At 43.7% G+C, this 144,179-nt stretch overlaps 3 protein-coding genes and 1 long non-coding RNA gene across 9 annotated transcripts in view; 2 read left to right on the forward strand and 2 right to left on the reverse strand.

Moving 5' to 3' along the window:
• Nucleotides 1–11,009, forward strand: part of swt1 (SWT1 RNA endoribonuclease homolog) — a 46,994-nt gene extending 35,985 nt beyond the window's left edge. For all 3 annotated transcript variants that reach the window (XM_071346363.1, XM_071346362.1, XM_071346361.1), the window contains one exon: nt 9,223–11,009. In XM_071346363.1, coding sequence (XP_071202464.1) covers nt 9,223–9,328 — 106 coding nt within the window. In that variant the 3' untranslated portion in view covers nt 9,329–11,009. The remainder of the gene's footprint in view (nt 1–9,222) is intronic.
• A 9,073-nt stretch (nt 11,010–20,082) lies between these two features.
• Nucleotides 20,083–66,675, reverse strand: ivns1abpa (influenza virus NS1A binding protein a). 3 transcript variants are annotated; one of them, XM_071346346.1, is made up of 14 exons: nt 66,653–66,675; nt 40,380–40,667; nt 39,944–40,082; nt 37,361–37,530; nt 37,085–37,160; nt 36,809–36,982; nt 31,982–32,107; nt 25,961–26,071; nt 25,293–25,431; nt 24,494–24,718; nt 22,428–22,549; nt 22,076–22,334; nt 21,488–21,661; nt 20,083–21,273 (listed from the first exon to the last, which is right to left on the reverse strand). In XM_071346346.1, the coding sequence occupies exons 3-14, from the start codon at nt 40,052–40,054 to the stop codon at nt 21,014–21,016; spliced, it is 1,947 nt and encodes a 648-aa protein (XP_071202447.1). In that variant the 5' UTR covers nt 40,055–40,082; nt 40,380–40,667; nt 66,653–66,675; the 3' UTR covers nt 20,083–21,013. The 3 variants fall into 3 exon arrangements, with proteins under 3 accessions (XP_071202447.1, XP_071202445.1, XP_071202448.1); XM_071346344.1 differs by lacking the exon at nt 66,653–66,675 and adding an exon at nt 54,752–54,934; XM_071346347.1 differs by lacking the exon at nt 66,653–66,675 and adding an exon at nt 40,853–40,871.
• Nucleotides 66,676–103,095: 36,420 nt separating this feature from the next.
• On the reverse strand, nt 103,096–109,278 carry LOC139541569 (uncharacterized). Its single transcript, XR_011668363.1, has 4 exons — nt 109,155–109,278; nt 108,844–108,881; nt 107,776–107,851; nt 103,096–105,621 (listed from the first exon to the last, which is right to left on the reverse strand). It is a non-coding gene; the product is annotated as an uncharacterized lncRNA (long non-coding RNA).
• Nucleotides 109,279–120,245: 10,967 nt separating this feature from the next.
• The window catches only part of hmcn1 (hemicentin 1), a 229,641-nt gene continuing 205,707 nt past the window's right edge, over nt 120,246–144,179 (forward strand). For both annotated transcript variants that reach the window (XM_071346348.1, XM_071346349.1), the window contains exon 1: nt 120,246–120,885. In XM_071346348.1, coding sequence (XP_071202449.1) covers nt 120,621–120,885 — 265 coding nt within the window. In that variant the 5' untranslated portion in view covers nt 120,246–120,620. The remainder of the gene's footprint in view (nt 120,886–144,179) is intronic.

Raw genomic sequence — 144,179 nt, forward strand, 5'->3', positions numbered from 1 at the left:
CCTAAACATTTCTAAAACTAAGAGTATTGTATTTGGTACAAATCATTACCTAAATTCTAGACATCAGCTGAATATGGTAATGAATAGTGTGGCTGTTGAACACGTTGATGAGACTAAGTTACTTGGTGTTACCTTAGATTGTAAACTGTCCTGGTCAAAACATATAGATTCAATGGTTGTAAAGATGAGGAGAAGTCTGTCTGTGATAAAGACATGCTCTGCTTTTTTGACACCATGCTCCACAAAGCAAGTCCTACAGGCTCTAGTTTTATTTTATCTTGATTATTGTCCAGTCATATGGTCAAGTGCTGCAAAGAAGGGACTAGTTAAGCTGCAGCTGGCCCAGGACAGAGCGGTACATTTTGCTCTTCATTGTAGCCAGAGGGCTAATATCAATACTAGATTGACTAAATCACTTATTTTTTACATTTATTTTTTGTGTTGGAAACTCCAAATTGTTTACATAGTCAATTTCTACAGCACTGACACACACACTTACCACAAGACATGCCACCAGGGGTCTTTTCACAGTCCCCAGGTCCAGAACAAATTCAAGGAAATGTACAGTATTATACAGAGCCATGATTGTATGGAACTCCCTTCCATCTCATATATATATAGCAAGTGAAAAGCAAACCTGGTTTTAAAAAAACAAATAAAGCAACACTTCACTGCACAACACCTCTCCCCCATGTGACCTACTTTTTATGTTAATTTACTGGCATGTATATGTAACTGATAGATACATTTAACAACATTAACATGTATTGTGTGTATGTAAATTGTAAAGTATTTTGTTTGTAATGTATTTTTTGTTATGTGTCGGCCCCCAGTAAGACTAGCTGTCTCCATTGGTGTCTGCTAATGGGGATCCCCAGTAAGACTAGCTGTCGCCATTGGTGTCTGCTAATGGGGATTCCCAGTAAGACTAGCTGTCTCCATTGGTGTCTGCTAATGGGGATCCCCAGTAAGACTAGCTGTCGCCATTGGTGTCTGCTAATGGGGATTCCCAGTAAGACTAGCTGTCGCCATTGGTGTCTGCTAATGGGGACTGTGCACTTGAACAGTCAAATACGTTACCAAACGTTTTTGTGTCATACTCGATAACTTTAAATACATTATCCACGTGTGGTTGTATTGTGTTTTTAAATGGTCAAATAAATCTATAAGGTTATTGTATTGTATTTGTAGATTCTTGGTCTGTTTTTAGATGCATCACCATATTGGTTAGAATAGAGGGGATTTTTTTTGTAAGTGCATGCAAATCTGGTCATGCATATACACTATATATACATAAATATGTGCATTTGGCTATTTCAGCCACACCCATTGCTGACAGGTGTGTAGAATCCAGCACACAGCCATGCAATCTCCACAGACAAACATTGGCAGTGGAATGGCCGCACTGAAGAGCTCAGTGACTTTCAACGTGGCATCGTTATAGGATTCCACCTTTCCAACAAGTCAGTTCGTCCAAATTTCTAACCTTCTAGAGCTGCCTCGGTCAACTGTAAGTGCTGTTATTGTGAAGTGTAAACATTTAGGAGCAACAACGGCTCAGCCGTGTAGTGGTAGCCCACACAAGCTCACAGAACGGGACCGCCGAGTGCTGAAGTGTGTTGCGTGTAAAAATTGTCTCTCCTCGATTGCAACACTCACTACCGCGTTCCATACTGCCTCTGGACGCAACGTCAGCTCAATAACGCCAGCTCTCAATGTTTGTCGGGAGCTTCATGACATGGGTTTCCATGGCTGAGCAGCCGCACACAAGCCTAAGATCACCATGTGCAATGCCAAGCGTTGGTTGGAGTGGTGTAAAGCTCACCGCCATTGGACTCTGGAGCAGTGAAAACAATTTCTCTGGAGTGAGGAATCACACTTCACCATCTGGCAATTCGACAGACGAATCTGCGTTTGGTGGATGCCAGGACAACGCTACCTGCCCCAATGCATAGTGCCAACTGTAAAGTTTGGTGGAAGAGGTCTGGGGCTGTTTTTCATGGTTCGGGCTAGGTCCCTTAGTTCAAGTGAAGGGAAATCCTAGAGATACAGCATACAATGACATTCTAGATGATTCTGTGCTTCCAACTTTGTGGCAACAGTTTGGGGAAGGCCCTTTCCTGTTTCAGCATGACAATGCCCTGTGCACAAAGCAAGGTCCATACAGAAATGCTTTGTCGAGATTGGTGTGGAAGAACTTGACTGGCCTGCACAGCGGCCTGACCTCAACCCCATCGAACACCTTTGGGATGAATTGGTATGCCGACTGCGACCCAGGCCTAATCGCCCAACATCAGTGCCCGACTCTCTAATGTTCTTGTGGCTGAATGTGGCTGAATGGAAGTCCCCGCAGCAATGTTCCAACAGTGGAAAGTCTTCCCAGAAGAGTGGAGGCTATTATAGCAGTAAAGGGGGGACCAACTCCATGTTAATGCCCATGATTTTGGTTTGACGAGCAGGTGTCCACATACTTTTGGTCATGTAGTGTATTTTCTGTTTTAGATCAGAGTGGGTGTTAGCAAGTTTCTATTTGGTATGCACACATTACATATAGTGCCTTCAGAAAGTATTCATACCCCTTCACTTATTCCACATTATGTTGTGTTAAAGCCTGAATTCAAAATTATTCTACACACAATACCCCATAATGACATAGTGAAAACATGTTTTTAGACATTTTTGCAAATCAATTGAAAATGAAATGCAGGGTCTCCAAGAGCTTTCCATGCCTGGGTTGTTCATTTGTCCATTTTTTTATTTTTATTCTTCAAGCTCTGTCAAATTAGTTGTTGATCATTGCTAGACAACCATGTTCAGGTCTTGCTGTAGATTTTCAGATAGATTTAAGTCAAAACTGAATTCTTCTCCCAGTGTCTTGTGGAAAGCAGACTGAACCAAGTTTTCTTCTAGGATTTTGCCTGTGCTTAGCTCCGTTCCATTTTTATCCTGAGAAACTCCCCAGTCCTTAACGATTACAAGCATACCCATAACATGATGCAGCCACCACTATGCTTGAAAATATGGAGAGTGGTACTCAGTAATATGTTTGGGGCAAGTCAAATACAGCACTTTGTATTCAGGACAAAAAGTGAATTGCTTTGCCACATTTTTTGCAGTATTACTTTCGTGCCTGGATGCATTTTTTTCTTCTGTATAGTCATCTTTTCACTCTGTCAATTAGTTTTGTATTGTGGAGTAACTACAATGTTGTTGATCCATCCTCAGTTTTCTCCTATCACAGCCATTAAACTCTGTAACTGTTTTAAAATCACCATTGGCCTCATCGTGAAATCCCTGAGCGGTTTCCTTCCTCTTCGGCAACTGAGTTAGGAACAGCGCCTGTATCTTTGTAGTGACTGGGTGTACTGATACACCATCCAAAGTGTAGTTAATAACTTCACCATGCTCAAAGGAATATTCAATGTCTGCTTTATTTTTTACTTTTACCCATCTACCAATAGTTGCCTTTATTTGTGAGGCATTGAAAAACTTCCCTGGTCTGTGTGGTTGAATCTGGGTTTGAAATTCACTGCTCGACTACGGGACCTTATAATTATGTGTATGTGTGGGGTACAGAGATGAGGTAGTCATTTAAAAAATGAGTCCATGCAACTCATTTAAAAAATGAGTCCATGCAACGTATTACGTGACTTGTTAAGCAAATTTGTACCCCTGAACTTATTTAGGTTTGCCATAACAAAGGGGTTGAATACTTATTGACTAATTTTTTATTAATTTGGGAACCTTTTGTAAAAAAAAATATTTAACGTTATGGGGTATTATTGTTTGTAGGCCAGTGACAAAGAAATGTCATTCTATTTTAAAATCAGTCTGTAACAACCAAATGTGGAAAAAGTCAAATGGTGTGACTACTTTCTGAAGGCTCTGTCTGTATGAAAAACAGCTCTCCGGGAAGTCAGTCATCAACCTCCCTGACATATCAGCCTGTCGGTCACCTTTCCATACACACAGTCTGTCTTGTTATACATATGTTACACACAAACTCAGACACACACACACACACACACACACTCTGTCCCATGTCCACTCCACACACATTCATTCGGTCTTCAGAGCCTTGTCTACACACACGTCAGTCATGGGGAAAGGTGTGTGTGTGGTTGTGGTTGTCATGGCCCAGTAGGGCTGTCATCGTGCTGTAGGGTCAGTGGCTTTACTAACACAGAGGGGAGCGCCGTCTGGCAGGGGATTAGGTGACGTCACACGCCTGACTAGACCTTCCACCACTACCCTTCATCTCACCTTGTTCACTGTCCACACACAGTTAGCATTTATCGTGTGTGTGCGTTTGCCTCTGTGTGTGTGTGTGTGTGTGCCTCTGTGTGTTTTCCGGCATAGTGTTTAATCTGTCTCTCTGTTCTCTTACATACATAATTAATTCCCTCAGACACAACCTTAAACAGTGCCGCCTTATCACAGTCAGTCACCAGCCACCGCTGGCTACACGGAGGTTATGTCATCAACACACACGTTAGAGATCAACAGCTCAGTCAGTCACACAGACAGAAACACCGGAGGGTGCGGTGCGGTGTGTCGTGTGTGTTGCCCAGCCAGACAGCCTCCAGCTGAGGGTGAGCTGTCAAGATTTCAGAGGGGAAAATAACTGCACTTCCGAGTCAAGAGTTCTACCATCCTTTGTGATGCAATTCAGTTCCATTCCGTTTGTTTTATAAGTGACCTTTTTAGAGGGCATTTGTGTACAATGTAAATGAGTATGGTGCAGTTTCTTATTAACATATAAACCAGTAGTACTTGTCCTCAATTCCAAAGCAAAGGTCATTTTCCCACCTGCTGAATGGAAAAATAACTCATTTCTGAACTCCTTCTCCTGTATTTTCAAGGTTATGACACTGTTTCCATAATAACCAGTAAGGGTTGTGAACAGAGCACTCAAAGAAAAGGAAATCATTACTGAACTACCACTAAATCATTACTATACTGCCTCATAACATTGACACAAATGATGCTATTATTATTAATAGATTTCTGCTGTGTTCCTGTTCTGCTGATGATTACAGTTGGAGTCAGACCATTTGTTTGATTAAAACTAAAAACATGGGGGCTTGGCTGATTCATGTCCACAGAAGACTTACAAATACCTCTGAAACATTACAGGGATTACACAAGGTACTTGAGGTGCTTAAAGTACTTGAATTTGGCACTCTGAAATTCAAGTACTGGAATTAAAATGAGAGGAGCACAGATAATCATCAAATATGTTTATGAAAAATATTAGAAAAATGTGTCAATTGTGACATGCCTTTCATGCCTAAAAATCCAGCTGAGGTGACCTTTCTCACGATAAAAATAGACGTTGTTCAACACTTTTTACTGTGTACTCTTCAAACATCTCCTCTCCGTACCTCCATACATCCCTGAGAGACACAGAGACAGAGAGGTGTTTCAGACTAACTGAAGTGTGAATCCACATCTGATGTGACAGGCAGCCCAGTGCCACGTGAGAGTAGCTTAGAAAGGAGGGCAGAGCCATCGGTCCGTACTGAAACCTGCCATCTCTCTATGGTTACATAAACACCACAGCACAGATGAGGGAGGGAGGGGTACGTTCAGCAGATTCCTCTCTTTCTTTCCCTGTTATGTAACGTCCCGATGGGAACAAAGAGAGAGGAGGAAACAAACGAGCAACAAGCGTCCTCAGTGTCTCTAATGGGAGACGATATAGAGTGCCACTTTGTGTGCATGTGCACATGGATTCCATTAGTCCTGCAGTTAGAGACGTGCTGTGTACAAGTCACACCAATACTCTCATCTGAAGAGAACAACATCACAGTAAGACACTGGGCTGGTCAAATGCTGACAAAACCACAAGTGTGAAATGAGGTAACCCCATGGAGAACAGTCATGTGTTTTTGGGTCACATTGTGGTGTTCTAAATGTTCTCTGTGTGTGTGTGCGTGCGCTCACTCGCTCAGCCATTTGAGGAGGGCACAGTCTCCCGTTGTGTTCTACTGTGCCTTGGGGCAGGAGTCACTGGACTACTCCATTGTGTTCTACTGTGCCTTGGGGCAGGAGTCACTGGACTACTCCATTGTGTTCTACTGTGCCTTGGGGCAGGAGTCACTGGACTACTCCATTGTGTTCTACTGTGCCTTGGGGCAGGAGTCACTGGACTACTCCATTGTGTTCTACTGTGCCTTGGGGCAGGAGTCACTGGACTACTCCATTGTGTTCTACTGTGCCTTGGGGCAGGAGTCACTGGACTACTCCATTGTGTTCTACTGTGCCTTGGGGCAGGAGTCACTGGACTACTCCATTGTGTTCTACTGTGCCTTGGGGCAGGAGTCACTGGACTACTCCGTTGTGTTCTACTGTGCCTTGGGGCAGGAGTCACTGGACTACTCCATTGTGTTCTACTGTGCCTTGGGGCAGGAGTCACTGGACTACTCCATTGTGTTCTACTGTGCCTTGGGGCAGGAGTCACTGGACTACTCCATTGTGTTCTACTGTGCCTTGGGGCAGGAGTCACTGGACTACTCCATTGTGTTCTACTGTGCCTTGGGGCAGGAGTCACTGGACTACTCCATTAATTTCACAGAAAGGGACACATTCTGGATAGTGGCATTGCTCTCTTTCTCCCTCACTCTCTCTCTCTCTCCTATTCTCTCTCTCTCTCGCTCTCTCTTTCCTCTCTATCTCCTCCATTCTCTCTCTCCTATTCTCTCTCTCTCTCGCTCTCTTTCCTCTCTATCTCCTCTTCTCTCTCTCTGGATACTCTATTCCCTCTGTGTCCTTCAATTCAATTTAATGGCTTTATTGGCATGGGAAACATATGTTTACATTGCCGAAGCAAGTGAACTAGATAATAAACAAAAGTGAAATAAACAATAACAAAATGAACAGTAAACATTACACTCACAGAAGTTCCAAAGGAATAAAGACATTTCAAATGTCATATGTGTATATACAGTGTTGTAAAGATGTGCAAATACAAAAGTACAAAGGGGGGGAAAATATATAAATATGGGTTGTATTTACAATGGTGTTTGTTCTTCACTCGTTTCCCTTTTCTTGTGGCAACATGTCACACATCTTGCTACTGTGACGGCACACTGTGGTATTTCACCCAATAGATATGGGAGTTTATCAAAAAGGGAAATATGTGTCTCTAATATGGTCATACATTTGGCAGGAGGTTAGGAAGTGCAGCTCAGTTTCCACTTCATTTTGTGGGCAGTGTGCACATAGCCTGTCTTCTCTTGAGAGCCAGGTCTGCCTTTGGTGGCCTCTCAATAGCAAGGCTATGCTCACTGAGTCTGTACATAGTCAAAGCTTTACTTAAGTTTGGGTCAGTCACAGTGGTCAGGTATTCTGCCACTGTGTACTCTCTGTTTAGGGCCAAATAGCATTCTAGTTTGCTCAGTTTTTTTGTTAATTACTTGACACATTGGAAATAATTATCTTTTTGTTTTCTCATGATTTGGTTGGGTCTAATTGTGTTGCTGTCCTGGGGCTCTGTGAGGTCTGTTTGTGTTTGTGAACAGAGCCCCAGGACCAGCTTGCTTAGGGGACTCTTCTCCAGGTTCATCTCTCTGTAGGTGATGGCTTTGTTATGGAAGGTTTGGGAATCGCTTTCTTTTAGTTGGTTGTAGAATTTAACGGCTCTTTTCTAGATTTTGATAATTAGCGGGTATCGGCCTAATTCTGCTCTGCATGCATTATTTGGTGTTTTACGTTGTACACCGGGGATATTTTTGCAGAATTCTGCATGCAGAGTCTCAATTTGGTGTTTGTTCCATTTTGTGAATTCTTGGTTGGTGAGCGGACCCCAGACCTCACAACCATAAAGGGCAATGGGTTCTATAACTGATTCAACAATTTTTAGCCAGATCCTAAGTGGTATGCCGAATTTTGTTTCCTTTGATGGCGTAGAAGGCCCTTCTTGCCTTGTCTGTCAGATCATTCTCAGCCGAGGTATGTATCGTTTTTTGTGTGCTCTAGGGCAACGGTGTGGAAATTGTATTTGTGGTCCGGGCAACTGGACCTTTTTTGGAACACCATTATTTTTGTCTTACTGAGATTCACTTAAGGGGCCCAGGTCTGACAGAATCTGTGCAGAAGATCTAGGTGCTGCTGTACGCCCACCTTGGTTGGGGACAGAAGCACCAGATCATCAGCAAATTGACTTCGGATTCTAGTAGGGTGAGGCTGGGTGCTGCAGACTTCCAGTGCCCTCGCCAATTAGTTGATATGTATGTTGAAGAGGGTGGGGCTCAAGCTGCATCCCTTTATTACCCCATGACCCTGTGGAAAGAAATGTGTGTTTTTTGCCAATTTTAACCGCACATTTGTTGTTTGTGTACCTGGATTTTATAATGTTGAATGTTTTTCCTCCAAAACCACTTTCAATCAATTTGTATAGCAGACCCTCAGGCCAAATTGAGTCAAAAGCTTTTTCGAAATCAACAAAGCATGAGAAGACTTTTGGCTTTGTTTTCTAGTCTCTCTCTCTCTGCTCTATTCTCTCTCCTCTATTCTCTTCTATTCCCTCTCTCTTATATTCTCTCTCTCTTCTATTCCCTCTCTCTCTCTCTCTTCTATTCCCTCTCTCTCTCTCTTCTATTCCCCCTCTCTCTCTCTTCTATTCCCCCTCTCTTCTTTTCCCCCTCTCTCTCTCTCTTCTATTCCCTCTCTCTCTCTTCTATTCCCCCCTCTCTCTTCTATTCCCTCTCTCTCTCTTCTATTCTCCCTCTCTCTCTCTCTTCTATTCCCTCTCTCTCTCTTCTATTCTCCCTCTCTCTCTCTCTTCTATTCCCTCTCTCTCTTCTATTCTCCCTCTCTCTCTCTCTTCTATTCTCCCTCTCTCTCTCTCTTCTATTCTCCCTCTCTCTCTCTCTTCTATTCTCCCTCTCTCTCTCTCTTCTATTCTCCCTCTCTCTCTCTCTTCTATTCTCCCTCTCTCTCTCTTCTATTCCCCCTCTCTCTCTCTTCTATTCCCCCTCTCTCTCTCTCTCTCTCTTCTATTCTCTCTCTCTTCTCTCCCTTGTCCCCTTTCTTTCTTTTTCTCTTTCTTTGTCTGATCTGTGTGTGTTTTGGATCAGGCCTGTGTTTGTGTGTTCTAGTTCTGACCTGTGTGTGTTTTGGATCAGGCCTGTGTTTGTGTGTTCTAGTTCTGACCTGTGTGTGTTTTGGATCAGGCCTGTGTTTGTGTGTTCTAGTTCTGACCTGTGTGTGTGTTCACAGGGAGAAGCTGTGTGTGGGGGGGACCCAGTTGGCAGAGCTGAACGTCAGTCTAGAGCGCTGCGCTGAGGTCACGTCCCGGCAGGTCACACCAAGCACCTGGCCCTGATTGGACCACAACAAGGAAGTTTGGACTAAAACATCCTACCAGAGGCCTCAAATTGCATCATATCACAACTCAACAACTTTACTTGAAGCCACTGTTTTCATATAGAGCTGACCTATTTCATTCAGCACCTTTTCTGACTTAATTTAGTTTCTTGTGTGTGGATGTTGGTGTAGAGCAGTGGTCACCAACTGGTCGATCAAGGCATTCCTAGTCGATCACCAAACATTTCTGTAAAAAACCCAATGATAAAGCCTTGTGTTCCTATTTTCTTTATTTATGGGCTGCTGCTTCCCAAATGCCCCATAGGGCTCTGGTCTAAAGTAGTGCACTATATAGGGAATAGGGCTCTGGTCTAAAGTAGTGTACTATATAGGGAATAGGGTGCCATTTTGCTGTTTCTGGTGCGTCCTACAGTAGCCATTTTGGGCCTCCATCAGTGGGGATATGGATCTTCCAAATATGTTGTTATCTTCACACAGACCAGGTTTCCATCCAACCATTTCATGCGGATGAATGACCTGATGCATGAAAAAATAAATTTTTTAGAGAGCACGTGTCAAGACCAGGGTGGGCACATTTGCTAGAGAACGCAACAGTTGATGACAAAACCATCAGTACAGTTGAAAATGCGATGGAAACCCATTGAACTTGTATTTTTCATTCGCTACATGGGAATTTAACCACAAACTTTATTTTTATGTGCACTACGTCATCACGCACAGACTGATGGAAACGTCTCTGCTGGGAAAATGCATATATTATTTAATGCAGATTGATGAATATTCACATGAAAATCTGTCGCAAATTGGATGGAAACCTAGCTACTGGATTGGAATGTTTACACATACAGAATGGCAGTTTTTTCTGACATGTCATCGTGCTACTCTCTCTGTTACTATGACCTATGACCTTTGATTGTAGTGTGGGTTTTCACTTTCAGCTTGTCGTGCTGTTTTAAGGAGGACCTACACGATAAACCCACATTGTATACAAAAAGACATGACTGCCCACATCCATGATTGAGCCAACATCGTCTCCATATTCCTCAGCATTAAGTATTTTTTTCATTTTCTTTCTTTATCTTTGTTTAACTAGTCAGTTAAGATCAAGTTCTTGGGCCTCCCGAGTGGCGCAGTGGTCTAAGGCGCTGTGCCACTAGAGATTCTGGGTTCGAGTCCAGGCTCTGTCGCGACCGGGAGACACATGGGGTGGCGAAAAATTGTCCCAGAGTCGTCCGGGTTAGGGGAGGGTTTGGCCTGCCGGGATGTCCTTGTCCCATCGCGCTCCATCAAATAGACCATGACATCTCCATGACTACCCAACATCATCTCCATATTCCTCAGCATTCAGGAAATAGACCATCATCTTATTATTCCTGTTGCACCATAAGTGGTACGCCAGGTGATGTAATGAATGGTGATTGGCTGTGCTCTGCCAGGCTGTGACTTACACAGAGAGTCAGACGGTTCAACGTGACATAAACTATGCTGTCTGTTATGGCATCATGGCTCTGCTGTAGGCTTATGATATGACCGTCTCAGGCCTGTTAATATTTATCTTGGATGTGTTCATTTGTAAAGATGTAAATAGTTAAATTAAAGCACATATTTTTGTTTGATCAACATAATGTACAATTTCTTATAACTCTTGTTATACGATGCATTAAAGTTTTTGAATTGAATCTGACTTGAGTTGCGTTATTGTCACATTACACACAACTATAAAGCCCAGCGTGGAACAGTGTGCTGCAGCAGACCCAGCTGAGGTGGGTAAGGGGATCAGTGTATGAGTCCAATGGCCGGGACATCAGTTGAGATGGCTGAGATTACACTCTGCAGTGTGAAGCAGAGCACTTACAGGTCATACAGTGGGGTGTTTGGAGGGGGTCAAAGTGAAACTGCAGTGTGAAGCAGAGCACTTACAGGTCATACAGTGGGGTGTTTGGAGGGGGTCAAAGTGAAACTGCAGTGTGAAGCAGAGCACTTACAGGTCATACAGTGGGGTGTTTGGAGGGGGTCAATGTGAAACTGCAGTGTGAAGCAGAGCACTTACATGTCATACAGTGGGGTGTTTGGAGGGGGTCAAAGTGAAACTGCAGTGTGAAGCAGAGCACTTACATGTCATACAGTGGGGTGTTTGGAGGGGGTCAAAGTGAAACTGCAGTGTGAAGCAGAGCACTTACAGGTCATACAGTGGGGTGTTTGGAGGGGGTCAATGTGAAACTGCAGTGTGAAGCAGAGCACTTACAGGTCATACAGTGGGGTGTTTGGAGGGGGTCAAAGTGAAACTGCAGTGTGAAGCAGAGCACTTACATGTCATACAGTGGGGTGTTTGGAGGGGGTCAAAGTGAAACTGCAGTGTGAAGCAGAGCACTTACAGGTCATACAGTGGGGTGTTTGGAGGGGGTCAAAGTGAAACTGCAGTGTGAAGCAGAGCACTTACATGTCATACAGTGGGGTGTTTGGAGGGGGTCAAAGTGAAACTGCAGTGTGAAGCAGAGCACTTACATGTCATACAGTGGGGTGTTTGGAGGGGGTCAAAGTGAAACTGCAGTGTGAAGCAGAGCACTTACAGGTCATACAGTGGGGTGTTTGGAGGGGGTCAAAGTGAAACTGCAGTGTGAAGCAGAGCACTTACAGGTCATACAGTGGGGTGTTTGGAGGGGGTCAATGTGAAACTGCAGTGTGAACCAGAGCACTTACAGGTCATACAGTGGGGTGTTTGGAGGGGGTCAATGTGAAACTGCAGTGTGAAGCAGAGCACTTACAGGTCATACAGTGGGGTGTTTGGAGGGGGTCAATGTGAAACTGCAGTGTGAAGCAGAGCACTTACATGTCATACAGTGGGGTGTTTGGAGGGGGTCAATGTGAAACTGCAGTGTGAAGCAGAGCACTTACATGTCATACAGTGGGGTGTTTGGAGGGGGTCAAAGTGAAACTGCAGTGTGAAGCAGAGCACTTACATGTCACACAGTTGGGTGTTTGGAGGGGGTCAAAGTGAAACTGCAGTGTGAAGCAGAGCACTTACAGGTCATACAGTGGGGTGTTTGGAGGGGGTCAAAGTGAAGCTGCAGTGTGAAGCAGAGCACTTACAGGTCATACAGTGGGGTGTTTGGAGGGGGTCAAAGTGAAACTGCAGTGTGAAGCAGAGCACTTACAGGTCATACAGTGGGGTGTTTGGAGGGGGTCAAAGTGAAACTGCAGTGTGAAGCAGAGCACTTACATGTCATACAGTGGGGTGTTTGGAGGGGGTCAATGTGAAACTGCAGTGTGAAGCAGAGCACTTACAGGTCATACAGTGGGGTGTTTGGAGGGGGTCAAAGTGAAACTGCAGTGTGAACCAGAGCACTTACAGGTCATACAGTGGGGTGTTTGGAGGGGGTCAAAGTGAAGCTGCAGTGTGAAGCAGAGCACTTACATGTCATACAGTGGGGTGTTTGGAGGGGGTCAAAGTGAAACTGCAGTGTGAAGCAGAGCACTTACACGTCATACAGTGGGGTGTTTGGAGGGGGTCAAAGTGAAACTGCAGTGTGAAGCAGAGCACTTACATGTCATACAGTGGGGTGTTTGGAGGGGGTCAAAGTGAAACTACAGTGTGAAGCAGAGCACGTACAGGTCATACAGTGGGGTGTTTGGAGGGGGTCAAAGTGAAGCTGCAGTGTGAAGCAGAGCACTTACATGTCATACAGTGGGGTGTTTGGAGGGGGTCAAAGTGAAACTACAGTGTGAAGCAGAGCACGTACAGGTCATACAGTGGGGTGTTTGGAGGGGGTCAAAGTGAAGCTGCAGTGTGAAGCAGAGCACTTACATGTCATACAGTGGGGTGTTTGGAGGGGGTCAAAGTGAAACTACAGTGTGAAGCAGAGCACGTACAGGTCATACAGTGGGGTGTTTGGAGGGGGTCAAAATGAAACTGCAGTGTGAAGCAGAGCACTTACAAGTCATACAGTGGGGTGTTTGGAGGGGGTCAAAGTGAAACTGCAGTGTGAAGCAGAGCACTTACAGGTCATACAGTGGGGTGTTTGGAGGGGGTCAAAGTGAAACTGCAGTGTGAAGCAGAGTACTTACATGTCATACAGTGGGGTGTTTGGAGGGGGTCAAAGTGAAACTGCAGTGTGAAGCAGAGCACTTACAGGTCATACAGTGGGGTGTTTGGAGGGGGTCAATGTGAAACTGCAGTGCTGCACTGAACTTCTTGGGAGATTCTCCACCGATAAGTGATAAGTGGTCGAAGAGCGTGTCAATTTGTTATTCGGAAAACGGGAGTAAGCTCCCCTCGGCGGCTAGGGCGCACGTGTTTTAAAATTCGCCACACCCCCTTTTCAATCAGCTGTTGTTTTTCTTTGAGGAGAAAGGCATGCAACCGTTTAAAAACACTCTGGGCCTCCCGGGTGGCGGTGGTCTAAGGCCCCAAAGGGCTCTAGCGACTACTGTGGCGGGCCGGGTTGTATGCACGCTGACACGGTCGCCAGGTGTACGGTGTTTCCTCCGTCACACTGGTGTGGCTGGCTACCGGGTTAAGCGGGCATTGTGTCAAGAAGCAGTGCGGCTTGGCTGGGTCGTGTTTCGGAGGACTTGGCTCTCGACCTTCGACTCTCCCGAGTGGGTACGGGAGTTGCAGCAATGAGACAAGACTGTAACTACCAATTGGAAACCAGGAAATTGGGGAGGAAAATGGGTACTCTACGTATCCGTATAGGCCTATCTATAAAACGTATCGCTACATTAGTTTTTATAATTTCACACATTTATTTGGGGATTCCTCAATTCCTCAAATGACCTTTGACCTTTTACAAAAGCAGGAGAGGAGAGGACGCGAGATTCTTCCCGTGCCTCAGAAACCACAGATACTTGACATCCTGTAGATTAGATGATAGGTCCAACGTTGAGGATTGGTCTAATCTCACAGTTAGTGAACCTTATTTAATGCTGTTTTATTACAAACCTCCCTTTGATATGATAAATCATGTGTGACCCTAACCCTAGCTAAGGCCTGGATTCATTCCGATCTGCGCGTTATAGCGTGCTTGACATTTAAAGGTCATTTCCAATTGAGCCTACATATACAGTGTTTACCGTGAACTTTCTTTAAAAGTGCATAGCCGAACAGGGCCGATCGGATTGAATCCTGGCTTTAAGCCCATAATATCCCTATGGGTGCCTAGCCTATGTCTCTCCTCTGTCTCTGACAGTATGTCTGACAGTATCTGATTCACTGTGAAAAGGGTTTCACTCTACTCAATTACAATGGTATTATTTGTCGCAAATTATGTTTTTTTCTTCTTCGCCTTCACAAAGAAGCACACCCCAGAGGATGAATACTTCCTCTCTCCTTCTCATAACTCTCAGGAAAGGAGATACAGCCTTCTCTGTTCACATCAACAGGTAAAGAAAAACAACAGGTTTATCATCATGCAGTATTTTCTAGTTCAAAAGTAGTGTCTGCTGTAGCCGAGGCATCCAACCATTTTCCTGGTGAAGGGTACAACAAAAATAATATAGACAGACACAAATAAGTACCGGTACCCTCACACTGTCGAATGCCTTCTATTCTCTGGTTCCCCCAATAAAGATGTGATGGGGGGAATAGTAAAATTAATCGTCACTCAGGTAGGTCCATAGAATTAGAATTATATTCCTATTGGGTAGGTCATTGTTTGACATGGCCTGGCCAAAAGCCATGACCTCTCAGTTCAGCAGGAAGTGCTGCCCTCGACCCCAACCCTTCTGGCTCACTCAGTTGCCTACTTCCCCCAGCCAGGTTGTGACGTGATTGGCTTACTTCCCCCAGCCAGGTTGTGACGTGATTGGCCTACTTCCTCAGCCAGGTTGTGACGTGATTGGCCTACTTCCCCCAGCCAGGTTGTGACGTGATTGGCCTACTTCCCCCAGCCAGGTTGTGACGTGATTGGCCTACTTCCGCCAGCCAGGTTGTGACGTGATTGGCCTACTTCCCCCAGCCAGGTTGTGACGTGATTGACAGGTTTATTGCCTGACTGTTCAGATTACAAGAGGCCATTTTGTGAATTGACTACAGAGGGGGGAGGAGGGATTAGTGAATGAACAGAACGTGCAGTGGAGAAGGAAGGAATTAGTGGTCTTTGACAGACAGGTGTTAGGTACCCAATGGAAGAATCACAATCGCATACTACTCGCCTCCTCTCCTCGCCTCCTCAAAACCCATTGGATGAGAAAGCCAGAGGTCTCTCCCCTCTGACCTTCTCCTCCAATGGGTTTTGGGAAGGAGGTGAGGCGAGAGGATGCGAGGAGTATACAATTGAGATTCTCCCAATGTCCAAGGACAGGGTCATTCAAGGAGCACAAGTGCAGCTCAGGTGCAGATTGGTTCACCCACCAACCCTTTAGAGATCATGTGACCGGACTGACCTGCTCTCCCTCCTTCTGCAGGTACACTAAACTTAGTATAATCTCTCCCAAATTAGACTGTAATGGGAACAGAAAAAGCCCTCTTAGTGAGGTAGGTAGGTATTCATGTCCCAGTGGAAACTAAGTGGTAAGTGGTAGAGAAGCTTAGACTCCTGCAGAGAGACCATGCTGCTAGTCACCTGCCAGAAGTTTCTGCTCGTGCAGAGAGAAGAGATGGTGGGAGATAGAGGAGGGGAGAGAGAGCGAGAGAAATGCTATATTTGGTAATAGTATACTGTTAAAAATTATTTGTTTCAATTGATTATTTCTAGTCATAAAGTTACATGGGCTTATTCAAGCGCTATCAACTTTAAAATTCAAACCATTCTAATTTACATCAAATGTACTTTGACTAATAAAAGGTAGTTAAGTCAACTTCACCATTTGTCAGTATAACCTACTATTATTCATAGTTGAATCAATTTCAACTTTAGTTATATCAACTTTAAATGTAGAGTTATACTAACACCGAATGTATTATACACTGCTCAAAAAAATTAAGGGAACACTAAAATAACACATCCTAGATCTGAATGAATGAAATATTCTTATTAAATACTTTTTTCTTTAAATAGTTGAATGTGCTGACAACAAAATCACACAAAAATGATCAATGGAAATCAAATTTATCAACCCATGGAGGTCTGGATTTGGAGTCACACTCAAAATTAAAGTGGAAAACCACACTACAGGCTGATCCAACTTTGATGTAATGTCCTTAAAACAAGTCAAAATGAGGCTCAGTAGTGTGTGTGGCCTCCACGTGCCTGTATGACCTCCCTACAACGCCTGGGCATGCTCCTGATGAGGTGGCGGATGGTCTCCTGAGGGATCTCCTCCCAGACCTGTACTAAAGCATCCGCCAACTCCTGGACAGTCTGTGGTGCAACGCCACGTTGCATCCACCAACGCCACGTTGGTGGATGGAGCGAGACATGATGTCCCAGATGTGCTCAATTGGATTCAGGTCTGGGGAACGGGCGGGCCAGTCCATAGCATCAATGCCTTCCTCTTGCAGGAACTGCTGACACACTCCAGCCACATGAGGTCTAGCATTGTCTTGCATTAGGAGGAACCCAGGGCCAACCGCACCAGCATATGGTCTCACAAGGGGTCTGAGGATCTCATCTCGGTACCTAATGGCAGTCAGGCTACCTCTGGCGAGCACATGGAGGGCTGTGCGGCCCCCCAAAGAAATGCCACCCCACACCATGACTGACCCACCGCCAAACCGGTCATGCTGGAGGATGTTGCAGGCAGCAGAACGTTCTCCACGGCGTCTCCAGACTCTGTCACGTCTGTCACATGTGCTCATGTGCTCAGTGTGAACCTGCTTTCATCTGTGAAGAGCACAGGGCGCCAGTGGCGAATTTGCCAATCTTGGTGTTCTCTGGCAAATGCCAAACGTCCTGCACGGTGTTGGGCTGTAAGCACAACCCCCACCTGTGGACGTCGGGCCCTCATACCACCCTCATGGAGTCTGTTTCTGACTGTTTGAGCAGACACATGCACATTTGTGGCCTGCTGGAGGTCATTTTGCAGGGCTCTGGCAGTGCTCCACCTGCTCCTCCTTGCACAAAGGCGGAGGTAGCGGTCCTGCTGCTGGGTTGTTGCCCTCCTACGGCCTCCTCCACGTCTCCTGATGTACTGGCCTGTCTCCTGGTCGCGCCTCCATGCTCTGGACACTACGCTGACAGACACAGCAAACCTTCTTGCCACAGCTCGCATTGATGTGCCATCCTGGATGACCTGCACTACCTGAGCCACTTGTGTGGGTTGTAGACTCCGTCTCATGCTACCACTAGAGTGAAAGCACCGCCAGCATTCAAAAGTGACCAAAACATCAGCCAGGAAGCATAGGAACTGAGAAGTGGTCTGTGGTCACCACCTGCAGAACCACTCCTTTATTGGGGGTGTCTTGCTAATTGCCTATAATTTCCACCTTTTGTCTATTCCATTTGCACAACAGCATGTGAAATTTATTGTCAATCAGTGTTGCTTCCTAAGTGGACAGTTTGATTTCACAGAAGTGTGATTGACTTGGAGTTACATTGTGTTGTTTAAGTGTTCCCTTAATTTTTTTGAGCAGTGTATTTTCAATGAATCTAACTGACTTTCAGGTTAAATAGAGTTTCTTCAGAAAGTATTCATAACCCTTGACTTATTCCACATTTGTTGTGTTACAGCCTGAATTCAAAGTGGATTAAATAGATTTTTTCTCTCACCCATCTACACACAATACCCCATAATGACAGTGAAATGTGTTTTTATAAATACAGAAATATCTACTTTACATACAGTTCCTTCAGAAAGTATTCAGACCCATTGACTTTTTCCACATTTTGTTACATTACAGCCTTATTCTAAAATGTATATATATAAATAAAAAATTCCTAATCAATCTACACACAATACCCCATAATGACATCACAATACCCCATAATGACAAAGTGAAAACAGGGTTTTAGAAATGTTTGCAAATGTATTAAAAACAGAAATACATTATTTACATAATTATTCAGACCCTTTGTTATGAGACTTGAAATTGAGCTCAGGTCCCATCGTGTTTCCGTTGATCATCCTTGAGATGTTTCTACAACTTGATTGGAGTCCACCTGTGGTAAATTCAATTGATTGGACATGATTTGGAAAGGCACACACCTGTCTATATAAGGTCCCACAGTTGACAGTGCATGTCAGAGCAAAAACCAAGCCATGAGGTCGAAGGAATTGTCCGTAGAGCTCCGAGACAGGATTGTGTCGAGGCACAGATCCGGGGAAGGGTACCAAAACATTTCTGCCGCATTGAAGGTCCCCAAGAACACAGTGGCCTCCATCATTCTTAAATGGAAGAAGTTTGGAACCACCAAGACTCTTCCTAGAGCTGGTGCCTGGGCAATCGGGGAAGCAGGGCCTTGGTCAGGGAGATGGGAGAAACTTACAGAAGGACAACCATCTCTGCAGCACTCCACCAATCAGGCCTTTATGGTAGAGTAGCCAGACGGAAGCCATTCCTCAGTAAAAGGCACATGACAGCACACTTAAAATCTTAAAACATGTTTTCACTTTGTTATAACAGGGTATTTATTGCGTGTAGATGGGTGAGAATACATTGTCATCCATTTGAATCCAGGCTGTAACACAACAAAATGTGGAATATGTCAAGGGGTATAAATACTTTCTGAAAGCACTCACTTTAGTCTCTCTTGCTCATGTGTGAGCTTTTCCACCAGTTTCAAAACTGGCAATATACTTAGTAATGTCAACCATCCAACAACTACAATGACATTTTCAGAAACGGTTACATGACCTTTTTACTTGTTACTTTTTAAATGTGGATGTTTATCTACCTTCGTTGAATGCACTAACTGAAGACTCTCTGGATAAAAGGGTCTGCTAAATTACCAAAATGTAAATGTCAAAAATGGACAGTTGCAAAGCATGCTAGGTATTATTCTAATAGCTCCACCCCACAAAACGAAGTTGAAGTCATCTGAACAGAGGTTATGTTTTTTTCCAATTGATTAGATTTTTTGGTTGTGAATTTCTAATTTGATTATACACAATCTTTGTTGATTCAACTTAGTTACATACTGTAAGTATAGACAAGACGTGTTGAACTTAATTTCTAATCAACACAACTAATGTTGCTTCAGTAAATTTGACTACAGGTTTATGAATTTCCAAGTTGAGGAAACAGTTTTTTGCTTACTTGATTTAATAAGTTTTGACATTGAGTGGAAGTCAACTAAACTTTGAATTTTTTGTCAACACATTTTGCAATTTGGCTGAATCTCAATATATATTTGTTTGTGTAATTGTGTCCTGGGGGATTAAGTAGTGACTTGCAACGTCCAATCGATGGAAGGTTTATAGAGTAGAAGTATAATCAGGTGGTTCTTTCATTAGAACACTGGTATACGTGACCCATCGCTACACTACCTAAAAGAGAATGTTTGACAGTCACAGCTCTAACAAACAAGGTGTGTGTTCCGTTTGCTACGTTGTGTGACGGTTTGTACGGAACGGCACATTTCCCGAAAACGGTGCACACCATTCTTCAACAGCCTTTGAGGTACGTTTGATCCCGTTTGGTTGGTGTGGCCTGAACAATATGGGTGTGACTATTTGAAATCACAAAACTCGTGCAGCACACCATACGGTAATTGCTCTCTAGGCCACCATAAATCAAGTTTTTTTTCAACTGGTCGTTCAGTACAGTATCGTTTCCGTTGAATTCAGCGTTGCACACCTTTGTGTCATACTGAACCTGAGTCATTTCTAGTACCTTATTCGTTGGGAAAAAGAAAAGTACAAGAGCACACGCCATCAGGTTGAAATGGTTTATTAGTTAAGGAATATCAGCGTGTTACAAATGTGATACAGGACCTTCCAATCCTTCTAAACTCAAAAAAGAAAATGTCAAAAGCCAAATGTCTGAACCCCTTTTAAAACACCACACAAGAAATAAAGAAAACAGCATCTCTACAAATCGTGAATTAGTCAAAACGCAGTAACAAAATACTTGGTTAGAACAAGCACAGAAGCATGGTTGGTTGTGTGTGTGTGTTCGCGTTGTTACTAAACTGGCACTGGTTTTTGTTTGATGACTCAGTTGTCATGTGCGTCAGCTACTTCTTCTATTGGTAAATCAGCAGTGTATAAAAATATTTTAAAAAGGCCATCATTAAAGATTGGAAAAGCAAAATCCAGCTTCAGTTTAAATGACAAAGCCATGATTGGAGTGACCCTCTTTCTTTGAATAAGGCTTCAAACTGCATATCTTTAAATGTGTGTGGGAGTTAAAATGACAGTTTAAAATGGAAACAACTATTCAGAATCACCTTCTAAATCAAGTCAACCCAAAGTTCTCCAGCACCATCAGCCATCCTGACCAGACCAGTAGGTCCAAGGTCATCTTGAGATGATCAAAACAGTAGCTTCTTCTCAGAAAACAATACACAAACCTTTCAAAAAAAAAAAAAAAACTAAATTGCACTAAAAGTGTATTAAATGTTGGCATTCTTAAGACAAAAAGGAAAATATATACAGCACGAAAAATATTGTATGCAAAGGCTTAATGTTGCTTTCGGCAACCATCCCCCCAAATATTCCAGTCTTCACTGAAGACCCCCTGCCAAAATGATTCCTCTGTCCCCTTCCTCCCACTCACCTACGGAACATCACGAAACACGATTATGTCACTAAGCCTGTTAGTTTGGGAAAGGTACCCCCCCCATTGACCTCTGACCCTTAACCCTCAGGCGGAGGATGAGAGGGCATCGGCGCAGTCGCTCCACTCATCCGTCTCGGGGTCGTAAACCTCCAGCGTGTTCAAGAAGTTGTTTCCGTCGAAGCCGCCCATAGCGCAGATGAAATCACCCAGCACGGCTACACCCGCATTGCTGCGTGCCACGGTCATGCTACCGAGCATCCTCCACTCATTGCGGGCTGGGTCGTACACCTCAACACAGCGCAGGGCATGGGAGCCATCAAACCCACCAACCACGAAAAGCTTCCCTAGAGACGGGAAGAGAAGGAGATCGCGACAAGGAGAGAGAAGGGTCAGCACAAATCTGAGCAATGATTTGGATATTTCTGCCAATTTCCAAGGTTGCAACCAAAGCAAACTGTATCCCCACCCCAGTGAACCCATGACCCTATACACGGTAATCCCCAGTTCAGAGCAGACCAGAGAACCAGAATGCTATATTTCTATGGAGAAGTGTCTTACCAGCGTAGACGGCCACCCCAGCCCCCCTGCGGGCCACGTTCATGGGGGAGATCAGGGTCCAGGTGTTGTTCTCGGGGTTGTAACGCTCCACTGTGTTCAGGCAGTTCCACGACTCAGCACCTCCAATCACGTACATGAAGCCATCTAGCTCACACACCGCAGCCTGGTGCCTCCCTAGGTGAACAGAGTTAACGCCACACTTGAATCACTTTTCACATTCACAGGCCAACTCAAAACCATTCCAGTTCTTCACTGACACAGTACATGCAATAAATGATAAGTACCATTAGTAAAGGCTTCCACCCTGGTGACAAGACAAAGAAGTTCGTTACCTGGAACCTTTTTCTTCAGTGTACACTATGAGAGATATAGGTACAATACAGTCCGTGTATAGCAGAGGAGGCTGGTGGGAGGAGCTTTAAGAGGACGGGTTCATTGTAATGGCCGGAATGGAGTAAATGGAACGGAGTAAAACGTGGTTTCCATATGTGTGAGGTGTTTCACACCGTTCCATTTATTCCATTCCAGCCATTACAATGAGCCCGTCCTCCTATAGCTCCGTAGTGTATGTGTGGTATAGGTGCTTACTGATGTTGAGGGGAGCACAGTTGTTCCAGGTCTTGGTTACAGGGTCAAAAGCGTCACAGTTCTTCAGGCCTTTCTGCCCACAGGGGTCCGACCCTCCCACCACGAACAGCTTGTTGTTCAATGAGCAGACACCTGCGTTGCAGCGGTTGGTCCGGAGCTCTGGCACCTGAGCCCACGTGTCAGTGTGCGGATCGTATGTCTCCCCACAGCTCAGCTCGTCCGAGTGGCCGTTGGAGCCGCCCATCACGTACAGCTGACCCTATGAGAGATGAGAGGAGACAGAGAGACAGGTTTAAGTCAGACAGGCACCTGTCAATCCTATGAAATTAGGGTTCAAAGGTCAGGGTCGTACCATAAGCACTGCCATCTGGAAGCGAGCCCTGGGAGTCCGCATAGGAGCGGTGAAGGTCCAGCGGTCGTCTTTGGGGTCGTAACACTCCACCGTCCTCAGGCACTCCTCTCGGTTATACCCTCCTGGAGACGGAAAATACACAGAGGACACCACGTCAGTCTGGGCCTACAGAACCCTTAATGTGAGCCTATAGCTCAAACAGAGGACACCAGGTCAGTCCGGGCCTACAGAACCCTTAATGTGAGCATACAGCTCAAACAGAGGACACCAGGTCAGTCTGGGCCTACAGAACCCTTAATGTGAGCATACAGCTCAAACAGAGATCACCAGGTCTGTCTGGACCTACAGAACCGTTAATGTGAGCCTATAGCTCAAACAGAGATCACCAGGTCTGTCCGGGCCTACAGAACCCTTAATGTGAGCATACAGCTCAAACAGAGATCACCAGGTCTGTCTGGACCTACAGAACCGTTAATGTGAGCATACAGCTCAAACAGAGATCACCAGGTCTGTCCGGGCCTACAGAACCCTTAATGTGAGCCTATAGCGCAAACAGATGTTTATACAACTTGATTGGAGTCCACCTGTGGTAAATTCAATTGATTAAACATGATTTGGAAAGGCACACATCTGTCTATATAAAGGTCCCACAGTTGACAGTGCATGTCAGAGCAAAAACCAAGCCATGAGGTTGAAGGAAATGCCTGTAGAGCTCCGAGACAGGATTGTGTCGAGGCACAGATCTAGGGAAGGGTACAGAAAAAATTCAGCAGCATTGAAGGTCCCCAAGAACACAGTGGCCTCCCTCATTTTTAAATGTTAGAAGTTTGGAAGCACAAAGACTCTTCCTAGAGCTGGCTGCCTGACCAAACTGAGAAATCGGGGAAGAAGGGCCTTGGTCAGGGAGGTGACCAAGAACCCGATGGTCACTCTGACAGAGCTCCAGAGTTCCTCTGTGGAGATGGGAGAACCTTCCAGAAAGACAACCATCTGTGCAGCACTCCACCAATCAGACCTTTATGGTAGAGTGGCCAGACGGAAGCCACTCCTCAGTAAAAGGCACATGACAGCCTGCTTGGAGTTTGCCAAAAGGCACCTAAAGTACTCAGAAGATGAGAAACAAGATTAACTGGTCTGATGAAACCAAGATTGAACTCTTTGGCCTGAATGCCAAGCCGTCACGTCTGGAGTAAACCTGGCACCCTCGCTACGGTGAAGCATTGTGCTGGCAGCAGCAGGGACTGGGAGACTAGTCGGGATTGAGGGAAAGATGAATGGAGCAAAATACAGCGAGATCCGTGATGAAAACCTGCTCCAGAGCGCTCAGGACCTCAGACTGGGGCAAAAGTTCACCTTCCAACAGGACAACGACCCTAAGCACACATCCAAGACAACGCAGGAGTGACTTCGGAACAAGTCTCTGAATGTCCTTGAGTGGCCCTGCCAGAGCCTGGACTTGAACCCGATCGAACATCTCTGGAGACCGGAAAATACCTGTGCTCCCCATCCACTCCCCATCCAACCTGACAGAGCTTGAGAGGATCTGAAGAATGGGAGAAACTCCCCAAATACAAGTTTGCCAAGCTTGTAGCATCATACCCAAGAAGACTCAAGGCTGTAATCGCTGCCAAAGATGCTTCAACAAAGTACTGAGTAAAGGGTCTGAATACTTATGTAAATGTTATATCCATAAAAAATATATATATATATTATTGTTGCTAACATTTCTAAAAATCTGTTTTTCCACATTATGGGATATTGTGTGTAGATTGATGAGGGAAAAAAACGATTTAAACAATTTTAGATTACGGCTGCAACATAACAAAATGTGGAAAAAGTCAAGGGGTCTGAATACTTTCCGAATGCACTGTAGATGACAGTTGTGAGTGACAGGACAGGGCTGATTTGAAGGATGTGAGACTGGGGACCGGTCAGTACCAGTCTCCAGATAGAGGCTCAGTGGCTGGTTAACTAACAGCTCTATCTTGCTGTGAAGAGATTGTATCTTAATGAGAATAACCTGTATAAATATAAGGTTAAATAGACAATGGTTAAAATCTCCGTACCTGCAGCGATGAGCCTGCCGTGCAGGGTGGCAGTGCCCAGGCCAGAGCGGGCATAGTGCATGGTGGTCAGCGGGTGTTCCTCCAGCTCCTCAGGCTGGGCCTCGAAGCTGAGGCTCTTCATCAGACAGGGTGTTGCAGAGGGAGAGCTCTGGGGAGAGCTACGGCCATGCAGGAAGATCACACACAACACCCCATCCAGCACGGCCAGACACAGGTAAGTGTTGTCTGAGGAGGGGGAGAGAGACAGTGAGAAGGGAGAGAGGAGAGAGAGAGGGAAAGAGGGGGACAGAGAGGAGAGAGAGCGAGAGAGAGGAGAGAGAGAGGGGGACAGAGAGAGAAGAGAGAGCGAGAGGGGAGAGCGAGAGAGAGAAGAGGGGGAGATGGGAGAGAGAGCGAGAGAGGCGGGGGAGAGAGAGAGAGGAAGGGGAAAGAAAGGGGGAGGTAGGGCCATGAGTGGAGAGGTGATGGTAATAACTAAAGTAAAAAACAAAGTTCTTATCTTAAAAGTTATTATGCTATTCATACACGTTATGTTATACACCTGTTAAGTTAATGTTTTAAGTATCCTTATATTTCTGTTATTAAGGTGCTATCACTCTGATATTAGTACGCCTGCGCAGTAGTCTCACTGGAGATGGACCTGGCCTGAGCATGATGGCGACTATGTACTGTGGAAATACGGTGAAGGAAACGTTGTTAAACTAGAATCTAGTCGTTGTCATTTTCAGTTAACACACCCACTCCTCCGTTAAGTCTTCAAACATCCGACACAAACAAACACACACACACACACACTTACTGGTGGTCTTCTCGGAGGCAATATACTTCCACTCTCTCCTGCAGGGTGTGTTGGAGGAGGAGCCGGAGGGCGAGGGGCTGCCGGAGGAGCTGGAACTCAGCTGTCTCTGGGTGTTGCTGTTCTCTCGAAGGGGCTTCTTCTGCAACAGCACAACCAACGCAGCTACAGTACAGAAACCCAGCCAGAGGGAAGATCCACAACATCTCCTACAGGCTACAACACCAGTTGGCTGCAGAGTACACACTCTACAATCTGGCCTGAAATGGACTAATCCTGGCTTTGAACCTGCCTAGAACTACACCCAAACAGTCTTTTAGCAGTGCTGAGTAGTCCCCCAGAAACAGTTCAAACCAGTCTACAACCCATTTAAACCATCTAAACAAGCTGAAAGACGGCAAAGACACAGGGTAGACTTGACCAACGAAGAAGCAGCTACATACTCAAAACACACAAAACATTTTGCGATCAGAACCCAATCTCCAAAAGACTAGACTCAATTGATGTGAGAACCAGTCTAGTGTGCAACGGAGCTAGGCAAGCCGGTGTAGTGTTCCTAGGTTTTACACACTGACCGGCTGTGCCCTTGTTGCCAGGCTACATTAGGTGGATAGAGGCCAGGTTGGGCCAAGTGACACAGAGTTAGCCCAGGATAGGGGCGGGGTGTGTACCTGCACAAACTGGATGTGGTCCTCTGCACCAACACCAAACACCCCATGTTCCTCAATGATGAGAGCGCCATCGAGCAGCTTGTGGTCGGCTGAATAGTACAGCGTTTGCACCTGCAAGACACACAGCGACACAACACCCATGTGGCAGGCTGTCTCCATGGCAACACACAGCAAAGCAGCACCCCGGGCAACACGGGAGGGAGGGGGAGGAGGACGGTGTGGGAGGGGGGTTGGTTGGGTGAGGAAGGTTCAGGTTGGTCTGTCGTCACCGGTAGGAGCCAAGGCTTCTTTATCAACATGGACACACAGTTGAAGGAACGCAGGTGGTTACAGTAAATGCAGGGACATACACAACATCTGCAGGTGCTGCTCCTGTGCATCCCCTTCCCTTCATAACATCTATAAAAGGAGGAGGAGGGAGTTGGTAAAGATGAAGCATCTGGAAACGTCTTCAGTCCTCATGACCTCAATGCTTGGAAAACCCGCTCACGGTTGGCTGAGGAGGTTGGTCATTATAATTGCATGGAAAAAAGGCACTGCAGCTTTCTGATGTAAATCCATGAGTTATGCTTATGTAGAAGACAAAGCTTTTACATACATTATTGTTTCATACAAATAGTGAATAAATAAAACATGAAAATAGAGATATTTTCAAACAAAATGACAGTGGGCATTGAGATAGTGTAGAATAGAATATGCTTGAGCAGAGAACCATTTCAAAAGCTTCTTTATGGTTATGGTTAAAATGGCCGGCAAGCTTCTTTATGGTTATGGTTAAAATGGCCGGCAAGCTTCTTTATGGTTATGGTTAAAATGGCCGGCATTCTGCCCGTGCCTACTTAAAGGACATCTCTTGGTTCTAAAAATTGGTTAATATTAAACTCCTCATTGAATAGTGAATTATGACGGGAGTACCGAGTATGTGGGGGGTAATCGTGGTTATGTGCTATGCAGATGGTCTTTTCAGTGATTATGGGTTTCTGTGAGTGGGTATGATATGGGTTTCTGTGAGTGGATACGGGTTTCAGTGAGTGGATATGGGTTTCAGTGAGTGGGTACGATATGGGTTTCTGTGAGTGGGTACGATATGGGTTTCTGTGAGTGGGTACGATATGGGTTTATGTGAGTGGGTACGATATGGGTTTCTGTGAGTGGGTACGATATGGGTTTCTGTGAGTGGGTACGATATGGGTTTATGTGAGTGGGTACGATATGGGTTTCTGTGAGTGGGTATGATATGGGTTTCTGTGAGTGGATATGGGTTTCAGTGAGTGGATATGGGTTTCTGTGAGTGGGTACGATATGGGTTTCTGTGAGTGGGTATGATATGGGTTTCTGTGAGTGGATACGGGTTTCAGTGAGTGGGTACGATATGGGTTTCTGTGAGTGGGTATGATATGGGTTTCTGTGAGTGGATACGGGTTTCTGTGAGTGGATACGGGTTTCAGTGAGTGGATATGGGTTTCTGTGAGTGGGTACGATATGGGTTTCTGTGAGTGGGTATGATATGGGTTTCTGTGAGTGGATACGGGTTTCAGTGAGTGGATATGGGTTTCTGTGAGTGGGTACGATATGGGTTTCTGTGAGTGGGTATGATATGGGTTTCTGTGAGTGGATACGGGTTTCAGTGAGTGGATATGGGTTTCTGTGAGTGGGTACGATATGGGTTTCTGTGAGTGGGTATGATATGGGTTTCTGTGAGTGGATACGGGTTTCTGTGAGTGGATATGGGTTTCTGTGAGTGGGTACGATATGGGTTTATGTGAGTGGGTACGATATGGGTTTCTGTGAGTGGGTATGATATGGGTTTCAGTGAGTGGATATGGGTTTCTGTGAGTGGATATGGGTTTCTGTGAGTGGATACGGGTTTCTGTGAGTGGGTACGATATGGGTTTCTGTGAGTGGGTACGATATGGGTTTCTGTGAGTGGGTACGATATGGGTTTATGTGAGTGGGTACGATATGGGTTTCTGTGAGTGGGTACGATATGGGTTTCTGTGAGTGGGTACGATATGGGTTTATGTGAGTGGGTACGATATGGGTTTCTGTGAGTGGGTATGATATGGGTTTCTGTGAGTGGATATGGGTTTCAGTGAGTGGATATGGGTTTCTGTGAGTGGGTACGATATGGGTTTCTGTGAGTGGGTATGATATGGGTTTCTGTGAGTGGATACGGGTTTCAGTGAGTGGGTACGATATGGGTTTCTGTGAGTGGGTATGATATGGGTTTCTGTGAGTGGATACGGGTTTCTGTGAGTGGATACGGGTTTCAGTGAGTGGATATGGGTTTCTGTGAGTGGGTACGATATGGGTTTCTGTGAGTGGGTATGATATGGGTTTCTGTGAGTGGATACGGGTTTCAGTGAGTGGATATGGGTTTCTGTGAGTGGGTACGATATGGGTTTCTGTGAGTGGGTATGATATGGGTTTCTGTGAGTGGATACGGGTTTCAGTGAGTGGATATGGGTTTCTGTGAGTGGGTACGATATGGGTTTCTGTGAGTGGGTATGATATGGGTTTCTGTGAGTGGATACGGGTTTCTGTGAGTGGATATGGGTTTCTGTGAGTGGGTACGATATGGGTTTATGTGAGTGGGTACGATATGGGTTTCTGTGAGTGGGTATGATATGGGTTTCAGTGAGTGGATATGGGTTTCTGTGAGTGGATATGGGTTTCTGTGAGTGGATACGGGTTTCTGTGAGTGGGTATGATATGGGTTTCTGTGAGTGGGTATGATATGGGTTTCTGTGAGTGGGTATGATATGGGTTTCTGTGAGTGGATACGGGTTTCTGTGAGTGGATACGGGTTTCTGTGAGTGGATACGGGTTTCTGTGAGTGGATACGGGTTTCTGTGAGTGGATACGGGTTTCTGTGGGTGGATACGGGTTTCTGTGGGTGGATACGGGTTTCTGTGAGTGGATACGGGTTTCTGTGAGTGGATACGGGTTTCTGTGAGTGGATACGGGTTTCTGTGGGTGGATACGGGTTTCTGTGGGTGGATACGGGTTTCTGTGAGTGGATACGGGTTTCTGTGAGTGGATACGGGTTTCTGTGAGTGGATACGGGTTTCTGTGAGTGGATACGGGTTTCTGTGGGTGGATACGGGTTTCTGTGAGTGGATACGGGTTTCTGTGAGTGGATACGGGTTTCTGTGGGTGGATACGGGTTTCTGTGGGTGGATACGGGTTTCTGTGAGTGGATACGGGTTTCTGTGAGTGGATACGGGTTTCTGTGAGTGGATACGGGTTTCTGTGAGTGGATACGGGTTTCTGTGAGTGGATACGGGTTTCTGTGAGTGGATACGGGTTTCTGTGAGTGGATACGGGTTTCTGTGGGTGGATATGGGTTTCTGTGAGTGGATATGGGTTTCTGTGAGTGGATATGGGTTTCTGTGAGTGGATATGGGTTTCTGTGGGTGGATATGGGTTTCTGTGAGTGGATACGGGTTTCTGTGGGTGGATACGGGTTTCTGTGAGTGGATACGGGTTTCTGTGAGTGGATACGGGTTTCTGTGAGTGGATACGGGTTTCTGTGAGTGGATACGGGTTTCTGTGAGTGGATACGGGTTTCTGTGGGTGGATATGGGTTTCTGTGAGTGGATATGGGTTTCTGTGAGTGGATATGGGTTTCTGTGAGTGGATATGGGTTTCTGTGAGTGGATATGGGTTTCTGTGGGTGGATATGGGTTTCTGTGAGTGGATATGGGTTTCTGTGAGTGGATATGGGTTTCTGTGAGTGGATATGGGTTTCTGTGAGTGGATACGGGTTTCTGTGAGTGGATACGGGTTTCTGTGGGTGGATACGGGTTTCTGTGAGTGGATACGGGTTTCTGTGAGTGGATACGGGTTTCTGTGAGTGGATACGGGTTTCTGTGAGTGGATACGGGTTTCTGTGAGTGGATACGGGTTTCTGTGGGTGGATATGGGTTTCTGTGAGTGGATATGGGTTTCTGTGAGTGGATATGGGTTTCTGTGAGTGGATATGGGTTTCTGTGAGTGGATATGGGTTTCTGTGGGTGGATATGGGTTTCTGTGAGTGGATATGGGTTTCTGTGAGTGGATATGGGTTTCTGTGAGTGGATATGGGTTTCTGTGAGTGGATATGGGTTTCTGTGAGTGGATATGGGTTTCTGTGAGTGGATATGGGTTTCTGTGGGTGGATATGGGTTTCTGTGAGTGGATATGGGTTTCTGTGAGTGGATATGGGTTTCTGTGAGTGGATATGGGTTTCTGTGAGTGGATACGGGTTTCTGTGAGTGGATATGGGTTTCTGTGAGTGGATATGGGTTTCTGTGAGTGGATATGGGTTTCTGTGAGTGGATATGGGTTTCTGTGAGTGGATACGGGTTTCTGTGAGTGGATACGGGTTTCTGTGAGTGGATATGGGTTTCTGTGGGTGGATACGGGTTTCTGTGAGTGGATATGGGTTTCTGTGGGTGGATATGGGTTTCTGTGAGTGGATACGGGTTTCTGTGAGTGGATACGGGTTTCTGTGAGTGGATATGCGTTTCTGTGAGTGGATACGGGTTTCTGTGAGTGGATATGGGTTTCTGTGGGTGGATACGGGTTTCTGTGAGTGGATATGGGTTTCTGTGGGTGGATATGGGTTTCTGTGAGTGGATACGGGTTTCTGTGAGTGGATACGGGTTTCTGTGAGTGGATATGCGTTTCTGTGAGTGGATATGGGTTTCTGTGAGTGGATACGGGTTTCTGTGAGTGGATACGGGTTTCTGTGAGTGCTCTCCACTGGATGTCAGTGGAATGTAAGTCAATTAGGTTGTATGCATACTTTACAAAATGTAAATATGTGTAAGCTAAGTAGGCCTGTGTGTGTGTGTGTGTGTGTGTGTGTAGACAGATGGGAGCACAGTGTTGCTTTGGCTGTAGAAAGAGAAAGAGGGGGGCTCCTCCTATCCTCCCTCTGTTCTCTCTGTTTCTCCCTGACTCATTACCCTGGCGGCTCAGTCTTGGCTCTTCAGTCTGCTCTCCTGCTGCTGTTAATAAACCTGGAGGAGAGACAAATCAACGGGGAGGAACATTCGTTAGTACTGGAGCGCTCGCTGACACACACACACACACCTGCTCAGAAAGAGAAGGGTATCAGTGGGACAGAACAGAGTGAGGGACCTGCTCACATCTTTCAATGCAAAAGAGAATAGAGCAAAAGTCAAGACACTGTAGGTGGATCCAACTGATCACTAAAACAGAACAGCAACACAGGTCTGTCTCTGCTCACCTCTAGTTTGCTGTATGGCCAGGTACACTGTACTGCAGAACTAAACATTAGGAAAGAAAATGAGAAAAAAGGAAAGAACAAAAAGAACCACCAAACAGTCCTAACACAGCGTGCCATGACGTTGGGTTTGGAACAGTGCCTTAAGGCGTCCGCATGCTTCCCAGCCCAAACAGTTCCAAACAGTTTGTGCATATATTATGACAACATTTTTTGTGACATTTTGTTCGTGTTGGACTTTGGGAAAGAAACTTGGGCTGTTCGGGAACACAATTTTTTCTCTCTCCCGAGGCAAGCCGAAGTCTACGTCCCCTCGTTGGCGATTGGTCAATTGTAGGGATTCTTCAATAAAGTGTCTGTTGTCATTTAACGAGAGATGACCCGTCCCCATGCACATTCTTTCACTTGAGAAATACTGCACCAAACATCCTAGTCAGGTGCAAAATTGCGAGATAAAGATCTCCTTGACAAAAATGTCAAAATGAATGACAGATTTCTTGAGTCGTCATAGATGAATTCAGACTATTTTGATGAAGTGTACACTGGCTACGGGGTCTCAAAATGGACAAACAGTACTATTGACAATTTTTTCTCGTTTTTCAAGTGAAGGTCTTTTAAGGGAGTATGCGAGCACAATCGTTCGGTTCGCCTAGCCGTGCTCAGCGCCAGCCGATCTGAAGCATGCGGATGCCTTTAACGACTTGCTAAAGGAAAGCGAGAGAGGGAGGGAAGGTGGGGAGGGTTATGGGGTGGATTAATGCAAGCTAAACTCCAGCTACAGTACTGACCTCCTCCATCAGTCTATCCAGTTGACCTCCGTTCTCCCACAGACTGCGTTGGACCCAGTTGAGCACCTTGTTGTAGAGCTTGCCGTTGCTGGGCAGGCTAAGGCTGTCTTCCAGCATTACTTCTAACTGTAGACAAACACAAGAGGAGACCAGTCAAAAATAGGTTTGAAAAGGCCATCTAGGATCAACCATGGCTAGGGTGTGCTTCGTTCATAACACAAATCACAAGACACGGAATCATTATTGAACCATCATAGTCCAGCCGGTACAAAAAAAGGTTGTGTTTCACCTCAAACTAGAGACCAATTAAAACCAGTAACTGGGAATTCCAAAGTACATTCTGCAGCACCGAAGGTAATACACTAACTAGGGTTGTGACAGTCATGGAATTTCCAAAGACTGTTATTGGCCAGACAAATGACAGCAGTCACCGCAATAACTGTTTTTGTTGTTTAAGACGCACATTCTCTCCTCTCCTCCTGGCTGCATGTGCGCCATAGAAATAGAATAGATAGAACGGGAATCCCCATTCAAGTCAATGATGGCATAATGGGTGGACTGGCGCCCATTGCAATTGTACCCATAGGAGCAAAGCAGGAAGTAAAAGCAAGAAGTGTACCCATCAATCTGTGCTGTCATTTGGTGATTCAACTCAACTGACATTACAAAAATAACATAATTTGAATGAACATTCTACATTACCATGGAAATTATTGCATCACAATATCAGGCAGCCATTGTGAGTGTAACCATGAGTTTACCAGTGAAATTGGTAGGGTTAGAGGTTCCAAGCCTGTTTTATTAATTATATTTCTATGTGTGTTGCTGCAGCAGGGAGGAGGTGTTGCCTAGGGAACCGGGGACTCGTTTGCTACAACACCTTGCTTGTTCCGTTTATTTTCTTTTCATGGCTGTCTTCATCCATAACCGCTGGTTACACAGTCATTGTGCCAGCCCTAATAATAATGCAACTAACTGTATTTATCCCTGAGTAACAAGCTGGGTTAAACCCACATTAACCGATGCTCCATCACAGTTAATCTAAATTAACGCATTTTGAGCCAGGATCAAATACTGTTTCTGTGTAAAAGCAAAAATGGGAGCTAATGATTTAGATACAAACGTCCACCAAGACATTAAATAATTGTACATATTGGGTGAGATTCAGAGGAGGAACAGCTAACAATTTCTACTAAGATTATTTATCCATGTTTGTCCTCCAACGGTCAATAGAGCAATCAGTTGATGACTCCTCGGCAAGATAAAGACCAGTATAACTACTGCAGCAAGGCTGTTCAATATAGCTGGGACGATAAACCCAAAATGATGCAAGTAGATTTTGTCATTGGTGGGTAAGAAGGTCTATTTCTCCAGCCACGTTGGCAGGTGGTCACACAGAGCGTTTGGGAAAAGTTTTTTAATCCAAAGGCCACATGTAGAAGTTAGTGGAACTGATAAGAAAGGCTACTAAAGTCTGACTTGTCCTCATGTTTCTTGGCCAATTATATAGTTTTGTTCACAGCCTAACGTTAGGTTGTTGTCAATGTTAGATTGAGTTTGCTGCTGTCTGCTGTTAGGATGACATCAGTCAGAGTTTTTTCATCACAGACAAGGGAGTGCCCAAGTTACCACGGTAACGGCCAGTCCCTTAAAGCGGCCACTGAACATTCGTCTCAACTAATGATTGTGCTTGACTGAGCATGGATCACTCCTAAAAAACGTTTTTTTCTTATAATTAAAACACTCAAATATTCTGTTCTCCTCGATGTATTTGTGTGCTTCTACATTTCTACTTAAGAGCACATCATGTACTCCTTGTAAAACACGTCAGTGCAGAGCTCTGAACTATATTAATAAATTAGCTGTATCAGTCAGCCTTTTGTGGCAGGGCAGGAACTTGATTCTTCATGTTCATTTGTAGAACTCCATCTGTTTTTACTATCGGGTCTAAATGATCTTCTTACTAGTAATACATACAGTAATTTATATTTAATTACTTCTTACTAGTAATACATACAGTAATTTATATTTAATTACTTCTTACTAGTAATACATACAGTAATTTATATTTAATTACTTCTTACTAGTAATACATACAGTAATTTATATTTAATTACTTCTTACTAGTAATACATACAGTAATTTATATTTAATTACTTCTTACTAGTAATACATACAGTAATTTATATTTAATTACTTCTTACTAGTAATACATACAGTAATTTATATTTAATTACTTCTTACTAGTAATACATACAGTAATTTATATTTAATTACTTCTTACTAGTAATACATACAGTAATTTAGAAAAACAGAAAGCATGCTCATCGTTTGTTTTTATGGTCTCAAAAAACATTTTGGTGGTAAAAAATCTGAGTGGCTGGTAGATTTTTACATTTTTTATTATCTACCTGCCACAGTGGCTGGTGGACCAAAAAGTTAATTTCCCACCCTGCCGACATTACCTTCCTCTTACCGAAGCATTTTGTGTACGTAGGTAATTTTGCTACACAACGTTCCTGTAGAACGTTCTAAAACTATTATTTGGTCGACAGTAACAGCCAATGCATTATGTTGATTCCTGCTATGAAAGTATCTGCCTGTCTCCGTTTCCCTGTCTGCTGCTGTGTGAGCGATCCACTCTCACCTCCTCTCCCCACTGTGCACACGGAAGAGGGAGAGATGCATTCTGATTGAGGGAAAAATTGTTTAACAGCTTTCTGTGAGTATATAATTTATTTCTCACCTCTTAATATTGAGTTCATGGCACCACCTTACATCCGGAGTAGGCAGTAGTATGGTTTTTATTAGAATATGGTTTTGATTAGAGGTCGACCGGCTTGGCCGATTAATTAGGGCCGATTACCTTGCACTCCACGAGGAGAATGCGTGGCAAGCTGACCACCTGTTACGCGAGTGCAGCAAGGAGCCATGGTAAATTGCTAGCTAGCATTAAACTTATCTTATAAAAAACAATCTTAACATAATCACTAGTTAACTACACATGGTTGATGATATTACTAGTTTATCTAGCTTGTCCTGCATTGCATATAATCAACGCGGTGCCTGTTAATTTATTATCTAATCACATCCTACTTCGCCATCCTACTTCACCAAACGGGTGATGATTTAACAAGCGCATTTGTGAAAAAAGCTCTGTCGTTGCACCAATGTACCTAACCATAAACATCAATGCCTTTCTTAAAATCAATTCACAAGTATATTTTTTAAAAACCTGCATATTTAGTTAATATTGCCTGCTAACATTAATTTATATTAACTAGGGAAATTGTGTCACTTCTTTTGCGTTCTGTGCAAGCAGAGTTAGGGTATATGCAGCAGTTTGGGCTGCCTGGCTCGTTGCGAACTGTGTGAAGACCATTTCTTCCCAACAAAGACCGTAATTAATTTGCCAGAATTTTACATAATTATGACATAACATTGAAGGTTGTGCAATGTAACAGCAATATTTAGACTTAGGGATGCCACCCGTTAGATAAAATATGGAACGGTTCCGTATTTCACTGAAAGAATAAACGTTTTGTTTTCGAAATTATAGTTTCTGGATTTGACCATATTAATGACCTAAGGCTCGTATTTCTGTGTGTTTATTATATTATAATTAAGTCTATGATTTGACATAGCAGTCTGACTGAGCGGTGGTAGGCAGCAGCAGGCTCGTAAGCATTCATTCAAACAGCACTTTCCTGCGTTTGCCAGCAGCTCTTCGCTGTGCTTCAAGCATTGCGCGATTTATGACTTCAAGCCTATCAACTCCCGAGATTAGGCTGGCAATACTATAGTACCTATAATAACATCCAATAGTCAAAGGTATATGAAATACAAATGGTATAGAGAGAAATAGTTCCTATAATAACTACAACCTAAAACTTCTTAACTGGGAATATTGAAGACTCATGTTTAAAGGAACCACCAGCGTTCATATGTTCTCATGTTCTGAGCAAGGAACTTAAACGTTAGCTTTTTTTACATGGCACATATTGCACTTTTACTTTCTTCTCCAACACTGTGTTTTTGCATTATTTAAACCAAATTGAACATGTTTCATTATTTATTTGAGACTAAATTGATTTTATTCATGTATTATATTAAGTTTAAATAAAAGCGTTAATTCAGTATTGTTGTAATTGTCATTATTACAAATATATATAAAAATCGGCCGATTAATCGGTATCGGATTTTTTTTGGTCCTCCAATAATCGGTATCGGTGTTGAAAAATCCTAATTGGTCGACCTCTAGTTTCGATAGGTCCGCGGAGCAGAGTGCGTGATTAGCAGTGAATAGGTCTACATCAAGTAGCCTACGTGTAGCGCTGGAAAGTTTGCTTCTTGACATTAGCCAAAATGTACTGATAGATATGCAAAAAGATGTCGTAAAATACTGTGAAGAGTATTTTCAAAAAAACACCCAGCTCAACACAGCATCATAATATATCTTCTCATATGCATTTTAGGAGGCTTTGCCATGTAAGAATCTAAAGAAAGTACAACTGCATAAATCTCACTACTCTAAAGTCCAAGTTAAAAAGCTAAAATATGGTGCTTAGAGGAGTTCCTCAAGACCTACGAAGTTAGCTACTGTACAGGCTTTTCCTGTGCTTTCTCAACCAAGTCCTCAGGGCCCACCAGTGCTTCCATATACTTGATGTATCCCAACACCAGCACACCTGGTTTCTAATTAATAGCAGATTGCTGATTAGTTGACTAGTTTCAGGTTCCTGGAGTTAGAATGCATCACATACTGTACATGGACCGACAGGTGGACCCTGTAGACTGGGTTAAGAAAGTTTGCTGGGGACGGCTCACCTTGAGGCGGGGCAGTTTGAGGAAGTCCTCCTGCTCTGAGACCTCCAGCAGGTGTTCCTGGATGTAGGCGTCGATCTTGGCCAGCATGCGGCCATCTCCCATGCAGCTTGCAAAGTTACGGAAGGAGATGGCGGTCTGGGAATCCATCTTAGACAGCAGGTAGTCGCCACAGATCTGACCAATCAGAGGAGAGAAGTGTGAAACTCTGACCATTGGGACTGCATTAAAAACGTACAATATGGAGTAGCAGTAGTTGAAACAAGAGAAAGATCCTACCTGCTTGACCCGTTCCATCTTGAGCCTTTTGGCTGCAGAATAGACCTCCTTAACCAATGCCTTATCTGCCTTCAACCTGTCAGACAGCACACAACCATTAGTCAGTCAGACAGGTGAGGAGCATAGTGAAAGGTCTCCTGGGTCAGCAGAGCGGTGAAGGTCCTGGAAATTCTTAACAAAGCCTAGGACTCTGCTCATTGCACAATGTGTATTAGAAGATGTATACTCACTGGGCAGTGTAGGCATAGTGTAGGGGTCAGAGGTCATGGTACTTACTGGGCAGTGTAGGCGTAGTTGAGCAGGATCTCCACAGCCTCTGGGTCCAGGTCTTCGAAGGTGACGTGGGACACGCCGTGAGCCTCAATGTCGCTGTTGAAGATCTCAAACAGGTAGGGGCTACAGCAGGCCAGCACAGCACGGTGGGCCATCAACTCATGACCACACACCTACAGAGGACAAAAGGTCAGGGGTCAAACTATACAGATCCTTCTTTAGAGGTTATATCAATCAAACAGAAACACATTTGAAAAAGAGAAAGTGTGAGTGTCAGGGAGACAGTGGATTTGAAGAGAGAGATGAGTGTGGGGATTAGGGTTTGGCGATGTAGTCCTATCGTGATTATGTACCCGTAAAACATTGTGATATATGACGCTATCGCCCCTATTGCCCCTATGCAACTGGGCGAAAGATAATGTTGTTGAAAGCCCAGGCAGAGGCTAAGTGCAGGCAGTGTCAAATATTTTGTCATGTTATTTTCTGGTAGAGGAACAGAACAGGTTTGTGTGTATCGGTCTGGCGTGCACATGACGGAGCAGTGACTGTCTGAGGAAAAGACTGTCTTAACGTAGTGAGCTGGGTTATAGGACTACATCATGATGGAACAGGCTGTCTTACCGTAGTGAGTTAGGTTATAGGACTACATCATGATGAGGAAAAGACTGTCTTACCGTAGTGAGCTAGGTTATAGGACTACATCATGATGAGGAACGGGCTGTCTTACCGTAGTGAGCTAGGTTATAGGACTACATCATGATGGAACAGTGACTGTCTGGTGAGGAATAATATTGTTTGTTCTATCCATCATAAAGCTGTGATTGAGAATAGCCTATGCTATAGACTTTCTCTCTTGTTATTTTTTAAAGCCACAAAACTTCGACAACACCTTTGTCTAGAATATTTGGGAAATAAGCGAATGTTCATAACTTTAATTTGTCTAAAAGCTTTCATGATCGGCCATTAGGAGCCCAGGCTATTGGCCATTTGGTTTTCAACCTTGCATTGAGGGATTTTCCCAGCCCGCATGGGTCCTTTTCTTCTTAATAAGTTTAAACTTGTCATTAGATTGGAACGCCGTAACATTAATTGTTTGACCGGGAAAAAGCCATGCTTAAAATGATGAAGGGTAACCTTCCGTCATATTCATAGCCTATCGAATGCAGAGAAGGGAATATAGGCTACGTTTTTTTTTTAACGGCGACACAAGATAGTTAAAGAGTGTCCGTTATAAAAAATGTAATACATGGTTTAAGCTATAGCCTAATGCCCATGCATAGAACAGAGTGAGGGAAACAATGTTTTCTGCCCTAGTGGGGACAAATCAAGACAGAGACAGATGGGGCAGGAAATGGTGGAAAGGTCCAGTCAAAGAGGATGACTGACATGAGTAGTCAGAAGAGAGAATAACTTCATAACTAGCAGAACACACACACACTGGAAACGTGATGTACTTGTAAAGAATATTGTTTAAAACAATGTCTCAATTTACAAAATCAAAAAGGGTACTTTTGATATATTCATATTTTTATGTTAAATAAACGAATGTGGATTTTTTTCTCTTCAGAATCTGGACATACTCCATATGTTAGAGCACACTATAAGGAGTGTAATGACTCCAACATGTTGTCTGCATCATATACGCTTCACACATCATAGGGTCTTACAGGAGGCATGTACAGGTCTAAAAAGGGCCTAAAATGGCCTCTTTTATAATAATAATAATACTTTGTATAGCGCTAATATTTTGTATAGCGCTTTTCATTACAGAGTTCTCAAAGCTCTCATAGCTTTATCATGATTTTCTCAGAAATGGTTTGTGATACAAATGTAAAATGCATATAAAAACATCCTTCCTCTCAATTAAGTTTGTATGTGAGAATTTCCAGAACCATCTGAGATACCAGAAATATTTGTGGAATTGCCCCAATAAGAGCCACAAAATAAGAGCAAGAGAGGGATTGAGAGAGAGAGGATGGTAATGTAACCCGATCGCTCGCTCCTGAAGAAAAGTACTACATCATCATTATGACATCAACAGGAAACAGGATAGTAAATATTGAACTCCTGTCCAATGAGATTTGATCTTAATTACTTCTTCTGAATTGTCATTGTTTCTTTTTACACATCATACTAGCTTGACTGACAGGGAAATATCTAGCTTTGAGGATGGTGGATTAACCTATAGGATCAAACATGTGATTGGCTTTAGGACAACCGGTTTTGCCTTTAGAGAAGGAGTACAAGTTGTCAAAAGCTCTAATCTAGAAAAACACCTCTGGCTTTGTATATCTCATCCTCCCACTCCCCTTCACACTCCTCCTCCCCCTCTCCCCCACACTCCTCCTCTTCTTCACTCCCCCACACTCCCTCTCTCCTTCTTCACACTCCCCCTCTCCTCTCCTTCACACTTCCACTCCCCCTCTCCTTCACACTCCCCCTCTCCCCCTCATGTCACAGGTGCTCTGATTATGATTTGTATTTTTATCCTTTATTTAACCAGAAAGTCACATTGACATTTAGATCTCTTTTTCATGTGAGCCTTGGCCACGGAGGATGAAAAGACAGAGAGAGATCTTCACGTACCTGCAGTCGCACGTCACAGAACTGTCCGCTCTTTCTCAGGGCGTTCATTTTGGCCACAGTGGAATCCAGGAAAGTCTCATCTTCAAAGATCAGGTAACCGTTGGAAATCATGTTCACTGCTTAATGTTGGGGGCAGAGCCTGACGGGTGAGGGACGGAGGAGGAGGGGAGGACGACATCTATATTTAGTTTTTTTGTGACCAACTTTTTTTATTTAGTTTTGTCATTTTCTTTTCCCCTAAAGTATGCCTCCCACCCCTTCCCATCCCACCCATCAATCAACCGGAGTCTCCCCTTACACCCTCCCCGCACAACGACGCTAGCATTGTTCATAAAAACGTGTTTAATTAATTCATGATCACAATGAGGATTTGGATTAGGCACATGTGCATTGTGTGTGTGTAATCTGCCTCATGCATTAGTAATAATTGCCTTACCTAATACAGAATGACGTAACTCCGGGGAGTGTTACTGGTACCAGTAAACCAACAGGGGACGATGGGAGAGAAGACAAAGGCAAAGTAGACAGAGACCACAAGGGAACCCAAGTCTTCTCTACCAGCGGAGGAGGAGGGGGTGGGGGCAATGCCAGTCGTCCAGAGGGGTGTGAGCCGGGGGGAGCCGCACCGATGCAAACTATCAGGCTTGAAGCGACTGTAATCAAGTCCTCAGGATCCCGTTGGCTATAGAGTCAAACTTTTTCTGTGTTGGTCGTGCATTATAACCTGGAGGAGAGAGAGGAGGGACAAGAGGAGAGAGAGTAGGGACAAGAGAGGAGAGAGAGGAGGGATAAGAGAGGACAGAGAATACATTTGTCAACTAGATTATCACAAAACAGCAGTGCACACAGAGAGAGATAGAGAGATAGGATAGCAACCACTGGTTTGAAATTAAATTAAAATTAAATTACTTAAATTCAAAAAGAAAGTATGATCAGAGCATGAAGGTCTGAAGTCGAGCCACGTGTTGAAACCGGCGTCATGGCATCTCCACTAGGCAGGCAGATTGACCCTCTGCAGTCAAGCAGCACACTGACAGTCCAGTCACTAAAATAGTCCCTCCCTCCCCTTTCCCACTCCTTCAGTGTCCCTCTCTCAAGTCTTTTCCAGGCATGTGGCCTTTTGTAGTAAGGCCTGCCCCTCAGATCCCTGCCCTGCCCACTCCACCGTGCCAACCAGCCCAGCCACCAGCTCCTAATCAGTCTCAAACTAGCCCTCTTCCAAGCATACCCCAATGTCTTAAGACATGTCTTGACCCTGTTACAGCTCTCACCTAGCTGGCACGCCTTTGGATCCACAAACTCCCACCGCAGGACCCTCACCAATCAAAATCCATCATTAAGGCCACACCCACAAGACCACAACCCAAACCATTAACTGTCCTCCATTTCATGCAGGGTCTAAAATTAACTTTTGGGTCCACCAGCAACTCAGATTTTTTTACCAGACAAAATATTTTTCGGCCATAATTACATAAAACAACAAACAGATGAACATGCTTTGTAATGTTTCGAAAACAAGAAATGTATTAGTAAGAAGTAATGTGGTATATTGCTACATTTCATTTCATTTTTTTGTGACCTGAATCTTCTAATCAAAATATCAGAGAAAAACATTTTCAGCTGCCCCTTTAAGGGTGGGAGGTTACCGTGGTAACCGGGCCACTGGAGCCCTGTCACTGTGTGTGAGATTTGGCATCTGACTATGGCCTGTCACTATCAGTTGAAGCAGCAGACCCAAACTAACGTTGAAACACAACAGAGCTTGTGAACAAAAACAAATGTGCATAGCCAAGAAGCACGAGGACAATGTCTCACTTTGTAGACTTTTGAGTAAATTAGACCAATTTTAATGCCTGTTTACAGCGCCTCCAAAATGAAATCCATCAGCACTTCATTCATTGCGCACAGCTCCTCACCAGGCAGCGCTTCTGCGCCAGGTGGGATATAAGATTCCTATTTCTTTGTGCGATTAGCAGCCATGAAACAAAACAGCAGAAATACTTTGACGACAACATACTGTAGCACTCTTCTAACCTTAACTCGCATATTGTAATTCGCAAATATAATGCTCTGACTGTAGAGCCCTGCCAAGTGACCACCCGCCAATGTGGCTGGTGAAGTAGACATCTACACGCATTTGTCGGGTGTTCATGCCTTTGCATTACAACAGCTATGCTATTGGGTGGACTGGAGACATACAGCTGAGTCGGACTACCAAGCCCTACGTGAACACGGCTATGTTATTCCACCTCTCAGTATGAATTAATCAAGGGTTTCCCAAACTCGGTCCTGGGTGTCCTAGACAATAACTCACAGGAATGCTAACGGTTTTATCACAGTGGAGACATGGAGGGAGAGGGAGCGTAGAAGCTGCTACATATTGAAACCACACACAACAGCAGGAGAAGGGAGAACGAGTTCTAGAGTACCCGAAAAGGAAGTCAAAACTCCCATCTTTACCCAGAGATCACTTTTTTTCTTCAAATACTGTAAAACTATTTGGTGGAATGTGCATTGTGGCTGCCCGAAGGGGCAAGTGAAATGTTATCTTTAAAACAACTTTGCTCTAGTTGTCCATCTGCCGGGCACAAAAAAAACAAACAAGCCAAGCATCACACCCTCAATTGCGTTCCGACCGCTCCCTACACACACGCGCGTGCGCTGAGTGCACACTCAAGCTACATTCCTTGCCAAATGACAACAGTTTTATCACAAACTCAACATGGTGTGCCCCAAATTGAGACCTGTTTCAAACGATCACTCTTGGAGAGTACACTAGAGACGCGCATCACTTCCAACTGGCAAAAAAAAAGTCTGTTATATTACATCATGTTTTTTTTACAATAAAATAGGTGTCTTGACTGTGATAAGGGCTCTGGAAATCAGCGTCAGCGTCTTGTCTGCTAAATGACCAAAACAAGGCTATGCAGCCATAGGCTTCTACAAGCAAGTGCCACTGCTGAGTTTACTGTCTTTTTAATTTCAATAAATTAATTGATTTCAATAAATTAATTGATTTCAATAAATTAATCTCCAATGGCACTTGCTTTTTTATTGACTGAATATTCACTGAGTGTACAAAACGTTAGGAACACCCCCTTTTGCCACCAGAACAGCCCCAATTCATTGGGGCATGGACTCTACAAGGTGTCGAAAGCGTTCCACTGGGATGCTGGCCCATGTTGACCCCAATGCTTCCCACAGTTGTGTCAAGTTGGCTGGATGTCCTTTGGGTGGTGGACCATTCTTGATACACAGGAAACTGTTGAGTGTGAAAACCCAGCAGTGTTGCAGTTCTTGACACAAGCAAAATCGGTACGCCTGGCACCTACTACCATATCCCGTTCAAAGGCACACAAATCTTTTCTCTTGCCCATTCACCCTCTGAATGGCACACATACACAATCCATGTCTCAAGTCTTAAAAATACTTCTTTATCTGGTCTCCTCCCCTTCATTAACACTTACTGAAGTGGATTTAACAAGTGACATCAGTAAGGGATCACAGCTTTCACCTGGATTCACCTGGTCAGTCTGTGTCATAGAAAGAGTCCCTAATGTTTTCTACACTCAGTGTATTTGGGTCAATTTAGCTATTAGGATCTGTTATCTGTAATGGTAATGATACATTTGTCATTGTTGTGCACAGTTGGCACAGGCCTAAAGAGAAATGTGTTCGAAAAATACAAATCATGTGAGTACTCGGAACAGTAAAAAAAAAAGTCTAAATTACCATATTAGGAAGAACCAGTCACCATTCCAGGGAATCTGGATATGTGAGATTCATTAGGCAACATGGAACTGCACTTTCTATTTTAATGGAGTGCATGCAATGTTACAGCCAACCTCACTGCAATGTTACAGCCAACCTAACTGCAATGTTACAGCCAACCTAACTGCAATGTTACAGCCAACCTCACTGCAATGTTACAGCCAACCTCACTGCAATGTTACAGCCAACCTCACTGCAATGTTACAGCCAACCTCACTGCAATGTTACAGCCAACCTCACTGCAATGTTACAGCCAACCTCACTGCAATGTTACAGCCAACCTCACTGCAATGTTACAGCCAACCTAACTGCAATGTTACAGCCAACCTAACTGCAATGTTACAGCCAACCTCACTGCAATGTTACAGCCAACCTCACTGCAATGTTACAGCCAACCTCACTGCAATGTTACAGCCAACCTCACTGCAATGTTACAGCCAACCTCACTGTAATGTTACAGCCAACCTCACTGCAATGTTACAGCCAACCTCACTGCAATGTTACAGCCAACCTCACTGCAATGTTACAGCCAACCTCACTGCAATGTTACAGCCAACCTCACTGCAATGTTACAGCCAACCTCACTGCAATGTTACAGCCAACCTCACTGCAATGTTACAGCCAACCTCACTGCAATGTTACAGCCAACCTCACTGCAATGTTACAGCCAACCTCACTGCAATGTTACAGCCAACCTCACTGCAATGTTACAGCCAACCTAACTGTAATGTTACAGCCAACCTCACTGCAATGTTATAGCCAACCTAACTGTAATGTTACAGCCAACCTCACTGCAATGTTACAGCCAACCTCACTGCAATGTTACAGCCAACCTCACTGCAATGTTACAGCCAACCTAACTGCAATGTTACAGCCAACCTAACTGCAATGTTACAGCCAACCTAACTGCAATGTTACAGCCAACCTAACTACAATGTTACAGCCAACCGAACTGCTGTCACTGGTGCTGACAACTATGGTGCTCAACAAGTCGCGTTGAGTGTTGTGTGTCTGACTGTCCACCTCTTCAGGAACCACCACTTCACTCTTAAAACCGCCATTAAGACCATGTGTGAAAGACTTTTCTGAAGCCTTTTCTTTTGGCCTCAGCTGGTTGTGTGTGTGAGACTTTCCTCCTCCCCAGGAACCACCACTTCAGTACAACAGCAGACAACAGTTGTATGTGACACCAGTTATCAGTGAAGATGCACCATTGATTCCCACTATTATGGCAGACTGAAGAAAAGCTTTAAAAACCTCTGGGTCGACATCGGCGGTGTAGCCACAAGCCAGCCATGGCCATTTGAGTCGATAGGTCTTAAAACGATCACACTCGGGGGAATGGAATATTTCCTTTATATTAAACATAAACGCCTTATTCTGCGCTTCTCTGCTCTGGCTAGACGGATGCAGCCGAGCTGAGGTCCCAGGATCTAATCTTAACCCTGAGATTTATAGAAGTAGCCAGTCAGCCTTGTGGTGAATCCTATCCGACTCTCCTATCACACTGGGCCTTCATTCAACAAAGCCGCTTTTGAGTGTAACTAAACCGTAGGGCAAAAAAAACAGGCTTAATCTGTTGGTTTCTTGGCAACAGAGCACAGGGAGGTAAATGATAGATGATCGTACTGGGAAGACCTGGTTGGATCAGCTTTAAGACCCGTGTCTGTGTGGTCCACTTGGTTAGCTGCTTACCAGCAGTATCTGCTATCGCTTGCATAGGGCCCTATAAAACGAGGACGGAATCACAGAATTCAGACATTAAAACGGAATTCAACAATATTCCAAAATGGAAATCAAGAAAATGTATTGAACTTTATTAGAACATTCATTAAAAAGGCACAGTACAGGAAAAAGCATGATTGTTCTGTGTTTTATGTATATTTCAACACTATGAGGATGGAATAATACTGTGAAATTGATCATGCCCTTTTAGTGTAAGAGTTTTTTTTTTTTAAAGACCACCTGAAATTTCTGCCTGTTTTGGAGATAAAAACAGCTGCATTGAACCTTTAATTTACCCAAGATTATCAGAAGACATGAACAAAACACATCAGTGATTCATATTTTCCTTGAACTTTCCGAGGAGGCAACGTACGGCACTAGAATGCCCTGTCTGTGTGGTGTTCACGTTTGTCTACTACTTTGTGTAGCCATTAGCGGTGATGCTAATTTAATGACAACCATCTTCTGATCTCCTGAAAGGCTTTCCGAAAACCTTCTCAATGAAATGCTGACTACAAAGTAGACTATGTCTACCTGGCAGAATGATATCATGATTATTTACATCAATCCAGTGGCCATTTGTTTTGCAAAGTCTGCAATCAAATGAGCGCTACAGAAACATCGCTAACCAAACCGTTTCTGGCTGGCGTGCACTTGAATTAAAGAGTAACTACCCCAGACCTCAAAAGTGGTCTCCTAGTGTGGTTTAAGAATTGTTGTAGACTTAGAACATCTAACTTTGTGGTGTTCCTATAAAAAAAATTGGTAATTGACAGTGAAAAACTGAAAAACAAACTAGGAAAAACTGAAACCTGGAAAAACAAAACTGGAGAAAACTGAATTTGGGGAAGAACTAAATGGAATCTGGTAAAATAAACAGATTTTATGATGGCGTGTTAGGGCTACTAAGAAAGACCTTCCTCTTCCTGAAGCATTATGCGTATGTCGGTACGTTCCTGTAGATCGTTCTAAAACCATTATTTGGTCAACAGTAACAGCCTATGATTTTTATGTTGATTCCTGCTATGAAAGTATCTGCCTGTCTCCGTTTCCCTGTCTGCTGCTGTGTGAGCGATCCACTCTCAGTCCCTCTCCCCACTGTGTGCACAGAGGTGGGAGAGATGCATTCCGAAAACACAAACATTCCTCAGAATGCAATTGTGGGAAAAATACAGTTGTTTTCAAAGCAACTATTATTGTTCTAGTTACAGAGAGGAGAGTCACAGCTTTCTGTGAGTATACAGTTGAAGTCGGAAGTTTACATACACCTTAGTCAAATACATTTCAACTCAGTTTCACAATTCCTCACATTTAATCCAAGTAAAAATTCCCTGTCTTAGGTCAGTTAGGATCACCACTTTATTTTAAGAATGTGAAATGTCAGAATAATAGTAGCGTGATTTATTTCAGCTTTTATTTCTTTCATCACATTCCCAGTGGGTCAGAAGTTTACATACACTCAATTAGTATTTGGTTGCATTGCCTTTAAATTGTTTAACTTGGGTCAAACATGTTGGGGAGCCTTCCACAAGCTTCCCACAATAAGTTGGGTGAATTTTGGCGCATTCCTCCTGACAGAGCTGGTGTAACTGAGTCAGGTTTGTAGGCCTCCTTGCTCGAACACGCTTTTTCAGTTCTGACCACAAATGTTCTATAAAATTGAGGTCAGGATTTTGTGATGGCCACTCCAATACCTTGACTTCGTTGTCCTTAAGCCATTTTCCCACAAATTTGGAAGAATGCTTGGGGTCAATGTCCATTTAGAAGACCCATTTGCAACCAAGCTTTATCTTCCTGACTGATGTCTTGAGATGTTCCATCCTCATGATGCCATCTATTTTGTGAAGTGCACCAGTCCCTCCTGCAGCAAAGCACCCCCACAACATGATGCTGCCAACCCAGTGCTTCACGGTTGGGATGGTGTTCTTTGGCTAGCAAGCCTCCCCCTTTTTCCTCCTAACATAACGATGGTCATTATGGCCAAAAAGTTCTATTTTTTGCTTCATCAGACCAGAGGACATTTCTCCAAAAAGTACAATCTTTGTCCCCATGTTGCAAACCGTAGTCTGGCTTTTTATGGCGGTTTTGGAGCAGTGGCTTCTTCCTCGCTGAACGGCCTTTCAGGTTATGTCGATATAGGACTCGTTTTACTGTGGATATAGATACTTTTGTACCCGTTTCCTACAGAATCTTCACAAGGTCCTTTGCTGTTGTTCTGGGATTGATTTGCACTTTTCGCACCAAAGTACGTTCATCTCTAGGAGACAGAACACGTCTTCTTCCTGAGCAGTATGACGGCTGCGTGGTCCCATGGTGTTTATACTTGCGTACTATTGTTTGTACAGATGAACGTGGTACCTTCAGGCGTTTGTAAATTGCTCCCAAGGATGAACCAGACTTGTGGAGGTCTACAAATTTTTTCTGAGGTCTTGGCTGATTTATTTTGATTTCCCCATGATGTCAAGCAAAGAGGCACTGAGTTTGGAGGTAGGCCTTGAAATACATCCACAAGTACACCTCCAATTGACTCAAATTATGCCAATTAGCCCATCAGAAGCTTCTAAAGCCATGACATAATTTTCTGGAATTTTCCAAGTTGTTTAAAAGGCACAGTAAACTTAGTGTATGTAAACTTCTGAACCACTGGAATTGTGATACAGTGAATTATAAGTGAAATAATCTGTCTGTAAACAATTGGTGTAAAAATCACTTGTGTCATGCACAAAGTAGATGTCCTAAGCGGCTTGCCAAAACTAGAGTTTGTTAACAAGAAATTTGTGGAGTGGTTGAAAAACGAGTTTTAATGACTGAGTTTTAATGACTCTAAGAAGATGAGGATTTCCAATGACATCATCGGTGTGCATCATGTGACTTCAACCAAATCTGAGTAGGTATTGCCTACTAATTGGTCGATGATGTCATTGGAAACACTCATCTTCCTTTACATATTTTTTTTTACTACTGTTTCGTAGATACGTGCAATTTTCACATATGTTGATGTTGGAGTGGTGCCTACATGTCAGGAGTACAGGACGAGGAAGAAAATAAACTATGAAAAATGCATTGCATTGCTGTGGAAAAGAACAGCATGTCACATGACTTACACCAGACTGAGGCACAGCCTACATCTGGTGCATTGCATTGCTGTGGAAAATAACAGCATGTCACATGACTTACACCAGACTGAGGCACGGTCCAGAACATCTGGTATGTTTTTTTAACCTGGTGTGTCTCCCACCCACTCTCAGTGTGTGTGTGTGTGTGTGTGTGTTAGGATGGTGGATGTGCCATAGCTTGCATGCAGAATGAAGTGACAAGAGTGAGCCAGACTGGTTATAAAATGGAATGTGTGTGTAACTGTATGTGTGTATGTCCGTGTCAGAGCATGTTAGCAATAGTTGAATCAAGGGTCTGTTTGTACACCAGTTTACAGTATGTACAGTGTGTGTGGTAGGTCAGTGAGGGCACAGCCCCCCGTCTGTACAGATGTGGGTTGGTCGGCCCACTAACAGTTGTGCAACATCTGCCAGGAGACCCCTGAATGCACCACAGCCTCTCTGCTCCTTTCCTGTCCCCTCCCCTTTATTCTCTCCATTCACTCCCCCGCCCTCTGACTCCTCCCTATCCCCTGCCTGCCTCATTCTCCTAAATCACTCTCCTCTTTCTCACCCTATACCTCTCTTCCCCACCTCGCTCTCTGCTCCTTCCACAGCTCTCCACCTTTCTTTCTCAATCAAAGGGACACGGATTTTCAGTCCTAATTAAAGCATCACTCCCCGGATCCCAATAATCATTCTGAACGGGGGGGGGACATATAGCCACACCAACTAATTCAAGGGTTTTTCTTTATTTTTACTATTTTATACATTGTATGATTAATAGTGAAGACATCAAAACTATGAAATAACAGATATGGAATCACGTAGTAACCCAAAAAAGTGTTAAAGAAATCAAAATACATTTTATATGTAAGATTCTTCAAAGTAGCCACCCTTTGCCTTGATGACAGCTTTGCACACTCTTGGCATTCTCTCAACCAGCTTTATGAGGTAGTCACCTGGAATGAACAAGAGGGCCTTGTTAAAAGTTAATTTGTGGAATTTCTTTCCTTCTTAATGCGTTTGAGCCAGTCAGTTGTGTTGTAACAAGGAAGGGGTGGTATACAGGAGATAGCCCTAGCCCTATTTGGTAAGAACAGCTCAAATAAGCAAGAAATGACAGTCCACCACGAAGTTCAGTCAATCAGTAACATTTCAAGAACTTTTAAAGTTTCTTCAAGTGCAGTCGCAAAAACCATCAAGTGCTATGATGAAACTGGCTCTCATGAGGACTGCCACATGAAAGAAAGACCCAGAGTTCCCTCTGCTGCAGAGGATAAGTTTATTAGAGTTACCAGCCTCAGAAATTGCTACCCAAATAAATGCTTCACAGAGTTGAAATAACCGACACATCTCAACATCAACTGTTCAGAGGAGACTGCATGAATCAGGCCTTCATGGTCGAATTGCTGCAAAGAAACCACTACTAAAGGACATCAATAACAAGAAGAGACTTGCTTGGGCCAAGAAACACGAGCAATGGACATTAGACCGGTGGACATCTGTCCTTTAGTCTGATGAGTCCAAATCTGAGATTTTTGGTTCCAACCGCAGTGTCTTTGTGAGACGCAGAGTAGGTGAACGGATGATCTCCGCGTATGTGGTTCCCACCGTGAAGTATGGAGGAGGAGGGGTGATGGTGGTTTGCTGGTGACACCGTCTGTGATTTATTTAGAATGCAAGGCACACTTAACCAGCATAGCTACTACAGCATTCTGCAGCAATAAGCCAACCCATCTGGATTGCTCTTAGTGGGAGTATAATTTGTTTTTCCACAGGACAATGACCCAACACACCTCCAGGTTATGTAAGAGCTATTTGACCAAGAAGGAGTGATGGAGTGCTGCATCAGATGACCTGGCCTCCACAATCACCTGCCCTCAACCCAATTGAGATGGTTTGTGATGAGTTGGACCGCAGAGTGAAGGAAAAGCATCCAACAAGTGCTCAGCATATGTGGGAGCTCCTTCCAAGACTTTTGGAAAAGCATTCCAGGTGAAGCTGGTTGAGAGAATGCCAAGAGTGTGCAAAGCTGTCAAGGCAAAGGGTGGCTACATTGAAGAATCTCAAATGTAAAATATACTTAATTTGTTTAACACTTTTTTGGTTACCACATGATTCCATATGTGTAATTTCATAGTTTTGATTTCTTCACTATTATTCTAAAATGTAGAAAATAGTATAAATAAAGAAAACCCCTTGAATGTGTAGGTGTGTCCAAACTTTTGACTGGTACTGTATAAAGTCTTCATAAAGCACAATGCGTTATAGACCACAAACATTCAGCATGCCAACCCTGTTAGTCTGGCTACATTTCAGGGGTTGATTATGTGTGAATGATAAGCAAAATTAGCTAACCCTGTTCCTTCCCTTCAGACATCTGTTTTAACCTTTAAGATCAGGTGGCCAGGAGTAGAATACAGATCAATCTTCTGGCCAGCTGGCTCTATACATTAGTGTTGGTTGGGCACGGAGGCTGAACGATAAACTCAACCTCCATGCGCCTGCTAGAGTACAGTACACTAACTGCAGACTGTAGTAAGGAGAGTGTAGAGACTAGAGGAAATATACATTAATAAGAGTAGATACTGGTAAGCACTTTCACATGAACTAGACTGTTCGTTTTGGGAAATCAGAGCAGTCAAGGGGACGACTTGATCACACCAGGCCGAATCTTTGGGACGACAAGGAGGGTGTTGAAAAGCAAGACCGACTGGGAGACGAGAAATGAAGCGACAGTAAGATTAAGGTACAGACAGACAGGCTGGTAGAGAAACAGGCAGGGGAGAAAGAAAAAGATACTACCACAGAGGGTTACTATTTTTCTAAACGTTTTTTTCTCTCGGTTTCCATCTGACTGTTTAATCACAATGGTGCAGAAAACAGACAACAATTAGAAGTCCCCAGAATGCTAAAGCCAGGCCACAGTGGAACATAATGACATCCCGAGCAGTAGGCTAGTATGGCAGATTGCCACGCCCACGTTGTCACATTGTAGTATTTCCACCCATTATATAAATTACAAATACAGCAAGCTAAGCGGGGTGTAAAAATCACAATCATCAAGGTTTTATTTTCACAGAAACCAGAGCATTGGATATCATGAAGATACTTAGACCACCTATTGCGATGTGAGGTGCTAGAGAGACTGGAGTATCTATAAGGCCAGGCAACACACCCTCATAGGGGAAAAAATGGCCCTGAAAATTATATCACAATAACGTTTTACCAGTTGAATGTAGACACAAAAACACAACTTTTTTGTATTACAATAGTTTTGATATATTTTATAAAAAAATATGCAAATTAGGTGATATCATTAAATATGCACATATTTGCATATCACGTAAATCCATTTTTCTGGACACTGGATGAAGTCAGTCTAAATATTTTGGTTTCATTTTGTTAAGATACTCCAAGACCAGACTTGTCCACAGCAGATTGCAGATAAATACTTTTTTCTTTTTTCTATCTGTAAAATACTAAAGATATGTACGTAAAATGCATTTTAGTTTTTTATACAACATATCAACAATTCCCTCTGAGCAAGTCTGGAGAACATATCTAAGAAATGGCAGTTAAAGACAACTACACTGAATGTAGAATAATGCCCATTTAGACCCAATCACCATCTTTAAAGTAAGTTACTAAATATAGTCCACTTTTGTAACACTATAAAATCGGCTTTTAAATGTGTAATTTTATGTAATGAGCTTTGAAATTATTGATGTATGTTCATTTTAAAGTGGTTAAAATGACAGTAGTATGATAAACTTTTTCATCAAGTTTGACATTTTTATAGGTGCTTTTTGGAAATACTCAATAATGGACCAAAATACCAACAAATCAAAAAATTGATAGGTAAACGCACAAATTTATTTTCAGTCTGTTGCATTAAAGGAAAATTCCACCCAAAACAACTAATTCCTTTAATTTACAGTGTTACATAACACTAATATGTGAGAACAATATTTTTTGTGAACAAATGTTTCATTTTGGCATTATAATAAGGTTGGTAACAACATGGAAAATCGTTGTGGAAATCTGTTGCAGCTCAAGTCGAATACAAAATCTACAATGCAATGCTCTCTTTAGTCTGGCTAGCTAGCAAACATAGCTACACACAATAATACCAAAGACAATAGTAGCATGTCAAGTAGGTAGTTAGCTGTAAAATCGCCTAAAACCTCGCTATCAATCTAGGAATCTACAATCTCACCATGTTCAACCTGTAGATCGATGTGCCTCAGGGTGGAGTCTAACATTCGCAACCTCAGACATACTTTTGAGGAGATGGGAAACGGTGTCCATTTTACGTCAATGGGCCACGCGGTGCATTCTGGGCGATTATGGGACAAGGAGCGCTCTCCAAAACCCCAACATTTGCAGGAATTTCGTCAACAAGAAGTACATCACATTTCTATGACGCAAGATAAATAACTTGCTATCTGTAATATCGTATAGCTTTTGAAATTGTGACATTACGTACTTTAGAGGAAAACAGGCAATTTTCTCCACATATACAACGACTTTGAGAAGGGATTGCGTGACTGTTAGCTTAGCAACCGTGTGAAGAAGCATGACATCGTGAACACGATTGGTCGACACTCTGCTGGGTGCTGCGTTATACGTTCCTTCATTCACTGGATTTCTATCTCCTTTCTATAATATCTCTGGCAACTGCACCATGCAATGCACCCTGGCCTAGAGGCAGACAAATGTTCTAGACCCTCCGTTAAATTACACATTTCTCGGGGTAGGAATACCACAAAAATATGAGCAATGGCTCATTCGAGAGGAGACATTCTCCTGGAGTTATGACATCAGCCAGTATTTAAATCTGACATGATTTTTAAACGTTTTTGCCATATAAAAGTCGTTTTCCTATTAACTTCCAGTGTAGTGAGAGCGACTTTATCACAGTGCTACGTCATACCGGCCGGATTTCTGCTTGCTTGAACCACAATAACTCAGATACACAATAAAACATGAAATGACCCAGGGAATCGATAGAACATCACTCAGAGATGCACAAAAACAATATACCATTCAAAATGGGTGAACCTTCCCTTTAAATAATGCCAAGAGTAACACGGAATAAAATAGTGGTAGAATGTATCAATCTCGAAAGGGTAAAAGGACAAATTGTACCCATGTGTTTCCACGCGGCTGCCAACACAGTCGGTGGGCAGTCCCAGAGAGCGTAACAACCGCCCCTCTGATATGATAGGTCCATTCTGAAGCAGCTCTATTGGCTGGCTCAACCTGTCTGTCGCTGAGCCTAGTCTGGGGGCGCGCAGAACGTACATTGACGCATGCTTGCATCATATTGTGCCCGCCATAGAGAGAGAGAGAGCAGACCACAGCCCCCGGCATTATGACTAGCCTTTGTCTTTGTCTACCTACCGGTCCCCTACTATCCGAATGTAGGTCAGTGGAGCCAAAATCTCACCAGCTTGACTTTACACTACTAACTACGCACACACAAAGAAATGAACACGAGGCGATTACTGTGTATTACAAAAGAGGAAAACGGAACGATACTAGTTCACATTAGCTCTTTTGTGGTAGGTCTGCCTGCCCCCCCCCCATCCCTTTTGCCAGCCAGTGAGAACATGTCCGGACAAGCGAATTCACAAATCAATATGTACAGATTGTCTTTCTTGCACAAACCTACCAAAAATTGGTATGCGATGCAGTATAATATCAACTGATTTGTTTCTGATAAATTGTCATTGCACTAACCGCTGTGTTGCCAACGACACGCTCGTGTCCATCCGTTCCGCGTTCTCCCGCTATAAGGCGGGAAGATGCAATGTAACAACAATGTAACAACCATCGCCGATTCAAGTTAAAACATCGACAGTTCAGTAAAGACTCTATTCTAGCTCTAGAACAACGACCTCAACGAGGTCAGCGTATAAAACCAAGCAAACCACCTCGTTTGGTCAAGTTAACATGTTTGCATATAAACTAACCCTTTTCCTAACCGTAACCCAATTATCATAACCTGCTAGGTTAATTCGCCTAACCTGCTGCGTAAATCCTAACCTGCTATAAAAAGTCAAATCTGACGTTCATTTTACAAAAGCTGGATCCCTGTTAGCCATGACCACGTCGTTTGCAACCATTTCCTCCAGTAGTCTACGTACAGTACACGATGTAGCCTACAATGACAATCCGCTAGCTATATTTTGCAAAAATAAAAGCTTACCTGGGGCTTTTGACAGCAGATGGTGATAGACATATTTAATGTAAATTCAGAGTTGTCTGTGTGGGTACAGCGAATACGATGCAGTTGGCACGGTTCAGTTTTCTGTCAGGTCCCTCTCGCTCTGTCCCTCTCGCTCTCCAACGTGACTGAAGCTCAGACAAGTTGAATGAATAGTGTCTGGGTTGCTCTAGCGCGTTCAAAAAGACACTGGCAAGTGCCACCCTACCGGTGACGTAGCAACGTCTAGGCCAGCCTGCGGGAAAGTACTTACAACCAGGCGGGGCGGCAAGTAGTTGTGTAATGAATAGATATCTAAAACAGGCCTATATTTCTCCAACTTCTTCTGTATCTGCTGGAAAGTATAATTTAATTTAATCATTTTACTTTAGACTTTGATTAAGTCATAGGACATACTGCTAGTGATTTGATAGCAGGCCTATTGTTTGCCTTATAAATCAGACTATTATACCAATTATTGGTATACTATCAAACAAAGCACTGCAAAAACGTGGAAAGCTTACTTACAAGCCAGATTGTTGAATAAGAATACATTTGAACTTACTCTACGGGTTTGTATGTGCGGTAGGTCTTTCAGCTGGTCAGATTTTAGACAAAATATGCACAGGGAAGTATTATTTACCCACTTTTTAGAGCGCTGGTAACGTTACTGCCGTTTAAAGTTCTATCACCTGGGACATGCGCAAAACCATGTAAACGCCTGCATGACATCGGTAAGTATGCAGGCGTTGCGTGCAAGTACTTCTGTGCTTAGGTCATGAGCAATTATCTTGATTTTCACACACGGAGACCAACGTTTTGAAGTTGGTTTAACAATACTGTGGATATTTTGTCTCAAATTTAGACCAGCTGAAGGACCAACCAGACAGACAATCAGCAGAGTAAGTTCAAGTCTATTTTGATTCAACATTCGTGACAGACAAGAGTCGTAAAAAAATGTTTTCAATGTAAATGTGTTACAGTATCGCCACAAATCGGGACTAGCCTACTGTATACTGCCTACTGTATACTGCCTACCGATGGTGATTAGTCTTGTATACAGACTAGATATAGGCTAGAGCCGCTAGGCCTACCGATATTCTGCCTGAGCCCGACTCTCCTATGAGTACCTTGTTGTTCCTCTCCTGATGAGGCCTCATGAGATGCTAGGAGATCCTGTCCCTGAGAGCCGCTATCCCCTACAGACATCATCATCAGGGAGGAAGGCATACCTTCAGATAGATCCCTGCATGGTTGCTAAGACCTTATACTAGTCTACTGTACTCTACAGTGATTAGATCAGATTAAGGGATCACAAACTGTAGCCGCATGAGTCTCATGCTAATTAGCCTGTGTTCTGTAACCTGGCTCCTCCCGCCCACTGATTCAGTGACAGTAATGGCACAATAGAGTTGAGCCAAAGCCCTACTGTAGAAGAGATCTGCCTGTCCTTTGTATGTAAGACCAGAGGGCTAACCTAACAACCAAGCCCAGGGGGGTAGTCAACACACAGATCAAATTTGTCAAAACAGTGGTGTATGGTGTCTGGGTGGGATGAATCAAGGGATCGTGGCAAAACAGAACAGTGGTGTATGGTGTCTGGGTGGGATGAATCAAGGGATCGTGGCAAAACAGAACAGTGGTGGTTGGTGCAGGCTGGTATTTAGGCATGGAGACATAGTCATTGTCACGCTGGCTGTTACCAACGTAGGGAGATGTCACATTTCTGGCTGAGTGAGAGCCTATAGTGTATTAAAACAGGATGTTATTCCGGACTCAGCCAATGTGTTTGATTTGGTCATGCTCTTTACAGAGGCTTTGAAATGGAGGACCTGTTGCTTGGCAGTCTGCTCAGCATTCTCTGTTTATCGCTGACAAACAATGTTCGCCTGCATCAGATTTCACCTGGTTCCTTACCCTTTTGTGTGTATGCATAATGTCCTTAATTTGGTAGGGCGGGACACACTTGACATTTAGAAGACAGAAGACCCAAACTCATCATCAAAGTTTATTTGTCACATGCGCCGAATACAACAGGTGTAGTAGACCTTACAGTGAAATGCTTACTTACCAACAGTGCAAAAAAGGTATTAGGTGAACAATAGGTAAGTAAAGAAATATAAACTACAGTAAAAAGACAGTGAAAAATAACAGTAGCTACATACAGTGGCGAGGCTATAACAGCAGCGAGGCTATATACCGGCACCAGTTACTCGGGCTGATTGAGGTAGTATGTACATGTAGATATGGTTAAAGTGACTATGCATATATGATAAACAGAGAGTAGCAGTAGCGTAAAAGAGGGGTTGGCGGGTGGTGGGTCACCCAATGCAAATAGTCCGGGTAGCCATTTGATTACCTGTTCAGGAGTCTTATGGCTTGGGGGTCAAAACTGTTGAGAAGCCTTTTTGTCCTAGACTTGGCACTCCGGTACCGCTTGCCATGCGGTAGTAGAGAGAACAGTCTATGACTGGGGTGGCTGTGGTCTTTGACAATTTTTAGGGCCTTCCACTGACACCCTGCCTGGTGTAGAGGTCCTGGATGGCAGGAAGCTTAGCCCCAGTGATGTAACCCCTGTAGTGCCTTGCGGTCGGAGGCCGAGCAATTGCCGTACCAGGCAGTGATGTAACCAGTCAGGATGCTCTCGATGTTGCACCTGTAGAACCTTTTGAGGATCTCAGGACCCTTGCCAAATCTTTTTAGTTTCCTGAGGGGGAATAGGCTTTGTCGTGCCCTCTTCACGACTGTCTTGGTGTGTTTGGACCATTCTAGTTTGTTGGTGATGTGGACACCAAGGAACTTGAAGCTCTCTACCTGCTCCACTACAGCCCCGTCGATGAGAATGGGGGCATGCTCGGTCCTTCTTTTCTTGTAGGCCACAATCATCTCCTTAGTCTTGGTTACGTTGAGGGATAGGTTGTTATACTGGCACCACCCGGCCAGGTCTCTGACCTCCTCCCTATAGGCTGTCTCGTCGTTATCAGTGATCAGGCCTACCACTGTTGTGTCGTCTGCAAACTTAATGATGGTGTTGGTGTCATGCCTGGCCATGCAGTCGTGGGTGAACAGGAAGTACAGGAGGGGACTGAGCACGCACCCCCGAGGGGCTCCAGTGTTGAGGATCAGCGTGGCAGATGTGTTGCTACCTACCCTCACCACCTGGGGGCAGCCTGTCAAGAAGTCCAGGATCCAGTTGCAGAGGGAGGTGTTTAGTCCCAGGATCCTTCGCTTAGTGAGGAGCTTTGTGGGCACTATGGTGTTGAACGCTGAGCTGTAGTCAATGAATAGCATTCTCACGTAGGTGTTCCTTTTGTCCAGGTGGGAAAGGGTAGTGTGGAGTGCAATAGAGATTGCATCATCTGTGGATCTGTTTGGGCGGTATGCAAATTGGAGTGGGTTTAGGGTTTCTGGGATAATGGTGTTGATGTGAGCCATTCCCAGCCTTTCAAAGCACTTCATGGCTACGGACGTGAGTGCTACGGGTCTGTAGTCATTTAGGCAGGTTGCCTTCATGTTCTTGGGCACAGGGACTATGATGGGCTGCTTGAAACATGTTGGTATTACAGACTCATTCAGGGACATGTTGAAAATGTCAGTGAAGACACCTGCCAGGATGCTCAAAGCAAAACAAAACAAACCTGCCACACAATCATCATTGAGAACATGTATATTTAGATTTTCTTAGTTGAACTTAGTTTTTAAATCCTTTCAAAGGTTTGAATGTGGTTTGAAATTAAGAACCATATTCAGTACCAGTCAAAAGTTTGGACACACACTACTCATTCAATGGTTTTTCTTTATTTTTACTAGTTTCTAAACTGTAGAATAATAGTGAAGACATTAAAACTATGAAATAACACATATGGAATCATGTAGTAACCTTAAAAGTGTTAAACAAATGAAAATATATTTTAGATTTTAGATTCTTCAAAGTAGCCACCCTTTGCCTTGATGACAGCTTTGCACACTCGTATTCTCTCAACCAGCTTCACGAGGAATGTTTTTATTAACAGTCTTGAAGGAGTTCCCACATATGCTGAACACTTGTTGGCTGCTTTTCCTTCACTCTGTGGTCCAACTCATCTCAAACCATCTCAATTGGGTTGAGGTCGGGTGATTGTGGAGGCCAAGCCATCTGATGCAGCACTCCATCACTCTCCTTCTTGGTCAAATAGCCCTTACATAGCCTGGAGGTGTGTTTTGGGTCATTGTCCTGTTGAAAAACAAATGATAGTCTCACTAAGCTCAAACCAGACGGGATGGCGTATCGCTGCAGAATGCTGTGGTAGCTATGCTGGTTAAGTGCATCTTGAATTCTGAATAAATCACAGACAGTGTCACCAGCAAAGCACCCCCACACCTCCTCCATGTTTCACGGTGGGAACCACACATGCAGACATCATCCGTTCACCTACTCTGTGTCTCATAAAGACACTGCGATTGGAACCAAAAATCTCAAATTTGGACTCATCAGATCAAAGGACAGATTTCCACCGATCTAATGTCCATTGCTCGTGTTTCTTGGCCCAATCAAGTCTCTTCTTCTTATTGGTGTCTTGTAGTTGTGGTTTCTTTGCAGCAATTCAACTATGAAGGCCTGAGTCATGCAGTCTCCTCTGAACAGTTAATGTTGAGATGTGTCTGTTACTTGAACTCTGTGAAGCATTTATTTGGGCTGCAATTTCTAAGGCTGGTAACTCTAATGAACTTATCCTCTGCAGCAGAGGGAACTCTGGGTCTTTCCTGTGGCGGTCCTCATAAGAGCCATTTTCATCATAGCGCTTGATGGTTTTTGCGACTGCACTTGAAGAAACTTTAAAAGTTCTTGAAATGTTCCGGATTGACTGAACTTCGCGTCTTAAAGTAATGATGGACTGTCATTTCTCTTTGCTTATTTGAGCTGTTCTTGCCATGATATGAACTTGGTATTTTACCAAATAGGGCTATCTTCTGTATACCACTCCTACCTTGTGGCTCAAATGCATTAAGTGGGAAAGAAATTCCACAAATTAACTTTTAACAAGGCCCACCTGTTAATTGAAATGCATTCCAGTTGATGCAAGCTGGTTGAGATAATGCCAAGAGTGTGCAAAGCTGTCATCAAGGCAACGGGTGGCTACTTTGAAGAATCAAAATTTTGGAATATATTTTGATTTGTTTTTATATTTTTTGGTTTACTACATGATTCCATATGTGATATTTCATAGTTTTGATGTCTTCACTATTATTCTACAATGTAGAAAATAGTAAAAATAAAGAGAACCCCTTGAATAAGTAGATGTGTTCAAACTTTTGACTGGTGCTGTGTATGTATGTATATACAGTGGGGAGAACAAGTATTTGATACACTGCCGATTTTGCAGGTTTTCCTACTTACAAAGCATGTAGAGGTCTGTAATTTTTATCATAGGTACACTTCAACTGTGAGAGACGGAATCTAAAACAAAAATCCAGAAAATCACATTGTATGATTTTTAAATAATTAATTTGCATTTTATTGCATGACATAAGTATTTGATCACCTACCAACCAGTAAGAATTCCGGCTCTCACAGACCTGTTAGTTTTTCTTTAAGAAGCCCTCCTGTTCTCCACTCATTACCTGTATTAACTGCACCTGTTTGAACTCGTTACCTGTATAAAAGACACCTGTCCACACACAATCAAACAGATTCCAACCTCTCCACAATGGCCAAGACCAGAGAGCTGTGTAAGGACATCAGGGATAAAATTGTAGACCTGCACAAGGCTGGGATGGGCTACAGGACAATAGGCAAGCAGCTTGGTGAGAAGGAAACAACTGTTGGCGCAATTATTAGAAAATGGAAGAAGTTCAAGATGACGGTCAATCACCCTCGGTCTGGGGCTCCATGCAAGATTTCACCTCGTGGGGCATCAATGATCATGAGGAAGGTGAGGGATCAGCCCAGAACTACACGGCAGGACCTGGTCAATGACCTGAAGAGAGCTGGGACCACAGTCTCAAAGAAAACCATTAGTAACACACTACGCCGTCATGGATTAAAATCCTGCAGCGCACGCAAGGTCCCCCTGCTTAAGCCAGTGCATGTCCAGGCCTGTCTGAAGTTTGCCAATGACCATCTGGATGATCCAGAGGAGGAATGGGAGAAGGTCATGTGGTCTGATGAGACAAAAATAGAGCTTTTTGGTGTAACTCCACTCGCCGTGTTTGGAGGAAGAAGAAGTATGAGTACAACCCCAAGAACACCATCCCAACCGTGAAGCATGGAGGTGGAAACATCATTCTTTGGGGATGCTTTTCTGCAAAGGGGACAGGACGACTGCACCGTATTGAGGGGAGGATGGATGTATCGCGAGATCTTGGCCAACAACCTCCTTCCCTCAGTAAGAGCATTGAAGATGGGTCGTGGCTGGGTCTTCCAGCATGACAACGACACGAAGCACACAGCCATGGCAACTAAGGAGTGGCTCCGTAAGAAGCATCTCAAGGTCCTGGAGTGGCCTAGCCAGTCTCCAGACCTGAACCCAATAGAAAATCTTTGGAGGGAGCTGAAAGTCCGTATTGCCCAGCGACAGCCCCGAAACCTGAAGGATCTGGAGAAGATCTGTAGGGAGGAGTGGGCCAAAATCCCTGCTGCAGTGTGTGCAAACCTAGTCAAGAACTACAGGAAACGTATGATCTCTGTAATTGCAAACAAAGGTTTCTGTACCAAATATTAAGTTCTGCTTTTCTGATGTATCAAATACTTATGTCATGCAATAAAATGCAAATTAATTACTTAAAAATCATACAATGTGATTTTCTGGATTTTTGTTTTAGATTCCGTCTCTCATAGTTGAAGTGTACCTATGATAATAATTACAGACCTCTACATGCTTTGTAAGTAGGTAAACCTGCAAAATCGGCAGTGTATCAAATACTTGTTCTCCCCACTGTATATATATACTCCTGAGGTGAGTGTGTCATTACTTGCAGATAACTTGTTTCCTTCGCCACCTTAAAGATTCCCCTCGCAGCAGATCAAAAGTACTGCTACCGCAGAGGACACTTTTCAAGTTGTGATGGAGGTGAATGAGGTTTCCTTGGCAGCACTCTGTCTCCCCAGAGAGAGGCTGAGAGCCAGTGGGGACATCACGTGGGCTCAGTCAGGGAGAGGTGTGCTGAACAAGCTGAACAAGCCCAGCCAGCAGCCTCAGCTTGAATCAGTCTCAGACCCACTATAAGCACTATTCACTTTCTCCTGCATAAGCACGCGCACACGCACGCACACCTAATCCTATCCTACAGCCATGGGTTAAATTCCAACCCTCCCCCTTGAAGTGTGTACTCGTTCACCCTCTCAGTGATTAATTAAAGGTTTGCATTTTTTACATTTTATTTCACCTTTATTTAACCAGGTAGGCCAGTTGAGAACAAGTTCTCATTTACAACTGCAACCTGACATTGATGTACCGTACATAGAGTCTTGTCTATCATATACCCAATGCTTTTAAAATCTTCCAGGGAATGTGAACCTGCACTTTAGTGGAGAATTGGAATGTTACTTTAGACTGCCTGTAGCATAATCAAGCACCGCAGCTCCCCTCCTCTCTCTCCGGCAGCAACGCCAGGTCTCAGTGGCCCCCAAAAGGTTCAGTGGGGCTTCACATATGAGCCTTGACAAGAGCAGTATGAATATTTCAGCTATGTCTCGTTCTGGCACGTGGCAGGTGCTGATGGCTGTGCTGCTGGCATTTTCTGATTAAGGCGTACTGCAGCGGAAGACATACCCTGATCTGAACACCGGGCACAGTGGTGGGCAGCCTGGCCCTGGACGCAACATGTGTCTTGGCATTTAATCAATACATTCTGAGGTTGGTGGGCCTTTCGATCAAGTAGTGAGTCACTAAGTCACTAATTGAAGTTAGTCACAAAGTTCTCATCTCTAGTGATAGCACGGTGCTGCTGTATCAATCACCCTTGCAGAATATATTGCATTATGCAAAATGTTTTTTTCCAACTGGTAATATATTAAAACATTTTTTGCAAACATAGGGCATTATATTGGGCTCCCGAGTGGCGCAGCGGTCTAAGGCACTGCATCTCAGTGCTAAAGGTGTCACTACAGTCCCTGGTTTGATTCCAGGCTGTATCACATCCGGCCGTGATTGGGAGTCCCATAGGGCGGCACACAATTGCCCCAGCATTGGCTGGGGTAGGCCGTCATTGTAAATAATAATTTGTTCTAAGGCACTGAGATGCAGTGCCTTAGACCACTGCGCTCTACCTCAATGTTTCACAAATTCTGTCCTCGGGACCCCTAACACTACAAAGCAGATTCAAATGATCAAAGCGTGATGATTTTTTGAACCAGTTGTGCAGTGCTCGGGTAAAAAACAAAACATGCACCCCTTGGGGTCCGAAGGACCGAGTTTGAGAAACCTTTCTACCGACTCCAGAAGAATCCTTTTTCAAGTCATGCGAGAAAAATATTGCATTTTATTTGGAATGGCAAACCAGATCAAGTTGAATGGGCATATTTATATAACGAACATGAGTTTGGAGGGTTAAAAATATGAACTATTAAGGCATTAAACCTCTCAAAGCCTTCATTATACCAAAATGATATCGAAATCCAAACTGGTTTTCCAGCAGGCTACTAAGAGAGGCACATCCAATGTTCAAAAGGGGGCTTTTTGTTGTTATACAGCTTAAAACCAATCATTTCTGATGAATTGACAATGGAACCTTGTTTTAAAGTATCCTCCCTTGAAAACGAAGCCACATAGATTTGGTTACAAGTCCAATGCCATCCTCCAGAAGAGGCTAAACAAATATTACAGAAAATTATATGGCTAAAAAAAGTATAAGTAAGGTATATTGTTTATGAATTGTAAATAAAGACTGTACAATTATGTAACACAAGCAATTAACAAAGGTCTATAGAGAGGTATGCTTAATACAAAAGTATAACCAACTCATTGCAGTTCAGCCACAAAAATGGAAGAGGCACTCAGAGGAAGGAATGTATTGGTTTGCCATGCATGGATTAAAATGACTAGTATAAATCATTAAACGTTTCAGTTTATCTTAAGTTTGAGAGGTTTGGGAACTAAGATAACTGGGAACAGATTTTTGATGTCCCAATACTGTAGCATTGGGTTTATGAACTGATATACTAAACAACAATTGATGCATCAATTCGTTCTTTTCAATTTAAACTTTTATATACAATTCTCACCACAAAAACAATTATCAATATATGGGGCGTTGAACAGTAAGCCCTGTGCAGACTGCCACAAGGAAACAGATAATATTTTTTGGTACTGTCCTTCAGTGGTTCACTTTTACAATTTAGTAGACACTTTTCCAGAGTGACTGCATACATTTTTGTTTGGGTCCCCTCATGTGAATTGAACCCACAACCCTGGCATTGCAAGCTCCACAGGACAACGCATGGCATTGCAAGCTCCACAGGACAACGCATGGCATTGCAAGCTCCACAGGACAACGCATGGCATTGCAAGCTCCACAGGACAACGCATGGCATTGCAAGCTCTACAGGACAACGCATGGCATTGCAAGCTCCACAGGACAACGCATGGCATTGCAAGCTCTACAGGACAACGCATGGCATTGCAAGCTCTACAGGACAACGCATGGCATTGCAAGCTCTACAGGACAACGCATGGCATTGCAAGCTCCACAGGACAACGCATGGCATTGCAAGCTCTACAGGACAACGCATGGCATTGCAAGCTCCACAGGACAACGCATGGCATTGCAAGCTCTACAGGACAACGCATGGCATTGCAAGCTCCACAGGACAACGCATGGCATTGCAAGCTCCACAGGACAACGCATGGCATTGCAAGCTCCACAGGACAACGCATGGCATTGCAAGCTCCACAGGACAACGCATGGCATTGCAAGCTCTACAAGACAACGCATGGCATTGCAAGCTCTACAGGACAACGCATGGCATTGCAAGCTCCGCAGGACAACGCATGGCATTGCAAGCTCCACAGGACAACGCATGGCATTGCAAGCTCTACAGGACAACGCATGGCATTGCAAGCTCTACAGGACAACGCATGGCATTGCAAGCTCCACAGGACAACGCATGGCATTGCAAGCTCCATAGGACAACGCATGGCATTGCAAGCTCTACAGGACAACGCATGGCATTGCAAGCTTTACAGGACAACGCATGGCATTGCAAGCTCTACAGGACAACGCATGGCATTGCAAGCTTTACAGGACAACGCATGGCATTGCAAGCTCTACAGGACAACGCATGGCATTTTGGAGTCAGGTCCAGGAGTGGTTGTGAAGTCATAACGTCTGTGTTCAGATGGACTTACAAACAGCACTGTTAGGAGATCTGAAAAACCTTGATCAATTAATGGGAAATATGATTATACTCTTAGGTAAAATATACATTTTTAGGGCAATCTTGGTAGAATTGGCACAAATAGAGAGGTTCACGACCCTCGTAAGAATTCACATAAAAGGATAAAAGGATGTATTGCAAAAGGAAATAGTAAAATGGTAGTGTACTTGGAAAGATGGGTTAGTATGTGGACATCTAAGGGTTGGAATTAAGATCAGAGTGTACTGTATATGTGCTCGAAGATAAACGTTAGTTTACTCCAATCAGGGGAGGGGTGGGAGGGGTGGTAGGGTTAGGAAAGATATAGGGGGAATCTAATGTTAAATGACCAGAATGAGCTAATGTATTCTAGAACTGGGTTTAGTTTAAAAAAAACTGGTTTGTGCCTGAATTAATGGAATGGAATATGAGAATGGTGTCATAAGAGCCAAGTCACATGGTGTTCTGATAACGAACTGATAAACTGTGACAAACTCTCTCACTCATGACTAACGCACTGTATGACCTTGACGAATGTGAGGGCGAATGTGAGGCAGTGGGATTGTGTATCTTTCTCTGTTCATTGCTCCAGATTAGGAATGACATCATTTTTTCTGTGTTCAAATTGTGTTTGCTGAAAGGGTCCAGAGGGTCAGAGAGATAAATATTATAGTGCAAGAGGTGCTGCCAGGTCATATAGATTTTTCTCAATTGTATAGTACCTTATGTCAACTTTGAACCCAAAATATCTGACAGGTGGAAGTTTTACACAGGACTCTAGGCCATTGAAGCACTGTACCATTAAAGTTAATAGACCCAAACTGAAAACATTGTGTCCACTTCACTGAGCCAAAGTCTTGCGAAAATGATCGTTTTTTTAGACAAAATAACCATTTACCATTTTGTAGACATAATAATCAATCAATAAAATAAATTATTGAACATTAAAGGTCATCCTATCCTATTTTCCGCCCTGGCGATTCAATCAGCAGCGACACAATTAGAATGTGTCAACTGGCTCGTTAAACTGTGTCCGTGGCGCAATGGTGTCTGTTGCTCCATCAACTTGTTCATTAATTTAACAGTGTCCATATTAATGGTGTAGCTGTTAAACCATTGTGACTGTCACAGAAGTCTCAGACTCTTCTTCCGTCCACTTTTATATTTAGTGAAATATTTCAGATATTTTATTCATATTTTTACTATTTAATAAGTATAGCTTGATCTTCTATCGTCCTAAAAGTTGTGTCAAAAGTCAGTATGACTGAGTGCCATGATGACAGTATGATGACAGATACCAGTTTGTTCCTGAATCGAGTGTTCCTCTTTCATAGCTGGTTCTTTGTTATGAAACCGCCCTTCCTTTCCACTGAAGTAAATATTATAGTTCCAAGCAAGGCTGGTCTTTCAGGTTTCTGTTTAAATAAAATCATCCTCACCATGCACATTCCTTATTTTCTTCAGTGCCCAGTTGTAACGAACGGTCTTCCAAGCTCATACATCTCTAAGCTCACAATCAAGTTGTATGCCTAATAATGACTGTATTAACATTTACCAAGCATCTCACTTACCAGTGAAGCTGGAGTGGAGTGTGCATTCCTCACCGCCTGAGTGACTGAGAGGTGAATGGGTTTTACAGAGGAACTAAAAGTGGAACTGTGATTGGGGGGGTTTCAAGACCTCCCCTTATCCCCCTGACCTGAGATACTGTGTAGACTATCAGCCTGCTAGACTAGTCCTCCATTTACCCGGAGTCAGAACTTATTTTGTCTTTTCCAGGTATTGGGTAAAGTTTATAGACAAATCTATAGATGACTTAGGACATATTAATAGTCCATTGTGATTGGTAGCAGGGGTCAGAGTGGACGTGAGCAGCATGAGAAGCCCAGTAGTCGTGAGTAGCATGGGGACACAGGCTAAAGATAAACAATCCCTGATTTGTCTGTTGATACTATAACTACTGTGACCTGAGCGGTATACTACAAAGCAGGATCAAGGAGTTAGCCAGCTAACTAGCCTAAATATTGTGATATAACTTTAAATTTTTTAGAAAGATAAGCTTGAAATGGGCATTCTCTAATTGACTCAACAACCAAAAACACATATCTAAGTTTTGCTTTCTTAATGAACTGGAAAATCCACAATTATTTCTGGCTATGTATCAAAGTTAGCTGGCTAAATTATTGATCCGAAGGGGTATACTACAATGCCTTCAAAAATTATTCCCCTTGACTTATTCCACATTTGTTGTGTTACAGCCTGAATTCCAAATTGATAAAATATTTTTTCTCACCCATCTACACCCAATACCCCGTAATGACTAAGGGAATTTTTGTTGTTGTTGAGAAATATGCACATTTATTGTGAATGAAATACAGAAATATCTCATTTACATTAGTTTTCACACCCCTGAGTTAATAGATGTTAAAATCACCTTTAGCAGCGATTACAGCTTTGATTCTTTCTGGGTAAATCTCTAAGAGCTTTGCACACTTGGATTGTACAATATTTGCACATTTATTATTTTTTAAATTCTTCAAGCTCTGTCAAATTGGTTGTTGATCATTGCTAGACAACCATTTTCAAGTCTTGCCATGGATTTTCAGGCAGATGTAGGTTAAAACCTGGTAAGCAACTCCAGTGTAGATTTGGCTTTGTATTTTAAGTTGACCTGCTGAAAGGTAAATTCATTTCCCAGTATCTGGTGGAAAGTAGACTGAAGCAGGTTTTCCTCTAGGATTTTGCCTGTGCTTAGCTCCATTCCGTTTTTTTAACGATTACAAGCATAACCATAAGATGATGCAGCCACCACTATGCTTGAAAATGTTGAGAGTGGTACTCAGTAATGTGTTGGATTTGCCCCAAACATAACGCTTTGTATGCAGGACATAAAATGTATTGCTTTGTCACAGTTTTTGCAGTATTATTTTAGTGCCTTGTTGCAAACAGGATGCATGTTTTGGAATATTTTTTTCTGTACTGGCTTCCTTCTTTTCACTCTGTCAATTAGGTTAATATTGTGGAGTAACTACAATGTTGTGGATCCATCCTCACTTTTCTCCTATCACAGCCATTAAACTCTCTAACTGTTTTAAAGTCACCATTGTCCTCATGATGAAATCCTTGAGAGGTTTCCTTCCACTCCGGCAACTGAGGTAGAAAGGACGCCTGTATCTCTATAGTGACTGGGTTTATTGATACACCATCCAAAGTGTAATTAATAACTTCACCATATTCAAAGGGATATTCAGTGTCAACTTTTCTTTTGAAACCATCTACCAATAGGTGAATCTGTGTCTGGAATTCACTGCTCGACTAAGGGACCGTATAAGTAATTGGATGTGTAGGGTACAGAGATGAGGTAGTCATTCAAAAATCATGTTAAACAATTTTATTGCACACAGAGTGAGTCCATACAACTTATTATGTGACTTGTTAAGAAAATCTTATTTAGGCTTGCCATAAAAAAGGGGTTATTAAATAAGCATTTCGCTACATTCGCAATAACATCTGCTAAACATGTGTATGTGACCAATACAATTTGATTTGATTTGAAATACTTATTGACTCTTCAGCTTTTCATTTTTTATTAATATGTAAAAATATAAATTCAACATATTTTCACTTTGACATTTTGGGGTATTGTGTGTAGGCCAGTGACAAAAAAAATCTAAATTTAATCAATTTTAAATTCAGGCTGTAACACAACAAAATGTAGGAAAAGTGAAGGGGTGTGAATAGTTTCTGAAGCTAGATTTACCCAGGCTTTTCTGAAATTAGCTAGCTTCAGTTCGCTTCACATTCCAGCTCAGGCTTCATCCGTACTACAACTCGGCTCGTCCGCCTGCTGCTAACCTAACTCTAGCAGGCTTGTAACTGCGCGTGGCTAGTCGAACGCCGAACTCTTCATTGAGAAAATGCTGAAATAAGAAGTGCTGTCTTTCTTTTATTACGTATCGGTAATGTGCTTTTGTGTTCTTATCAACGCACACAGCACCCTTTTCCCTACTTCTATCGATAAAATAATTTTATAACGTCATATGAAAGTTTTACGGTGCGTGAACTTTCAAATACATTCTGTCACTGCTAAATATGTAATGTGTTTTTTTTGTTTTTAAACATAACACTTGATTAATAAAATATTTAATCGGTCGTCTTCCTCAAATGAAGTGTCACGCCCTGGCCTTAGTTATCTTTGTTTTCTTTATTATTTTAGTTAGGTCAGGGTGTGACATGGGGGATGTATGTGTTTTGTATTGTCTAGGGGTTTTTGTATGTTTATGGGGCAATGTTTAGTCTAGGTGTATGTATGTCTATGGTTGCCTAGATTGGTTCTCAATTAGAGACAGCTGTCTATCGTTGTCTCTGATTGGGAGCCATATTTAGGCAACCATAATCATTAGGTAGTTTGTGGGTGATTGTCTATGTCTTTACGTAAGTTGCCTGTGTTCTGCACTTGTCGTATTATAGCTTCACGGTCGTTTGTTGTTTTGTTTAGTTTGTTTTAGTGTTCTTCGTCTTCCTTAAATAAATACATAATGTATTTATATCACGCTGCGTCTTGGTCCTCTCTTTCACGTAACGACGATCGTGACATGAAGGGGATGATGAAGCAATGTTTGCGAGAGGGAGGGAATCTGATTTCATTGGTTCTCAACTCGCAGTTCAGATACTTCATTCAGGATGAATGTAGTTAACGGAGCAGGGTAGTTCTGAAGCATTCGTAGCCATATAAATTAACCTGACTAAAAGGTGAGCCACTTTCGTGGTACCGGTTATCCAGAGTTGGATCTCGGTTGACCAAAGTTACCTCGCTAACTCCTCAAACCACTCTGCTAGTACACCCCTCAAGTCTGCCTCCACTCTTTACTTTTAATGCTGATGCGAGGCCCCAGTTACCCAGATGCACCCAGCCGGGTGCAAGACATGAGTGTTAGGCCTCTTTAGAGGTACACAGAGTCCCTTTACGTTTGTGCCTCCATCTCTGTCTTTTCTCTGTAATGTGCTTAAGCCAAAAGGGCAAACACACACACACACACACACACACACACACACACACACACACACACACACTCTGAAAGTTGATGTTCTATTTGGCTCACACAGTTCAGCTAAATCCCTGTTCTTTTTTTTGTTGGTACACTTACACTCATTTTGGTAAAAGCTTGAGTAAGTGGTGCTTAATTCTACTATGCACCAGTAATTTGGCTCTCTATCTCAGTAATCGCCATGGCGACCAGACATTTTAATGCCTCATTCAGATGTAGGGGCTTATATTAACATAAGAGCAGACGTGTCGTCATTGGATGGATTAAAAGTAGCCAACTTGCATGCTCTCTGTCCTCTACCTCAATCCTCCCAATGGGCAAAAACTGGTTGAATCGGTGTTGTTTCCATGTCATTTCAACAAAAACATTAAATATGATGGCGTTGAAACAACGTGGACAACTGATTGGATTTGAAAAGTTATTAACGTAGGGGAATTTCATATTTTTTCACCCAACTGAATACCTAAATCCCATGACATGGTGAAATTTTTGGTTGATTTGACACTGAATTCACGTTAGTTGACAACTAACCAAATTTAAATGAAAACTACACATTGAAATGACATCTGTGCCCAATGTCTCTTCTCATCTCCCCTTTCTCCTAGCTCTCTCTCTCTGTCCATAGCTCCCTGCCTATTTTCTTTTAAAGTAGTGGTTATTTGGCTATGGTCTACGAGCAAATCGTCCTCACTGCATATGAACAGGTTTTCTAAAAGGCTTCCCATGGTTCTAACGTGCCTTGTCCCCTTGAGTTCAGGGGCCATACCCACAAAGCATCTCAGAGTAGAAAATTGGTAATTCAACAGTGTCTCTTAAGCTTTTGACGATTATTTCACAAGGCCTATTTCACACGATATGCATAAATAACCTACTTAAACCACTAAGCTAATAAAATCATATTTTTATTTAGATTATTTAAAACCTTTTACTGCAGTGGGCTAAATCAGGGTCACACAGAGTGTTTCTTGGTAGTCTTAAATAAATCTACTTTGAATTAAAAGTATACACCTCACGCGTATGGTTGTGAGTTTACAACACTATCTGTATCATGTTAGATATAGAGTTGAAATATATTATATTTAGAGTTTTCATCCCCAAATTACTTTTATATACTTCACAGAGACTGAAATATAACAAAACTATTTGACATAGAAACAGCAGATTTTCAGCGTGTATTAAAAAAAAAGTTGATTAATTATGAAAGATATGAATAACATTCCACGCATGAGGGCACTAGGTCAAGTCATTTGACTGCAGGAAAGTGCTTACTTAATCTACATCATGTTATCCTTTTGGAGCTAAATATCACATTGTTAAAAAAAATATTCCTAAATTGGAAATGCATATAAGTTGGGCATCTTTATTAACTTTTGATTGTGATCGTTAAAAATGATAAACCTATGAAACTTTTTTTTTTGTTGCAACATTATCGCAAGTGACTTGATGCCTAGCTGCTAAAGCTAGTTAGAGCTGTTGAGGAGTGAAGAGGAGTGTGTTAATATAGTGCTAATAGTAAAAATATGAATCTTTTGACAATCACTTGTAGTCTGTTGCTGGCTTCAAATGCTTGTGGGAAACTGCTTCTACACCTGCATTGCTTGCTGTTTGGGGTTTTAGGCTGGGTTTCTGTACAGCACTTTGTGACATCAGCTGATGTAAGAAGGGCTTTATAAATTCATTTGATTGAACTGGGAACTGGGAAGTCCGACATGATTGTGTTCAAACAATGATCTCTATAAACCCTGGATTGCTTATAGTATGTATTGGCAGTGCTTGACTTGGACTGAAATAGATGCTGTTTATATTTAGGTGTATATGCAATATTTTGCGCACGGGAGGTATAAAAGGCATATTTTAATTGTTTTAAATTTGATTTAACATTTATTTAACTAGGCAAGTCAGTTAAGAACAAATTCTTATTTACAATGACGGTCTACCAAAAGGCAAAAGGCCTCCTGCGGGGATGGGATTAAAAATGATGGGATTAAAAGTGCAAATAAATTAAATTAAAATATAGGACAAAACACACATCACGACAAGAGAGACAACACAACACTACAGGTAGCCTAGTGGTTAGAGCGTTGGACTAGTAACCGAAAGATTGCAAAATCTAATCCCCGAACTGACAAGGTAAAAATCTGTCGGTCTACCCCTGAACAAGGCAGTTAATTAACCCACTGTTCCCTGGTAGGCCGTCATTGAAAATAAGAATTTGTTCTTAACTGACTTGCCTAGTTAAATAAAGGTAAAATAAAAAACATAAAGAGAGACCTAAGACAACAACATAGCATGGCAGCAACACATGACAACACAAATAAGAATGTGCAAGGAAGAATGTGGTAAAAATAAGGGGGTAATAAATGTGACCCATTTTTTTTGTTACAGGCAAAAAATACAGTAAATCCTATGTGAAAGAATATGAGGAACAGGAGCTCAAGCATAGAACATTTGAGGTGCCGGTACTTATCTCCAGTGAGCTCCTGCCCAATTCAAGCACTGTGTATTGGCCATTGAGAGACTTTGAAGCCACTGGTTGGCCATTTTGCACTCCCAAGTAGGAGCAGTCCTCGAAAGGAATGGATGGAATTCAACAGTATTTCAATGAAATGTTTCAAGAACAAAATTACATGTATTTGGCTAACAATATCATTTAAAAGTATGCATTCATGTGTATGTAATATAAATGTGGGAAAAACGAATGTAGATATTAATAAAAGGATTTCTATAGCTTCTAAAATATGTTTTACAATGGTGGAGGAGTTCAAAGATGGAGGCACGGTGGTTTCAATACAGTGCCCCCAATCAGTCATCTAGCAGGGTTTCCTAACCCTCTCCTTGCCCCCCCAGACATTTACCATTTTTGTTTTAACCATAAACTGGCACACCTGATTCAATAAGTCAAAGGCTTTATGATTAGTTGACTAATTGAATCAGGTGTTCCAGTTTAGGGTTAAAATCAAAATTAGAAATGTTTGGGGGGGGTCTAGGAGTGGGTTGGGAAACCCTGAGTTTGTATATAAATCAATGTGTTAAAGTGCTTTTGATGTCGGGGAAATTATTCAACCAATACGGTTTTAGCTAGCTTGATAAGCTTGTGTAACATTGCTAATAATACAGTTTGCTAGCTTGCTTAACATTCACAATATGGTCATACTAGCTATATTATCCATATTGAAAGCCTAAAGGTCATAGTTGTCAAAAACTGATTTGTTGTCATCTTTTGGTTGAAAAGGTCTGAAACTCGGCAACTTGGGTAATAACCTTTTCTCTCAGTCTCCAACTTGTAATTCCAACTCGAACGGTCATTCAAGTGAAATTTCCCATTAGGAACTAGGAGCGTCCAAAAGCTCTGATAGCATGTGAATGTGGCATATTTCATAGTATTCCCTTAAAGAGCGACTGTCACCTAAAAAGCTACTTCTTTTGAAAACGTGATGATGGGGAAGCTACTCTGAAAATATAGTTTACCAAGCTACCAATTACTTCACACTGAAAGAAGTTAAACTACACTACAGCTACCCTTAAGAAAAATAAAGTTTACTTAACTAAAGTTACTTTGAAATAGTACTGTAGTTCACTATCCAAACTACTTTGTGAATAATTATCAAATCTAAATCTGAAATGCTATAGAATACAAAATTCGCAAGAACATATCACTCTGTTGTCAGATGTTAACAAAATCTGTTACTACATGTTACTACATGTAGTTCACTACTGGGTTTATTTCAATCCTGTCCACATCTGGCAGCACCTAAGTAATCATTCATTCGGAGCACAGCTGCATGTGACCAGATAGTAATGCCCATAGTCAATTTGGTTTGACATTTGATATCCTTATGGGGCTAGTTAGGGACCATCAGTAAATTACACAATGTACAGGGGACAATATTTTAAAATGTCAATAGCTCCACATTTCAATGACTTAAAAACCTCAAGCCAACTATAAATTGTAGAAATTCATATACAAATATTGAAAGTATTTAATCAGACAACTAAAAGATGTGCAACATGAAAATATTGTAATTTATTGATATCCCTAACTAACCCCATAGGCAATCCAATGTCAGACCAACTTTACCCCCCTATTATCATAACCTGTTATGTAAACAAACCATCTGTGCTGACAAATCATCAGTATCACAAAACCGGCCTTAGCCTTCCTCCCGGGCAAGAACCAGGTGCCTATTTTGGCCGACAGTGAAGTTGGCTGAAAACAAAAGTGACATAACTTCTCTAGGATAGGGGGCAGCATTTTCACGTTTGGATGAAAAGCATACCCAAATTCAACTGCCAGCTACTCATCCCCAGAGATAAGATCCAGATTTCTAAGGGACCTTCCTGCAGTTCCTATCGCTTCCACTGGATGTCAACAGTCATTAGAAATTGGTTGAGGTTTTTCCTTTGAGAAATGAAGAAGTAGCCATGTTCAGAATGAGGCTCCAGTGAAGTGTACTGTTTGTTAGAGGCGCGTGACCAGAAAGCATGCTACACATTGTTTTCCTCCGGTATTGAACACAGATCATCCCGTCTTCAATTTTATTGATTATTTACGTTAAAAAATACCTAAAGTTGTATTACAAAAGTAGTTTGAAATGTTTTGGCAAAGTTTACAGGTAACTTTTGAGATATTTTGTAGTCACGTTGCACAAGTTGGAACCGGTGTTTTTCTGGATCAAACGCACCAAATAAATGGACATTTTGGATATATATCGACGGAATTAATCGAACAAAAGGACAATTTGTGATGTTTATGGGACATATTGGAGTGCCAACAACAGAAGCTCGTCAAAGGTAAGGCATTAATTATATTTTTATTTCTGCGTTTTGTGTCGTGCCTGCAGGGTTGAAATATGCTTCTCTCTTTGTTTACTATGGTGCTATCCTCAGATAATAGCATCGTTTGCTTTCGCCGAAAAAGCCTATTTGAAATCTGACATGTTGGCTGGATTCACAACAAGTGTAGCTTTAATTTGGTGTTTTGCATGTGTGATATCATGAAAGTTAGATTTTTATAGTAATTTATTTGAATTTGGCGCTCTGCATTTTTACTGGCTTTTGGCCAAGTGGGACGTTAGCGTCCCACATATCCCAGAGAAGTTAAGCACGTGGACTAATGAAAAGGATTCTGTGTTTTTACATGCAAAAGTGATTGCTTTTGATAAAATATGTTACATCTTCCCAATGAAAAGTAGTTTGAAAATTCAAACACTACCGTACAAAAGTTTGGGGTAACTTAGAAATGTCCTTGTTTTTGTAAGAAAAACATTTTTTTTTGTCCATTTAAATTATCATAAAACTGATCAGAAATACAGTGTAAACATTGTTAATGTTGTAAATGACTATTGTAGCTGGAAACAGCTGATTTTTTAAATGGAATATCTACATAGGTGTACAGAGGCCCATTATCAGCAACCATCACTCCTGTGTTCCAATGGCACGTTGTGTTAGCTAATCCAAGTTTATCATTTTAAAATGCCAATTGATCATTTAAACGCTTTTGCAATTATGTTAGCACAGCTAAAAACTGTTGATCTGATTAAAGAAGCAATAAAACTGTCCTTCTTTAGACTAGTTGAGGATCTGAAGCATCAGCATTTGTGGGTTCGATTACAGGCTCAAAATGGCCAGAAACAAATAACTTTATTCTGAAACTCGTCAGTCTATTCTTGTTCTGAGAAATGAAGGCTATTCCATGCGAGAAATTGACAAAAAACTGAAAATCGTATACAACGCTGTTTACTACTCCCTTCACAGAACAACGCAAACTGTCTCTAACCAGAATAGAAAGAGGAGCGGGAGGCCCCGGTGCACAACTGAGCAAGAGGACAAGTACATTAGAGTGTCTAGTTTGAGAAACAGACTCCCCAGAAATTCTCAACTGGCAGCTTCATTAAATAGTACCCGCAAAACACCAGTCTCAACGTCAACAGTGAAGAGGCGACTCCGGGATGCTGGCCTTCTAGGCAGAGTTCCTCTGTCCAGTGTCTGTGTTCTTTTGCCCATCTTAATCTTTTCTTTTTATTTGCCAGTCTGAGATATGGGTTTTTCTTCGCAACTCTGCCTAGAAGGCCAGCATCCCGGAGTCGCCTCTTCACTGTTGACGTTGAGACTGGTGTTCTGCCTAGAAGGCCAGCATCCCGGAGTCGCCTCTTCACTGTTGAACACACGCCTTTTAAAACACGGCTTTTAAAATGATAAACTTGGATTGGCTAACACAACGTGCCATTGGAACACAGGAGTGATGGTTGCTGATAATGAGTCTCTGTACGCCTATGTAGATATTCCATAAAAAAATCTGCCGTTTCCAGCTACAAAAGTCATTTACAACATTAACAATGTCTGCACTGTATTTCTGATACATTTTATGTTATTTTAATGGACAAAAAATGTCTAAGTGACCCCAAACTTTTGAACAGTATTTAATGTAACCATTCTCTGAAAGATGCATCATGCTGCCTTGTTGACAACATGATCGAGCAGCGCTCCTGCCTCAATGCTTTTGCTCATTCATGTCACGGGCCAGAGCCCAGTGCACCCCGGTTCAGCTTAATCAAAATCCCTCAATGTCACTGAGAGTCACTACATTTTTTCCTTTGTGCTACCTCAAACTGTTGTGATTACCAACTGAAAAACCTTTATGAGTATATTTTAATCCTTGCTCAGTGTCTTAACCATAATCATCCTTAATAATTGTTTGTTATGAAACATTTATAAGTTATATTCTTCAAGAATCAATGGGTACATTTAAATCCAAAAATGGATGTAGCAACTAAAACCTTTAGTCCATTTTTGGACTTAAATTAAATTAATTATATACTGTATACCCATTGATTCTTGAAGAATATAACTTATAAATGTTTCATGAGTTTAGTTCTACTGTCACACCTCATCAGAACACAAAATATAATCTTAATTTACTCCAGTGTTTGTAAACAATGTAAATGTAAACAAACACTGTATAGCCTCAAAAAATGGTTATAACTATACTTTTTTATATCATGGATGGTAAGTCCCTGCATCCAGAGCTCTGTCCATGAGTTTGAGAGTGGTTGCATTTCTCCAGGCCCTTCCCTCAGATTTTTTACTAAAACAAAGGCAGGGTGTCCACTTTGTTATTGTTTCAATTAAGGGTTCTAGCTTTAAAACAGGTTTTAACAGGATTTCTAAGATTTTGTTCTGAGAAGCTTTGTGAAAGGCCCTGATGTGAAAACTGTTCAAACGTTTACCCAACAGGCTACGTACGGGCTAACCAACTCTCTTCCTTACACACACACACAGTAGGGGTATGTTTTCCTTGAGTGATTCTCGGAAAGGGTCAGAGGTCATCCCCTAAGATTTGGGCCTCGTGCAGAGAGAAAAAATGTTATGAACGATCATCCCCCCCCCCACCTACACCCATCTCTGAAAAGGCTGCAATATACTGGGAGTACAACAGAACCACAGCTCACACTCAATACTGTACTTCAGGATAAAACTGCACAGTATCGTCAACATAAAATCAGCACACCTCTAACACACCCTGCTAGATGACACAATCATTCTCTTCAATGCCCTTATGAAGTGGTAAAATGGTGATTGAGATGTATTAGACCCGGAATGACCCCAGAGTCTCAGAGAGCAGATCAATGAGACCTCAGATCAATGAGAGACCATATCGACCGGTTATTTAGTCTACAATAATAATCAGCCCAGTGGCCAATGTTCTCTCTAAACTGTACACGGGTACGCAGTAGCCTCGGGACTGCTGCGAAGCTCACCCGGGACTGCTGCACAGAGAGAAGCACTCAACTTTCTAGAGTTTACCCTGTTAGTTAACACTATCAATGTTTCCCTTTACTATGGCAATTGTGATCGAATCAATGCAATATTAGCCACTTTTATTGCAGCATACCGAATCAAAACTAACTATGCAAGATATTTTGTTGTAGGCAGAACGCATCGGAGTAGGATTCTATTGCACAAGACTCAGCCTGCACTCTACACAGATCAGTGTGGCATAACCAATCAGAGCTGCAGTAGGCCTATATGCAAATAGTTATAGATAATTTGTAGTTAGTAATAGGGGAGTGATTACTTCCTATAAGAGCACAAAACCTGTACATTTCTAGACATCTTTGAAAAGTGAGTCAGGTAAAGAGCTTTTTTTTGTCTTGAAGGGGCATTGTTGTATTTTGAGACAGGCTTGAATAAGCTAAGTAGCCAATAGGCAGAGGATAGCATAATGTGTCTGATTCTCTGTAATAATGGTATGGGAATAAATATGAATTTTATTTTGTAATGTGGTTTCTTGCATCAAACAACACATAAACATGTTCAGTCACCTCCTTGTCTGATAGGACAAGTGGATAAACAGGTTCATGTCAAGTCCTGCATGTTAAAAAAAAGTCTCATTCAATGTAGGCCTACATTGAACATCACAGATTGGCTGCTACTGTTGGCTGAGTAAAGCCTGAGTAATAGAACAGCTATTTCCATGTTAAAATGTTACGGGATGCATTTTCTCCATTGTTTTTGGTAGGCCTACATTCCTAGGCCACCGTTAAAACGGTCATTTGAAGTGGGTACAGCCTCAGTGTTCACAGTAAACTGGCTCAAATTAAAATCCTACATCTCTAATGAGCTTTTTAGAGTCTCACTGCTCTTCCTTCAACAGCAAACTGTGTCTATGGAGGAAACAGAGTTTGTTGGAGCTGTTTGCTCTACATGTGGCTAGATGATCACTCTCTACTTTTCTTAATTAAGTGATTAGTTGTATATCACCCCTCGTTATTTTAGGAGCGTTGTTTTTGTGTGATGTCTAAAAGCCCAGAAAGGGTGTGAAAATTAAAGGGATAGTTAACCCAAATTACAAAATGACTGTCACGCCCTGACCTTAGAGATCCTTTTAATTCTCTATTTGGTTAGGTCGGGGTGTGACTAGGGTGGGCAATCTATGTTTTCTATTTCTTTGTTGGCCTGGTATGGTTCCCAATCAGAGGCAGCTGTCTATCGTTGTCTCTGATTGGGGATCATATTTAGGCAGCCTTTTCCCACCTGTTGTTTGTGGGATCTTGTTTTTGTGTAGCTGCCTGTGAGCAGCCTAGAACGTCACGTTTAGTTTTCTTCTGTATTGTTTTTGGTGAGTTTCATATTTATTAAACATGTGGAACTCTAAGTACGCTGCGCCTTGGTCCACTCATTCCAACAACGAGCGTGACAGAAGATCCCACCACCCATGGACCAAGCAGCGTGCCCAGGAGGAGCAGGGATCCTGGGCCTGGGAGGAAAGCCAGGAGTGGAGGACATCCTGGACGTGGGATGAAATCATGGCAGGAGACAGAAGCCTGCCATGGAAGCAGGCGGAGGCAGCGAGGGAAAAACAACGACGACACCGGGGTTCGCGGCCACGACGGAAGCCCGAGAGGCTTGGGGGGGCACACGGGGTGGTTGGCGGAGCCAGGGTTTGAACCAGAGCCAACTCCCCGTACTCACCGTGGGGAGTGTGTGACCGGTCAGGCACCATGTTTTGCGGTGATACGCACTGTGTCTCCAGTGCGCATCCACAGCCCGGTGCGTTCTGTGCCAGCTCCCCGCACTTGCCGTGCGAAAGTGGGCATCTGCCCAGGACGGGTGGTGCCGGCTCAACGCGCCTGGTCTCCAGTGCGCCTCCTCGGTCCAGGATATCCTGCGCCGGCTCTATGCGTTGTATCTTCGGTGCGCCTTCACAGCCCATTGCGTCCTGTGCCAGCTCCCCGCACTTGCCGTGCGAAGGTGGTCCTGTGTCCAGGACGCGTTGTGCCAGCTCTACGCTCCAGACCTCCAGAGCGCCTCCACGGTCCAGTATATCCTGTGCCAGCTCCATGCACCCGACCTCCAGTGCGTGTCTCCAGCCTGGTACGTCCTGTGCCAGCTCCACGCACGAAGCCTCCAGTGATGATCCATGGCCCGAAGCCTCCAGTGAGGATCCATGGCCCGAAGCCTCCAGTGAGGATCCATGCCCGAAGCCTCCAGTGACGATCCATGGCCCCGAGGCTCCAGTGACGATCCATGGCCCCGAGGCTCCAGTGACGATCCATGGCCTCGAGGCTCCAGTGACGATCCAGGGTCCGGAGCCTCCGGCGACGGTTCCCGGTCCGGAGCCTCCGGCGACGGTTCCCGGTCCGGAGCCTCCGGCGACGATCCACGGTCCGGAGCCTCCGGCGACGGTTCCCGGTCCGGAGCCTCCGGCGACGGTTCCCGGTCCGGAGCCTCCGGCGACGGTTCCCGGTCCGGAGCCTCCGGCGACGATCCACGGTCCGGAGCCTCCGGCGACGATCCACGGTCCTGTCCACGGTACTGTCACGCCCTGACCTTAGAGATCCTTTTAATTCTCTATTTGGTTAGGTCGGGGTGTGACTAGGGTGGGCAATCTATGGTTTCTATTTCTTTGTTGGCCTGGTATGGTTCCCAATCAGAGGCAGTTGTCTATCGTTGTCTCTGATTGAGGATCATACTTAGACAGCCTTTTTTCCACCTTTAGTTTGTGGGATCTTGTTTTTGTGTAGCTGCCTGTGAGCAGCCCAGAACATCACGTTTCGTTTTCTTCTGTATTGTTTTTGGTGAGTTTTATATTTATTAAACATGTGGAACTCTAAGTACCCTGCGCCTTGGTCCACTCATTCCAACAACGAGCGTGACAATGACACAGTGGTTTTTATCTTACCCAATCTATGGACAAGGTATGACAGCAATTCATGCTTTGGTTTAATTTCCCTGTTACTGTTTCCACATGCTAACGTTTTCGCATTTGTGGCACAAACATTTTCACGCATCATTTTCAAATCATCTATGTGACTTTGTTGAGCTTCACAATCAATTTGAAATGCTTTTGGATGATTTGGACATGACGCTGGACTATTGCTGCACAGAGTGAGCCCATGCAACCTAAGTGACTTGTTAAGCAAATTGTTACTCCTAAACTTATTTATGCTTGCCATAAGAAAGCGATTGAATACTTATTGACTCAAGCTTTTCATTTTTATTAAATTACAAAAATGTCTTAAAACATCATTCCACTTTAACATTATGGGGTATTGTGTGTAGGCCTGTGACAAAAAATATATCAATTTAATCCATTTTAAATTCAGGCTGTAACAACAAAATGTGGAAAAAGTAAAGAAATACTTTCTGAAGGCACTGTACAATTTGGATGGTGTATTAATACACCCAGTCACTACAAAGATACAGGCGTCCTTCCTAACTCAGTTGCCGGAGAGGAAGGAAACCGCTCTGGGATTTCACCATGAGGCCAATGGTGACTTTAAGACAGTTACAGAGTTTAATGGCTGTGAAAGGAGAAAAATTGAAGATGGATCAACAACATTGTAGTTAATCCACAATACTAACCTAAATGACAGAGTGGAAGAAGGAAGCCTGTACTGTTGAAAAATATTCCATAACATGCATCCTGTTTGCAACAAGGCACTAAAGTAAAACTGCAAAAAATATGACGAAGAAATCAACTTTATATTCTGAATACAAAGCATTATGTTTGGGGCAAATCCAACACAACATTCTGTATCACTGACAACCACTTTTCACCTTTTCAAGCATGGTTGTGGCTGCATCATGTTAAGGGTCTGCTTGTCATCGTCAAGGACTAGGGAGTTTTTTTTCAGGATAAAAAAAACGGAATGGAGCTAAGCACTGGCAAAATCCTAGCGGAAAACCTGTTTCAGTCTGCTTTCCAACATTTACTGGTAGACAAAATTCACCTTTCAGCAGGACAATAATCTAAAACACAAGGCCAATATACACTGGTGTTGCTTACCAAGGTGACATTGAACGTTCCTGAGGGGCATAGTTACAGTTTGGACTTAAATCGTCCTGAAAATATATGGCAAGACTTGAAAATGACTGCCTAGCAATGATTAACAACAAATCTTTAAGAGTAATGTGCAAATATTGTACAATCCATGTGTGCAAAGCTCTTAGAGACTTGCCAAGAAAGACTCACAGCTGTAATCGCTGCCAAAGGTGAACGTAACATGTTTTAACTCAGGGTTGTGAATACTTATGTAAATAAGATATATTTCTGTATTTAATTTTCAATAAATGTGCAAAAATGTCTAAAAACATGTTTTCACTTTGCCGTTATGGGCTATTGTGTGTAGATGGGTGAAAAACAAAATATATTTAATCCACTTTGAATTCAAGCTGTAACACAACAAAATGTGCAATAAGGGGTATGAATATTTTCTGAAGGCACTGTATATACACGTAACTGCCAAAAATAAAGGAAACACTTGAGTAAATGAGGGGTACAAAGTATATTAAAAGCAGGTGCTTCCACAAAGGTGTAGATCCTGAGTTAATTAAACAACTAACATCCCATCATGCTTAGGGTCATGTATAACAATGGCTACCATGGCTAGAAGAAGAGATCTCAGTGACTTTGAAAGGGGGGTCTCAAAGGAGCATAGATGGTTTAAAGTGTCTGTCTGTCTGTCTGTCTGTCTGTCTGTCTGTTAGTGTGTGCCAGTCAACAGAACTCAGCCCAGTTATTGAAGCTGTTCTGGCTGCTCGTGGTGGCCCAACGTCCTGTTAAGACATTATGTTGGTGTTTCCTTTATTTTGACTGTTACCTGTAGTTTTCCACAAAAGAGAGATTCACATGCAGGCTAATAATTCCCTCGGTACATTCAGAGGTCAACCAACTGAAACTGTAGCTAAGAGGTAATGGTGCAATAGCATTCCTCTGGCGTTGACCCTGTGGCTGAAGTTAACCCTAAAACAGGTGGTTTAGAAATATGACCTAGATTCATACATTAGACCAAGGCCACGGTTTAACACACACATATACACACACACACACACATACATACATACATACATACATACATACATACATACATACATAACATACATACATACATACATACATACATACATACATACATATATACATACATAGAGAGAAAGAGGGGTTTGAGGAAGTGGTCTGTGTGTCAGAAATAGGGTCAATAAAGAGTTAAACTTTGAACCAGTGTGTGCCTCCACATCACCACTTCCACTTCACCTTGAGCCCAGAAAGCCCCTCCAGCCTTGAGCAGAGCCTCCCTCGTCTCCCCCCTGCTACTCCAGAACTGCTCATGTATGCATTATGAGGTGAAGAATGCGGAAGATGGAAGGTCATTCGACTATGCATTGAAGTGAGATTACTTCAAGATAGTTCAGGCCACTTTAGAAGTGCCGTGACTGCACTTCAGCCTATATGACCGCCGAGCTGCATAAGGTTCAAGTCCCTGGATCAATGAAACACACCAGTGTACCAGTGTATCCCATGTCTAGGTTTGAATTCGCACCCTGTGACGGCACAAGCCCTGCTCTGCCTTGTGTGCTGATTTGGTTATGACTATTACATACTCCTCATTTGGCCGTTAACAGTTATTGATGTAATTTGCTAAGTTATTTCCTTCAGTTTGTGCATTTATTTAGAGTGCTTACTTTGTTTTTGTTCTTTTTTGGTGCCGCCATAGATATAGTGGCTGCGGCTTCTCGAAGCTCCGCTCTTGCACGTCTGCATTCTATAGGAGGCTTGCTCATGGTTGTTCGAGAAGCGCGCACCCGTTTTCCCGCGGGTTCTGTAATTTTGCTGGCCTTCTAGGCAGAGTTGCAAAGAAAAAGCTATATCTCAGACTGGCCAATAAAATTAAAAGATTAAGATGGGCAAAAGAACACAGACACTGGACAGAGGAACTCTGCCTAGAAGGCCAGCATCCCGGAGTCACCTCTTCACGTTGAGACTGGTGTTTTGCGGGGACTATTTAATAAAGCTGCCAGTTGAGGACTTGTGAGGCGTCTCTTTCTCAAACTAGACACTAATATACTTGTCCTCTTGCTCAGTTGTGCACCGGGGCCTCCCACTCCTCTTTCTATTCTGGTTAGAGTCAGTTTGCGCTGTTCTGTGAAAGGAGTAGTACACAGCGTTGTACCAGATCTTCAGTTTCTTGGCAAGTTCTTGCATGGAATAGCCTTAATTTCTGAGAACAAGAATAGACTGACGAGTTTCAGAAGAAAGTGGTTTGTTTTTGGCCATTTTGAGCCTGTAATCGAACCCACAAATGCTGATGCTCCAGATAATGGCCAGTTTTATTGCTTCTTTAATCAGATCAACAGTTTTCAGCTGTGCTAACATAATTGCAAAAGGGTTTTCTAATGATCAATTCGCCTTTTAAAATGATAAACTTGGATTAGCTAACACAATGTGCCATTGGAAAAAAAATCAGCAGTTTCCAGCTACAATAGTCATTTACAACATTAACAATGTCTACACTGTATTTCTGATCAATTTGATGTTATTTTAATGGACAAAAAATGTACTGACCCCAAACTTTTTAACGGTAGTGTATATATTTTTTTAATGGCATTTTATGTATTCCTACGTGCCTGCCTGGCCTACTTTTTCACACAATGCAACATTGGCATATCTTGATTTCTTCTCTGTTGCCTATCATGTTGAACGACCATTGGTTTGTTACCAGGTGAGCAGAGACAGATTGGCAGTAGAGCCATCAATATAGCACTACAGTAAGACCTTTAGTAGCTACAGGGCGCACGTCTTGCTGGTTCCTGCTTGACTTTGCTTTTTTATGGCTATTTTTGCATTAATTATTACTTTGTTTGCTAAAAATTGGACAATAAATTGTGCAGTCCTGTATTATACTTGTGCTAAAGTGTTTATTCTATTCTACTGAGCCACTAACTTTATGTTCGTATTCTTTTAAATTATTTCTTATTGTTGCATTGTCGAGAAGGAACCAGCAAGTAAGGATTTCGTTGATAGTGTATACCATGTGACTTGAAACTAAATCCGTAACAGGATATGTGATTCTCCATATCATCGTTACAGCTTCGCTAGTGTAAAGTTTAGCAGGTAGTAAATCATTTATTTTTTTTAATGTTGAAAAACATATTAAATCCATGTTTTCTATTAAGTGAGAAATGCTTCTTGCATGTGTGTAGATCTTTCTTTTGGTTGCACTGTGTGACGAGCTGTCATCTACTTCTACACATGGCAGCGGAGCGTAGAAATGACTAGTTCCTAAAAAGATGTCAGGAAATGCAAGATGTCTGGCAGCTGAAATGGTGAGGGAATTCCTCACTCGGTGAAAAACGTGGATTTAATGTTTCCAAATTTTCTCTGTGTTTTTATTTATTTTTACCACCTGCACCTGGACATGGACATTCACAAGATGTTATTCTGAATCAAGAAACAAAGAAAGCAAGTAAAGGTTAGTCAAAAATCTCCTGATTACAGCGTAACAGCAGCTTATGTGTAACAGTTTAGCTTCCGTCCCTCTCCTTGCCCCAACCTGAGCTTGAACCAGGGACCTTCTGAACACATCAACAACTACCTCTCACGAAGCATCATTAGCTATCGCTCCACAAAAGCCACGACCCTTGCAGAGCCAGGGAAACAAATTCTTCAAGGTGACGGCCGAGATCCTTTTAACTGAGTAGCTTCCGCTACATGTTGGTGCTAGCAAGCAGGCTAGATAGTGCTAGCTGTCAACAGCCAATCCAGTAAGGGCTGGAAACTATAGTGAGCTTCGATAGGTCAATAGCAACACAATTTTGCAGAGTATTTGCATAAAGTTTAGCTTTCCCCAACTTTGGTACCACCATGTTCACATCCCATGCTCGCATCGGCCAATGGTCCCTCCACCCACTTCACTTCCTACATTGAAAATGAATAGACTTCTGTTGTTTCATCGCCCTCAACGTGTTATGCGGATCTCTTGTGTCAGTGCGAGTGAAGTCACCAATTCAAATCAAACTTTATTTGTAACATGCGCCGAATACAACAAGTGTGGACTTTACCGTGAAATGCTTACTTGCAAGCTCTTAACCAACAGTGCAGTTCAAGAAGAAGAAAATATTTACCAAGTAGACTAAAATAAAAAGTAATAATAAAAAGTAATACAATAAGAATAACAATAACGAGGCTATGTACAGGGGGCACCGGTACCGAGTCAGTGTGCAGGGGTACCGGCTAGTTGAGGTAATCTGTACATGTAGGTGGGAGCGAAGTGACTATGCATAGGTAACAAACAAAGAGCGAGTAGCACCAGTGTACAAAAGGGAGAGGGGGTCAATGTAAATTGTCCGGTGGCGATTTTTATGATTTGTTCAGCAGTCTTATGGCTTGGGGGTAGAAGCTGTTGAGGAGCCTTTTGGTCCTAGACTTGGCGCTCCGGTACCGCTTGCCGTGCGGTAGCAGAGAAAACAGTCTATAACTTAGGTGACTGGAGTCTCTGACAATTTTATGGGCTTTCCTCTGACACCGCCTATAATATAGGTCCTGGATGGCAGGAAGCTTGGCCCCACTGATGTACTGGGCCGTTCGCACTACCCTCTGTAGCGCCTTACACTCAGATGCCGAGCAGTTGCCATACCAGGTGGTGATGCAACCGGTCAGGATGCTCTCGATGGTGCAGCTGTAGAAGATTTTGAGGATCTGGGGACTCATGACACATTTTTTCACTCCTGAGGGGGAAAAGGTTTTGTCGTGCCCTCTTCATGACTGTCTTGGTGTGTTTGGACCATGATAGTTTGTTGGTGATGTGGACACCAAGGAACTTGAAACTCTCGACCTGCTCCACTACAGCCCTGTCAATGTTCGGCCCGCCTTTTCCTGTGGTCCACGATCAGCTCTTTCGTCTTGCTCACATTGAGGGAGAGGTTGTTGTCATGGCACCACACTGCCAGTTCTCTGACCTCCTCCCTACAGGCTGTCTCATCGTTGTCGGTGATCAGGCCTACCACTGTTGTCGTCAGCAAAGTTAATGATGGTGTTGGAGTTGTGTTTGTCCACGCAGTCGTGGGTGAACAGGGAATACAGGAGGGGACTAAGTACACACCCCTGAGGGGCCCCAGTGTTAAGGATCAGCATGGCACACATGTTGTTGCCTACTCTTACCACCTGGGGGCTGGCAGGAAGTACAGGATCCAGTTGCAGAGGGAAGTGTTTAGTCCCAGAGTCCTTAGCTTAGTGATGAGCTTCGTGGGCACTATGGTGTTGAACGCTGAGCTGTAGTCAATGAACAGCATTCTCACATAGGTGACCACATAGGTGGTCAGGGAGAGGTTGAAAATGTCAGTGAAGACACTTGACAGTTGGTCCGCGCATGCTTTGAGTACACGTCCTGGTAATCTGTCTGGCCCAGCGGCTTTGTGAATATTGACCTGTTTAAAGGTTTTGTTCACATTGGCTACCGAAAGCGTCATCACACGGTCAACCAGAAAAGCTGGTGCTTCAGTGCAATTGAAACGCTACTAGCGCGCACCACTAAATAGCTAGCCATTTCACACAGGTTACATATTCATTACCTCAGAAAGCTCTGCTGTGCTTCATGTTTACATAGCTAGACCTACAATAGCTGGTGTGTGAGGGGTGATAGGACAAGCTTGTGCACGAAGTACCTGGGGATATTTACACACCACTGCTGCTGCTGCTCAGTATTCAAAACTTCACATGCCCTTGATCATGGCCTCCTAATGATGGGTGCTTCCTGCGTTAGGATTAGTGGTGAGACAACAGAGATGGCCCATTTAGAAATCTGATGGTGGGATTTTAGTTTACAAAACATGAGACACGTAAGCTACCGATAACAAGTATGTTAGGTTTATGGTCATTTGAAGTATTTGGATTCACTGACCATAAATAGTGCTGTTTGGTATTTGTCTCTCACTCTGCCCTATTCTATTAACTAACAAACTACCACAGCAAATCAAAGCCATGCCGACCAGAACTTCATTTCAAAAGAAAGTCAAAAGCCGGCTAATGATTGAGCAATAAAAAATACAATTCTAAATATGTATGTAATGTATCTGTATCGATGTAGCCTAATGTCATGTTTTTACTCCATGGAATGTAGGAACCACTATAGAAATAAGTCTCTGACTTTATTGTGATATCCCTGTCACCTTATCAAAATGTAAAATACCAGTCAAAAGGACACACTTACTCATTCCAGGGTTTTTCTCTATTTTTACTATTTTCTACATTGTAGAATAATAGTGAAGACGTCAAAACTATGGAATAACACATATGGAATCATGTAGTAACCAAAAAAAGTTTTAAGCAAATCAAAATATATTTTATATGTGAGATTCTTCAAAGTAGCAACCCTGCAGTCGTTCTGTATATTGTCGTCTGTCTCACGTCTGAAGTTCATTTTTACCTCCATCCTTTATTGTGGTTAGAACAACCAGGTTTTTAGTCATTTTTTTAACTTTTGAAAAGTTATTGTCTGATCTACAGGTGTCACAGCATGGCGTTTTCAGCTCCACCTTCCTCCCCACCTCATGTCCTACAGAGACAGAGACAGAGAGAGACAGAGAGAGACAGAGAGAGACAGAGAGAGACAGAGAGAGACAGAGACAGAGACAGAGAGAGAGAGACAGACAGACAGACAGACAGACAGACAGACAGACAGACAGACAGACAGACAGACAGACAGACAGACAGACAGACAGACAGACAGACAGACAGACAGACAGACAGACAGACAGATATATTTTTCCCAGCATGTTTTTACAAAAAGATCGATTTTGAGTTATATAAACTTGGATTTTTCGGCAAGGACAAATACAGGATACTACCCTCCACAACATAACCTTCACTCCAAATCAAAACTCCAAACTTACAACCTGATTTTGGACAAAATTACCTGGAAGGATTCCTACTACCAAAGATTCTTATTTCCAAGCTATACAGCAAATGGTCTGGCAAACAAACAGAAGCCTGAAAACACCATCCAACCTGGAACTGAGTGAGTAATGTTCAGTCTGAAGCTACTTTTAAAGCCAAGAAGAAAAATACATTACAATTATATATTTTACTTTATAAGGACTGAATGCTAAGTTAAGGCTACCAAGCTTGCTAGGACAGAACATAACTGACTTCAATTAGCAATGAGGTGTGAAGTGAGAGGTGTCAAAGCCCTTGAACCCAACAATGGCAGAAGTGTTTCACAGCCTACCCCACCCAAATGCAGAGGCCTTTGAAGCCCCCTCCCGCTGTTCAGAGGTCATTACAATACAGTACCCTCTGGATGTAAGAAATGAGAAGACACGGAAAGAGTACAAAAATAAGCTAATTTTGGAAAATCAAGAGACACTTTTTGCTGACTGCTATAAAAATGGGAACATAATCAAATTAAATTATTAATGTCATGAATACTTGAACCAGGTTATGTAGACAAACAGTGCAATTAGTGCAACCAATGACAATAGTGAGGGGTGTGTCATAATGATTAAGTTAATTAAAATTAATTAGTGAAACTTAAAAAACCAATAGTTTATGGCATATTAAAAATATTACGCTTTTGTTATCATATAGAAACATAATTGAATATTATACATCATTAGCATCAACATACGTTATTATTTAATTCAATTTCACAATTGTTTCGTATTTCATTTCATATTTGTTACATGTAATCTTTTGGTTCAACCTTAATGTATAATGAGCATCATCAACAGGGGGAACATATTAGGTGTACGCTAATAAGCTGTAGAAAGAATGTATCAATTTATAAGACTTGTTCATAAAAGAAAGAATAGTTCGTAAGAAGGGCCTGAGATCAAAGTCAATATTCAGACCATTAGGGGTCAATGTTTTTAGATAGAATATCCAGAAAGCCTCCCTTTGTAGTAGTAGGATCTCGATGTGCGATTTTTTTTGTCTGATTGCAGAATATACCAGTGCTTTTTCAGGATTGCTTTCCTTTTCTCCGAATAATTGGCGTACTTAGTGCAAAAGACGGTAGCGTTGTTTTTCTGATTTGGTTGAGTTTTTAGGAATTCCTCTCTTGGTTTTTGAGATTTTCATCATTGCAGCATCAAGAGTTTTGTCCTTGTAGCCTCTCATTTTGAATTTATCTGTACATTTTTTTAGCATTGCTGTCAAAATCTGTCTGGTGGCCACAGATTTGTTTAACCCTGCATAACTGGCTATTTTTCTCTCATCAGTCTGCATGGTGAATTTGAGGTATTCAGAGCTCTTGTTTAGTAGAGTTTGGAATTAATTTAGTTCCTGCTGACTTCCTTCCCAGAGCACAAAGACATCATCTATGTATCTCTTCCATGTGAGTATTTTAGAAAGTAGGGGATGTGTCTCTGTTTTATAAAGGAGTGCTTCTTCAAATTGTCCCACATACAGGTTTGCATAGGTGTGTTAATATAGCACTGCTATATTAACACAGTACCCCTCTGCTATGAGTCGGGGTTTTAGCGATAGGTGGAAACTCAGGACAGTGAGGAGTCTGAGTCAGCCAATGTGAACCTGTACAAGTCTGGAACAATAATGGTACAGGGCAACCCCAAACAGTTTCAGCTGGACTTTCTCTCTCTTGAGAAAGATACCCCCACCCCGAACGTGTCAGACCAGACCTCTTCATTATACAACCCCACAGACGAGCAACCCCAATCGGAAAGTCAACCTCCCAGCACAGAGTACTACTCCCTCATTTAAAATGAAGGATAAATTCACCCAGCTGGAGGTAAGGCAGGTGGAGCTGGAACAGAAGCTGAACACACTCCAGTCAGCACAAAAAATAGTCCAGCTCAACAACACCCCCTCAACCAGACCCGGAGAGCTGGAGGTGGAGAGAGACATGTCTGCATTCTGGACTGTGGTGAGACAACATCAACAGGAGAAAAAGCAGGAGCAGGAGAAAAACAGAGCACTAGAGGAGAAGGTGAAAATGCTTGAGGAGAAAGTGAGAACAATGACATGTGAGAGAATGCAGAGAATCTAGCAGAACAGCCCACATCAGACCCTGACCAAAGTCTTAACACCACAGCAAAACAGTCCACCTCAGACCTTGAAAATAACCTCAACATCACAGCAGGACAGATAAATTAAGAGCCCTAAGCCGAGGAGATCGCACCCTCCTGTCAGCCACCTGATAGCCCTCCTAACAACCCCCCCACACCCACTGAGAACATACACAAGCCACAGATTGTACTCCTTATGGACTCAAACGGGAAATACATACAAGAAAATACACTTTTTCCAGAATACACAGTGTCTAAACTCTGGTGTCCAAACACCTTCTGTCTGAGAACCAACTAGAGTCACCCAGCCACATAATAATATACACAGGCACAAACAACCTGAGACCACAAAAGGAAAGGGTGGCCACAGCACTCAAGGGAGGGATTGAAAAAGCTTCTTCTACTTTCCCAACCTGCTACAACCTGCTACTTCTACTTTCCCAACTATCTCCAACCTGCTACCACGGAAATACTTCCACCCTGCTACCATACAGAGGGTAAACGCAAGTATTTCCCGTGACTGTGCCTCAAAACCAAATGTCTACCTGACCCACCACTCCACCCTGGACATGAACAGACCCACCTTCGACTGGATCCTAAAGGAATTTGCCGTCAACCGCAGCCCCAGTCCCTCATACAGAAGCAACAGATCAACAGACACCCCGCCTAGACCAGCGAGACACTCTCCCAGACCTGCGGGACCCCCCCCCCCCCCCCCGGACCTACACATAGAGGACCCACGCCGAGAGGACCCCCCCCAAGTCAGCCATGCCCATACCCCATTTAGGCGCCATCAGATCAGACCTATGCCCCTCCTGCCCACCCCATCCCCCCACTACCGCTAAGAGGGCCTCAACATGGAAGTCAAACATACGCCCAGGCCGTGGGCAGGCAAACAAGCCCCACCCCCACACTAGCCCAAGCCAATGGCATGTACCAGAAGCTCAGCAGGCTCTGCTCACACGTATTGGTCTGAGGCCAAATCACACGACTAACAACATTGGACAGTTTATGGAACACAAAGACTTTACTATCTCATCCTGGAATATCACAGGCATGAGGTAATCTTACTTTGGCCTAAAGAGCAGGAACCTGGACTTCACCAAAGAAATCAGAAATACAGACATTGTTATCCTACATGAAACATGGTACAGAGGAGAAATCATAAATAGATACATTGTCATCCTACAAGAAACATGGTATAGAGGAGATGGACTCACTGGTTGCCCTCTAGGTTACAGAGAGCTGGTAGTCCCATCCACCAAACTACCAGGTGTGAAACAGGGAAGGGACTCAAGGAGTATGCTAACTTGGTATAGAGCAGACCCAACTCACACCATTAAATTAATCAAAACAGGAACATTTTACATTTGGCTAGAAATTCAAAAGGAAACGATCTCAACAGAGAAAAATGTCCTCCTGTGTGCTACCTATATCCCCCCAATAGAATCCCCATACTTTAATAATGACAGCTTCTCTATCCTAGATGGGGAGATCAATAATTCCCAGACACAGGGACATGTACTAGTCTGTGGCGACCTAAATGCCAGAATTGTACAAGAACCTGACACCCTCAGCACACATGGGGACAAACATCTACCTGGAGGTGACAGCATTCCCTCCCCCATTCCCTCCCCCATGGCACAACTACGGCATCATAAGCAACAAAAACGGGTCACAACTCCTGCAGCTCTATCGTACGCTGGGTATGTACATAGTCAATGGTAGGCTTCGAGGGGACTCCTACGTTAGGTACACCTATAGCTCATCCCTTGGCAGTAGTACTGTAGACTACTTTATCACTGACCTCAACCCAGAGTCTCTCAGAGCATTCACCCACTGACACCCCTATCAGATCACAGCAAAATCCCAGTCTACTTGAACAGAGGAATCATGAGGCATCAAAGCCAAAGGAACTGAATAATATTAAGAAATGCTATAGATGGATGGAAAGTACCGTGAAATCAAAAAATAAATAAATTAGGCAACAACAAATTCAATTCCTTTTAGATCACTTCCTGGACAAAACGTTTCAATGTAATAGTGAAGGTGTAAACTTGGCAGTAGAAAACCTAAACAGTATATTTGACCTCTCAGCTTTCCTATCAAATCTAAACATTTCAAAGAGAAAACTGAAGAAAATTGACAACAATGACAAATGGTTTGATGAAGAATGCAAAATTGAAGAAACCTATCCAACCAAAAACATAGAGACCCAGAAAACCTGAGCCTACGACTTCTCTATGGTGAATCACTAAAACAATACAGAAATACACTACAGAAGAATAAGGAACAGCATGTCAGAAATCAGCTCAATGTAATTGAAGAATCCATAGACTAACCACTTCTGGGAGAAGTGGAAAACACTAAACAAATAACAACACAAAGAGTGATCTATCCAAAATTGAGATTTATGGGTAAACCGGTTCTACAATCTTTTTGGCCCTATAAAAAAGAACAAACAGCAAAAACATATACAGTACATGATAAAATACAAATCTTAGAATCAACTATTAAAGACTACCAGAACCCACTGGATTCTCCAATTACATTGAATGAACTACAGGCCAGAATATAAACTCCAACCCAAAAAGGCATGTGGTGTTGATGGTATCCTCAATGAAATGATAAAATATACAGACCACAAATTCCAATTAGCTATACTTAAACTCTTTAACATCATCCATGGCTCTGGCATCTTCCCAAATATTTGGAACCAATGACTGATTAGCACAATCCACAAAAGTGGGGACAAATTTGACCCCAATAACTACCGTGGCATATGTGTCAACAGCAACCTTGGGGGAAAAAAAACGTTTTAAGGCTAGGGGGCAGTATTCGGAAGTTTGGGTGACTGAGGTGCCAAAAGTAAACTGCCTGTTACTCAGGCCCAGAAGCTAGGATATGCATATGCATGGTGTTGGATAGAAAACACTCCAAAGTTTCTAAAACGGTTAAAATAATGTCTGTGAGTATAACATAACTGATTTGGCAGGCAAAACACCGAGGACAATCCATCCAGGATTTTTTTGTTGTTGAGGTCATTGGACTTTTCAATGCTTTTCTATAGGAAAGTCTAATAATTAGGACCCAGATTGCAGTTCCTATGGCTTCCACTAGATGTCAACAGTCTTTAGAAATTGTTTCATGCTTGTTTTTTGAAAAATTAAGAAGTATTCGTATTCTTTCGAAGTATCCCTCAGAAGGACTCTAGTCTTTTGGCGCGCGTGAATGAATTCCTTTGTAGGCATGTTGGGCGAGTTGGAACAGGTGTATTTCTGAATCAAACGCGCCAAATAAACAGACATTTTTGGGATATAAAGAAGGACTTTATCGAACAAAACTACCATTCATTGTGTAACTGGGACCCTTTGGATTACAAAAAGATGAAGATCTTCAAAGGTAAGTGATTTATTTGATCACTATTTTTGAGTTTTGTGACACCTGTGCAGGTTATGAATTCATGTTAATGCAGGAAGTGGGTGAGGCGCTGTCCTCAGACTGACATAATTTCTCGCTGCAGACTAGTAATTATTATCCTACCGGCCAAACCCTCCCTAACCCGGACGACGCTAGGCCAATTATGCATCGCCACATGAACCTCTCGGTCGCGGCCGGCTGTGACAGAGCCTGGGCTCGAACCCAGAGTGTCTGGTGGCACAGCTAGCACTGCGATGCAGTGCCTTAGACCACTGCGCCACCCGGGAGGCCCATACTGAGGTTTTTGTGGTCCAAACTCAACCAACGCGTGGTCCGAAGAGGATTTCGTTTTTTTTATTTGTAACAATAGAAAAGGCGGGTCTATGACGCCAGATCATGTCTGTGCTCACGGGGGTGGGCCAATGACTTAGTTAAACTTTAAAGGGAATACAATTCTCTTTCATTTAAGGTTTATCATCACCTTACATAATTTCACAAATAGTTTCATCTTTACTCATTCATTTTATACAAGAATTAGAATTAGATACCTGTGTTCTCTGTTAGTCCGTTGCCAGTTCGTCTTGTTTGTCGAGTCAACCAGCGTTGTTGTTCTCAGCTCCTGCTTTTCCCAGTCTCCCTTTTTCTCGACGTGTCTGCATCTGGGTCTTACCTTGATTCCTGATAGACACATTGGAAATAATTAACAAATAACAGAGCAAACTAGAATGCTATTTGGCCCTAAACAGAGAGTACACAGTGGCAGAATACCTGACCACTGTGACTGACCCAAACTTAAGGAAAGCGTTGACTATGTACAGACAGTGAGCATAGCCTTGCTATTGAGAAAGTCTGCCGTAGGCAGACCTGACTCTCAAGAGAAGACAGGCTATGTGCACACTGCCCACAAAATGAGGTGGAAACTGAGCTGAACTTCCTAACCTCCTGCCAAATGTATGACCATATTAGAGACACATATTTCCCTTAGATTACACAGATCCACAAAGAATTTGAAAAACTAACAACCCTCGCTAACAACTCCCATATCTACTGGGTGAAATAGCACAAGGTGCCATCACAGCACCTTGTTTCTGTTGCCACAAGAAAAGGGCAATCAGTGAAGAACAAACACCATTGTAAATTCAACCCATATTTCTGTTTATTTATTTTACCTTTTGTAACTATTTGCACATAATATGACATTTATAATGTCTTTATTCTTTTGGAACTTTTGTGAGTATAATGTTTACTGTTAATTTGTATTGTTTATTTCACTTTTGTTTATTATCTAGTTCTATTGCTTTGGCAATGTTAACATATGCTTCCCATGCCAATAAAGCCCATTAAATTGAATTGATAAAGGTGAGGCTCAGTAGTCTCGCTTTTGTCTCATTATCTGGTCTTTCAGTGGTGCATCACATGCCTCTCCTCTCTCTCTCTCTCTGAAGCAGCAAGAGCAGAAATACAGCCCTCACTGTGATTTATTCATGGACCAAGGCCACCAGGCTCAATCTGTAACAAAGTGTAATACAATGATGAATCTGCTGTGCTCACAATAACATAACACATTTCATTGGATCTGTATACTGTTGTGTTCTACTTTCTCTGAATGTATACATTGTGTACAATATCATTGTGTGTGTGCTGTCCCGTGTAGCTCATTTGGTAGAGTATGATGCTTGCAAAGCGAGGGTTGTTAGTTTAATTCCCACGGGGGACCAGTACGAAAAAAGTATGAAAATGCTTCCACTCGCTACTGTGTATTGCTCTGGATAAGAGTGCCTGCTAAATTACTAAAATGTATTTGTGTGTCCATACGAATATAGGAGAAATAGAGACATCTTCAAAGGCCATGGAGGCTGTCCCCTTGCTTCACCAATATCAGCAGGATTTAATGTCACACAGACCTACCTATGGTGACCTTGCCACTGTGTCACTTGTCATGTGTACAGTTGCCAGAAAGGAAGGAAACTGCTTTGTGATTTCACCATGAGGCCAATGGTGATTTTAAAACAGTTACAGAGTTTAATGGCTGTGTTATGAGAACTGAGGATGTATCAACAACATTGTAGTTACTCCACAATACTAACCTTAATGACAGTGTGAAAAGAAGGAAGCCAGTACAGAATAAAAAGATTCCAAAACATACATCCTGTTTGCAACAAGGCACTTAAGTAATACTGCAAAATAAATGTGGCAAAGCAATTAGTTTTTTTTGTCCAAAATACAAAGTGTTATTTTTGGGGCAAATCCAACACAACAAATCACTGAGTACCACTCTTCATATTTCCAAGCATGGTGTTGGCTACATCATGTTATGGGTATGCTTGTCATCGACAAGGACTATGGATTTTTTTTTAGGATAAAAAGAAACACAGGGAGACAAATTCACCTTTCAGCAGGACAACTACCTAAATCACAAGGCCAAATCTACAGTTGCTTACCAAGACGACATTGAATGTTCCTGAGTGGCCTAGTTACAGTTTTGACTTAAATAGGCTTCAAAATCTATGACAAGACTTGAACATTGTTTTCTAGCAACAACTTGACAGAGCTTGAAGAATGTTTTAAAGAATAATGGGAAAATAATGTACAATCCAGGTGAGCAAAGCTCTTAGAGACTTACCCAAAAAGACTCACAGCTGTAATCACTGTCAAATGTGTTTCTAACATGTATTGTCTCAAGGGGGTGAATACTTATCTAATGAAGATATATTAGCGTTTTATTTTCATAAATGTTTTATAAATGTTAGAATTTTTCTTCCACTTTGACATTACAGAGTATTTTGTGTAGATCGTTGACCAAAAATGACAATTTAAATCCATTTTAATCCCACTTTGTAACACACACAAACATTTTTTTCAAGGGTTGTGAATACTTTCTGAAGGCACTGTAAATCCTCTCTCCTCATCCCTCGTCCCTATGTTGCACCATCTCCATGGTGAAGAATATCAATGCCCTGAGCAGCCTGTGTCCCCTGTCGCCACGTAAACAGAGTGAGGTTCTGAATATGAATCCCTCATTACGGGTGGCTGTTCTGTGTCATTTACTCTGAACCTTGTTTAGCATAATTATCAAATGCTAATGAATGCTGTTGGGTAACGGTGGGTTGTTTAGTCACATCACAGGGTGTTCTCTCTCTGTGTGTGTGTGTGTGTGTGTGTGACTGGTCAAAGCCAGAGGAAAGGATCTGTTTTTCCAGGGGTTCTACAGGCAATGAAGTAGTGGCATTTAGGCTAGCGGTTAGAGCGTTGGGCCAGTAAACAAAAGGTCACTAGTTCAAATCCTAGAGCTGACAAGGTGAAAAATCTTTTGATCTGTACTTGAGCAAGGCACTTAACCCTAATTGCTTCCGGGTTGGCTGTTGATAATGGTTGATCCTGGCTGGGACCATGCTCTCAGCTGAAGTTAGGGTATATGCAAAAAAAATAACATTTTCAATTCACACGTAGACGTGTACATTCTAATTAAGTGGCCAGAGGGTAGAGGATGGGACATGGTTAATATGTATAATATGTTTTTTGAAAACTTGTCACCTGAGGAGAGGTTCTTTCTGTGTTTTCTAGAGGAACCGGCCCATTAATATGACACCGGTCTGTTGGTCTGGGTGTTTGCTTCTGGTGTTGGTTTTATTTTATGAAGACTAAACATAATCTAGTGTTGTAACTGGGCAGATCTCTCCAAAACAACACCAATGCCAAAACAAACTGACAAAGCGATAGTATTACAGATTACGTTTCCCCTCCCTTATCAACTCTTCTAATTCATTTAATATACTCATAACCACGTTCCACTATACTGAGCAAAAATATATAGAAATTATGTAAAGTGTTGGTCCCATGTTTCTTGAGCTGAAATAAAAAGATTCCAGAAATGTTCCATGTGTACAAAAAGCTTATTTCTCTTAAATTTGTTTACACCCCTGTTAGTGAGCATTTCTCCTTTGACAATATAATCCATCCACCTGACAGGTATGGCATATCAAGAAGCTGATTAAACAGCATGATCATTACACAGGTAATGACAATAAAAGGCCACTCTAAAATGTACAGTTTTTCCACACACCACAATGCCACAGACATCTCAAGTTTTGAGAGTGCGTGCAATTGGCATACTGACTACAGGAATGTCCAACAGAACTGTTGCCAGAGAATTTAATGTTAATTTCTCTACCATAAGCCGCCACCAACTTCATTTTAGATAATTAGGCAGTACATCCAACCGGCCTCAAAACCGCAGACCACGTGTAACCATGCCAGCCCAGGACCTCCACATCTGGCTTCTTCACCTACGGGATCATCTGAGGAGGGGGAGGGGGGTGCTGAGGAGTATTTCTGTCTGTAATAAAGCCCTTTTGTGGGGAAAAACTCATTATGATTAGCTGGGCCTGGCTCCCCAGTGGGTGGACCTGGCTCCCTAGTGGGCCTATGCCCTCCCAGGCCCACCCAAGGCTGCGCCACTGCCCAGTCATATGTTTGGTTCACTTCCTCATCTGGTCGCAGGCTGTCAAAGACAATCATATTAACAAATGAAATGCTTGTCCAAGATCTGTTATGCTAGATGTTTATTTGATATTTTTATCTTCCAATTCAGCCTGTTCTCTCTCACCCCTGTTATGTAACAGACTGGTTAACATTGGTTTGTCTTCTTCCTTAACACCATAGGGAGTCAGGATATACTGATTTAGAGTGTTGTACAATGTGTTGCTATAAGAATGTCAGCTGTGTTATTCAATGTGTCGCTATAAGAATGTCAGCTGTGTTATTCAATGTGTCGCTATAAGAATGTCAGCTGTGTTATTCAATGTGTCGCTATAAGAATGTCAGCTGTGTTATTCAATGTGTCGCTATAAGAATGTCAGCTGTGTTATTCAATGTGTCGCTATAAGAATGTCAGCTGTGTTATTCAATGTGTCGCTATAAGAATGTCAGCTGTGTTATTCAATGTGTCGCTATAAGAATGTCAGCTGTGTTGTACAATGTGTTGCTATAAGAATGTCAGTTGTGTTATACAATGTGTTGCTATACGAATGTCAGCTGTGTTATATGTTTTGCTTCCGTGTTGATTTGTAGTCTCTGCCTCTAACCCTATTACAGGGGCTGAGTCATTGGCTTACTGGTGCTCTTCCATGGAAGGAGGGGTGCGTCACTTGAGTGGGTTGAGTCACTGACGTGATCTTCCTATCATTTGAACATCTTGGCCATGTTCTGTTATAATCTCCACCCGGCACAGCCAGAAGAGGACTGGCCACCCCTCATAGCCTGGTTCCTCTCTAGGTTTCTTCCTAGCTTCCAGCCTTTCTAGGGAGTTTTTACGAGTCACCGTGCTTCTACAACTGCATTGCTTGCTGTTTGGGGTTTTAGGCTGGTTTCTGTACAGCACTTTGAGATATCAGCTGATGTAAGAAGGGCTATATAAATACATTTGATTTGGTTTGATTTAGTGGGCAGCTACTGTAAGAACAAGCTAGATGACTCGGAGGAGTGCCCCCCCCACACACAGACACACGCAGACACAAAGAGAAACACAAAGACATTCACATACAGAACACTGGATGGAAACATACCATTTCCTGTTTAGAATTCCGCAGCAGAACATTCCGGAGTGGTGGTAGTGGTAGACGCAGCAGAGCAAGACCCTGGGAAGAGGCAGGTTGTCACCTTGGCCCTGCTGTCCGGCTCAGGGTCATGCCTGGGAACCTGTTGTGTCAGGAGCTCCTGTGGGATCACAACTTGGAATATTATGGGAAAAGGTGACTATCGTTTCCCAGGCATCCTATGCTTATGTTTTACTGCTATTTAACCCTTTGTATCCACAATCCAACTAGGTTTTCTGTGTGTGTGTCTTTCCTTCCCCCTTTCCCTCCATCATTTACACTCCATCCCCATATCCTGCTGCATCACTCTTTCCTTTTATTGTATCCCTCCAGCCCACAGGTTCCACTTTACATATTCCCACAGGAGACTGCTGACCTGCTACTGACCCCTCTGACAGATAACATCAATCTGACAGTTAGATCAGCAAATGGATGGATGGAAGAAAAGAAGGATGTACAGTTGAAGTCGGAAGTTTACATACACTTAGGTAGGAGTCATTAAAACTCGTTTTTCAACCCCTCCACAAATTTCTTGTTAACAAACTATAGTTTCGGGAAGTCGGTTAGGACATCTACTTTGTGCATGACACAAGTAATTTTTCCAACAATTGTTTACAGACATATTATTTTACTTATAATTCACTGTATCACAGTTCCAGTGGGTCAGAAGTTTACATACACTAAGTTGACTGTGCCTTTAAACAGCTTGAAAAATTCCAGCAAATGATGGCTTCTCATGGCTTCTGATAGGCTAATTGACATCATTTGAGTCAATTGGAGGTGTACCTGTGGATGTATTTCAAGGCCTACCTCCAAACTCAGTGCCTCTTTGCTTGACATCATGGGAAAATCAAATGAAATCAGCCAAGACCTCAGAAAAAAAATGGTAGACCTCCACAAATCTGGTTCATCCTTGGGAGCAATTTCCAAACGCCTGAAGGTACCACGTTCATCTGTACAAACAATAGTACACAAGTATAAACACCATGGGACCACGCAGCCGTCATACCGCTCAGGAAGGAGACGCGTTCTGTCTCTTAGAGATTAATGTACTTTGGTGCGAAAAGTGCAAATCAGTCCCAGAACAACAGCAAAGGACCTTGTGAAGATGCTGTAGGAAACAGGTACAAAAGTATCTATATCCACAGTAAAACGAGTCCTATATTGACATAACCTGAAAGGCCGCTCAGCAAGGAAGAAGCCACTGCTCCAAAACCGCCATAAGAAAGCCAGACTACGGTTTGCAACTGCACATAGGGACAAAGATTGTACTTTTTGGAGAAATGTCCTCTGGTCTGATGAAACAAAAATAGAACTGTTTGGCCATAATGACCATCGTTATGTTTAGAGGAAATAGGGGGAGGCTTGGTGCACTTCACAAAATAGATGGCATCATGAGGTAGGAAAATTATGTGGATATATTGAAGCAACATCTCAAGACATCAGTCAGGAAGATAAAGCTTGGTCGCAAATGTGTCTTCCAAATGGACAATGACCCCAAGCATTCTTCCAAAGTTGTGGCAAAATGGCTTAAGGACAACGAAGTCAAGGTATTGGAGTGGCCATCACAAAGCCCTGACCTCAATCCCATAGAACATTTGTGGGCAGAACTGAAAAAGCGTGTGCGAGCAAGCAAGCCTTCAAACCTGACTCAGTTACACCAGCTCTGTCAGGAGGAATGGGCCACAATGCACCCAACTTATTGTTGGAAACTTGTGGAAGGCTATCCAAAATGTTTGATCCAAGTTAAACAATTTAAAGACAATGTTACCAAATACTAATTGAGTGTATGTAAACTTCTGACCCACTGGGAATGTGATGGAAGAAATAAAAGCTGAAATAAATATTTCTCTCTACTATTATTCTGACATTTCACATTCTTAAAATAAAGTGGTGATCCTAACTGACCTAAGACAGGGAATTTTTACTTGGATTAAATGTCAGGAAATGTGAAAACTGAGTTTAAATGTATTTGGATAAGGTGTAAACTTCCGACTTCAACTGTATTTCTAGATCTATGGGTTTGGGATGCTTGGTGTGGTTACACTCCTGACTTCTCTATGTACCACAAAGCAGACATCCGTATGGGCAGACACGTCACTTAGACATCACTCAGTTTCAGCAGCACATTAGAGCACCTGAGCTGAGTGTGGGTTGGGGGCAAGCAGAGTGTGGGTTGGGGGCAAGCAGAGAGTAGTTTGGGGGCAGGCAGCGAGGAGGTTGGAGGCAGACTTGATTGCACAACCTTTGGCCAAGATAACTGCTGACAAATGCTTATTGTATCCCTCAGTGAGCTTGCTGCACCTTTCTACTGGCAATTTGGCCCACTTTTCAGTAGCAAATTGCTCTAATTCTTCAATTTTTGAAGGTTTGACCTCCACCAACTGCTGTTTTCAGATCTAGCTATAGGTATTGGATGTGATTCAGATCTGGACTCTTCGCTGGCTACTCCAGAACAGTCCTGCGTTTCTTCTTGAACCATTCCTGGGTGCCTTTTGATGTGTGTTTGGGGTCATTGTCCTGCTGGCAGACCCACAACCTTCAATGAAGACCCAGTTTTTGGACACCGGTTTGAACACTGGAGGCAGCAAACCTCCCCATGTTTGATTGTAGGGAGAAGGTTCTTTACATTGAATGTTTAATTTGGTTGTCGGTGAACACAGCGCTGATCTGTGTTGCCAAAGAGCTCTAATTTTGTTTCATTAATGAATGAACATTTTCCCCAGGAATCCTGTGTTTACCAATGACCAAATGAAGCATTCAAAGAAGACAACAACCTCCAAAGGGGAGGATCGATAGTGCTGTGGCGACGCTTTGCTGCCTCTGGTATTGGGGGCCTTGAATGTGTGCAAGACATCATGAAAACTCTTCAACGGTTTCCTGTCCATGTCAAACAAAGCGTGCAGGTTGAATGCTTTTTTTCACACACACACACACACGTCATTACCGGGACTCGGGACCCACAGTAGGGAGAGGAGGAATGTGCAAACTGTACAGAACGACAGACCGAGAGAACGAGTACAGGACAATAACAGAGCAGTTTTTTTTATCTGTTATTGGGTGTGATTCAGATGGCAGCTGGACAGCATTCCTACAGACCTCATTAGAGTGTCTCTCTCTCTCTCTCTCTCTCTCTCTCTCTCAATTCAATTTCAATGTAAGGGTTTTTATTGGGAAAAGTATGTTTACATTGCCAAAGCAAGTGAAATACAACAATATTGAAATAAACAATAAAAAATGAACTGTAAACATTACACTCACAACATTTCCAAAAGAATTAAGACATTTCAAATGTCATTATGTCTACATAAAGTGTTGTCTATCTCTCCCTTTCTCTCTCTCTCTCTCTCTCATCTTTACACAATTTCTCCCTCAATCTCTGCCTCACTCTTCCGTCTCTCTGCTCTTTCTGTCTCTACATCCACCTACCTTTTCCACATTTTCTGTGCCCCCTGCCCCCTCTCTCTTTGTCCCTCTTTCCCCTCTCTATCTCTGCGTGGACCTCTCTCCCCCTGCATCTCTCGGTGTTCCACTCGTTTCTCATTATTTACAAACAACCCCCCTCATAAAGAGAGTAGGGGACAAAGAAAATACCACATTCATCATTTCTGTGTGTGTGTGTGTGTGTGTGTGGAGACTGCCAGTGTGAGTGTGCTCGGCTGGCCTGGTGAGCCATGCCGGGACACAAATGTTTTTTGATGGGTAGATTAGATGGTGTGTAATCCCTGGGATTAGGGGTATTGAATAACGGAGCGCAGGGCCCTGGGCTTCCATTCTGCTGGAGGGCTGGACCATGGGATCATGTGTTGCTTGTGTTTGGGAGACAGTCAGGGGGTCTTGTGTGTCAGTCACGCCTTGCTTTCGGGTGAGGCTGAGGTCATCATCAGGCAATTAGTGCTTGACGACTGGACTGAATGTCCACAGCGTCATCAGTGATACCAACACAAACACATACTAATACTCAGACCCAAGCAACTGTCCATCAGTGTCGAGAAAGAGAGAGAGAATTGCTACTCATCACTACTAATTGGGACGTTTCACTACTGGTGAACACTACATATTTCCTAATCAAATCAGTACATAATTCTCCCTTAATGACCACTATGTAACTACTGAGCTTTCGGGTATCTATTACCTAAAACCAACACAATTCCAACATGTTAACTATTGAATTACTACGTAATGCCTACACAGTATTGCTGTGTGCCTGCTCAATCCCTATAGAATTACTGTGGCCATTTCTGTGTGTGGTGTTGTCACTACTGATCACTATTGAATTGCTCCTGATTAGTTTTAAATTCCTAAATAAACCCTTTTGAATTACTATTGAAAAAAGGACACATTTACTGCTGTTTGCTTATTCAAAATCACTATTGACATTGTCTTGTTTCACTACTGCACCGTTTCCCAAACTATGGGATTTGAAAATGGGGTCAAATAAAATCTCATTTTATTGTTCACATTCCTTGTGTTTAGCAGATGTTATTGCGGGAGTAGCGAAATGCTTGTGCTTCTAGCTCCGACAGTGCAGTAATATCGAAGAAGTAATATCTAACAGTTCACAACATATACCCAAAATACACGTAAATCTAAGTAAGGAATGGATTAAGAATATATATACATATATGTCAGAGCGACATTGGACTAAGATACAGTGGCATAGTATAGAGTACAGTACATACATATGAGATGTGTGATGCGAAATTTACAAACAATTAAAGTGGCAAAGATACCGTAGAATAGTATAGAGTACAGTTTACACATATGAGATGAGTAATGCAAGATACAGAGACATTATTAAAGTGGCTAGTGTTTCATTTCCTTAAAGTGGCCAGTGATTCCTAATCTATGTCTATAGGCAGCAGCCTCCGATGTGTTGGAGATGGCTGTTTAACAGTCAGTGGTGTAGTATAGAATACAATACAGTATATACATATGAAATGGGCGATTCCACACGTAAACACAATTTAAAAGTGACTAAGATACTGTAGAATAGTGTGGAGTGCAGTTTATACATATGAGATGAGTAATGCTATATACATTATTAAAGTGGCTAGTGATCCATTTCTAAAAGTGGCCAGTGATTCCTAATCTATGTCTATAGACAGCCACCTCTGACGTGATAGTAATGGCTGTTTAGCAGTCCGATGGCCTTGAGATAGAAGCTGTTTTTCAATCTCTCGGTCCCAGCTTTGATGCACCTGTACTGACCTCGCCTTCTGGATGATTGCGGGGTGAACAGGCAGTGGCTCGGGTGGTTGAGGTCCTTGATGATCTGTTTGGCCTTCCTATGGCATCGGGTGCTGTAGGTGTCCAGGAGGGCAGGAAATTTGCCTCCGGTAATGCGTTGGTCAGACCACACCACCCTCTGGAGAGCTTTGCGGTTGTGGGTGGTGCAGTTGCCATACCAGGCGGTGATACAGCCCGACAGGATGCTCTCAATTGTGCACCTGTACGAGTTTGTGAGGGTCTTAGGGCCAAGCCAAATTTCTTAACCTCCTGAGGTTGAAGAGGAAGTTGCGCCTTCTTCACCACACTGTGTCGGTGGACCATTTCAGTTTGTCAGTGATGCGTACGCCGAGGAACTTGAAGCTTTCCACTGCGGTCCCATCGATGTGGATAGGGGGGTGCTCCCTCTGTTGTTTCCTGAAGTTCACGATCATCGCAAGAGAAACTCTAAAATAAAATACAAATGATCGTGTTTAGTTCATAGAACCGGAGTTACTCTGAGCTTTGTTGGAATGCAATCACCCCAAGCCCTCTTTGATCAAATGGGGATTTGTTAAATAACGGAAAACCTTTTGGAAATAGAGAATGGAAAGCTAAGGGTATTCATGGACTCTGATATGTTTGATGACAACAATATGAGATCATTTGAACAACTCAAAAATGAATTAAATCTACCCAATAAAGACTTCCTACTCACAAATGAGGCAAACATTTTCTGAATTACTGAATTGGAAAGGTTTCAAGTTTTAATGTCACATGTGGAGTTCTTGCAAATTCAAAACCCAACAATGCAATAATCAATAACAATGTAATACTAGAAGAAAAAAAACACAAGAAATAAGAAAAAATATGAAGAACACAATAAGTAAGTAAGTAAGCATACTATATACAGGGTCAGAAAACAAGCTTATTGAAATGTTTAAGTCCAAAAGACATATAGCTAAAATCCTTACTAACTCCACATCTTTTATATGCCAAGGTGTACAAGAGAATGATTTGGGTGTCCACCTCTCTCCTGAAACATATCTGGAAAAACATGTACGGTGTTCGAATTTGTTGGGAATAAAGGAAACAGTTTTACATTTCTGCATAGAGTATATCTGACCACTAGGACATTGAAACTCATGCAACCTTCTGTGTCAAATGTCGGCACTGTAGTGGGGGAAATGGCCGATGTATACATATGATCTGGAAATGGCCGATGTAAACATATGATCTGGAAATGGCCAATGTATACATATGATCTGGAAATGGCCGATGTAAACATATGATCTGGAAATGGCCAATGTATACATATGATCTGGAAATGGCCAAAGTATACATATGATCTGGAAATGGCCAATGTAAACATATGATCTGGAAATGGCCAATGTATACATATGATTTGGAAATGGCCAATGTAAACATATGATCTGGAAATGGCCAATGTATACATATGATCTGGAAATGGCCAATGTAAACATATGATCTGGAAATGGCCAAAGTATACATATGATCTGGAAATGGCCAATGTAAACATATGATTTGGAAATGGCCAATGTAAACATATGATCTGGAAATGGCCAATGTATACATATGATCTGGAAATGGCCAATGTAAACATATGATCTGGAAATGGCCGATGTAAACATATGATCTGGAAATGGCCAATGTAAACATATGATCTGGAAATGGCCAAAGTATACATATGATCTGGAAATGGCCAATGTAAACATATGATTTGGAAATGGCCAATGTAAACATATGATCTGGAAATGGCCAATGTATACATATGATCTGGAAATGGCCAATGTAAACATATGATCTGGAAATGGCCGATGTAAACATATGATCTGGAAATGGCCGATGTAAACATATGATCTGGAAATGGCCGATGTATACATATAATCTGGAAATGGCCAATGTATACATATGATCTGGAAATGGCCGATGTAAACATATGATCTGGAAATGGCCAATGTATACATATGATCTGGAAATGGCCAATGTATACATATGATCTGGAAATGGCCAATGTAAACATATGATCTGGAAATGGCCGATGTAAACATATGATCTGGAAATGGCCGATGTAAACATATGATCTGGAAATGGCCGATGTAAACATATGATCTGGAAATGGCCAATGTCAACATATGATCTGGAAATGGCCAATGTATACATATGATCTGGAAATGGCCAATGTAAACATATGATCTGGAAATGGCCGATGTAAACATATGATCTGGAAATGGCCAATGTATACATATGATCTGGAAATGGCCTAAATGAATCCGATACTGGTCCATGGTATTTAAATCAGTTTCAGCCACTGATGGAATATCCGTCCCTTTGGACCCAGTCTATTGAATCATCTGGAAAACTTTAAAGAAGATAATAAATGAAAAAACGTATGTGTATGAATCTCCCTTGCGCGTATGTGTGCTAAACGTCTCCTTGCATTAAGTTGGAAGAACATTGATGTTGTTTCAGAGGAAATGTGGATCACGACTTACCTCGACACACTAATGTTGGAAAACCTGTCCTGTAATTTTGAAACACGTTTATTCACGTGGTAATAAAATGTGAAATGCAATAACAGGACTGATTACTGATGCCCACCTCTTCCAATATGTGTTGATGCCTGAGACCTGGACGTGAATCGGTCTTGGGCCAGGAAGCACTCTCACAGGAAACCCTGTATACGTTTCAACATGTACATGATGTCAATATTAGGAAATACACACCTTCCCTTCCTTCCCATATTCTAGGATGTTAATATTATGATCTACGAGAACGTATGAACTGCTTTTGTTTTCTAAGGTGACATATTTATTGAATTAGTTGACAATAGAGCTGGAGAAATCCAATAAAAATCTATGTGAAAAGAAACAGGGGTTATGTCAGTGATCTGAAGTAGCCACTAGATGTGGTTGTAATTAACTGAGCAGTTTCTGTTTTCTTCCTACACATGTGGCTCTATCTTTTGAATGGTTTAAGCTATAAAATACTACGACACCATCGCTGAAAGATAAGACTCTCAGGAATACGGATGTGTCTTCTGTTTCCCACTACAATACCCACAAGCCTCATTAGAACAGAGTGGATGAGACCAGACACTAAATCAGACTGGGGGAAAAAGAACATCACCAACTATATTATTTTCTACACAGTTGCTGGGCCACTCTGAAATGTCCTAATACCTTTCTGATGCATTTCAGTCACTTCAAACCACACCTTCTTCAGATTGAAGTACTTTCAAAAGTACTGTCAGACTGTTTTGTAATAGAATCAATTTAAAAAGTAGACATTGACTGTTGATTACATCATTCTGTGGGGTCACAAAATACATTTGATATCAAAATGGGGTCGGGGCCCAAAACAGTTTGGGAACCTTTGACCTACTGCGTCACTCCTAGACTAGTGCACATGTTATTTCCTCAAGTTTCTAACTGTAGTTATATCATCAAACAGTACAATAATAAGCTTATACAAACGTAATGTTAATCCCAATGAGGCCTTGACTTAACTATCTTCAGATCCTCTTTTTTTGTCGCAGCCACACTTCTCCACCATGTGACCTTATAGAAAATGAAGTCATGCACAAGGGACAGCCATTATCAACCATCTGCTAAAAGAGGTCACATAAGACAACACAGAAAAACATTTAATAAACTATTTTAATCTTACCAACAATGGCATCCAGTCTTCTTATGTCGAAGGGCCTCCTTGGCAACATGTCGAAAGACATACAGTAAGTAGAATGGGTACGTATACCAATATGAACATACTGTACATTTGCATACAAACACACATAATTATTAGCTAGCATGACGAAAACAGAGGATACTACAGAGCTACATTTCAATGGGGATAGCAAACAGCTAGGCTAAACGCAATACTGTTTTGGCTAGCAATCTTTTTGATCTGGTAAAAGTTATATAAATGGCTAAACAACAACATGAAAGTATTCATAAAACATAAAGGAAAGTTAAGCTTACACGTCGTGCCAGCATATGAGCTATGAAAGACAGGATGACGATTAATGGAAGATGATTACATTCGGGATTGTCAAAAACAGTAGCTAGCTAACAACAACCAACTACTTTCAGCTTTGTCTTCTTCTGCGGTTGCGAAAAGCCGGTGTAGTCTGGCTGTAGTTTTGTGACTACTTACAGTGCATTCGGAAAGTATTCAGACCACTTGACAAAAACAGATTTCTATAAATGTTTGCAAATTGATAAAAAAAAAAACTGAAATATTACATTTACATAAGTATTCAGACCCTTTACTCAGTACTTTTTTGAAGCACCTTTGGCAGCGATTACAGCCTCGAGGCTTCTTGGATATGACGCTACAAGCTCTGTCACGTTGGATGGGGAGCGTCGCTGCACAGCTATTTTCAGGTCTCTCCAGAGATGTTTGATCGTGTTCAAGTCTGGGCTCTGGCTGGGCCACTCAAGACATTCAGAGACTTGTCCCGAAGCCACTCCTGCGTTGTCTTGGCTGTGTGCTTAGGGTTGTTGTCCTGTTGGAATGTAAACCTTTGCCCCAGTCTGAGGTCCTGAGTGCTTTGGAGCAGGTTTTCATTAAGGATCTCTCTGTACTTTGCTCCATTCATCTTTCCCTTGATCCTGACTAGTCTTCCAGCCCCTGCCGATGAAAGACATCCCCACAGCATGAGGCTGCCACCACCATGCTTCACCGTAGGGATGGTGCCAGGTTTCCTCCAGACGTGACACTTGGCATTCAGGCCAAAAAGTTCAATCTTAGTTTCATCAGACCAGCGAATCTTGTTTCTCATGGTCTGAGAGTCTTTAGGTGCCTTTTGGCAAACTCCAAGCGGGCTGTCATGTACCTTTTACTGAGGAGAGGCTTCCGTCTGGCCACTCTACCATAAAGGCCTGATTGGTAGAGTGATGCAGAGATGATTGTCCTTCTGGGTAGTTCTCCCATCTTCACAGAGGAACTATGGAGCTCTGCCACCGGGACCTTGGTCACCTCCCTGACCAAGCTCCTTCTCCCCCCATTGCTCAGTTTGGCCGGAAGGCCAGCTTTAGGAAGAGTCTTGGTGGTTCCAAACTTCTTCCATTTAAGAATGAAGGAAGCAACTCTGTCTTTGGGGACCTTCAATGCTGCAAAAATGTTTTGGTACCCTTCCCCAGATCTGTGCCTTGATACAATCCTGTCTCGGAGCTCTACAGACAACTCCTTCGACCTCATGGCTTGGTTTGTGGGACCTTATACAGACAGGTGTGTGTCTTTCCAAATCATGTCAATTAATTTAATTTACCACAGGTGGACTCCAGTCAAGTTGTAGAAACATCTCAAGGATGATCAATGGAAACAGGATGCACCTGAGCTCAATTTCGAGTCTCATAGCAAAGGGTCTGAATACTTCTGTAAATAAGGTATTTCAGATTTTAATTTTAATACATTAACAAAAATGTCTAAAAAACAGTTTTCTCTTTGTCATTATGGGGTATTGTGTTTAGATTGATGAGAAAAAACATTTATTTAATCCATTTTAGAATAAGGCTGTAACGTAACAAAATGTGGAAAAAGTCAAGGGGTCTGAATACTTTCCGAATGCACTGTATATACTACCAACATCAATGTCAGTAGTAAAAATCTCTACCTGATTATTACTGGAAACACTACAGTTTTAGGAACACAAGCATTTCGCTACACCTGCAATAACATCTGCTAAATATGTGTATGTGACCAATAACATTTGATTCGATTTTTACTCTACTTGTGTATCTGGAGTACTGCAGAAAAAACACATTTACTACACAATCCCTACAAGTCTCTACATAGTCACTACTGCACGAATGGGTTTTGTGTAATAATTCAGTAGTACTTTTTCATGAGGGCAGGCGACCGTGAGGAGGTGAATGTTTCTTGGCCTGACATTGGAAACGGAAGCAGGGTACTTATTGTCCATGTTCTCTCTGTGACTCCTGCTTCTCCTCTCTCCGGTTTCCTTTCCTTCACCCCTTTGTGCTGTTTTGGGCCACAGTCGAGTAGTCTGTACAGTTGGTGTCTAAAACAACATTTGTGTGACTTAGACCTGCATGTGCCTTAAGGTTAGTTACCTAAGAAATAGGATGTTGTGCAATCAAAGGCTTGTTTATTTGGTTTGGATCACTAATATTCTTATCCAACCATCTTCTGGCAAGCTTCACCATGAAAAACCACCAGACCAGATCCAGCCTGACTGCCTCTTACACAGGCCTGGCTCTGTCCAGGATGGCTTAGAGAGAGAGTAAGAACTTGAAGTATGCCAAAGACAAGCACTGAGAGTGAACTGGATAAGCCAAGATAGTTAAAGTTATACTGTAGGATAAGGTTAAAACTTTTAGTGGCATCTAATAGCTTTCCAAGGATTAGTGATGTGGTGGATTGACTGAGACATTGACATCTCTTGCCTCTCCTAGTTTTAACAACTTTCCAGCAATACTTCAGGAGAATTGCACTGACATTCTCATGTCAGGGAGCCATTGTTAAACATTTACAGTATGTCAGAAAAGAACAAACTCTTAGCTGTCTGGAATAAACATGTTATCTCTCTCTCTTTCTCTCTCTCTCTCTCTCTCTCTCTCTCTCTCTGTGTGTGTATTAAGAATTTGCTTGAATTACCCTATGTCTTGTGTAATATATTTACTTATTTATTTTATTTAACCTTTATTTAACTAGGCAAGTCAGTTAAGAACAAATTCTTATTTACAATGACGGCCTACCAAAAGGCAAAAGGCCTCCTGCGTGGACGGGGGCTGGGATAAAAAAAATAAATATATATATATATATATATATATACAGTGGGGCAAAAAAGTATTTAGTCAGCCACCAATTGTGCAAGTTCTCCCACTTAAAAAGATGAGAGAGGCCTGTAATTTTCATCATAGGTACACTTCAACTATGACAGACAAAATGAGAAAAAAAAATCCAGAAAATCACATTGTAGGATTTTTAATGAATTTATTTGCAAATTATGGTGGAAAATAAGTATTTGGTCAATAACAAAAGTTTATCTCAATACTTTGTTATATACCCTTTGTTGGCAATGACAGAGGTCAAACGTTTTCTGTAAGTCTTCACAAGGCTTTCACACACTGTTGCTGGTATTTTGGCCCATTCCTCCATGCACATCTCCTCTAGAGCAGTGATGTTTTGGGGCTGTTGCTGGGCAACACGGACTTTCAACTCCCTCCAAAGATTTTCTATGGGGTTGAGATCTGGAGACTGGCTAGGCCACTCCAGGACCTTGGAATGCTTCTTACGAAGCCACTCCTTCGTTGCCCGGGCGGTGTGTTTGGGATCATTGTCATGCTGAAAGACCCAGCCACGTTTCATCTTCAATGCCCTTGCTGATGGAAGGAGGTTTTCACTCAAAATCTCACGATACATGGCCCCATTCATTCTTTCCTTTACACGGATCAGTCGTCCTGGTCCCTTTGCAGAAAAACAGCCCCAAAGCATGATGTTTCCACCCCCATGCTTTACAGTAGGTATGGTGTTCTTTGGATGCAACTCAGCATTCTTTGTCCTCCAAACACGACGAGTTGAGTTTTTACCAAAAAGTTATATTTTGGTTTCATCTGACCATATGACATTCTCCCAATCTTCTTCTGGATCATCCAAATGCTCTCTAGCAAACTTCAGACGGGCCTGGACATGTACTGGCTTAAGCAGGGGGACACGTCTGGCACTGCAGGATTTGAGTCCCTGGCGGCGTAGTGTGTTACTGATGGTAGGCTTTGTTACTTTGGTCCCAGCTCTCTGCAGGTCATTCACTAGGTCCCCCCGTGTGGTTCTGGGATTTTTGCTCACCGTTCTTGTGATCATTTTGACCCCGCGGGGTGAGATCTTGCGTGGAGCCCCAGATCGAGGGAGATTATCAGTGGTCTTGTATGTCTTCCATTTCCTAATAATTGCTCCCACAGTTGATTTCTTCAAACCAAGCTGCTTACCTATTGCAGATTCAGTCTTCCCAGCCTGGTGCAGGTCTACAATTTTGTTTCTGGTGTCCTTTGACAGCTCTTTGGTCTTGGCCATAGTGGAGTTTGGAGTGTGACTGTTTGAGGTTGTGGACAGGTGTCTTTTATACTGATAACAAGTTCAAACAGGTGCCATTAATACAGGTAACGAGTGGAGGACAGAGGAGCCTCTTAAAGAAGAAGTTACAGGTCTGTGAGAGCCAGAAATCTTGCTTGTTTGTAGGTGACCAAATACTTATTTTCCACCATAATTTGCAAATAAATTCATTAAAAATCCTACAATGTGATTTTCTGGATTTCTTTCTTCTCATTTTGTCTGTCATAGTTGAAGTGTACCTATGATGAAAATTACAGGCCTCTCTCATCTTTTTAAGTGGGAGAACTTGCACAATTGGTGGCTGACTAAATACTTTTTTGCCCCACTGTATAGGACAAAACACACATCATGACAAGAGAGACAACACAACACTACATAAAGAGAGACCTAAGACAACAACACAGCATGGTAGCAACACAACATGGTACAAACATTATTGGGCACAGACAACAGCACAAAGGGAAAGAAGGTAGAGACAACAATACATCACACAAAGCAGCCACAACTGTCAGTAAGAGTGTCCATGATTGAGTCTTTGAATTAAGAGATTGAGATAAAACTGTCCAGTTTGAGTGTTTGTTGCAGCTCGTTCCAGTCACTAGCTGCAGCGAACTGAGAAGACGAGCGACCCAGGGATGTGTGTGCTTTGGGGACCTTTAACAGAATGTGACTGGCAGAACGGGTGTTGTATGTGGAGGATGAGGGCTGCAGTAGATATCTCAGATAGGGGGAGTGAGGCCTAAGAGGGTTTTATAAACGCTCGAGAGCACACTTACCTGCCGATCTATAAATTATGTCTTCGTAATCTAGCATGGGTAGGATGGTCATGTGAATCAGGGTTAGTTTGGCAGCTGGGGTGAAAGAGGAGCGATTACAATAGAGGAAACCAAGTCTAGATTTAACTTTAGCCTGCAGCTTTGATATGGTGCTGAGAGATATAGAATATAGTATTCCTGGTTGTTGTTCTGCTTGGATGCTTTCCATAGCAGGTGTTATGTCATGCCGTGTATACATCTGATTTGCGTTTTTCGAAGTTTGTTTATCATGCAAAATGGTCTTTCACAGGCAGTAGCTCTAACATTATTTGAATGCATGTGTCTGGGTTTGTGTGGTTTGAGCTCCTATTTGAATCTTTCCATGAGGTTCTATGTCCAGAATGTCAATCCTGTGGACAATTGACCCCCCCCCCCTTATTTTTCTCTCTCTTGCCCCCCAATTATTTTTCTCTCTCTTTCCCCCATTCTCTGTAGTAGATAAGTAGCCTATCACAGGTGCTTGCTTTGCTCCAGACAATCCCTCACCACATGTTTTGAGGTCTGACGCCAGTCTCAATATTCTAATTGTCAATGACCCTGCTTTCTTCCTGATTTCTCAGCCTGTCTCCATTCAGAGTGCATCAGCCACAAGCATCCCCATGATCAATACTAAGCGACCCTGAACACTGCGGTGAGAAAAACAAATGACACTGGCTCCCCCTGGTGTCCAGACATCTGAACTCCTATTAGACGTTGACCCATCATGGTCAATACATAGGCATTGGTTGTCCATATCTAGATGCATTTGATGAAACCCTATATATTTGTTTGTGAAAATGTTATGATCCTTTTTATTGCTCTCTCTTAGAGGTGTGTGAAAAGGAGTGAGTTCTTGTTGGTGGGAAAAGCGCTGCTTCGTCGATACAGTCAGTCGTCAGATTAAAGCAGACATCTATTTGCAGACATCTCCAACCCCGGCTGGTAGTCTGTGATCTCCTCAGAGCCTGACAAAAACCATGCATCAGGATTTTTTGTGATGTTCATTTGTTTTATGTGCCATTAATCAACATTCATATCATAAACAATTGCCAGTAGCAATACTGCACATCTCAGCAGCATCTTCTGAAGGATTGCTGTGGGGCGGCAGAGGAAAACAAATGTAGCACATCTAAAGGCCTACTATATCCTGCTGAATTCCTCAGTCTTGACAGAGGAAGCAGGTCATTATGTGCAACTGCCTTAAGCCTTTAGACTGACTCAGACTGCTTTGTGCTATCACGTTAAGCCCCCAGGTCACGGTTTCATCTAGTTCTGTGGGTTCAGTGAGGGGAGAATAGTCTGAGTTAGTAGAAGCGGAGTGGAAATCAGACCTGGAATGTGTGGCTATAGATTAAGCCCCTGTTTAAACATGGGGTTTAGAAGAAGACACAGTCAATCTACTAATTACATTTGTTTCAGTCTGTATTCTGCCTAAGTGAAATTAGCATTGTACAACAATAGATTTTTTATTTTAATATGTTCAGTTGAAGATCAACTAATCAATGTAATGGGGCTATGAATGTCCCTTTGCACAATATGTATCCTGAAGACTGTGTAGGCCTATGCAAGTGACTGGGTCTCCTTTACCATTTTTATGAAAAATATGCATGAAACACTCTGTCTGTCCGTGGCAGCTCACTGAGCTGTGAAATTGGCCTTATCAAGTTGTCCATCTCTGTCCTCTGCTCTGGTCTCTTCTCTCTCCTCCGTCCCTCCCCTCCTCCCGTCTCTCCTCCTCCCTCCCTCCCCCTCTTCCAGTCTCTCACCCTCCCTCCATCCAGTCTCTCCTCCTCTCTCCCTCCCTCCCTCCCCTCCGCCAGTCTCTCCTCCTCCCTCCCTCCCCTCCTCCAGTCTCTCCTCCCTCCCTCCCTCCCCTCCTCCAGTCTCTCCTCCCTCCCTCCCTCCCCTCCTCCAGTTTCTCCTCCCTCCCTCCCTCCCTCCCTCCCTCCCTCCCTCCCTCCCTCCCTCCCTCCCTCCCTCCCTCCCTCCCTCCCTCCCTCCCTACCTCCCTCCCTACCTCCCTCCCCTCCTCCAGTCTCTCCTCCTCCAGTCTCTCCTCCTCCATCCCTCCCTCCCCTCCTCCAGTCTCTCCTCCTCCCTTCCTTGCCACTCCACTGCCCCAGTAAATCCCCGGGGCTCTAATTTAAGCCACTTGTCCATATCTTACAATGTGTACAAAGTCCCTCCCTGGCCCTGTGTGGCACCTTCCGGCCCCACATATCACCACCTGTCCCTCACATACTGCTGTTGGCCTGACACTTCCTGGACAGACAGACAGGAAGACAGGCAAACAGGCAGACAGACAGATAGATATCCAGAAAGACCGAAAGACAGACTTGTCAATGTGCTGGAGATCGTGTCTTACAAGCAGCGGTGAGGGGTTAACTCCAAGAGCTCTGTTGTGATGACCCTAAACTCGCCTGGTAGGCTACATACTGTATAGTGGAGCCAGGAGTCCAAATTGTTAAGTATTTCCTGTCCTCAGCTCTAGATGGCGCAAGTGGAGCAAGTAGTCTAACAATAAAACAGGATCGGTATGCCACTTCCTTGCCTATTGGTCTAAATAAGAAACATTTAAGGCACAATCTGTAATTTCTACAGCCTGACCCCACCACTTTGTTTGGCAAGCTGAGGAAGTGGACGGGGACATTTTAATTAGGTTGTGAGAACAGTGTGGGTACATCATAAGAGACAAAACACAAAACATGCTCTGTTGTTATGACATTCATGCAATGTTTAAGTTAGGTTGCACAGGACCTTCTTCTAATGTTCTAAGAAAGATGACAGAACACCTGGTCTAAGTTCTTTAAAGGTTCCCAGAACGTTTCATTAAGTTATGGGTGTTGTCTGGGATGTTGCACAGAACATTCCCACAATGTTGCACAATGTTACATAATTTCCAAATAAGTACGTTTTTATGATGTTCATAGTATATTTATTTTTAGTTTAACATAATTTTCCATTGACGTTCACGCAATATACATTTACCTTGCTTTGGAGGTCCTCGGAAGATTTCAAGAACATTTAAGTTTGAGCAAATATTACCACAACATTCTCAACATGCAAATTTGGAGCTCCTTAAAGCATAACACAGCAGTTTGGAATACATCCCAATTTTGTTTCTCTCCAGAAATATTATGGCAATACACATTTGAGGACTACATTGGATGTGATCTAGAAACACATGGTATAAAATTTCAATCATAGGACATTTAAACAGCATTTAATCATACAAACACAACCATATATTCTTTACACTTCATAAGTTGACAATCTGCACATGTGGGGTACGATCTTGCAATGTTTGGTTTCCAATCCAAGTCTTTTATCCTCTACGCCACCAGGGAAGCTCTCTTGTGGCTTGTTTTGTCAGTATATAGCCCATCTGTAAATATCCCACCCAATTTACCTACCTCATCCCCATATTGTTTTTATTTACTTTTCTGCTCTTTTGCACACCAATATTTCTACTTGCACATCATCATCTGCTCATCTATCACTCCAGTGTTAATTTGCTAAACTGTAATTACTTCGCTACTATGGCCTTTTTATTGCCTTACTTCCTCACGCAATTTGCACACACTGTATATAGACTTTCTTTTTTTTCTATTGTGTTATTGACTGTACACTTGTTTATTCCATGTGTAACTCTGTGTTGTTGTTTGTGTCGCACTGCTTTGCTTTATCTTGACCAGGTCGCAGTTGTAAATGAGAACTTGTTCTCAACTAGCTTACCTGGTTAAATAAAGGTGAAATAATAATAAAAAATATATATATAGTCATGGCAGTATGGTCAATCAGGAATTCCATGCTTCCATTAAAGTCTAAGACATAACTAACCCAGGGAAATACTGGTAAGTCACTGTCACTTCACCCATCCTCTTAATATGCTGCATACCTGGGCCCATTTTTACAAGGTATTCAAGACTATGAGTCTCTGATCACTTTTGGTTTTCTGATCATGAAAAATAAGACAGGGAGTCAATGTTCTGGGAACTTGCACAGAACCAATTTTGGTTTGCTGGGAAAACATTAATGGTACATTGTGTTGTTACATTACCTGGAAACCTAACCTAACGTTTGGGGAATATTCTGTGGTGGTTGTTACATTACCTGGAAACCTAACCTAACGTTTGGGGAATGTTCTGTGGTGGTTGTTACATTACCTGGAAACCTAACCTAACGTTTGGGGAATGTTCTGTGGTGGTTGTTACATTACCTGGAAACCTAACCTAACGTTTGGGGAATGTTCTGTGGTGGTTGTTACATTACCTGGAAACCTAACCTAACGTTTGGGGAATGTTCTGTGGTGGTTGTTACAGATGTCTTACACAACATTTTGGTGAATGTTAGGAGAACATTCCAAGGTTATTTCATTTAAAACATTCTCAAAAATATATTTTGTTGTCAATAATACATTTTTTCTGATGTTATCATCCTATCTATAACTTAATGGAAATCTTAGCTAATGTTCTGGGAATGTACAAGGGTTGCTGGGAGGCCAATGAAGAGACACAGATTGTATAATATAAGGAGGAATATTTAAATAAATATTATACGCTACGGTAGGCTACTAAATAAACTGACTCACCCAGTGATGAAGATGAAGCCTGTGGTACTCACCGGTGATGAAGTTGAAGCCTGGGGTACTCACCGGTGATGAAGATGAAGCCTGGGGTACTCACCCGGTGATGAAAATGAAGCCTGGGGTACTCACCGGTGATGAAGATGAAGCCTGGGGTACTCACCGGGGATGAAGATGAAGGCTGGGGTACTCACCCGGTGATGAAGATGAAGCCTGGGGTACTCACCGGTGATGAAGATGAAGGCTGGGGTATTCACTGGTGATGGTCAATGTCCTTGTGCCAACACCCTAGTTCAAGATAAACTACTTTGAAAAACAGTGCTGTTTGCTCAGAATTTCACCTTCCAATAGGACAACGACCCTAAGCACACATCCACGACAACGCAGGAGTGGCTTTGGGACAAGTCTCTGAATGTCCGTGAGTGGCCCAGCCAGAACCCAGACTTAAACCCGATCGAACATCTCTGGAGAGACCTGAAAATAGCTGTGCAGCGATGCTTCCCATCCAACCTGACAGAGTTTTAGATGATCTGCAGAGAAGAATGGGAGAAACTCCCCACATACAGGTGTGCCAAGCTTGTAGCGTCATACCCAAGAAGACTCGAGGCTGTAATCCCTGCAAAGGTGCTTCAACAAAGTACTGAGTAAAGGGTCTGAATACTTATGTAAATATGATATTTCAGTTTTTTATTTTTTATAAATGTTCAAACACTTCTAATAACCTGTTTTTGCTTTGTCATTATGGGGTATTGTGTGTAGATTGATGGGGGGGGGGGGGGGGTATTCAATCAATTTTAGAATAAGGCTGTAATGTAACAAAATGTGGAAAAAGTCAAGGTGTCTGAACTCTTTCCTAATGCACTGTATGTGGATTATACTGTATGTCTATGGCCACAACGTAACAAGCTGTTATTTATTTGGCATGTGTGCTTCCCAAATTGTGGCTTTCCCAACTGGAGGCTTAGTGCACGTGATAAAACTTAATTCACAGCAATTTGTTAGATGTTATTGATCCGCTGTGGCTAAATTATGCTCTCTGCTGAAGTATTTTGAAGTATTTTATTTTTTGGAATTTTTTATTTTTAAATTGATTTTGTCTAAATGATTGTCTGAGGGATGCTGCAGCACCCCCTGCACTCCTCCTTTCCGCGGCATGAAGTTGAAATTACCGTTTTTTGTAACACATTTCGAAACTATAGTCTACATTGTTAGTTTACAAAGAATCCAATGACAACGAAAACATAGTCTAATCAATGGAATACAACCTTATGTTATGTTATGATCGGGTTCGGGTAGGACAGTCTTAATAAGCTGATTGTACATGTTAACAGACTATTGTGGTATTAATTCCACTTAATTCTGTTGACCACAGTACTTTTTACATGTAGGCCTACTATTTCAATATGAAACAAATGTGTTTCTCTTTGCATGTCTTGTCGCGTGTCTACTGTATAATTCAAGTATAGCCTACCGCTATGTCTTAATGCACAGGGTCCCATCCCAGGCAGGACTCCCAAAACCCACTGCTCCAATCAGAAGGCAGCTATTCTGTAAGGAGTCAATTTGCCTTGAGCCTTTCTTCTCTTGAGAAGCTTTGAGAAGGGGACTTGCAGAGTTTGGACAAGAGTTCCCGACACGGCAGCTGAGCTGAGCTCCTTCATAACTTCAGAACAAGAGTGTGAGCTCCTTCATAACTTCAGAACAAGAGTGTGAGAAGCTCAGAAGGTCCAACAGGGCGGTGGAGGTCACGCGCACTGAATCGGAACGTTGAAGGGAGCGAGAGCATCTTTGACAGCATCTAAACTTTTCCACCGCTTTTCTCCTATTTTTTTTAAAGGAAGACAATATTGGCTTTTTCATCACTATCTTGTTACTGTTTTTAGCGAGCCAATGTCTCTCCCTTTACCCCAAGATTCATCCTGAGGTTCTGAGCGGAGACACAAACTATTACAACTTTGTTGGCGACGCGTCATAGACCGTTCGGTCTGAAAATGGGCATCAAGCGTGTGCCATTGTTGCTTGTGCAGGTACTTCTCCTGGTGGCTGTGTCCTCCGGGCAGAACACGGGGACCGAAGGGACAAAAGAGGAGATCCCAGAAGGAGCGTCCACCCTGGCGTTCGTCTTTGATGTCACCGGCTCCATGTACGATGATCTCGTGCAGGTTATTGAGGGGGCATCCAAGATTTTGGAGATGTCGCAGAGTAGAACAAAGAGACCCCTCTACAACTATGCATTGGTTCCGTTCCACGACCCGGGTAAGAAAAGCTGGGTTGATCTGCAATCATGAATACATGTAAAATAAATAAGAATGATTTATGATGTGTACATGAAAAACATGCTCTCTCTGTCTCATCTGAATAACACCTTTATCTTTGCAACTGTTTGCTGTGCAATGGCACTTTGGTTAATACTATACAATATAGTTGTGCTTTTCATTAAAAAAAAAAAATTACGCAACAAAGTATTTGCAATTCTGCTATTGTAAGTGGTACAATACAGCTGTTTTGTATGTGTACATATAGGCCTAGTCTAACCTACATGAATAGACCTGCTTTGGAACAAAAACAGACCTCGTCGTCAGAAACGTGAGAAATGTAATAGTTTACCCACACTCTGGGCTCTGAATGCGTAATGTCTTCACACTTCAGCGCAGGCGGCATCGGGGCATTGTCTCCCTGTCGGCGCATACAGATGTTCAGCTCCGCATTCACTATCATTAGCATTCCGTTTGAGTTAGTGTGTTTAGGGCGATTACCTTTCAGGCAGAAAATCATACTGTAATGTGGCAGCCCTACCTTGTATTTACTGTGAAAGGTGTCAAAATTAGACACGGAAGAGGCCAGTGTCATGTAGTTAGAGGAATAGATGCGAGTTGACAGGGCATTGAACTCTGCACACATACTTCACACCAACTAATTGTCTATATGACATATCCATATATATTAGACACTTTTTTGGGGATCCAAACACTGCGTGCGGTTTTATTTTCCAAAAACAGAGGGCAAGGTGTGTTAGCGTATGTTTGAGTCTGTAATTCTGAGCTGTGAATAGAAGAACCATTCACTCGTCTACTTGGTACATTGTCAACAAAAGCCGTTGTCAGGGACTTGTGTTGTGTGATGGGGGCCTTAGTGGGGGCTGGGGGCTCAGTCAACAACACAGTGGCCAGCAAACAGTCCATAACGTGAGGGGCTGCTGTGAGAGCTTGGGTGAGAGCTTGTTAAAGACAGAAAGGGAGAGGAGGAAGAGAGAGAGGGAGAGAGCGAGAGAGACAGAGAGAGAGAGAGAGAGATAGTTAGAGAGAGAGAGAGAGAGAGACAGAGAGCGAAGCAGAGAGAGAAAGAGCATTTCGTTTTCCAGACCTCTAATACACCAAACCTGGATCTGACATAGAAATTGTTTCTGGACCTTCTGTGCCAAATAGATTTTCCATCCTGCTATCCTCCTCTGAGAGCACAAGAATGTCTTTCAAGATGCACACACACAATATCTGGTTATCGTTTCAGAGCATCATCATCCTACTGTTACTAAACCAACCAACTGACAGAGAGAGAGAGAGAGAGAGAGAGAGAGAGAGAGAGAGAGAGAGAGAGAGAGAGAGAGAGAGAGAGAGAGAGAGAGAGAGAGAGAGAGAGAGAGAGAGAGAGAGACAGAGACAGAGACAGAGACAGAGACAGAGAGAGACAGAGACAGAGACAGAGACAGAGAGAGAGAGGGGGGATCCGTGATGACTGAGAGCAGGATTCCAGATGTGTGTTGCCCCTATGCTTAAATCAGCATGTCAAATTCTTTAAGCATTTTTGTATAACGCCTCAATCGAGCCTCTGGTCCAAGAAAAATAAATAGTTGAAAGTGAGGTATGCACAGAATATACAAATATTCCAAATGACTGATTCAATTAGTGCGTGCCTTTGAAGAACGACTAAACTTCTGGTCCTTTTCCATACGACTGATGAAGTATGATGTAGCCATCAAATAACACATTCTCCATTAGGTTGTATAGCCAGGGTTGGGTAAAGTTACTTTTTAAATGTAATCTGTTACAATTACTAATTACCTGTCCAAAAAATGATCTGTAAATTTACTTTTGGATTACCCAAACTCAGTAAAGTAATCCGGTTACTTTTGGATTACTTTCCCCTTAAGAGGCATTAGAAGAAGACAAAAGGGATCTGTCAAACGCATTAGGTTTATCATCATAGTGGTCTCTGACTTGTGGTCCGACTCGCTAACTTGCACTTGTTTTCAATGCTGAATTGAAAACAGAAAGGTGTCATAATATATTTTTCTGAATTTAAAAGTAATCCAAAAAGTAATCATCTAGTTCTTCAAAATGTATCTGTAATCAGATTCCATGTAATCAGTTACTCCCCAACCCTGTGTATAGGCTTGTACAGACTGTACTCTATAAGATGTAAACCAGTTGTATTGCAAAGGTTAAAATAAGCCTATACTAACTAGGTTTCTAGGGAATATTTGTGGCTATTTCTGAGCACACAGAGAGAGAGAGAGAGAGAGAGAGAGAGAGAGAATTTCCTGTCTGTGTTGTGTGCTGGGGGCCTACGCGGGAGAGAGAATAAGCTCCAAAAGTATTGGGAAAGTGACACATTTTTTGTTGTTTTGGCTGTGTACTCCAGCACTTTGGATTGCAAATGATACAATGACTATGAGGTTAAAGTGCAGAGTGTCAACTTTAATTTGAGGGCATTTACATCCATATCGGGTGAACCGTTTAGAAATTACACATTTTGTACATAGTCCCCCCATTTTAGGGGACCAAAAGTATTGGGACAAATTCACTGATTCAATGTTGGATGCATTCGCTCTTTGTTTTGTTTCAGATTATTTTGTGTCCAATAGAAATTACTGGTAAATAATGTATTGTGTCATTTTGGAGTCACTTTTATGTAAATAAGAATAGAATATGTTTCTAAACACTTCTACATTAATGTGGATGCTACCATGATTACAGAGCACAGGAGGTTGGTGGTACCTTAATTGAGGAGGATGGGCTTGTGGTAATGGCTGGAGCGGAATTGGGGGGATGGTATAAAATACATCAAACATATGGTTTGATGCCATTCGATCCATTCCAGCCATTTATTTGAGCTGTCCTCCCCTCAGTAGCCTCCACTGTTATGGATAGTCCTGAATGAATCGTGAATAATGGTGAGTGAGAAAGTTACAGACGCATAAATATCATACCCCCAAGAAATGCTAACCCAAAGTGCTGGAGTACTGAGCCAAAACAACAAAAAATGTGTCACTGTTCAAATGCTTTTGGAGCTGACTGTATGTCCTTCACTGCCAACACAGACGCCCACGGTGCAGCAGTATGCCTGTAAACTTATGCCCTACTCGTGTTTGACATTTCATCCCCATCCCACTGAAGAGGCACAGCTTTGTTTTTACAGGATTTCTTATTCGGAAGTGGTTCCAGGTGGATGTGCATACATTTTCTCTGTTTTCCATCCTACTCGCTGATAAGGAAGTGCCTCCTGTTTGATTTGGCTGTCTTTGAATCAGAGCCCAGAGGCCCCACTATTTACAATGCAATCTGCCACAGTAAACATGGGACTGGAGGGTGTGTGTGTGTGGTGGGGGTGCTGAGATATTGGGGTCAGATTTGTGTGTAAAGAACACTCAGGAAGCCCCCCTTTATTCCACCCTGCAGAGAGAAAGAGAGAGATGTTGTTTTGTGTCTTCTCACTTTTGTTTATTGTTTATTTCACTTGCGTTGGCATTGTAAACACAGGTTTCCCATACCAATAAAGCCCTTTGAATTGAATTAAATTGAGAGGGAGAGAGACAGAGAGAGAGAGAGAGAGAGAGAGAGAGAGAGAGAGAGAGAGAGAGAGAGAGAGAGAGAGAGAGAGAGAGAGAGAGAGAGAGAGAGAGAGAGAGAGAGAGAGAGAGAGAGAGAGAGAGAGAGAGAGAGAGAGAGAGAGAGAGAGAGAGAGAGAGAGAGAGAGAGAGAGAGAGAGAGAACGAGAGAGACGGGACGGAGAGACAGGGAGACAGAGCATACTTCTCAAGTCATTTGACTGAAGCAGAGGGGTTATGTTTATATAGGCCTTAGGAGAGAGCTGTTTCCACTGTTAGAATGCTGCTGGTACAGTACAGTGGTGGAAGGCTTGTGTCAGAGGTTCATTGTAGCATTACCACTTCGCCACTTCCACTCTGGCAGTGGACTCTTTCAAGACAACGTGCCAATGAGGCTCACTTACAGTGATAAGGAGGAAACACACAACAGTATACAGAACAGATACAGGACATTCCTGTGTGTGTGTGTGTGTGTGTGTGTGTGTGTGTGTGTGTGTGTGTGTGTGTGTGTGTGTGTGTGTGTGTGTGTGTGTGTGTGTGTACGTATGTGTGTATTAGGTGTTGTGATGACCAGAGATCTACAGGTCTATAATGTGAACAAGGTGCTGGACCCTGTGTTGCCTGTAGGTGCTGGACTCTGTGTTGCCTGTAGGTGCTGGACCCTGTGTTGCCTGTAGTTGGGTGCTGGACCCTGTGTTGCCTGTAGGTGCTGGACTCTGTGTTGCCTGTAGGTGCTGGACCCTGTGTTGCCTGTAGTTGGGTGCTGGACCCTGTGTTGCCTGTAGGTGCTGGACTCTGTGTTGCCTGTAGGTGCTGGACTCTGTGTTGCCTGTAGTTGGGTGCTGGACTCTGTGTTGCCTGTAGTTGGGGGCTGGACCCTGTGTTACCTGTAGTTGGGTGCTGGACCCTGTGTTGCCTGTAGTCGGGGGCTGGACTCTGTGTTGTCTGTAGTTGGGTGCTGGACCCTGTGTTGCCTGTAGTTGGGTGCTGGACCCTGTGTTGTCTGTAGTTGGGGGCTGGACCCTGTGTTGCCTGTAGTTGGGGCTGGACTCTGTGTTGCCTGTAGTTGGGGGTTGGACCCTGTGTTGCCTGTAGTTGGGTGCTGGACCCTGTGTTGCCTGTAGTTGGGTGCTGGACCCTGTGTTGCCTGTAGTCGGGGGTTGGACCCTATGTTGCCTGTAGTTGGGTGCTGGACCCTGTGTTGCCTGTAGTTGGGTGCTGGACCCTGTGTTGCCTGTAGTTGGGGGCTGGACCCTGTGTTGCCTGTAGTTGGGGGCTGGACCCTGTGTTGCCTGTAGTTGGGTGCTGGACCCTGTGTTGCCTGTAGTTGGGGGCTGGACCCTGTGTTGCCTGTAGTTGGGGCTGGACTCTGTGTTGCCTGTAGTTGGGGGTTGGACCCTGTGTTGCCTGTAGTTGGGTGCTGGACCCTGTGTTGCCTGTAGTTGGGGGCTGGACCCTGTGTTGCCTGTAGTTGGGGGCTGGACCCTGTGTTGCCTGTAGTTGGGGGCTGGACCCTGTGTTGCCTGTAGTTGGGGGCTGGACCCTGTGTTGCCTGTAGTTGGGGGCTGGACCCTGTGTTGCCTGTAGTTGGGTGCTGGACTGCTGCTCTGATGCTGCCAGCTGGCGGTGGAATCATCAGAGAGGTGATGATGGTGTAGATGAAAGAGCATCAGCTGGTGCTGGGGACTCCTTGGTAAAGTAGTATCCATCCCTTTTTTCTCCCCTCACGGTTTTTTCTTCTCCTTTTTCTTTGTTGGAGTGGCATCATTTTCTGTCTGAAAACCGCCCCGCCCGTGTGAGATTACAAGGGTCTATGCATGTTGCTGGACAGAGTCAATAATGATGCCATTAAGGAATTCCGAGGTGAGGGGGTGGAGGGGGTTTGAGGTTGAACATGGTAGTGAGGCAGTCGAGGAGGAGTGTGGCAGGGGACAGTTCACCTCTCCTGTTTCATCTTTGTAACGACCTGCCTGGAATATGAAAATAGCCTTTAATTTTTAGGAGTGCTTGACTCGTGCACCTTTTTTCTCTATACCTCAGGAGTTGTGAGAGCAATAGTTTCAAACTCCACTTAGTGTCTTTGTAGTTTTCCTACAGGGTTTCCCCCTGGGCTTTCATCTGGGAAAGTTTAGAATACCTCAGGGCTCGTTTGGAAGCACTTCTAAACATCTCCTCCATTTGTGTTAGTGTTTCAGCAGTTTGTAGACAAAGAGCTGTAGTCTGTAGGTTTACACTGGTCTAAGTTTAATGTCACTTTGGAACATCATGCAGACTTACCTGCAGTTTGTTGTGTTTTCTACATAAACCAGCCGTGTCTCCATCCTCACGGTCTCTGTGTTTTCTACATAAACCAGCCGTGTTGTCACGTTCCTGACCTATTTATGTTAGTTTTTGTGTGTTAGTTGGTCAGGACGTGAGGTTGGGTGGGCATTCTATGTTATCTGTTTTTATGTTGGTTTTGGTTTGCCTGGTATGGCTCTTGATTAGAGGCAGGTGGTTTGCGTTTTCCTCTAATTAAGAGTCATATTTAGGTAGGCGTTGTCACAGTGTTCGTTGTGGGTGATTGTCTCCTGTGTCCGTATGTTCTGTTCGTACCACATGGGACTGTAGCGTTTGTTTGTTTCGTTTCGTTTCGTTTCGATGTCGTCTGTTTTCCTGTACGTAAGTTTATGTTTAATTATGTAAGTTTATGTTCAGGTTGTGTCAACGTCGTTTTCTTATTTTGTAGTTTTGAAAGTGTTTTGTTTTGTTACGTGACCATCGTATTTATAATAAAGATGGCATATTTCCCTGAACCCGCATTTTGGTCAGAAGATCCTTCTCTCCTCACCTCATCTGAGGATGAGGAAAGCGACAGCCGTTACAGAATCACCCACCAACACGCTAAGACCAAGCGGCAAGGGAAAACGAAACGGAGTAAGGGACAGGAGAGAAAGGAGCAATGGACATGGGACGATGTTTTGGATGGAAAGGGTTGCTACACTTGGGAGGAGATCCTGGCTGGGAGGGATCGCCTCCCATGGGAACAGGTGGAGGCATTGAGGAGAGCAGAGATTACCTGGGAGAGGAACCGGAGCTATGAGGGAACGCGTCTGGCACGGAAGCCAAAAAAGCCCGTGAGTAATTCCCAAAAATTTCTTGGGGGGGGGCTAGGAGATAGTGGGCCAAGGGCAGGTAGGAGACCTGCGCCCACTTCCCAGGCTTACCGTGGAGAGCGGGAGTACGGGCAGGCGCCGTGTTACGCAGTAGAGCGCACGGTGTCTCCTGTACGAGTGCATAGCCCAGTGCGGGTTATTCCACCTCCCCGCACTGGTAGGGCTAGATTGAGTATTGAGCCAGGTGTCATGAGGCCGGCTCAACGCGTCTGGTCTCCAGTGCGTCTCCTCGGGCCGGCATACATGGCACCTGCCTTACGCATGGTTTCCCCGGTTCGCCTACATAGCCCGGTGCGGGTTATTCCACCTCCCCGCACTGGTCGGGCAACCGGGAGTATTCAACCAGGTAAGGTTGGGCAAGCTCAATGCTCAAGAGTGCCAGTACGCCTCCACGGTCCGGTATTTCCGGCACCACCTCCCCGCCCCAGCCTAGTACCTACAGTGTCTACACTACGCACTAGGCTACCAGTGCGTATCCTGAGCCCTGTTCCTCCTCCACGCACTCTCCCTGTAGTGCGTGTATCTAGCCCGGTGCCTCCAGTTCCGGGTCCACGCACTAAGCTACCTGTGCGTCTCCAGAGCCCTGAACCCACTGTATCTTCTCCCCCTACTAATCCTGATGTGCTTGTCCTCAGCCCGGTGTCACCAGTGCCGGTACCACGCATCAGGGATAGAGTAGGCTTTGAGAATACAGTGTGCCCTGTTCCTGCTCCCCGCACTAGTAGGAAGGTGCTTATCCTTAGCCCGGTGCCTCCAGTTCCGGCACCACGCACCAGGTCTACAGTGCGCATTATCCGGCCAGAGCCATCCGTCTCACCAGCGCCATCTGAGCCATCCGTCTACCCAGCGCCATCTGAGCCATCCGTCTACCCAGCGCCATCTGAGCCATCCGTCTCCCCAGCGCCATCTGAGCCATCCGTCTCCCCAGCGCCGTCTGAGCCATCCGTCTGCAATGAGCCTGCAAAGCCGCCCGTCTGCCATGAGCCTGCAAAGCCGCCCGTCTGCCATGAGCCTACAGAGCCGCCCGCCAGACAGGAGCCGCTAGAGCCGTCCGCCAGACAGGAGCCGCTAGAGCCGCCCGTCAGACAGGATCTGCCAGAGCCGCCAACCAGACAGGATCTGCCAGAGCCGCCAATCAGACAGGATCTGCCAGAGCCGCCAGCCAGACAGGATCTGCCAGAGCCGCCAGCCAGACAGGATCTGCCAGAGCCGTCAGCGAGCCATGAGCAGCCAGAGCCGTCAGAGAGCCATGAGCAGCCAGAGCCGTCAGAGAGCCATGAGCAGCCAGAGCCGTCAGAGAGCCATGAGCAGCCAGAGCCGTCAGAGAGCCATGAGCAGCCAGAGCCGTCAGAGAGCCATGAGCGTCGAGAGCCGTCAGAGAGCCATGAGCGTCGAGAGCCGTCAGCCTGCCATGAGCGTCGAGAGCCGTCAGCCTGCCATGAGCGTCGAGAGCCGTCAGCCTGCCATGAGCGTCGAGAGCCGTCAGCCTGCCATGAGCGTCGAGAGCCGTCAGCCTGCCATGAGCGTCGAGAGCCGTCAGCCAGCCATGAGCGTCGAGATTCGTCAGTCAGCCATGAGCTGACCTTCAGCCTGAAAAGGCTAGATACCCAGAACTGCCCATCAGTCCAGAGCTGTCTCTCTGTCCGGAGCTGCCTTTCAGTCCGGAGTTGCCCCTCTATCCTGATCTCCCTCTCTATCTTTATCTACTTCTATATTCTTATCTATCCCTCTGTCTTGATTTATCTCTCTGTCCCGGTGTTGTCCTTATTAGATATGTTGTTAAGGGGATTTTGTGGGGGTCAAAAGAGGGTGGACATTCTTGGAGGGAGGAAGTTAGGATGGATTATGGTGGGGTGGGAACCGCGCCCGGAGCCTGAGCCACCACCGTGGTTAGATGCCCACCCAGACCCTCCCCTAGACCTTGTGCTGGTGCGTCCGGAGTTCGCACCTTGTGGGGGGGGTACTGTCACGTTCCTGACCTATTTATGTTAGTTTTTGTGTGTTAGTTGGTCAGGACGTGAGGTTGGGTGGGCATTCTATGTTATCTGTTTTTATGTTGGTTTTGGTTTGCCTGGTATGGCTCTTGATTAGAGGCAGGTGGTTTGCGTTTTCCTCTAATTAAGAGTCATATTTAGGTAGGCGTTGTCACAGTGTTCGTTGTGGGTGATTGTCTCCTGTGTCCGTATGTTCTGTTCGTACCACATGGGACTGTAGCGTTTGTTTGTTTCGTTTCGTTTCGTTTCGATGTCGTCTGTTTTCCTGTACGTAAGTTTATGTTTAATTATGTAAGTTTATGTTCAGGTTGTGTCAACGTCGTTTTCTTATTTTGTAGTTTGGAAAGTGTTTTGTTTTGTTACGTGACCATCGTATTTATAATAAAGATGGCATATTTCCCTGAACCCGCATTTTGGTCAGAAGATCCTTCTCTCCTCACCTCATCTGAGGATGAGGAAAGCGACAGCCGTTACACGTGTCTCCATCCTCACGGTCTCTGTGTTTTCTACATAAACCAGCCGTGTCTCCATCCTCACGGTCTCTGTGTTTTCTACATAAACCAGCCGTGTCTCCATCCTCACGGTCTCTGTGTTTTCTACATAAACCAGCCGTGTCTCCATCCTCACGGTCTCTGTGTTTTCTACATAAACCAGCCGTGTCTCCATCCTCACGGTCTCTGTGTTTTCTACATAAACCAGCCGTGTCTCCATCCTCACGGTCTCTGTGTTTTCTCCTACAACCTGGGCTGTATACTCTCGGGCTGTGTCCCAAATCGCACCATATTCCGTAGTGCACTGCTTTTGACCAATGCACTTCATAGATTATATGCTTCCATTTGGGACACAGGCTCTGTCTCATCTGGAGCTTCTGAGAGTTGGTCTGTCCTGATTGTGACCTGGCGGGGGTGGTGATTCCATTCTCTGTCTGTCTGTGCTCTCTGCTTTGTAATGATTGGATAATGGGATATCATCTGACCTCTGGTGACCGTTGCAGATTTGTGAGGTCACCTCCCTCAGGTCACTGTCTGTGTGCCTGTGTGTGAAAGAAGGCCTGAACTTGATACGGTGGTGCCAGCCGAGTGGAGTAACTGGGTCTAGGATGGAGGGATGGGAGAAGGGGGGGTGCATCCATGTCTGGCAGTGATTTTCAAGTTTCTTGTAGAGGGAGAAAATAGAGATCAAATAGGTAGAGACATTTAGCTACACAATGATGCTCTGCTTACAGGGAAGTTGATTACAGGTTGATTACAGGTTGAGCAGGCTTACTGGACCCAACATTGGAAAATAATTTCCAGTCCATGTTCCAACCATTTTAGCCATTTCCAGCCACTTTCAGCCATGCTAATCTTTAGGTAAATAGTAGTGAGGTTTTGTCATTACCCAAATGGCCTGCCCTCTTAAGGCGTCCGCATGTTTCCCAGCCAAAACACTTCGGAAGAGTTTATGCATATATTGTGACAACATTTTTTGTGATGATGTTTTGGACATCAGTGAGTTTTTTTTCTCGGTTGTTCGGGCACACCATTCTTTTTCTGGAGTCAAGCCGAAGTCTACGCCCCTTCATCTGTGATTGGTCCACATTAGGGATTCTTCAATAGGTTTTTGTTGTCATTCAATGAGGGACGACTCGTTTTCATGCACATCTTTTCATTGAGAAATACTGCACCAAAGATCTTAGTTAGAGGCCAAATTGCTAGACTAAGATCTCCTCGGCAAAAATGTCAAAATTAATGACAGATTTCTTGAGTTATCTTTAAATCAATTCTGACTACTTTGATGAAGTGTACACTGGCTACGGGGTCTCAAAATGGACAAACAGTACTATTGATGCTTTTTTCTCATTTTTCAAGAGAGTATGTGAGTACAATCGTTTGGTTCGGCTAGCCGAGTTGGGCTTAGGCGCCAGCCGAACTGAAGCATGCTGACGCCTTTAGCCAGGTCTCCCTCGTGAAAGAGGCCTGCTGACATTAGTGGGAGAACCTGGTTAAATAATGTGTAAACCAAAAAACGACAAAAAAAGCAGAATAATCATAAACCCATGAAAGATAGTAGCTGTTGTTTCACCTCATTGCTCCTTGATCAACTTCCTCTTGGTTCAGTGTTCAGTGTTCACCTTTTCCTGTTACTGTCAACGAGTTAATCCAGATACACCCAAACAGCTATGTTGATGTGTGATTTAGATGTGTCAAGGTGAGCTTGAAAGTGAACCGTTTGAACGTGACGTCAGAGGAATCCAACCCTTGAACTCTGCCTTCTTTTGACGAAACATGAATTGTGTTGCATAAAGGCATGTTTTGCTGCTTGTCTGAGGGCTGTGAGGTCAGTTGTGTTAACTGTCTTGGCATGACATGCCTACACTGCTGAAAAAAACCTGCATATACCAGACCGTTGTGTTTTGGAAACTGTTGTTGATCACCAGCAAAACCAGTGTCAAAGTGCTTAATTATTTAAGACAATAAAATACATATATCATAAGGCCTTAAGGGCCTAGTTTTTCCCTAATACAGTGGCCACATCAGGCCTGCAAGTCACATTATGCTGGCTTGTAAGTGATATTTAATTCCTATTGGAATCCAGCCAGAGAGTGGGGATGTCCAACAATTTGAACTTCTATTCACCCTCAATCTTCATTCAAAATGACTGCCAGAGTTAGAAAGATTAATAAATAAGACTACCGAAACCATCTAAACAGTAATGGGTGCAAGAAGTCCAACTAAGAATGGATTAGTTTAGAAAAATGTATGTTATTTATCTTTGTGTAGCATAAGATTTATGAATCAATCAAAAAAACACAGATATTGAAACAAACCGTAGAATTGCAACGGAGCATGCTGAGAAATATAATGATGGGCGTGGTTAGATGGATCGAGAGATAGATAGAGAGTGTAACGATGTGCGCTGAGAGTCGGGACGCAAGTTCAGGGAGTGAATAATTTAATAAACAAATGAACAAAACAAGAAACACGAACAATGCACAGACAGGAAACAGAAACAGTGACACCTGGGGAAGGAACCAAAGGGAGTGACATACAAAGGGCAGGTAATCAAGGAGGTGATGGAGTCCAGGTGAGTGTCATAATGCGCTGATGCGCGTAACGATGGTGACAGGTGTGCACCATAACGAGCAGCCTGGTGACCTAGAGGCCGGAGAGGGAGCACACCTGAGAGATAGAGAGACAGATAGATAGGGAGATAGACAGAGAGATAGCGAGATAGATAGATAGATAGATAGTCAGATAGATAGATAGACAGAGAGATAGAGAGAGAGAGATAGCGAGATAGATAGATAGATATATAGATAGATAGATAGATAGACAGAGAGACAGAGAGATAGATAGACAGAGAGACAGAGAGATAGAGAGAGAGAGATAGATAGATAGTCAGATAGTCAATAGATCATGCTGGTCAGAAGATGTGAGGTAGCCTAGCGGTTAGAGAGACGAGCCACCAACCGGAGGATTGCCACTTCAAATCCTAGCAAGATGTGAGCTGGTATTAAAACCTAAATGCCGTTGTGCCCTTGAGCAAGGTACTTAACCCCTCAGAACAACAGCTCTCAGTGTGGCAGCCCTCAGCACCTCTCCCAAACTATAACTCTATGTATGTGTGTCTTTTGGAGGGTTTGAGTTAAAAGCATAAGTCACATTTCGGTTGGACTTTGTGTGTAATTGACCAATTAAGTGATCTTAATCTTAACCTTGAGCAGCTGGACCAGTTTGGTCACCAGCTCGACCAGCTACTGGGCCAGCCTAACTAGCTAGACCATGCTAGTCAGACCAGCTCGACCAGCTACTGGGCCAGCCTAACTAGCTAGACCATGCTAGTCAGACCAGCTCGACCAGCTACTGGGCCAGCCTAACTAGCTAGACCATGCTAGTCAGACCAGCTCGACCAGCTACTGGGCCAGCCTAACTAGCTAGACCATGCTAGTCAGACCAGCTCGACCAGCTACTGGGCCAGCCTAACTAGCTAGACCATGCTAGTCAGACCAGCTCGACCAGCTACTGGGCCAGCCTAACTAGCTAGACCATGCTAGTCAGACCAGCTCGACCAGCTACTGGGCCAGCCTAACTAGCTAGACCATGCTAGTCAGACCAGCTCGACCAGCTACTGGGCCAGCCTAACTAGCTAGACCATGCTAGTCAGACCAGCTCGACCAGCTACTGGGCCAGCCTAACTAGCTAGACCATGCTAGTCAGACCAGCTCGACCAGCTACTGGGCCAGCCTAACTAGCTAGACCATGCTAGTCAGACCAGCTCGACCAGCTACTGGGCCAGCCTAACTAGCTAGACCATGCTAGTCAGACCAGCTCGACCAGCTACTGGGCCAGCCTAACTAGCTAGACCATGCTAGTCAGACCAGCTCGACCAGCTACTGGGCCAGCCTAACTAGCTAGACCATGCTAGTCAGACCAGCTCGACCAGCTACTGGGCCAGCCTAACTAGCTAGACCATGCTAGTCAGACCAGCTCGACCAGCTACTGGGCCAGCCTAACTAGCTAGACCATGCTAGTCAGACCAGCTCGACCAGCTACTGGGCCAGCCTAACTAGCTAGACCATGCTAGTCAGACCAGCTCGACCAGCTACTGGGCCAGCCTAACTAGCTAGACCATGCTAGTCAGACCAGCTCGACCAGCTACTGGGCCAGCCTAACTAGCTAGACCATGCTAGTCAGACCAGCATGGACCAGTTTGATATTTATGCTGGACTAATCAGTTTTTTTCCCAGCAGGGTGAACAACTCAGTCAGTGAGTACACTGCACTGTATTCTGTCTGATGACCCTAGATAGGAGAGTCGTTGCTACAGGAAGAATGATTGTTATATCTTCTCCCTGTTGGAAAATGGATGAATGATTAAAGAATTGAATGAATTGTAGCATGGATTCTATGTTCTAGGCCATCCCCTCAGACCTTGGCAGTGCCACAGAATGAGAAGAGGCATCTAGCTGCCAAGCACTGTGGTACTCAACTCAACCCCTAGGCAGGTAGCCTAGTGGTTAGAGTTTTGGGCCAGTAACTGAAAGGTTGCTGTATTGAATCCTCGAGTTGACAAGGTAAAAATCTGTTGTTCTGCCCCTGAACAAGGCAGTTAACCCACTGTTCCCCAGTAGGCTGTCATTGTAAATAAGAATTCGTTTTTAACAGACTTGCCTAGTTAAATAAAAAAAACATTTTTAAACCCTGTTGCATGCAGAGATCCGTAATAACAGGCAAGGACCCCTGGAAGAACACACTAACCCTATCAGAGCTTTCCAAACTCAGCTTTTTAACAGTCAAATTAAAACCTATTACACTAAAAGATCGTCTAGACGCTCGTTATTAGGGAAAAGGTTATTTACGCACGATTTTGGTACAGATTAATTTTATTATATCGTGTTTTAAATCATAGATCCAGTCTGGAAAGCTCATTTGGAGGATATTAGATATACCCTCTGTCTGTGCCAAAGGCTAACAATCATTCCCATGGTTTGGGATGACGCGACATCAGGTTTGTTTTTCCGAGAAGCACATTTTTCCCTCTACCTTGTAAGCCATTCATGTACAATTGAATCAAAACATGTGTAAGGCTTCAGTGAGTCCGTAATGCCGGCACTGACTGGAGTCTGCATAATGACATGTACCTGGTAAAGGAAGGGTGGTGCGGTCGGCTTCTCCCCTCACCTAGTGGGGGGTAATGTAGGTGAGTGGGGGGTAATGTAGGTGAGTGGGGGGGTAATGTAGGTGAGTGGGGGGTAATGTAGGTGAGTGGGGGGGGTAATGTAGGTGAGTGGGGGGGTAATGTAGGTGAGTGGGGGGGTAATGTAGAAGAGTGGGGGGTAATGTAGGTGAGTGGGGGGGTAATGTAGGTGAGGGGGGGGGGGTAATGTAGAAGAGTGGGGGGGTAATGTAGGTGAGTGGGGGGGTAATGTAGAAGAGTGGGGGGGTAATGTAGGTGAGTGGGGGGGTAATGTAGGTGAGTGGGGGGGCAATGTAGGTGAGTGGGGGGTAATGTAGGTGAGTGGGGGGGTAATGTAGGTGAGTGGGGGGTAATGTAGGTGAGTGGGGGGGTAATGTAGGTGAGTGGGGGGGTAATGTAGAAGAGTGGGGGGTAATGTAGGTGAGTGGGGGGGTAATGTAGGTGAGTGGGGGGGGGGTAATGTAGAAGAGTGGGGGAGTAATGTAGGTGAGTGGGGGGGTAATGTAGGTGAGTGGGGGGGTAATGTAGAAGAGTGGGGGGTAATGTAGGTGAGTGGGGGGGTAATGTAGGTGAGTGGGGGGGGGGTAATGTAGAAGAGTGGGGGGGTAATGTAGGTGAGTGGGGGGGTAATGTAGGTGAGTGGGGGGGTAATGTAGAAGAGTGGGGGGGTAATGTAGGTGAGTGGGGGGGTAATGTAGGTGAGTGGGGGGGCAATGTAGGTGAGTGGGGGGTAATGTAGGTGAGTGGGGGGGTAATGTAGGTGAGTGGGGGGGTAATGTAGGTGAGTGGGGGGTAATGCAGGTGAGTGGGGGGGTAATGTAGGTGAGTGGGGGGGTAATGTAGATGAGTGGGGGGGTAATGTAGATGAGTGGGGGGGTAATGTAGATGAGTGGGGGGGTAACGTAGGTGAGTGGGGGGGTAACGTAGGTGAGTGGGGGGGTAACGTAGGTGAGTGGGGGGGTAATGTAGGTGAGTGGGGGGGTAATGTAGGTGAGGGGGTAATGTAGGTTAGTGGGGGGGAATGTAGATGAGAAGGGGGGTAATGTAGGTGAGTGGGGGGAACAACTGAGCTGCTCCTGAAAGGAGTTTTCTCTCTTCTTTCTCTCCCCCTGGGGTGGGGTGGTCTGGGGTAGGCTGGGGTGGTCAAGGCTGGTCTGGGGTGGTCTAGGCTGGTCTGGGGTGGGCTGGGGTAGGCTGGGGTGGTCAAGGCTGGTCTGGGGTGGGCTGGTCTGGGGTGGTCTGGGGTAGGCTGGGGTGGTCTGGGGTGGGCTGGGGTAGGCTGGGGTGGGCTGGTCTGGGGTGGTCTGGTCTGGGGTGGTCTGGGGTAGGCTGGTCTGGGGTGGGTTGGTCTGCTCTGGGGTGGTCTGGGGTGGTCTGGGCTGGGGTGGTCTGGTCTGGGGTGGTTTGGTCTGGGGTGGTCTGGGGTGGGCTGGTCTGGGGTGGGCTGGGCTGGGGTAGTCTGGTCTGGGGTGATCTGGGGTGGGGTGGTCTAGCCTGGGCTGGGGTGGTCTGGCCAGGGGTGGGCTGGGGTGGTCTGGCCAGGGGTGGGCTGGGGTGGTCTGGTCTGGTCTGAGCTGGGGTGGGGTGTTCTGGTCTGGGCGGGTATGATCTGGCCTTGCCTGGTTTGGCCTGGTCTGGACTGGCCTGGGTTGGTGTTGGCAGGGGGGGTTGAGCTCGGGTGGTGACTGTTGGTATGTTGTGTGTTGTGTTGGGGGTGGTGGTGCGTGTGAGCACATAGGCAGACGGATAGTGACAGATAGATTCTCTACGGCCTCTATTCTGCGGCAGTGAGTGAACAGAGTGTGTGGTCCACAGAGCTGATGCACCGCTGCTCTGCTGAGCTTTCCCAGTCGGACTTTGCACACACACACACACACACACACACACACACACACACACACACACACACACACACACACACACACACACACACACACACTCACACTCACACAGAGAGACAGAGACAGAGACAGAGACAGAGACACACACACACACACACTCACACTCACACTCACACTACAGAGAGACAGAGACAGAGACAGAGACAGAGACAGAGAGAGAGAGAGAGAGAGAGAGAGAGAGAGAGAGAGAGAGAGAGAGAGAGAGAGAGAGAGAGAGAGAGAGAGAGAGAGAGAGACGGACAGAGGGACAGAGGGACAGAGGGACAGAGAGACTGAAAGCAGCAGTCATTCAGCTGTTCTCTCACATTTTTTCCAAAGCTGTCTCTCTGTCTGGGAGTCTGTCCGTTCAGGACGTGACGGGACTCCCCCAGTCTATAATGGCTCTCATCTGCCCTCCTCTCCCACAGCGTTTACCTTCCCTGCCCCAAACCAAACCAGGGTAAGCATGCAGGAGTCCCACCGTCAGTCACTAAAGGTCAGGGGTCAGGCGTCATCCCAGACAGAGGTGTCAATCAGGTAATCTCTGAGGAATAACACAACCCCACAACATTTCCTCACTCTCCTGCACTGCTTAGCTTTAGGAACACCCGGCCAAGGCCCAGACTCATCTGAAAGAATGTACCAGAATGTACTTGTTGTGTATAGACGTTTATACCTGTAGACATTCAACATTCTATTCAGTACACAAAATAGTTTTGGCAAGTTGGTTAGGACATCTACTTTGTGCATGACACAAGTCATTTTTCCAACAATTGTTTACAGACAGATTATTTCACTTATAGTTCACTGTATCACAATTCCAGTGGGTCAGAAGTTCACATACACTAAGTTGACTGTGCCTTTTAACAGCTTGGAAAATTCCAGCAAATGATGTCATGGCTTTAGAAGCTTCTGATAGGCTAATTGACATAATTTGAGTCAATTGGAGTTGTACCTGTGGATCTATTTCAAGGCCTACCTTTAAACTCAGTGCCTCTTTGCTTGACATCATAGGAAAATCAAAGGAAATCAGCCAAGACCTCAGAAAACAGTTGTAGACCTCCACAAGTCTGGTTCATCCTTGGGAGCAATTTCCAAATGCCTGAAGGTACCACGTTCATCTGTACAAACAATAGTACACAAGTATAAACAACATGGGACCACACAGCCGTCATACCGCTCAGGAAGGAGAAGCATTCTGTCTCTTAGAGATGAATGTACTTTGGTGCGAAAAGTGTAAATCAATCTAAGAAAAACAGCAAAGGACCTTGTGAAGCTGCTGGAGGAAACAGGTACAAAATTATCTATATCCACAGTAAAACAAGTCGTATATCGACATAACCCGAAAGGCCGCTCAGCAAGGAAGAAGCCACTGCTCCAAAACTGCCATAAGAAAGCAAGACTATGGTTCGCAACTGCACATGGGGACAAAGATCAAACTTTTTGGAAAAATGTCCTCTGGTCTGATGAAACAAAAATATAACTGTTCTTTCATTTTTTTACCTTTATTTAACTAGGCAAGTCAGTTAAGAACAAATTCTTATTTACAATGATGGCCTACCCCGGCCAAACCCGGACGACGCTGGGCCAATTGTGCGCCGCCCTGTGGGACTCCCAATCACGGCCGGATGTGATGCAGCCTGGATTCAAACCAAGTACTGCAGTGATGCCTCTTGCACTGGGATGCAGTGTCTTAGACCACTGCGCCACTTGGCCATAATGACCATCATTATGTTTGGAGGAAAAAGGGGGAGGATTGCAAGCCGAAGAACACAATCCCAACTGTGAAGCACGGGGGTGGCATCATCATGTTGTGGGGGTGCTTTGCTGCAGGAGGGACTGGTGCACTTCACAAAATAGATGGCATCATGAGGAAGGTAATTATTATGTGGATATATTGAAGCAATATCTCAAGACATCAGTCAGGAAGTTAAAGCTTGGTCGCAAATGTGTCTTCCCCTGTCCTCCTTTCGGAAAAGCTGACCACGACTCCATTTTGTTGCTTCCAGCCTACAGACAGAAACTAAAACAAGAAGCTCCCGTGCTCAGGTCTGTTCAACGCTGGTCCGACCAATCTGATTCCACGCTTCAAGACTGCTTCGATCACGTGGATTGGGATATGTTCCGCATTGCGTCCAACAACAACATTGACGAATACGCTGATTCGGTGAGCGAGTTCATTAGAAAGTGCATAGGCGATGTCGTACCCACAACAACTATTAAAACATTCCCAAACCAGAAACCGTGGATTGATGGCAGCATTTGCGCAAAACGCAAAACTGAAAGCACTGCTTTTAACCAGGCCAAGGTGACCGGAAACATGACCGAATACAAACAGTGTAGCTATTCCCTCCGCAAGGCAATCAAACAAGCTAAGCGTCAGTATAGAGACAAAGTAGAGTTGCAATTCAACGGCTCAGGCACAAGAGGTATGTGGCAGGGTCTACAGTCAATCACGGATTACAAAAAGAAAACCAGCCCCGTCGCGGTCCAGGATGTCTTGCTCCCAGACAGACTAAATAACTTCTTTGCTCGCTTTGAGGACAATACAGTGCCACTGACACGGCCCGCTACCAAAACCTGTGGACTCTCCTTCACTGCAGCCGACGTGAGTAAAACATTTAAACGTGTTAACCCTCGCAAGGCTGCAGGCCCAGACGGCATCCCCAGCTGCGTCCTCAGAGCATGCGCAGACCAGCTGGCTGGTGTGTTTACGGACATATTCAATTAATCCCTATCCCAGTCTGCTGTTCCCGCCTGCTTCAAGAGGGCCTCCATTGTTCCTGTTCCCAAGAAAGCTAAGGTAACTGAGCTAAACGACTACCGCTCCGTAGCACTCACTTCCGTCATCATGAAGTGCTTTGAGAGACTAGTCAAGGACCATATCACCTCCACCCTACCTGAAACCCTAGACCCACTCCAATTTGCTTACCGCCCCAATAGGTCCACAGACGACGCAATCGCAACCACACTGCACACTGCCCTAACCCATCTGGACAAGAGGAATACCTATGTGAGAATGCTGTTCATTGACTACAGCTCAGCATTTAACACCATAGTACCCTCCAAACTCGTCATCAAGCTCGAGACCCTGGGTCTCGACCCCGCCCTGTGCAACTGGGTACTGGACTTCCTGACGCCCCCAGGTGGTGAGGGTAGGTAACAACATCTCCACCCCGCTGATCCTCAACACTGGGACCCACAAGGGTGCGTTCTGAGCCCTCTCCTGTACTCCCTGTTCACCCACGACTGCGTGGCCATGCACGCATCCAACTCAATCATCAAGTTTGCGGACGACACTACAGTGGTAGGCTTGATTACCAACAACGACGAGACGGCCTACAGGGAGGAGGTGAGGGCCCTCGGAGTGTGGTGTCAGGAAAATAACCTCACACTCAACGTCAACAAAACAAAGGAGATGATTGTGGACTTCAGGAAACAGCAGAGGGAGCACCCCCCTATCCACATCGACGGGACAGTAGTGGAGAGGGTAGTAAGTTTTAAGTTCCTTGGCGTACACATCACGGACAAACTGAATTGGTCCACCCACACAGACAGCGTTGTGAAGAAGGCGCAGCAGCGCCTCTTCAACCTCAGGAGGCTGAAGAAATTCGGCTTGTCACCAAAAGCACTCACAAACTTCTACAGATGCACAATCGAGAGCATCCTGTCGGGCTGTATCACCGCCTGGTACGGCAACTGCTCCGCCCACAATCGTAAGGCTCTCCAGAGGGTAGTGAGGTCTGCACAACGCATCACTGGGGGCAAACTACCTGCCCTCCAGGACACCTACACCACCCGATGTCACAGGAAGGCCATAAAGATCATCAAGGACAACAATCACCCGAGCCACTGCCTGTTCACCCCGCTATCATCCAGAAGGCGAGGTCAGTACAGGTGCATCAAAGCAGGGACCGAGAGACTGAAAAACAGCTTGTATCTCAAGGCCATCAGACTGTTAAACAGCCACCACTAACATCGAGTGGCTGCTGCCAACATACTGACTCAACTCCAGCTCACTTTAATAATGGAAATTGATAAAAGATGTATCACTAGCCACTTTAAACAATGCCACTTAATATAATGTACATGTATATACTGTACTCTATATCATCTACTGCATCTTGCCATCTTTATGTATTACATGTATCACTAGCCACTTTAAACTATGCACTTTTATGTTTACATACCCTACATTACTCATCTCATATGTATATACTGTACTCGATACCTTCTACTGCATCTTGCCTATGCCGTTCTGTACCATCACTCATTCATATATCTTTATGTACATATTCTTTATCCCTTTACACTTGTGTGTATAAGGTAGTAGTTGTGGAATTGTTAGGTTAGATTACTCGTTGGTTATTACTGCACTGTCGGAACTAGAAGCACAAGCATTTCGCTACACTTGCATTAACATCTGCTTACCATGTGTATGTGACAAATAAAATTTGATTTGATTTGATTTCAAATGGACAATAACCCCAAGCATACTTCCAAAGTTGTGGCAAAATGGCTTAAGGACATCAAAGTCAAGTTATTGGAGTGGCCATCACAAAGCCCTGACCTCAATCCCATAGAACATTTGTGCGCAGAACTGAAAAAGCGTGTGCGAGCAAGGAGGCCTACAAACCTGACTCAGTTACACCAGCTCTGTCAGGAGGAATGGGCAAAAATTCACCGAACTTATTGTGGGAAGCTTGTGGAAAGCTTCCCAAAACATTTGACCCAAGTTTAACAATTTAAAGGCAATGCAACCAAATACTAATTGAGTGTATGTAAACATCTGACCCACTGGGAATGTGATGGAAGAAATAAAAGCTGAATATAGGATGAGCCATGACTAGAATACAGTATGTGAACATTATTAAATTGACCAGTGTTCAATGTCTCTATATACATGAGGCAGTAGTCTCCAAGGTGCAGGGCAGAGTAACGGGCAGCAGCCAGCTAGTGACAGTGTCTAAGGTGCAGGATAGAGTACCAGGCGATGGTCGGCTAGTGACAGTGTCTCAGGTGCAGGGTAGAGTACCAGGCGATGGTCGGCTAGTGACAGTGTCTCAGGTGCAAGGTAGAGTACCAGGCGGTGGCCGGCTAGTGACAGTGTCTAAGGTGCAGGGCAGAGTACCAGGCGGTGGTCGGCTAGTGACAGTGTCTAAGGTGCAGGGTAGAGTACCAGGCGGTGGCCGGCTAGTGACAGTGTCCAAGGTGTAGGGCAGAGTACCGGGTGGTGGTCGGCTAGTGACAGTGTCTAAGGGGCAGAGTACCAGGCGGTGGTCGGCTAGTGACAGTATCTAAGGGGCAGAGTACCAGTCGGTGGTCAGCTAGTGACAGTGTCCAAGGTGCAGGGCAGAGTACCGGGTGGTGGTCGGCTAGTGACAGTGTCTAAGGGGCAGAGTACCAGGCGGTGGTCGGCTAGTGACAGTATCTAAGGGGCAGAGTACCAGGCGGTGGTCGGCTAGTGACAGTGTCTAAGGTGGAGGGTAGAGTACCAGGCGGTGGTCGGCTAGTGACTGTGTCTAAGGTGCAGGGCAGAGTACCAGGCGGTGGTCGGCTAGTGACAGTGTCTAAGGTGCAGGGCAGAGTACCAGGCGGTGGTCGGCTATTGACTGTGTCTAAGGTGCAGGGTAGAGTACCAGGCGGTGGTCGGCTATTGACTGTGTCTAAGGTGCAGGGTAGAGTACCAGGCGGTGGCCGGCTAGTGACAGTGTCTAAGGTGCAGGGTAGAGTACCAGGCGGTGGTCGGCTAGTGACAGTGTCTAAGGTGCAGAGCAGAGTACCAGGCGGTGGTCGGCTAGTGATGGCTGTTCAACAGTCTGGTGGACTGAAGATGGAAGCTGTTTTTCAGTCTCTCTGTCCTGGCTTTGATACACCTGTACTGTCTCTGACCTTGTAGATGGTAGCAGGATAAACTTGGGTGGCTGAGGTCCTTGATGAGCTTCTTGTACTTCCTGTGACACCAGGTGCATGTAATCATTGTACATGTATAGAGCCAAACGCTTCCAGTACTAGATGTTAAAGAGGTGTGGTAATGTAGTCCAATAATTTTAGAGAAGTGTGGTAATGTGGCTCAGTAATGTTAGAGAGGTGTGGTAATGTGGCTCAGTAATGTTAAAGAGGTGTGGTAATGTGGCTCAGTAATGTTAGAGAGGTGTGGTAATGTGGTCCAGTAATGTTATAAGGTGTGGTAATGTGGTCCAGTAATGTTATAAGGTGTGGTAATGTGGCTCAGTAATGTTAGAGAGGTGTGGAAATGTGGTCCAGTAATGTTAGAGAGGTGTGGAAATGTGGCTCAGTAATGTTAAAGAGGTGTGGTAATGTGGCTCAGTAATGTTAGAGAGGTGTGGTAATGTGGTCCAGTAATGTTATAAGGTGTGGTAATGTGGTCCAGTAATGTTAGAGAGGTGTGGTAATGTGGCTCAGTAATGTTAGAGAGGTGTGGAAATGTGGTCCAGTAATGATAGAGAGGTGTGGTAATGTGGTCCAGTAATGTTATAAGGTGTGGTAATGAGGGTGGACAGTGCTTGGCGGCTTCCTCCAGACCAGAGATCTAGTCCTGTCAGGAGCCAGAGGCCTAGTCCTATCAGGAGCCAGAGGTCTAGTCCTGTCAGGAGCCAGAGGCCTAGTCCTGTCAGGAGCCAGAGGCCTAGTCCTATCAGGAGCCAGAGGCCTAGTCCTGTCAGGAGCCAGAGGCCTAGTCCTGTCAGGAGCCAGAGGCCTAGTCCTATCAGGAGCCAGAGGCCTAGTCCTGTCAGGAGCCAGAGGCCTAGTCCTATCAGGAGCCAGAGGCCTAGTCCTGTCAGGAGCCAGAGGCCTAGTCCTGTCAGGAGCCAGAGGCCTAGTCCTATCAGGAGCCAGAGGCCTAGTCCTATCAGGAGCCAGAGGCCTAGTCCTGTCAGGAGCCAGAGGCCTAGTCCTATCAGGAGCCAGAGGCCTAGTCCTGTCAGGAGCCAGAGGCCTAGTCCTATCAGGAGCCAGAGGCCTAGTCCTGTCAGGAGCCAGAGGCCTAGTCCTGT

Source organism: Salvelinus alpinus, chromosome 16 (genome assembly GCF_045679555.1).
Source record: "Salvelinus alpinus chromosome 16, SLU_Salpinus.1, whole genome shotgun sequence".
Classification (NCBI taxonomy): domain Eukaryota; kingdom Metazoa; phylum Chordata; class Actinopteri; order Salmoniformes; family Salmonidae; genus Salvelinus; species Salvelinus alpinus.

Coding starts and splice junctions, on each gene's coding strand:
- ivns1abpa (XM_071346346.1), bottom strand. CDS start 40,054: ATGATTTCCAACGGTTACCTGATCTTTGAAGATGAGACTTTCCTGGAT. Junction 32,108..36,808: donor TCAAACTGCCCCGCCTCAAG/GTGAGCCGTCCC, acceptor GTTTGTCTACAG/TTAGAAGTAATGCTGGAAGA. Junction 21,662..22,075: donor CTGTGCTCCCCTCAACATCA/GTAAGCACCTAT, acceptor CTGTTCACCTAG/GGAGGCACCAGGCTGCGGTG.